General features: G+C 39.8%; 6 protein-coding genes across 7 annotated transcripts in view; all 6 read right to left on the bottom strand.

Moving 5' to 3' along the window:
* MS4A12 (membrane spanning 4-domains A12) overlaps positions 1-782 on the bottom strand; it is a 14,516-nt gene extending 13,734 nt beyond the window's left edge. For both annotated transcript variants that reach the window (XM_037997595.2, XM_007996805.3), the window contains exon 1: positions 547-782. The gene's annotated coding sequence lies outside the window, so the exon portion shown is untranslated. The remainder of the gene's footprint in view (positions 1-546) is intronic.
* Positions 783-18,080: 17,298 nt separating this feature from the next.
* On the bottom strand, positions 18,081-33,050 carry MS4A1 (membrane spanning 4-domains A1). Its single transcript, XM_007996873.3, has 7 exons — positions 32,944-33,050; positions 25,609-25,783; positions 25,023-25,142; positions 23,818-23,874; positions 22,003-22,239; positions 21,107-21,208; positions 18,081-19,906 (listed from the first exon to the last, which is right to left on the bottom strand). Exons 2-7 carry the CDS (start codon positions 25,765-25,767, stop codon positions 19,688-19,690), a joined length of 894 nt encoding a protein of 297 aa, XP_007995064.2. The 5' UTR covers positions 25,768-25,783; positions 32,944-33,050; the 3' UTR covers positions 18,081-19,687.
* A 6,301-nt stretch (positions 33,051-39,351) lies between these two features.
* MS4A5 (membrane spanning 4-domains A5) lies at positions 39,352-51,926 on the bottom strand. Its single transcript, XM_007996883.3, has 5 exons — positions 51,671-51,926; positions 50,715-50,843; positions 49,195-49,251; positions 47,714-47,866; positions 39,352-39,495 (listed from the first exon to the last, which is right to left on the bottom strand). Exons 1-5 carry the CDS (start codon positions 51,821-51,823, stop codon positions 39,385-39,387), a joined length of 603 nt encoding a protein of 200 aa, XP_007995074.1. The 5' UTR covers positions 51,824-51,926; the 3' UTR covers positions 39,352-39,384.
* Positions 51,927-59,381: 7,455 nt separating this feature from the next.
* On the bottom strand, positions 59,382-81,835 carry MS4A14 (membrane spanning 4-domains A14). Its single transcript, XM_073015860.1, is given in 6 exon segments — positions 59,382-59,554; positions 59,556-61,061; positions 72,097-72,195; positions 74,853-75,002; positions 79,876-80,004; positions 81,138-81,835. Coding segments are annotated over 6 exon segments (2,094 nt in total). The 5' UTR covers positions 81,276-81,835; the 3' UTR covers positions 59,382-59,482.
* An 86-nt stretch (positions 81,836-81,921) lies between these two features.
* On the bottom strand, positions 81,922-99,413 carry MS4A7 (membrane spanning 4-domains A7). The gene is made up of 7 exons (XM_007996910.3): positions 99,242-99,413; positions 94,630-94,789; positions 92,710-92,844; positions 91,157-91,213; positions 88,318-88,524; positions 85,141-85,242; positions 81,922-84,107 (listed from the first exon to the last, which is right to left on the bottom strand). Exons 2-7 carry the CDS (start codon positions 94,774-94,776, stop codon positions 84,033-84,035), a joined length of 723 nt encoding a protein of 240 aa, XP_007995101.2. The 5' UTR covers positions 94,777-94,789; positions 99,242-99,413; the 3' UTR covers positions 81,922-84,032.
* Positions 99,414-130,360: 30,947 nt separating this feature from the next.
* LOC103234746 (membrane-spanning 4-domains subfamily A member 6A-like) lies at positions 130,361-141,265 on the bottom strand. Its single transcript, XM_037999262.2, has 7 exons — positions 141,176-141,265; positions 139,804-139,964; positions 138,054-138,188; positions 136,422-136,478; positions 133,611-133,820; positions 131,366-131,466; positions 130,361-130,577 (listed from the first exon to the last, which is right to left on the bottom strand). Exons 1-7 carry the CDS (start codon positions 141,183-141,185, stop codon positions 130,526-130,528), a joined length of 726 nt encoding a protein of 241 aa, XP_037855190.2. The 5' UTR covers positions 141,186-141,265; the 3' UTR covers positions 130,361-130,525.
* Positions 141,266-144,179: the final 2,914 nt, after the last annotated feature.

The raw sequence follows: 144,179 nt of genomic DNA on the forward strand, positions 1-144,179 counted from the left end.
TTTTGGACAGAGTTTCACTCTTGTCACCCAGGCTAGAGTGTAATGGAGCGATCTCAGCTCACTGCAACTTCTGCCTCCCGGGTTCACGTGATTCTGTCTCAGCCTCCTGAGTAGCTGGGATTACAGGCGCCTGCCACTACGCCCAGCTAATTTTTGTATTTTTAGTGGAGATGGGTTTCACCATGTTGGCCAGGCTGGTCTTGAACTCCTGACCTCAGGTGATCCTCCTGCCTCGGCCTCCCAAAGTGTTGGGATTACAGGTGTGAGCCACCATGCCCGGCCAGCATTAGCCTTTTTTTTCTTTTTGGGGTCCATTTTATCTCTTTTATAGCAACCAACTTACTTTTTCATTCTTTTTCTGTTTCGTTTCTTTCTTGTTTCATTCATGGTTTTATTTTCCCTCATTTTTCAACTGGCCTCAACATAGAGTCAAGAACTTGTCTTCATCCCTGAATCTAGAGAATAGAACCCACACAGGTAGACCAGCCCCACTTTGTGCCCATTGATTTGGAGGAGAGATAAGCAAGGATGTTTCAATGGACTTACTTTGTTCCTTTGGCACCTCGGTTTCCTCTTTCTCTGCTCCAACCTGTGTGCCAGTATCAGATATTTACCTGGATTTTATAGGCAGCTTTTACTTCCGTGCTTCAAACCAATTTGTCTCGTATCTTTATGTAGTTCCAAAGTCCTTTTATGGTTGTTTCTCCTTCACCTTAAGTGATGTAGATGCAATTGTAATGTTTGGAATACGTTGTGCTTTCACTTCTTCCTCTAATTTTTACCGGGAAGTCTATTCTGACCCTCCCAAACACTTTAGTGTTTACTTTCTCCAGCTTTCTGATACTTAATCATTACAATATCATACTGCATTTTAATGCCTTTTAAAATAGATGGACAAAATTGGAAAATGCAGATAATAAAAAAAGGAGAGAAAAAGCACTTAATCTCACCATGCAGACATAATTGATGATAGCATTTGCATTTTGATTTGCAAACTTTCGTAGGCACATATATGTATTTTATACATATATAATTTAGTAAAATCAAGTTAGGATAATAATGTATGTGTACTTTATAACTTGCTTTTTAACTTAATGTCCTATAAATAGCTTTTCATGTCAATAAACATATTTATTGTAATTCTTTTTTTTTTTTTTGGAGATGGAGTCTCGCTCTGTCGCCCAGGCTGGAGTGCAGTGGTGCGATCTCGGCTCACTGCAATCTCTGCCTCCCAGGTTCAAGCAATTCTCCTGCCTCAGCCTGCCGAGTAGCTGGGACTACGGGCATGTGTCACCACGTTGGGCTAATTTTTGTATTTTTAGTAGAGATGGGGTTTCACCATGTTAGCCAGGATTGTCTTGGTCTCCTGACCTCGTGATCTGCCCACCTCGGCCTCCCAAAGTGCTGGGTTTACAGGTGTGAGCCACCACGCCTGGACTATTTATTGTAATTCTTAATAGTGGCATGCTATTTTATTTTTTGGAAGTGTCCGATCACATTCTAGTTACTTATTTTATGTTGTATCTCAGATACAAATGAGTACCTTGAGACCAGAGATTCTTGGGGCAGGGGCTGATATCTATCCCCATCTCCAACTCCATGTATGGCAGTGTCTCACACATGGTAAGGCTCATTAAATATATGTTAAAAGAGTGGCATGATTGCAGATTCTTTTTTCTTTTTTCTTTTTTCTTTTTTTGTGTATTATTGAGGGTTTTCTTTCTCTTGTGGGTTTACATTTTTATGTATTTTTCTAAAATAGAAAAAAGATGCTGAAGATTTATTAATGTTATGAACTTAAGAAAATGACATTTTCAGGCAACAATATTGCTGAAAGGCTTGAAGGTAATTGAAGGAAAAAGAACTCAGCATTGTTTTTGAAAGCCCACAGAATTATGATTACTGTCTGGAAAGGTATAACAGGATCAACCTTAATAATGTTATCCGGGCAGCAGGAAGAGAAAGTTGAAAATAAATCATGTCAGGCTGGGCACAGTGACTCAGGCCTGTAATCCCAGCACTTCCGGAGGCCGAGGCAGGTGGATCACTTGAGGTCAGAAATTGGAGACCAGCCTGGCCAACATGGTGAAACCCTGCCTCTACTAACATACAAAAATTAGCTGAGCGTGGTGGCACACGCCTGTAATCCCAGCTACTTAGGAGGCCGAGGCAGGAGAATCACTCGAACCTGGGAGGCGGATGTTAGAGTGAGCCGAGATTGCACCACAGCACTCCAGCCTGGGTGACAGAGCAAGACTCCCTCTTAAAAAAAAAAAAAAAAAAAAAAAAAGAAATAGTGTCTTTTAAACCTAGAATCCCCTTCCTTCTCCTGTTGGCCTTTCAGACCCATCTCATGCAGTAAATCTTGGTAAGACTTCTGCACTGTTCTCTTCTATAATCATGTAGTTAGTGCCATTAACAGTGTGATTCTTCCATGTTGTATTCTGATTTATGATTTCTTCAAACATGCTCTAACTTCTAAGGGCAGGAGTTACAGCACCATTTTATAATCTCTTTTGTATCCCTAGCTTAGGAAAATGCTCGTAAAACTGAATGCTTTACAAACTGTCTGTAGAGAAAGGCCATTTTTTCCATTAAAAATTTCAATTTATTGTGGACCAACACATTTGTAAAATACAATAAAAATAAACAACTAGGAAAATAAAATAGACAACAATTCAAGCCCAGCATTTCCATGAGAATCTGTAGGCATAAAATTGTTTTAATAAATGTAACCTCAACATGGGAAAACAGAAAAAAATTACAAATCTGACAATGATCCACAACTATTATAATCACTATGATACATAGCTTTTGGCTCTTCCAAAATTGTAGCTAAACAAAAATTACAAAGGAAATAATGATTTCCTGCATTAAAATTCCATAATACACACTTGGAATAAACATTGTGTACATTACTGTGTAAATTTCCACTATTTAAATAAACTTGCTTCTTGCTTATTAATTTGTTTAATCTAACTTGGATTGATGGCCATGCTACTTGCAGAGGATAATGCATTTTTAAACTGTTTCTATGTTTTGTTTTAACAATACCCCTAGTAGAGAAATCAGTCTCACAGAGGTATGTTGATAGAAACAGAAGAAATTTTGGAATAATTTCAGAAACACATAATTTTTGTTTGTTTGTGTTTTTGAGACAGAGTCTCACTTTGTCACCCAAGCTGGAGTGCAGTGGCATGATCTCAGCTCACTGCAACCTCTGCCTCATGGGTTCAAGTGATTCTCATACCTCAGCCTCCTAAGTAGCTGGAATCACAAGTGTGTGCCACCAGGCCCGGCTAATTTTTGTATTTTTAGTAGAGATGGGGTTTCACCATGTTGGTCAGGCTGGTCTCGAACTCCTGACCTCAAGTGATCCACCCACCTCGACCTTCCAAAGTGCTGGGATTACAAGTGTGAGCCACAGCACCTGGACGGAAACACAGAATATTTATTTAAAATTCTTATGTATAACAAAACAAGTGATATCATATTTTCAAAATACATATTCAATCCATCAGTAGTCACTGCCAATAATTTATCCTGTCTATAATTTTTTTCCTTTTGATCAAAAAATGGATTTTGAATAATGCGATATATTTTTTTCTGTGTCTGGCTGATTTCACCTGTTGATCCATTTGTCTGTTCTTTCACCAATACCACACTGTCTTCATTACTGTAGCTTTACTGTAAGTCTTGAAGTTGGGTAGTGTCAGTCCTCCAACTTGGTTCTTCTGATACCATTTTTGCTACAAATTTTCAAATATACAGATACAGAGAACAAAATGTTGGTTAGCAGGAGTGGCTGGGGGAGGAAATGGGAGATGTAGATGAGAGGATACAAAGTAGCAGATATGTAGGAGGAACAAGTCTAGAGATCTAAAGTACACTATGAGGACGGTAAGTAATAAAATTGTAATGCATGTGGGATTTGGGATTTGTGCGAAATGCGTAGATTTTACTTCTCTTGCCACAAAAACAAAAACCAAAAAATGAGTAACTAAGTGAGATGATGGGTTTGTTAATTTGCTTCACTACAGAGGCTTTTTGCTGTCTATATGTCTCTCATAACATCATATTGTGTATTTACATATATACAATAAAATTTATTTATGAAAAAGAAAAAAATGCATTCTAGAAAGATTAATTTTCAATTTTTGGACCTCTTCTGAATTTTATATTCCATTAAAAGGAATATTTTATATATTCCTTTAATATAAATATGAATATTTATATTAAATATTTTTATTATGATATTTTATATCAAATATATATAATATATATTCCTTTAATGTAAATTCCTTTAATATATTCCTAAAATTCCATTAAAAGGAATATAAAATTCATACAGTGATTGGTAATAACTTATGGCAGATGTGGAATATCAGAATAAACAACCACTTTCTTGCTAGTTGTTAAATGCTCTTTTTCTAAGCTTTTAATGTTTGTTTTTGCCCTTTAATCTTACCTGCCACTGTAAAACATGTTGCAGTTTTTCTTTGCAAAGAGGTATTATAATCATTAAATTATTAAAGATATACAAATAAAGTGATTGTGGTCATAGGCACATCTTTGAAAAGTTGAGATCAAACATGCTTCTTGTCTTGATGAAACACAAACAGTTCACTACCTATTTCAAATATTTTCAGCAGAGCTTTCCCAGTGGAATAATCGGTTATAAAGAATGTTTAAATTTTCTCAATTTTTAAATATATTTTCTTGAGTTAGAGTTGACAGACCAACCTTAGCATATTACATGTTGTAATGTGGTCCTATAGAGCATGACCAGTATGAAGCTCACACCACTTACAACTTGTTGTATAAGCTGCGTGCATAATGGTCTATACCCTGTTCAGTGAGACAGAAGTCACTACATGCTACTACATACTACTCTCCATACTCAGTCTCAGCCAAAAGGCCAAGAAGCGATGCATGCTTTATTCTCATTTTCTGTATTTATGTTTTCATGAAATGGCAAGGAAGGAAGGAAGGGAGGGAGGGAGGGAAGGAAAGGAAGGAAAGGAAGGAAGGAAAAGGAAGGAAGGAAGGGATTCCAGCATTGGTCTGTGGTTGACGGTTTGGGTAACACCAACCTGTCAACCGTTATGACTCCATGTTTGCCAGACAGGCTCTATCTGGCAGCTAGAGGTACAAGGAGTCAGATTTAGTCTTCTGGGAAGGGGAATGGTGAGAGCTAGGTCACTCAGGCTGAAAGGGTCAGTAAAGGAACCCAGGCCCAGTGGTATAAACAGGGTCAGAATAAAGATAGGAAGAGGAGAGTTAGCATGCTTAGGGCTCCTAGAAAATGTATACAAATAAATTCTAAACCTCAGTCACTGGTGGGTAAAGAATGGTAGTATATTCAGTATCAGGTTAGGATTGATTTAGACATAATATCATGTGCCATTTAATGGATACTGTTTGGCTTTGCATAAACTTTATTTAATTCTTCCAACAATGCCATAATAGATTTAATTACCGTTTTACACACAGGAAACTAAGTCGTAGCATGGTGAGCAATATGATTAAGGTCATGTAGTTAGAAAGTGGTAGAGTCTGTCCAGGTGTGTCTGAGTCCAAACTCTTTACTTTTTCTACTAAAGCAGGGCACCTTCAGTGACTGGGAGCCTGACTGAGTCTCTAGGTAAACTTGAGTCAATCAGGAAGAGTGGAGTGAGAGGGAGGCAGAGTGCGCTCATGAATTAATGCCTGGGACTTCCACAGCATGGCTCTTCACAAGGCTTGAAACTCCACATTTGTGCAGCATCTGAGCTTCAGTAGTGGCCTCAAGTGGCAAGTGTGGTACGGTACAGAGGAACAATTGTGACATGATGGTGATGGATTTTACCACCAGGTGTCCTCCATGGTTAATCTTTGCTTAAAAAAAAATTCTTGCTTGTTTTGAACAGTTATTCTTTTATTCTCCTTTTTCTGATATAACAAGAAGTTGACTCAGAACCTTGGAAGGGCAAGAAAACATATCTCTCTGCTTCTCCCCTAACACTGTGCAACCTCAGAAAATGACAAGTGGTTGGAAATCTTACAATAATACTTGTACCATATGCCCACTTGGGTCAAGTGTTTTGAATCTAGAGAAAGTATTTATCCACTAAAGACCTTGAATTTCACTAATTAGGGATTACTTGGTTCTGTGACTCTGATTTAAATTAGAAAGCTATAAAAGAACAGAGCACATTTTGAAATTCACCAAATACTTACTGAGGGCCAGCTCTGTGCCAGGCACTATTCTAGGCTCTAATAAGTGAATATGGTACAAAATGCTTATCACATTCCTAGCTTCTGTATCCTTTTTTAAAAAAATTTTATTATTATTATTATTATTATACTTTAAGTTCTAGGATACGTGTGCATAACATGCAGGTTTGTTACATATGTATACTTGTGCCATGTTGGTGTGCTGCACCCATCAACTTGTCAGCCCCCTTCTGTATCCTTTAGGTACTCTGCTTAGTACTATTCTACCTGCAAGTTTCAACTGGGTGTACAAGCCAGATTTCGTAAGAATAGACTGCTATCATCAGAGTCTTCCAAGTTCATGGATGAACCAAAGATCTGGCATAAATTTAGGGTGGAAGGGTAAAGGCTACAGACATTGTTAGATTCTTATATCTTGTTCATGTTAGGGTTTAGGGTGTCTCTCAAATATTAATGTCTTTAATTTCACAGGTGAGAATCCATTTCTAATAATGCTATGTCATAAGCTACTTTTATTTTAAAAAACTGGACATGTATTATTCTAATTAGAAAAGGATCTGGTATCAATACCACTGATTGCCTCTGAAGAATGGATTTGGTGATTAGAGTGTCAGTTAATCATCACCATTCCCAATTAAAGTGGAAGCAACATAGGTTTCTACTATAGCTTAATGCAACTGAAAAGCAATCAATACTGCACCATCTACATTGAAGTATGTGAACTGCAGATATTGTAACACTAGTCCTTACCCTCAGATATTCAGATTCAGTGGACCTCAAATGAGATCCAGAATTCTGCTTTTTAACATTTGTGACCAATTGAAGGAAGACCTCCCTCTGTGTTTTCAGAATCACTGGATTATTCTGGTAGAAGAACTATAGGAAGCTAGAAGAAAATGAAAGGTTGTAGCTAAGCCAACCGCATACCCATTCAACGGGCTACTCAAAAACAAAAAGTAATAAACTATTGATACAAGAACTGAAGTATCTGAAGGGCATTGTGTTAAGTGAAAAAAAGGTGACCTGAAAAGATTACATTCTCTGATTCCATCTATAGAATATTCTTAAGATGACAGAGTATATGATGATGAACAGACCAGTAGTTGCCAGGGATTAGGCATGGGGTTGGACTGTAAAGGGGTGACACAAGGGAGTTTCTTTTTGGTGATGGAAACGATCTACATCCTCACGTGTTTGGGGATGGTGGAGCTGTTCTAAAATCCAATTATGGTGGTGGTTACATAAATCTCTATATTTGATGAATAAACTATATATACATACACAAAGCATAGTGAATGCCTTCAAAAACTAGTGACATTCAAATAAGTTCTGAGGTTCAGTTAGTGGGGTTATATAAATGTCAGTTTCCTGGTTTAGGCAGTTATACTATGGTTATATCCAAGGTGCACACGAGAGAAGCTGGCAGATACCTAGGAGCTCCTTGTAGTATTTTAGCAACTTGTATGTGAATGTAAAATTATTTCAAAATAAAAAGTAAAAAAAAAAAAAAAAAGAAATCAACAATAACAACCCTATGTTGAAGTGCCAATGTAGTAAGGATTAAAGATAGTGTCTAAAAAGACAAACGGGGAAGGTAAAACCCATGGAGGTTAAGAATATGATAGAATCTACAGACACCCTAGGTTCAGAAGCCTGTTCTCTGTCTTCCTAGTTGTGACCTCAGGCAAATTAGTTAACCTCTCTGTGCTTTAGTCAACTTGTCTTTGAATTTGAGAAATAACAGTATCTATGCCAAAGGGTTATTGTGAAGCTGAAGTGAGATATGTGTACAGAACACTTTTATTAATGTTTGATACATAGGAGGACTCCAAAACATGTCATCGTTTTGTCATCTCTATGGAGAAAGAATCATCAAGACTTAGGTTAAAGTCAATGTGGGGACCAGAGGCAAGTGCAGGATCCTGGAGGAGAGGACAGAATCGTCACAGGTAGACTTGGTGCAGGTAGCTGTTTGGAGAAGGAGAGTCGCCTTTTGTGTGGAATACACAAATGGGCTCACCTGTTGGCTTTTGGGGACAGGGTATTAGCAACTTATAGAAAAGAGAATTAACTAAAAATAGTGAACTGCAGTACCTCCTCATTCTCAACACATTTGAACCAAGAGAATAAAAACTGAAGTGCTTAGAGCTGATCTCTCGAATATTGACAAATGAAAAATTGGATATATTCATGGTGTACAACACGCTGTTTTGATATATGTACACCTTGTGGAATGATTACATCCAGCTAATTAACACATCCATCACCACACATACTTACCATTTGAAGGAAAGTAAAGTTGTGTAGAAGATAAGGCACATATTTACTTTTATTCTAATTTGAGTGCTTTACAGAGGTGGTGCTGCTAATGGAAATTGTGTTGATGATTTCACTAAGTTCTTAAAGAACAAAGTCTAACATAGTTACTCAAAGAGAATTGAATGAGCAGGGATTGGGGATGCTGAGGTGAGTAAAAATGGTTATTACCTTCAAGAAACTTATTTCCTAATGACAGAGTCAGACCCAGTGAAATACACAGTTATTATGAAATCCAATCAGGCCATGAGAGAAAGATTTACAGTGGTTGGTGAGGAAAGGCTTTGCAAAAGAAGTCATCCTTGAACCTGCCTTTGAGCAAGTCTTTCTCTGAGTTGGGAGGGTCTGTGGGGTCTCTGGGGCTAAGAAGCAATCTTTGGTTTAAAAGTAGCAGCATGATAATTTAATTTTGGCCAATACAGGGGGCTAACTGTGGTCTCGTCATACTCACTCATAGACTCTTCCTCAGATCTGGAAATTCCCATGCATTGGTAAGGGTGAGAGTCCTGATCCCTTATTTAATGGTCCCCTTTCATGGTATCCCCTGGAGTTGAGAGGATAGGGTGAAGAAATGGAGTTCCTCCATCCTCATATTAGGGAACAGAGGGGAGGGTGTTTGGGGAACACAGGACTGGCCAGCCCTGATCTCCATCATCAGATGCACATCCTGTTCACTTCCTCTTCCCATCATGAGTTTCTGCTTTCTGGAGTAAAAGGTGAAGGAAGTGCAGTCTGGGCCTCACCTCTTGGCGGCCAAGTTTGCTCCTGCCTGATCCTTCTCTGATTTTACTGGAAACCTCCAAACATACCTTAGCTTTTGCATTATGAATGGAAGGTCCTGTTGGTGGGTACTGTCATAAAATGTTTTTGTTTTTCAGAAAGCAAAGCAAAAGATCTGTAAACAGTGATGTTTGCCAAGTGTTAGAAGGTAGAATATTTCAGAATGAAGTGCCATCATCTAAGTGTGAAGAACACAGAGCTAAAAAAGAAGCTGCCTCTTAGAGATGTTCTGTTTCGGGCCTCTGCTTTTCATCTGAGAGAATATTCAAATCTAAACTATTTTATTAATATTATTCTTAAAATATCTCTGCCGGAATTTCCATCAAAAGTCAGTCATATATCTGAGTAGTTCATTGAATCTATTATGTAATTGTTGTTAAGATGTGCCATTATTTTATATAACACCAAGAAAGAAAATTCAGCCATTTAACCTATGACACTGTAAGATCTCAAATGTTAAACAGTGGAAAAAGTAAAGAATTAATGTAATATGTTATGTCTTTAGATAGAAGATAGAGAGATTTTCCTTTTTAGTTCTAAGACAGTAGGAGAAATAATGAAAATTTTATAATTAGGCTGAAGTTTGAATTCCATTTCCTCTCTTGTGTGACCTTGGGAAGTGACATTTCTTTAAACTCTATTTCTTCCTCTATAAAATAGGTTTATACCCATCTTTATTGGGTTGAGGTGAGGAATAAATGATTTACTGGATGTAATGCTTCTACCCTAATCCCTGTCCCGTGGTGTACATTTAAAAGAAAATTAGTTTTCCTTCTCCTTACTTTAAAGCAATATAGTTCTCGTATTAATTTAAGTCAAGTTCCTCCTGTTTCAGTCCTCTAAAGCATAGGCATAGTTCTAAATTGAGATGCCTCATAAAGAGGAGTCTTAGTCATAGAAGAGCATTGCTCTTTCTTGCCATCTCTGTCTCCTTACTTTGTCCTCCTTTCTTTCTTGCTGGTTGAAATGTAGACTTCAATGATTAATTCCCTGTATTGCTTTGCACATAGACACAAACATTCCATGCTTATTGAACAGTCACCAAAATGATCACCAAAAGAAGCAGTTCTCATTTTCACCTATTATGGAAAGTGCCTTCTTCCTAGATAATGCTACAGGATGTTGTTAAATATTGCCTCTCCAATTTTTCTAAGATTTTAATCATACCGTCTTTAACTCATTGGATCTCTTCTGTCACCAACTACCTTGTTTATTAAATTATCTCCTCAAAAGGATTCTTTCAATTCATTTTTTTCAGTTTAAAACTTTTGGGCATCAAAGGATACTATAAATAAAATGCAAATACAACCCACAGAAGGGAAGAAATATTTGCAAATCATATATCTGATAAGGGTTTAGTATTTAGAATGCAGAAAGAAAGCTTGCAACTGAACAATAAAAAGATAATCCAATTAAAATTTGGCAAAGGATTTGCATATATATTTCTCCAAAGAAAATACACACATGGCCAATGAGTATGTACATGACAGGCATCTGAAAATATGTTCAATGTCATTAGACACTAGTGAAATGCGAATCACCACAATGAGATACTACTTCACATTCGCAAAGATGGCTATCATCAAAAAGAAAGTAACAAGTGTTGGTGGGAATTTAAGAGAATTAGAGTCCTCATAATTTGCAGGTGGGGACATAAAATGGTGTGGTTACTTTGAAAAATTGTTTTGCAATTCCTCAGAAAGCTAAGTATAAAGTTGCCATATGACCTAGCAAGTCAACTACTAGGTATATACCCAAGAGAACTGAAAATATATGCTCACACAGAAACTTATGTACAAATGTTCATAGCCATAATAACCAAACAGTGGGAACAACTCAAATGTCTATTAACTGATGAATGGATAAAGAAAATGTGGTATATGCATACACTGAAACATTATTCATTCATCAAAAATAATGAAGTACATGCCATGACATGGATGAACCTTGAAAACATCATGTTAAGTACAAAAATCCAGATAGAAAAGGCCATATATATGTGTTACTCCATTTGTATGAAATGTCCAGAATAGACAAATTCATAGGAATGGAAAGTAGATTAGTGGTTGCCAGAGACTGGGAGAAGGAGAAAATGGGGAGTGACTGCTAATGAGTCTAGGTTTCATTTAGGGGTGGTGAAAATATTCTAGAATTATATAGTGGTGATGGTTGTACAACTTCCTAATATATTTTAAAACAACTTAAAGAGGTAATTTCTCAAATTTTATGAATACCTAATAGTTGTACATGTTTGTGGCATATATATGATATTTTAATACAAGCATACAATGTGTAATGGTTAAATCTGGGTAATTAGGATATCCATCATCTTAAATAGTTATCATTTCTTTATGTTGGGAATGTTCCAAATGTACTCTTCCAACTATTTTATAATATACAGTAAATTATTAGCTCTAGTCACCCTATTGAACACTAGCACTTACTTCTTCTATATAACTATATTTTTGTACCCACTGACCAGCTCCTCTTTATCCCTCCCTCCTCACTACCCTTCCCAGCCTCTGTTAACCACCATTCTATTCACTACCTCCATGAGATCATTTTTTTTTTTTAGCTCCCCCATATTGGTGAGAATGTGTGACATTTGTCCTTCTGTGTATGGCTTATTCCATTTAACATAATGTCTTCCAGTTCCATCTATATTGTAGCAAATGGGATGATTTCATTAATTTTGATGGTGGAATAATATTCCTATATATACTATATATATCCCATTTTCTTTATCCATTCATCTGTTCATGGACACTTGAGTTGATACTATATCTTGGTTATTGTGAATAGTGCCACAATAAACATGATAGTGCAGGTCTCTTTTCAATCTGATTTCCTTTCTTTTGGATATATACCTAGCAGTCAAATTGCTGGATTAAAGCTTTCGCAACAAAGAAGATAATCAATAAAATAAAAGAAAGAGACGTACAGCATGGGAGAAAGTATTTGCAAACCATTCAACTGACAGAGGATTAATTAACAAGATGTGTAAGGAACCCAAACAACTCAACAAACAGCTCAATACAAAAAAGCTGATTTAAAAATAGGCAAAATAGACATTTCTCAAAAGAAGGCATACAAATGGCAACAGGTATATGAAAAAATTTTCAACATCACTAGTCATCAGAGAAATGCAAATCAAAACTATAATGAGATATCATCTCACCCCAGTTAAAATAGCTGTTATCAAAGAAAGAAACTAAATGCTGGAGAGGATGTGGAGAGCAGGAAACACTTGCTCACTGTTGGCGGGAATGTAAATGGGTACAGCCACCGTGGAAAACAGTATGGGAGCTTCTTCAAAAATCTCTTTAAAAAATTAAAAGAGTAAATTTTATGGTGTGTGAAACAAATCTCAATACAAATAATTTTACAAGCTAACCAGTGATATAAGTCAGCCCACAAGAGCTAAATAATAGTATAATGTCTTAGTACATAGGACAAAATAATTGCTCAATAATATAGCACAGGTGGAAGCTCAATAAATTTGGAGTATTAGAAGAAAACCTCTTGGAATAAGAAGGATTTGAGATGATTATCTTAGCGAACAGGCAGAAATTAGTAAGAGAGAAAAAAGAGAAGAATATTCCATGTAGGGGAACAATATCTGAACAAGATGAAAACAGAAACATTCTATTTGTGTTCAGGAGCAATAATTGAATAACCAGGCTGGACTGTGGCTAAATTGGGGTGTAATGAGAAGGCAGTAGAGAAAAGTTAAAACAATACCATGCAGGATCTTAAATGTCCATGGCATCTGGACTTTAACTGGTAAGCACTGGAGAATCATTCAAGGTGTCTAAGTAGGGATGTAACAATTCCAATCCATCATTTATAAAACAAGTGAAACAGCAGGAGCAAATGAGAAACTAGACCTAAATTGAAGACCAGAAAGAAGAGGAGAGTTGGATTTTAGAGACATTTTAGAGTAGACAAAACTTAAAGCACACGAGGAACTTAATTAGATACAAAAAGTGAAAAAAGAAGAAATCAAATACATCTCTCAGCTGTGAGTATGGAGAATGGGGGAGGATGCAAAGGGAGATAGACAGGAAGCTGAAAAAGAAGTGTATGGGAATTGGACCACAGGCTCAGATTGGACCAGCTCTGTAGTTTTACACTGCAGATAGGAGATCATTATGAAATAATTTTAAATACCCAGACATACAGGCTTGGAAATCAGATGAGTAAGCAGGATTGAAAATGCAATTACATGAATTAGTTACCTAAAATTGATAGACTGAGTTATGGGAATGGATGAGAGTTTTGCGGGGAAGGTGACACTTTGTAAGGCATGTGCACATTTGGTTGTCAGAAAAAATGAAACTAGTGAAGATGAAATTGTGTATGTCTGAGAAAGTAGGAGAGAGAGTTAAGAGTGTCCCATCTTGGAAGCTAAGGAAGGGCATGTGTCTCAAAAGGCAAGGAAGCAACAGGGAAGTGTTGTTAAAAACAAATTTCACAGAATGAGAATTGAATAGAAGCCACTGGTTCCCACAATTAAGAAGTCATTGGCAGCATTTGGGGGAAACAATTTTCGAGAAGTGTTAGAGAGAAAAGACAGACTGTAATTCACTGAAAAATGAATGCCGTATGAAAGCATTCAAACTTGAAAGCAGACTGTTTTTGAGATGTTTGGTTGTAAAGGAGAGGAGAGAGAGAATTCAATGGTTTGCAGGAGCATCTAGGCAAGCAACTACTTCAGGATGGTGGGAGGTCTAAAGCCTACAGGCACAGCTAGATTAAAAGGGTTACGTTCATTCAGCAAATGCCACAAATTCAGCTTTCCATGTGCTTGGTACTAAGTGCTGTGTATATAGGAGTAAACAACATAGACAAGAATTCCTGCCTTTGTGAAGTGTACAGAATTTAGATGCATTAGTCTCCATCTCACTAGTGAGCAGTCAAGAGGATGGTACAGTTTAGACACTTCTGTTCACTTAGAGCTAAGGTTCAGTCATGTCACTTATAATAACTCCTTGACAATTGGGTGTTGTAAAATATTCTTCAAAGCAATTCTTGCTCATCTTTGACGGGAACAACCACAACAGCCAATACAGTAGCAACAAATCTGTGAGGTGCAGCATCAATGACAAGAGCGATATTGCTCCATGAACCAGGTGAGATCAAGGAAAAGAGAAGTCCCCAGCCCTAAAGCATCAGAAAGCTCTCATTGCGTAAATAGCTCTGGCACCATTTTTCATCATCTTCTGCAGTAACAGAGTTGCCCAGAGATTTATCCACAGCTTTCTGTACTTTTATCTTTATGGGAAATGAAACTTGTTGAAGTCACGCTTTTGCGTTTTGCAGGAAACAGCTGCAGTGAATCAGAGTTGATGACAGGAGCAAGGCATCACGAGATGACAGAAAACTTTAAGACATTACATGAGACGCACAATTTTTCTTCTTTTAAATAAACCTGAATTAGGTGTTGTTTGTCAAAAAAAAAATAATAACCTAAGATCCATCTAGGATATACTATTTTGCAGGTCTTTTGTTTGCCAATGTGGAACTGCAAGAGATTCTCTTAAAGACTTTTTCTTTCCTGAGTTCTCTTGAAAATGTTTAATTACGAAAACTCTGAGAAAGACAAATTCAAAACAAGGCTCTCATTGAACGGGACAAAACGAAGTACAGTTCAGCAGAACTGAGTTTTCTGCAGGCGTTTAGCATTCTAACCTAGGATGCATGCTATTTTTAAATCACTAATTTTCAAGGCAGCTGTACTGATAAAAGAAAAACTTCAACCAAATTAAATGTAAAGGAGTTTAATTGAGCAATGAACCATGCGCGAATTGGGCCACCTTCTCGAGCCAGAGGCTCAGAGACTCCAGCACAGTCACGTGATGGAAGAAGATTTATGAACAGAAAAAGAAAGATGACATACAGGAAAAGAAAAGTGACGTACAGAAAATGGAAATAAGGTAGAGAAACAGCTGGATTGGTTATAGGTTGGCATTTACCTTATTTGATCACTGTTCGAACAGTTGACTACATTTGATTGATCAAAACTTAGTGGCTGGCACAAGTGTAGGTGACCATCTGTTTACATTTCCACTTGTTATAGTTCATGATGTAAAGAAAAACCTTTAGGCCAACCTTAAAATATGTAAGGAGGCAGGCTGGGCACGGTGGCTCATGCCTGTAATCCCAGCACTTTGGGAGGCTGAGGTAGGCGGATCACAAGGTCAGGAGACTGAGACTATCCTGGCCGATATGCTGAAATTCCGTCTCTACTAAAAATACAAAAAATTAGCTGGGTGTGCTGGCGGGCGCCTGTAGTCCCAGCTATTTGGGAGGCTAAGGCAAGAGAATGACCTGAACCCGGGAGGCGGAGCTTGCAGTGAGCCAAGGTCGTGCCACTGCACTCCAGCCTGGGTAACAGAGCGAGACTCTTGTCTCAAAAAAAGAAAAAAAAAAAAAAAAAAAAAGTAAGGAGGCAGCTTTAGGGTAGACTTGATTTAATTGGAATTATCTGGGGACCTTTTAAAAATCCCAATGCCTAATGCTAGCCCAGAGATTCTAATAATTACATCTGGGCTCAGTTTAGGCAGCAGGGCTTTGGAAAACTCTCACTTCATGCTAATGTGCATACATTTGGTAACCCCTATTCTAAATTCCTTCTGGGGAGCCCAAAGTATACCAAACCTTAAAACCCAGACAGTGTGGAATAAAGTTGTGTCCTTCTTTCTTTCCTTTACTTCCTTTCTTTCTCTTTTTCTCTTCCTTCCTATTTTTCCGTATTTTTTTTTTTAAGAACAAAGTTATCTATTTTTTCATTGGTTGCTTGTGCCTCTGGTGTCATGTTTAAGAACTCGCTGCCTTTTCAAGGTAACAAAATGTATACCTTTGACTTCTCCTAAGAGGTTTATAGTGTTACCTCCTACATTTAGGCCTCCATTTTAACTTTTGTGTATGATGTGAGGTAGGTGTCCAATTTTATTCTTTTGCGTATGGCTATCCAGTTGTCCCACCACAGTTTGTTGAAAAGATTGTTCTTTTTCCATTGAGTTTTCTTGGACCTTTATTGCTTATCTTTTAATACATATGCTTATGTCATTCTCAATTAGGCACTAAGATTTTTGAGATCAGGGAGCTTCTCCTATCTTTATCTGTACCCCTCCATAGTTAACAAAATGCTTTACCCATAACAGGTACCTGATTAACTAATTTCTCTTTCTCCAGTCCTAAGAGGAGACAACTTATTTATTCTTGCTCAGCATTTTGCACTGCTGAGTAGGCTGGGGTCAATAGAGGATAATTGTAACTTTGCTTTGATTTTGCCACCACATGATTCTGTCGTGTTCATTTGTTACTTGGTACTTTTTAACTCAGAACACACAACCAAGTATTCCATAAAAGGAAACTCGCTGAAGTATTGAAGACTTAACCTATGAAAATTTCAGATTTGAACCCCTCCATCAGTGTTTTATGTTATACACCAAGAATTTAAAACAAATCAAATTTCTTAAATGAACTCATATTAAATGAATCTGAAGTAACTATTTCTGTATACTGAATCTTTGACTATTCTCTTGTCGAAGTGAAATTAAAAATAAATTTTCTGGGTTTTAACAGGTGCTAGTACTTCCTACTGGTCGACATTGACAAGACTTTAAATGTAAAACTACATTTTGAATAATAAGAGGAAACATGTATCTTGCTCATCGTTTCTGTGTTCCAAAAGTCATTTGTAAAAAGAAAGAAAATACCCTACATATCCAATAATAGAGGAATGGTAAATTTATATTGATTTGTGAAATCCTAAATTGAAATTAAGTGATGCTTATGAAATTATATATCAATAAGGAAAAATCTATGATATGCTGTTACATGTAAAAAGCAAATAATATGCCGTGATTGTAACTGGGTAAACTTATCTGTTACTATGAAGTAGGATAATCAACCATCCTGTTTGCCTGGGACTATCTTGGTTTTAACATTGAAAATCTTGTATCCCAGAAAAATCCCTCAGATTCAGATAAACTGGGATGGTTTATCACCTTATTATAAACAAAGATTATCAGAAGAAAATGAAAAGAAGTTATGTCAGCCTCCTAGTCAATGAGTGCAATTCGGTTTTCAAAGCTTATTTCCTTTGTGGATATAACATTATTTTTACGAAAATACAAATTGAGAGGAAAAACTAAGGCTGGAGAATATATCTTCCACTTCTTGGCAAAGCATGTTTACTATTGGCCAATGTTATTATTTGACTCTATATTGCCAAAGGGATCATCGGAGAGAAGGTCATAGGAATTTTCGTTCTTCTTTAATAGCAGACATTAAAGATGTCCCCTATTTTAAGAACTTATGTGAGGTCAGCCAAAACTAATTATTTGAGGTCATACAAATGACTCAAAATTCTTAGAGAAACCATAGGTTTGGAGAGGAATCCTCATATATATATCAGAAATGGAGAAAAAAATAAGATAGAAATAACATCTTGTATTTTTTTTAAAGATTTCTGACTTTCATTTTTTTTTCTCAGGCCTGCCCCTACCATGCCCTTTCCTACTTCTCTCATATATTTCAGTCATCTGGAGTTCTGGGAGTAAGGAATCCATTATCAATGACCTATCCCATGAACATTGTCTTTGGGAACCTGTGTAACTCTATATAGACATGAATATTTGATGACCTGACACCTCACAGTTCAAACCTAGATTGGGGTTTTGTAAATATGAACTCAAGGCTGTAAGAGCCTCCCATGGTCTAATGTTTCAAGAGTAAAGAATAATAGACAAACACCCATGTTGGAATCATCTGTTGCAGAAAAGAGCACAAAGATAGTTTTATTAATTTAGAATGAATTTTGAGAACTTTATATCGACAGAAATGTTCTATCTCCTTTTTTTTTCTAATTTTGGGGAATGTCTTCCACTAGTGGTCTCTAAAAATGTAGAAATATCACAGGAAGTGCAAATTACATTGTCTCTTTACCTGCCACAGTCTGGCAGCACTCATCATGTAGCAAATGCCCAAATAATAGACTACAGATTATAGTGACCTCACCCTAGGTTAACATTATTTCTAAGTAAGGTACTAGTATATCTGAATTGAAAAGTAAGGCAGTTTGACTCAGATTTGGCATTTTCATTATATTGTTTCCGAGTAGGATATTCTGAGAATGTCTATAGCACTTAGCGTCTGCTTTATATAAACTACCAGTTAATTATATATTTATGATGTAAGTCGTTTTCCAAATGTGGTAGAAGTCTTTTTATCCCCATGGGTAAAATCTGACTCTGACTCTCTGTGTCTCTCAGTGCTTGTTTAGTGCTGATCAGAGGGTAAGTTCTTGATAAAAGCTGTTGACTTGGCTCTCACAGTTTATGCAGACATTGGAGAGACTATTTGGTTATCTCAAACATCACAGGATTTGAGTAAGAAGACCTCGTTATGAAACAAGGCTCTCGTAATTACTAGTTATGACTGTTGATAAGTTACCTTTTCTTGTTTACAAGTTATTTGACCTCTTTGAATTACTTGTAAAATAGAGATAGGGATGTTTTCTTGATCATGGAACATCAGATGAAGTTATTTGATGAAATACTTTGTCATCTGGAAATTATAAATACAATGAAATGTTGATTAGTTTTTGAAATGTGTGCACCTCATTGTGGCATTTTCTATGGTCATTTTTTTCTTTTCTTGCATAAAGGCTAAAAGTAGGTAGACATGCAAACAATAGCCTAGAGTGGGAGTCAGAAAGAGTGAAGGCAGAGACATGTCCATGTATAAGCTATGCTGTTTTTACAAAAACAGATGGGTGTTGGCCATTTAGAGCTTCCCTCATGGGGTGTGGTAACTCTAAGAACATGCCACAATGTCAGCCCTGTAGAAAGATAAATGGAATAGGTTCTGTGTTGTCCCTAGTTGTTATTTTTTTAATCGTCCTTAAAACAGTGATGCAAAAGGGACTCCACCAAAAGCATAGATGTGGAAAAAAAAAAATAGTTTAGGAATGTCGTGAAGTAGTCATATATCTTTACCATCAGGTGCAGTCTCCCTGGTTGCTGATGGAGAAAATGAAAACAACAACAACAACAACAAAAAACCATACTAAAAAGCCTATCCAAGGAACAGGTTAGTAGGAAATCACATTCTGAAGCACTCATTCTGCCTTTCTTCAATGTAAGAAAGTTGCTCAAAAGAAGAATCATGACAACACAAGCTGCTACAATGGCTACATTCTCTACATTCAGTGTGAGAGAGAAGGGGCAATGGTCACTCCATGCAAACGCCAGATAGAGATGTGGTGGGTATGAGCAGAGTACCTCAAGAAATGAAAGTCAGCGTGTCTCTTGGAAGCTATGAACACTAATGTTTAAAAAAGGAAACAGAAAATAGAAGAAATCATTTAAGGAGAGCTGTCATGTTCTATTGGTGAGGATTCCTGATCTTGGGGAGGTTCTGGAAAGTTTGTCTCTGTTTCTTCTTCTTCCTCTTCTTGGATGGGAATAATTTCAATGTCTTCTTCATTCTTTGGTTGGGAAGATGTTTCAGTTAGCCCAACCACTTCTTCTTTTATTTCAATGGCTTGTTCTTTTTTTTCTTCAGCTGACAGGAGAACTACGCTCTAAAACACAAAATTAAACAAACTATTCTTTACTTTTACCATTGACACCTTTGTCAACAATCTCTACAAACATTTATCAAATAGCTCCTGGTTTTTATGCTACTTATTATTATATGCCTTTAAATGCCAGGATTTATTTTGCAGGTGCTCAAATCCTTATCAAATCACTTATTAAAACTCAAGTCTGAGTAAATCTTCAAGGGCAGCAGACATTTACCACAGTGCCTGGAATGACCACGTGGTATTGGGAAAAGAACATTGCAGTAATAGAGGAGTTTAGATTGTTGTTCTGATTTGCCTTTCGTGAATATAACTCTGGGAGAAGAATTTTCACTCTTTGATACTATTTTTCTTTAAATGCAAAATGAAGTAATTAGTGATGATTTCTAAATTCTATTCTTAATCTAACAGTCTGGTTCTGAAGCAGTTAGTAATATATCTATTATTGGTCTCTTTTTATTTCCATTTGTGGAGCCCTTTAACCTATTGTCTTGGAAGAGGAATTAGGTGAAAAGTAGGGAAGAGGGGAATACTGAAAAATGAAACCAAAGAACTAGTGACTTTAGTCAGCCTTCAGCCTTCAGCCATCTTGCTTTTACACGCTGAATATGGAATCACAAAATCAGGATGGAATCCTGAAGTCAAGCAGCAGGGAAGGTTAAGAAGAAGATGCACAGAGGCGGAGCACGGTGGCTCATGCCTGCAATCCCAGCACTTTGGGAGTCTGAAGCAGGAGGATCACCTGAGGTCGGGAGTTCAAGACCGGCCTGGCCAACATGGTGAACCCCCCCGTCTCTACAAAAATACAAAAATTATCCTGGCATGATGTGGAGGGTGAGGCAGGAGAATCGCCTGAACCCACAAGGTGGAGGTTGCAGTGAGCCGAGCTCGCACCATTGCACTCCAGCCTGGGCGACAAAGTGAGACTCTGTCTCAAAAAAAAAAAAAAAAAAGACGACGACGACAATGCACAGAATGTAGAACTGTGGGCTCTAACTACAGACTTATTTCAAATTTCAAGACATCTTTCCTTACTATTGATATTATTCGCTTTCTAGAAACATGCCACGACCTTTTTTTTTTTTTTTTTTAATCAAGCTCCTAGTTTCAACGACTCATCAGATTACATTCTCCATAAATGATCCTTTGTGGATGTGGATTTTCTAGAGGGAGGTTGTGGCCAGAGGGGCTACTACTTACAGATTTGGGTCTGGAGCATGTTCTTCTCCATTCATTCTCAACGATGCCAGCTATTACAAGTTCCTGGAAGAAGGCAAAGATCAGCATCACTGACAAAATGCCCTGAAAAACAACAGAAGAATGAAGGTGAAAATGTAATAATGGCACAAAGAACATTGCTGATGTTCAATAAGTTATTGTTGACTATAATTGAATGATTAGGAGGTCAATTCTTTAGACAAGTAATGACTAGCTGTGAGAACTGCTAGTACAGGAGACAGCATCTTTATAACCCTAACACTAAACACATCTTTCAGCACACAACAGATGGTTAATGTGTATTGCTGATAGAAAGTAAGGTATGAATAATCAGTTGAAGAATCAATTCTATATAGGAAAGAATAAGTAATGAGTCTCAAATTAAATTGCATTCAGTCTTAGTTGGTACGGCATCATGCCGAGGAGACCTCTTCATCCTTGGGATATGCATCTTTTAAAAACTCTCTTTCAAACTCTACGTTTAAAAGTCCTTGGGCAAAAGATATTCATAACATCTTAGGTATTTCTTCTGTGCTCATCTTAGTCAATATAATGATAAATATTAATGCCACTAATGATGTTAACAATAATTAATGTTAAAGCCAATGCTTATGTAGCACTTCTAGGTACCAAACACTGTTCTAAATGTTTTGTATATATTAACTTACTTACTACTCAGAACAACCCTATTAGATAAATAATGTTACCATCCCCATTTTACAGTTGAAGAAGTTGAGGCAGAGTGTGATTAAAATTTTTGCCCACAGCTACGTAGACAATAACTAGCAAACTCAGGTGGTCTGGATGAATCCAGAATTCATGATCTTAATAAACCAGTCATCCTTCCGCCCTGGAGAGCAGTCCAGTTTCACACTTACCAGGAACAAAGATTGTATGCTGTGACAGTATTGAGTAGATGGAGAGTTTTGCTCAGAGGGATTAGCTGGTTCACAGTTGTATATGTTAATATATGGTGTGTGAACTCTAATAAAATTCAGACTCTCCATTTTTAAAAAATGGGAAATTTTAATATTAAGTATGTCCATGATTGAAAGAATCATTCCAGAAATGGCAGCAAAGAGGCTCAATGAATTCATTATCATTTTTCCTTTGACCTGAAATGGAGACACAGATTATTAATTGGGTTTGATTTCCTTTTGGAAAACATAGTCTGGGAGGGAATTCCAAATGCTACTCCCCTGACTCACAAAGCAACTACAACTAAATATACTGAAGTTCTCTCGGTTGTTTTTAATGTCTTTGTCTCTATAAAACAAAATCATGTCTCTATCCTGTTCTTTTCTCAGTCTTCCCTATCTCATTCACCATCCGTTTTACAAAGCAAAAATTCTAAGAGTAACCCTTGATTCTATATCTTGTATCCTTGCACTTCCTTCACTGCCACTGCCACCATCCTAATAGGCATTCAATAAATATTTGTTGAATAAGTGAAGATAAATATTATCCAGTTTATTATATGCCTTCATAAATAGGTAGAGGGAAGAGAGAGAAGACGGTTCTTGTATCACACTTTAGTGGGATGGTATTGAGAAGTCTAGGTTGGGAAGGTTCAGCTAGAACCCTCTAGATCTGTACTATCAAATAAATGGAAATTAAAAGAGCAGAAGCAACAACAGTAACAACACCTATCCCTGCTGCCATGGGCTGTGATCAGCCCCAGTTAGCTATCTTCCAAAATACAATTAGGGCTGATGTCTCTGGGTAGCATAGGTGCGAGAACATCAGTGTGAACGTTCTACCTTGCAAAGATGATAAAAGGTTGAAACAGGAAAATATAAGTAACAAGTACCATAATGATATGGGATTATTGATTATTATTTTATGCTGCACATATTTCATTCCTGGCTCTACGACCTACACATGGCAAGTCAGTAGGTCTGGTTGTATCTGGAGAATAATTTGATGTCGTAAAACGTTTTTCCCCCAAAACTGAGTTTGTCAGGCCACTTTAAGAGAGGAACCATCTCAATCCCCCCATTCCCTTGTTGATTATGAAAGTGACTCAGTTTAGTAAGAGACAGTGTTGAGGGTGGAATTTTTTGGGAGCAAACTTGCTGGTAAACTTTTTTCATCCGTACAGCATCAGCATCTCTGCAGGCCAGTTTCCTCTGGATGTGGATGAGTCGCTAGGGGTTTTATGGGCAAGACCGCGGTGTAGCACCGTATAGCCTCTGAAGCACCATCACACACTCTACTGCCTTTCAGCTCCATTGTGACGTCACATGGTAGCAAGGACTGTCACCCTTCCTTTCTAGGTGAAAACTCAGAGGTACATAGAGGTAAACTGACTTGTTCAATGTTACGGCCAAAAAATAGCTGAGCTAGAATTTGAATCAATCATGACATTGATCAGATAATTTTCCTAAAGGGTGATCTGGGAGAAATGATAGGACTTTCAGAAAGGTCTATTATTTTTACACGGCATTTAACATTCATAAGACTCTAGGTATGGTTTTCATGGATCTGCTTTTAGTTCTGTTCCCATGAACATACTTCAGATAGACCTCACTTCTAAGTTTTTTCATGAATAAAATCACAAGAACATTGTGGAGGGTCTTTGCTTTTTAGGGCTGAGAGGCTGTGATACCTTGGCTTTTTAAGGGCCTAAGTTTTTAACCGAAAAAATAGGTACTTCTCTGACAGGTGGGAAAGAAGGACATATGGTTACTTGCCAAACATTTCCTGGAGTTTTTCTCCGTTGCTGCCAGGAGTGATCCAGAAATAATATACTGTAAAAAAGAGAGGTGGGGGAGATGGAGAGCGGTGGGCAAGGCAGGAGAAAGAGGAGAGAGGGAGATCACTTTTTAACATTGGTAACTAGTCAGAAAGAAGCCTACACTTTCAGCAACTTTCACACAACCATCCACCCATTTTTATCAGTTTTATTCATTTTTCGGCCATCATAGTTCTCCTTTATTCAGGCTCAGTGACACTAACTTCATGCCTTTTACTCAATCATCTGGGGATCTGTGACTAGGAATATAATAAGACCAAAGAGACAGAATTCCTATTTCCTCATCAATTAATACTCATACCATGAATTTAAAAGTTTTATTTTTAGTTTTTCTTTGTTTTTAACTTGTGGAACTGCCCTTTGGGGGTTCACAGTGACATAAATGACTCTGATGACCTCTGAAGAGTGAATTGATGCAGAAAGAAATACTTGACCTGAACGGCACAGGCACTCCATTAAAACACTGGCTGTTACAGGAAGTGATGATGACTATTTTTCATCTTCCTTTTCTCATGTTCAGGCTGTAGAATGGAGGAAACTCTTGTTCTAACCCATCTCTACTTGTTTGGAAAATTTTAATCCTGGACTTATAGTGGCAACTATGAAAAGTGTCATGGGGAAATAAACATCACTGTCCTATGTGCCACACACAGACAGGGTTACAGATTTGGAAAACATGTACATAAAACAGCCAAAAGAGTGCTGCTCTGTTGATAAGCAAAATAAGACTGATTTGTGATGGGACAAATTTCACCAGGTACCATAGCAACTAAACAGAATTGTAAGCAAGAAGGAGTAGATGGGAAGAAGTGGATGCTCCTGCTCCCTCTTGCTTTCCAAAACATCTTGCTGTCTAGTCTGAAAGTCTGGGGCCACCCTCCCCACCAGAACTGACTTTGGAGTGTTCTTGCTTTGGACAGTCCCTGTGAGATCCACGCAGGGCCCCCTTCTCTGAATTCACCTGAAACCGGAACTCTGACTCTCAACCATGGGATTGATACTCAATTTGGTCAACGTGTCTTCTTAATTAGTTTAACCCAATAATATTTCCCTCAACACAGAAATAGTCTGGCATATCCCTATGGAGCCTTTTGACATTTTTGCCTGCATCATTTCCCAAATGGCTGCTATTCTTTTACTCACCATAATGCCTCCCCACAGAGGGTACCACACAGTCACACAGATGGGTGCATAGATCCCTGCTGGGATCATCAGAAGACCCCCCAGGGCAATGTGGAAGAGCCCATTCATAATCTGGACAGCCTGGAGAGAGAACAGAGGCAACAATGGATGAGCTGAAATCATCACTGCTAGCAGGCAAAGACAAGGTTGGAAGCCCTGACTCCTGACTTGGAGCTGTGAGGAATGCCTAAAGGAAGCAGTGGAGGTGCCAAGAATGTTGTCTTTTTCTTTTTCGAATCTGTTTCCTCAACCACACGGGGTATTTCCAGGGAGCAGGTATGCCTGGGATTCTGGCAATGGACTGGGATGGGGAACCTCTGAATATACAAACCCCAAAACCAAAAGGTGACATAAGATCACCGAGAGGTTATCTAGGCGGTGACTTATCTGATGCACCCCTGATTTGGCCCGCTGTGTTAGACATAAAGAACACATCAGGTTGGATCCCAATTCTTCAAGTTGGATTGAATTCTGTATGTGGCCTACAGCATCAGCTTCTGTCGGCCAGAGAATCCCTACGACTTGGGATGGAAGGCAACGGACTTACCCCCAAAGCCTTAGATTCCCTCATGAAGAAGCTTTGCGTGGGACCCACCAGTGAAGACATCCTCCTGAGGAGTGGTTTTGGACCAGGTTGCATAGCAATAGGGCCTTTTATTGGCTCTGCTGGGAAAGTCCCATTTACTGAATTTCTGGGTGTTGTCATTTTACTCTCAAAACTCCTAAAAATAAAACAAACAACAAAGTGAGGAGAGCAAGAACAAGATTTTTGGCAATCTTACCTTGTGTCATGCATCTGAATGCTTCTCTCAGCATTTCCTCCATGAGTGTCATTGAGGGTAGACATGGCCTCTTCCAAGTGACCTTGGATCTGAGGCAAGGCCTACTGCTGAGTTCTGAGAAAGGAGATGGAGGGGTTGTTTAGGAAGAGCATGTGGGCCCAGGAGTCCCTGCCAGCGATCATGGCAACTGGGTTTGGGGCATACTTTATCTTTGTAGAGAACACCTTGCAAATATGACTGCATGTCCTCTTTGTTTCTTATTCCTGGACACTTTTGTTGTGCTTTAATATTGAAAAATGTATTTTCAATGGACTTGTCCTTGTCCTTTTGCTTATCTGCCTTTGTACATTATGATGGGCCAGAGGCAACATTGCAGAGTATGGTGAGGACTATCTGTAGAAGCAGGAGGGGTCGATTCCAGGCCTCCTTCTGTCTCTAACTCTGCCACCTTGTGCAAGTCACATCAAGAAGGCTCTCTAGGTCGGGCATGGTGACTCGCGCCTGTAATCCCAGCACTTTGGGAGGCCAAGGCAGGCAGATCACCTGAGGTCAGGAGTTTGAGACCAACCTGGCTAACATGGCAAAACCCCATCTCTACTACAAATACAAAAATTAGCCAGGTGTGTTGGTGTGCACCTGTAATCCCAGCTACTCAGGAGGCTAAGGCAGCTGTATTGCTTGAACCCAGGAGGCAGAGGTTGCAGTTAGCTGAGATCATGCCACTGCATTACAGCCCGGGCAACAGAACGAGACTCCATCTCAAAGAAAAAAAAAAAGGCTCTATTGGGCTTTCTAATGCGGTACGTAAGACTGTGGCCTCCTGAGTCGGATTGCCTAGTTTTCAATAGTGATTCCTCTATTTGTTCTGATATGTTGGGCAAGTTCTTTAAATTCTCTGGGCCTCAGGTTCAACTGTAATGGAAATAATAATAATTCTTATCTCATGGGCTGCTATAACACTTAACACTTAACTGGCCTCATGGTCTGTGCATGGTTAGTGTCTTTTTGTTCAGGTGTAGCTCAAATGTCAGCTCCTAGAGGAGCCTACCTTGAACCCTCAACCTATAACACGTACTCCTATTTGCTGTCTTTTACAAAATCCTATCTTATTTGCTTTACGGCATTGATCACTGTAGGAAATTATCTTATTTATTTATTTGCTTATTATCTATCTCTTCCCCCACAGAATGGAAGTTCCATCAAAGTTGAGATTTTGTTCTCTCTTGTTCAGTATCTAAAATAATTCTTGGATTTAGTTACTTCTTAATAAATATTATTGAAGAAATAAATGTATGCAAAGAACCCATGTTGGAATAAATAGTTATTTTTGTTGCTTTTCTTGTTCTTCTTTGTACTTTACTGAGCATTAGTTTCTATTTTATCCTTCTGTAAAGTGAGAACAGCACCCCTCTCTGAGATGTAAGACATAAATAAGTTAACATATGTAATTGTGCCTAGGACAAACGGAGAGCATAGTAAATGCTATTTATCAGTTTTCATGATTTATTCATTTCTGAAGTGAGAAGGCAATTAATAAGGCCTTTTCCAGCTCAGATATTTTAAGATTCTGTTCAATCTTCATCTTGGGTTTCCTTAGTATTCAGTTGTTTATGTTAAGCACTTATGTGTACTCGATTGGGTCTTTCCTGGAATCTGAAAATCCGTCTTTTGAGGACACATCGTTGCTCTTGTCTTTACTGATTGTAAGTCACTTAAGATGTGTTGGAAATCAAGACTGTCTATTCAGGTGACATATCTTACTGAAGCCAGTGCCACATCCCAGCCATTAGACCACAGGCTGAAGTATATCTTACTGAAGTCAATCAGAGCTGAGTAACTGCAGGTGTGATGTAAAACAGGCAGCTGACTACTGTCACTCACATTTATACCTACTTTAGAGCTAGAAGCAAATTTGACTCACGGCATCTCATCTGAGTCTTATAGACTCAGTCTTATAGAACAGGCAAGGAGTGAATCATCACCTGCGTTTTATAGAAGAGGAAACAAGGGCACGGAGAAGTTAGGTTACTTGTTCCAAGTTACAAAATTAGTAAATATTTATTTGTTTGTTTGTTTGTTTTCATGACAGGGCCTCTCTCTGTCGCCCAGGCTGCAGTGCAGTGGCATGATCACAGCTCACTGCAACCTCTATCTCCTGGGCTCAGGGGATCCTTCTGCCTCAGCCTCTGGAGTAGCTGGGACCACAGGCAACCACCGCCATACTCAGCTAATTTTTATATGTTTTTTAGAGATGGGGTCTTTCCATGTTGCCCAGGCTGGTCTTGAACTCCTGGACTCAAGCAATCTGCCCGCCTCCACCTCTCAAAGTGCTAGGATTACAACCGTGAGCCACCACGCCCAGCCAGTAAAGATTTAAAATGAAGACTTGGATCTCTCAGATGAGGCGTCCAGGGTACCAGGCTGCTTTGTCTTCTGTGAGAAAGAGGAATTCAGCCTTTCCCTTATGAACCCCTCTTTTCTCCTTCCAGTATATGCACTATTTGAATGACTATAAATCGACTGAAAATTATTATCTGTCTGGCGCATGGGCTAGAGGGAAGAGAAGAAACTTTGGTTGTTTCTCACTTGATTTTGCCCCTGCCCTAGATAGCCAGATACCACATGATCCTGGGGATCTTCTTTGACCTCTAACAAAAAGGAATATTTCAATATAGCCCACTAAAGAGTTTGCATACTGGTCACTAGGTAGGATTTCTAGGGTTAGTCCAAACCTCAGAAACCATTCTGTTCATTTCACAAATGAGGAAACTGCAGTCTGGGTATAGAATGTGCCTTGGTAAAGACCTCACAGTTAGCATCAGAGCCAAGCTAGAAGGCAGTCACCATGGCTCTGACGTTGATGCTTTTTCTGCTGTACCATAGGCTAGTCCAGATAATTGTAGTTGTTTACTGAGCACCTACTGCATACTAGGGATATTGTATATGGTATTGCCAACTCACTCAACACCTTCATAAGTAGGCATTTTGACTACTTTATGCAGATGAGGAAATGGAGTTTCAGACCTCTGAAGGTTGTATGGCAAGTATAGAATGAGCTAGGAGTCACTACACTCCGCCCTGGAGGGGTAACTTTAGTGAAGATTACTTAAAGTGCAAAGGTCATCAATTGTTTGAACTGAAGGAGATGACTGGACTACCGTTGTTTTAATTCCATTTTATTAATCAACTGCTTGATTAAAACTGTGTCTGTATTATTGGTGAGATAAACCTTTTTTGTAAGCCAATTCTACTTGGGCTGTGCCTGTTGTGACTAATGGCAATAATGACCACGAGGGCTGTGTGTGTGTTTGTGTGTTTGTGTGTGTGTGTGTGTGATATGTTATTTCTCTGTTAAAATGGTATCTCACGATGGCAACTATATTTCTACAAGCCTTAAACAAATATTTGTATAAAATAGTAGTTTATAAACAAACACGAGTTCTTTCTCTGTTTTTTGTTTTTTATGGAAACTATCTCTCTGTCATATGTATATGAGAGAGATATATATCTCTTATATATATGAGATGAGATATATGTATCTCATATATATGAGATGAGATATATATATCTGTCATATATGTGAGATGAGATATATATATATCTCATATATATGAGAGGCAAATATATTAATTGATTTATGGCATTGCAGGCTGACTCTGTAATGAAAAACTTTCATTCCATGAGAATTCATAAATACATAAAACTAGCCCACATACTCCTATGGAGATTGTAGATTCTCGCAGTTTTACCTTATTAAAATAAATTGTTCGCAATGACTTAGTGCCCAATGCACAGCTGTGCTCAAAGACTAGTTGGTAGATTAGTAGGGATTATGGACCACATTAGCCAAAATAGGATAACAATAAAATTTTACATTTGCTGGTGTCCAAATCAGCATGAATGTTAAAATCAAGACTCAGGTGATCAGTCAGTACCCCATTTAATTACTCACACTAACTCCTGCAAATATTTTTTTATTTTTATTTTATTTTATTTATTTATTTATTTATTTTTGAGATGGAGTCTCGCTCTGTTGCCCAGGCTGGAGTGCAGTGATGCGATCTGGCCTCACTGCAACCTCCGCCTCCTGGGTTCACGCCATCCTCCTGCCTCAGCCTCCCGAGTGGCTGGGACTACAGGTGCCCACCACCACACCCGGCTAATGTTTTGTATTTTTAATAGAGATGGAGTTTCACCGTGTTAGCCAGGATGGTCTTGATCTCCTGACCTCGTGATCCGCCCACCTTGGCTTCCCAAAGTGCTGAGATTACAAGTGTGAGCCACTGCGCCAGGCCTGTTTTTTTATTTTTAAAGGCACCCCTGTTTTCATGTCCATCCACTGAAGAAGATCTCACAGCCTTTATGAGTTTTGGTTTGAATAGACTTTTAAGTCCACTCGTACCATCATATACTGAGAAATTTAAAACTGCCTCACTTTTTTTTTTTTTTTGAGACGGAGTCTAGCTCTGTTGCCCAGACTGGAGTGCAGTGAGGTGATCTTGGCTCACTGCAAGCTCCGCCTCCCGGGTTCACGTCATTCTCCTGCCTCAGCCTCCCAAGTAGCTAGGACTACAGGCGGCCACCACCACGCCCGACTAATTTTTTGTATTTTTAGTAGAGACAGGGTTTCACCATGTTAGCCAGGATGGTCTTGATCTCCTGACCTCGGGATCCACCCGCCTCAGCCTCCCAAAGTGCTGGGATTACGGGCGTGAGCCACCACACCCGGCCTAAAACTACCTCACTTTTGTTACCTCACCTTCATTATTTTCCACTCAAAATTGCTTTGCATTTTTATTCCTTCTGGCCTCCTGTGCACTTATCTCCGAGGAAGAATGCTCTTGCTTCCCTTCCCTCAGTGCTTTTCAGCCCATCTCAGTCCAACCAAGCTGTTAGCCCTTCCAAGAAATTATTTCTGCTTTGCACCTTCACTCTCCCAATTTCTGGCAATATGTAGCAGACAGTTAATCTCAGCTCTCTTGCTTGCTCCTCTTGTGGTCTCCGTAAGTTTAGGGTAATAGTTGCCTTCCCCATTTCAAAGTATCATTTTGAGAAAATGAGATAATTTGCATTTGCTAAGGTGCTAAATACTCCTTTAATGACTAAAATGTACTGCGGTGCCCCTGAATCCCAAAGCTTTCTTCTTTTAATCTAGCAATGTTCTTGGCCACTGCCCAGGCTCCCTTTTTCTTCACCGCAGCTTCTTCAAAGCTTTGCTACCCACTCTCTTCCCCTACCTCCTCTCCACCCACTCACTTCTCAATGCTTCGCAACTAGTTTCCGCTGGTCACTGAAACTGAAACTTATCTTTGAGGACTGTGCTGTAAAGTCAGTGGTCTTTCCTCAGGCCTCATGTCTCAGATTGTTTTATTTGTTTCTCCTGCCACCAAGGTTTAGATAGTTGGGACCACATTTCACTTTAGCTCCATCATCTCTCAGTCCATCTTCATCTTGGCTATTGGTCAGTCAGTGGCCAAGTCATACCATTTCTACCTATGCAACACATTTTGCATGTGGGTCTGTTTTCTATATCCAGAGTAACCTGTGAGTTTCTCATTTCCATTCATGCTTTTCTGCCTTCAGTCTTTCTCTTTTCCAATCCATTGTCCACAAGGCCGCTACATCAAGCTCCCAGTCACTGCTTTGAGTGATGCTCTTCCTGAGCCTGAACTCCTTTGCTGGCCTGTCATTACCTGCTGGTGAAACCCTTCATCTGACCCCTCCAGGCCTTTGGAATTCAGCCATGTATGACTTCCCAAGCTCATAGCCCACTATCGCCACCAGAGCCCCTGGTCTACACATGTCCTCTACCTTCTTTCCTGAACCTTCTCAACTTTGAAGTGTTCCTTCTCCCTCCCTCTTTGCTTTCAATCAAACTCTGCATTAGATATGCTCATCACCTGAGGGCGTTCCTGCTCTCCTTGCCTGTTTGCAAGGAATTCTTCAGAGCTCCTAGCTCTTTGCTTTCCTTACTAGACGCCAACTACTTTCTTCGGAGAATCCTGTGTCCTACTAGACTTGCAGAGGGAACCTGTTTTCTATGTCCTATGAGCTCAGTAATGTTAAGCTGAACATCAAACTCAGCTACTTCCTCAGGGAAGCTTTACAAATGCTCACAATGGCCAGGCGCAGTGGCTCATGCCTGTAATCCCAGCACTTTAGGAAGCCGAGGCAGGCGGATCCCCTGAGGTCGGGAGCTAGAGACCAGCCTGACCAACATGGAGAAACCTTGTCTCCACTAAAACACGAACAAACAAACAAAACACACACACACAAATGCTCGCAATGCTGGATTAAACAGTTCTTTCCACCAGATTCTCAGTGAGACTAAGCCATTTTATGGGAAACAGGGAGTCACTTATATACTGGATTCAGAAAACAGTAATGGCATGATTAAAATTAATCCTTGTTTTCCTTCATTAGATCTACCTCCCATCTGCAGTGGCCCCTCTCACTCTTGGTTTTCCATGTGATAGATTTGAGGCAGGATTTCGTGCTCAACTTGATGTCCACAAATCCCCTCCAGAAAATGTTAGCCTGTAAAGCCACCTGTACTTCTAGGTATATTTACATCTAATATAGACAAAAGCATTTAAAGAGGAATGGAGTTTTTTTTCATTATGGCTATGACTGATTATTTTCTCATTTGTTATCGGGAAGTCCTAAGGGTTGCAGGATTTTAGTTCTAATTTTCACAATACAGTGGATATTACCATTGACCCCATTTTATAGATGAGGAAGTTGAGCCTTTAGAGGTTTAGCAATTTGCCCAAGGTTATATGGCTTGTAAGTGGTAGAGCTCCAGTTTGAACCCGATGGTTTAGAAACCATGATTTAATCTCTATGCTGCAATCTACTACTTTAGTGGAATGATTTCACAGTTGACTGTGTAGGGTAATTGTTGAGAGGGAGAGTGGTTAGAGGAGTGAGTGGGCAGCAAGCCTTGATATCATCACTCCTCCTTAAGTAATAGAACTTTTAGGAAGTCTGACTAGGGAAACTCTAGAATTAAGACCAAGAACCTCCGGTTTTCAAAACCAGTCTATACCTTATCCATCACCTCCTTTAAGTCATGTAAAGAAAGCAAATTGATGCCTTACCTGAGTCTCCAAGGCCTCAAATCTCAAGGGCTGATTTGGATGCCGGCTGCAGAGTTCAGTGGGTGCAGCTCGTTTCTCAAGCACACTGGGAGGGTGAGTGAGGTAGTCCAGGCCTGAGGATGAAATTGCTGATAGATACCAGGTGACAGGAAATCAGTAGCTTCCGCTACCTTGGGCTTCGCTCCAATTACTTTGGTTTAACACTTACCATAGCTGAAGGAGGTGCAGAAAAAGTTTCTGCCTTACCAGGTTTCACTTCTTGAAAAAGACCCCAGGGGACTGCCTGGCATGCTCATGTGACCTTAATTAGAAGAACTTCTGCAGCCCCCACCCTATAAGCAGGTGTGGATGGCGGGTCCCTAAGGACGAGAAAGAGTCTAGAAGTTGGCCAGAGATGGACTGTTAGCACTGGATTTTACCTTCTTGCTTCACTTTTAGGGCTGAGTAGGTGGGGAGGAGGCATCCATGCAGAGATTCAAGAATCACTGAGGCTGTACACTTGGGAGCGCTATACTTAGGGGTCCTCAAATATTGTCCTCATTTGCTCACACTTAGGTTTCTAATGAACCATGTATATATCTTGTGTCAGATTTAGCCGAAATGGCCTAAAAGTATACTTCAGTGCCGTAGTACATGTACCCAGCCACTCAAAGCAAGAATTAGCCTCCATATTTGGAGATGTAAATTGAAATAGCACTTTCACCTCTGAACCCACCTTTTTCTTCCATCTATCAAGTTCCCTTGTGTCCCCTCTCTTTTTAGTCTAGTCTGGAGCCACAGGGTCATCAAGCCCAGTGCTAGATCAAGTAGGGAAATGGAAGAAGTTGGTGGTGTCAGGAGAGTCTAAATATTTGGGATGTGAATCAGTTTTGCCCAAAGATATTGTCCTCTCTCTCTCCCCCTACAGTATTCAACTTTTATGTTCATATGTGGGATTTTTAATTACATTTTTATTTCCTTGTTCATTGCTTCATTTTATTGGAGACACAGAGCTATAGTTAGGTAATTATTTGTTCGTTTAATCTAAAAGGATGAAATATGGTAGGCAGCTCTGTTGCCTAATTCGAGGTTCATTCCTGTCTCTCTCTTTCATCTCTTCTCTCTCTCTCTTTCTGCCTCTCTTTTTAAATTTAAAATAGTTTGGAACCATAGGATTAGATCCACTGGGAAGAAGTAGTTCTGGGGAGGCTGATTGTGGTGTGATATTTAAAAAGATGCCACTTAAAAAAAAAAAATCACTGGAGCGGTTCATTAGGGGAACTGTCTACCATTTGAATAGAGAATTTACTTCTTCAAGAATACTCAAGTAAAAGCCATGCAGTCACCTCTCAGAAATGCTGTAGAGTGAAGGAGAGTGGGAACCGAAGATCCATCATCCATTTAACATTCTAATTGAGGGTCTATGCATATCTGCTGAAATGCTTGAGTGGTTGGTGATGGGAGGACAGTTACCTAGGGTCTGAGTTGTGGATGATTTGACGTTTGAGCCCTGGATGGGTGGGGTGATTAGAGGCATGTGCCTTCATTTTAGTTGGCATGGGAACAGGGTCAGGACTTGGCAAATGTATGGCAGCCAAGGGACTTGAGTTGTGGCTGCACAACCTGGTCTTTTGTCTCCTTTTCTCTGTTTGAACCTTGTATTTCCCCAGTCAGTCTCAGATTGTTTGCTACTTTGTGGCCAACAAGATAACTTAGGTGGCTCTATGTATGATTCTTCCCAAATAAACTTGAATTTGAATTTGTATGAATACATAAACATTTACTTGTCTTTGCTGATTTGAATGATCAACATTTTAGTGCCTGAGTGTGTTGAAATTCTCACTACAATTTGGATTTGTCAGTAGCACCTTGTTTGGTGTATCACCATCACTCTTCCCCCAAGGCGTGAGACTATTTTATTAGGTTGATAACATATGTAAAATATTTCTCTTTGAATTAAGCCTATTTTCATTATCTAGTAACCTTGCTTCCAAAAGACAGTCTTAAAGTCTACATAAAAGTGTGCCAACTTTTATTCAGTTCGTACTTTCCTGACGTGAATTTCCTTTTTACTCTCTGCACGTCCTAGCACTCTAATTTTTTTCATCATTGCCCTCTATGTGAAAACTGTATGCTACATCATAATTATTTGTGTCCTTGCCTTAATCAGCCATTGTCTCCTTGTCCCTTGAAAGCAGGGTCAGTTTTTGGGATTGCCGTGTCCCTGGCAATGCTGAGAAAGAATGGTTCTGTTTGGCTGTTTCTTTCACCCAGGCGATTGTCCCCAGGCTCTCCAACATTAAGAAGTAACATTATGCCATGTTCCCAACTGCTCTGCAAGGCCCTGGCACCCAGAATTATCTGCTCTTGGAAGGTTTTGGTGTCAGAGAATTGGTAAAGGAGACATAGAGCTCGTCAGAGATGAGGCTAAAGATCTAATTGCAAATAGGACTTGGTTACAGGTCAGAAAATCCCATTGTTGCACTTATAAATAATTCATACTAAGGAAAATGTAAATTGAAGTACTTAAGAACTTTATAGTTTACAGGGTCTTCTTTCTATTCTAAGGGACTACTTTACATTTGGAACAGCTAGGAAGGTAATATTAGTTAAATAATTACTTTTATGTCAAGAATTGTCCACATATAAGCCTTACCCCACGTATAATATTGATTCTGTTTTGTAATTGTGGAAACTAAAGTTCAGGAAATGCAGGAAACCATTCCCAAGTTGCAAAGCTGGTAAATGGTAAAATAAGTGATGTTAGAGCAAGAAAATCTCAATGATAAATTTTAAAAGCTACCATTTACTAAGTGATTTTTAAGTTCCAGGCACTGATAAACTCACTTTCCACATTTCATTGAAAGTTCACAGTAAACCCATTAGGTAGTTATTATTATTATTGAATTCTAGTCTAAACATTTTAAGCCCACAAAGATTAATTTGTTCAAGTGACACAGCTTTAAATGGCAAAACATTTATTATTATTCGTTTTAAGATATAAAAATGTCTGATGTACTCCCCTGTGCAGATTACTGGATCACTCCCTTTGCTTTTGTGATGTGGGAATATAGCTGAAGAAAAAAATGCAATTATATGACCTCATAGTTATTGAAAAGAGTTTTTTTCTCTTATGTACCAATAAATATGCTATCATTGGAGACTGATATGTAACAGTAACATTTTTCTGCAGGTGTTGACTACAAAAATATCATTATGTAATAAACAATTTAATGAAAACAAGATGTTTTGCTTTCTCAATTGTATTTCTCAAAAAATTAAATAATATGTATGAAAAAGTACTTGTAACAGTGGGACAAAAAACCATGTACCCACAGCCATGATTAGAGATACAAGAGTGTCACTGATACCTTTGAAGGCTCTCATGTTATCCTTCCCCAAGTCACCCTCTTTATCAGAGCTCATCATTATGCTGAATTTGGTGTTTATCACTCTCTTCCTTTTCATTATATTTTGTCTTTCCACATATGTTTATATTTCACACGACATATTGCTTAGTTTTTGTGTTTTCTAATCATTATTTAGGTAGAATTAATAAGATATTCTTTTGTGACTTGCTTTTTTTGCTCAACATTAAATGTGTAAAATTCATCTTTGTTGATTTGCTTCGAGTAATTTATTTTTAGCAATATGTGGTCCTCCAGGAGGGAATGTGGTACAATTGATCTGTTCTCTGTCTGTGGACATTTGAGGTATTGCAGACAATCCTGCTCTGGAAACATTTGTACATGTCGTGTGTTGCACACATGTAAGAATTTCTCTTGTATATATTAACTAGCAGTGGAATTGTTGGGTGATAAAGCATGTGTATCTTTACCTTTACTAGGGAATTAGTTTTTAAAGTGGTTGTCTTCATTTACACTCATACCATCATGGTAGGAGAGTTCCTTTCATTCCACAATTACTTAAGAAATTGAATGCTTTTCATATATTAACTTTTGTTTTCTTCTCCTGTGAAATGGTTGTGCATGGTGTTGGACTAAGTTCTCATCAAGTTGTATTTTTCTATTAATGTATAGGAGGATTTTACATATTCTATATTTCATTAATTTTGTTGGTTATTTCTGTTGCTAAAAGGCTTTGATTTGTAGCTGCTCTTGTCACACTTGTGTAACATTCTTAATAATGACTAAGTGAGTTGTAGCAGTTCCTATTGGTACTATTCATGTTCTGGGATCTGTTTAAGAAATTCTTTACTACCTTGATGTTGTAAAGAAGTCTTCTATCTTTATTTCTAATAATTTTAACGTTTCTTCTTTCTTTTGTTTTTTAAATTTTATTTTAGGTTCAGGAGTACATGTGCAGATGTGTTATACAGGTAAGTGGCATGTCACGGGGGTTTGATATACAGGTTACTTTGTCACCCAGGTAATAAGCATAGTACCCAATAGTAGTTTTTTGATCCTTGCCCTCCTCCCATCCTCCACCCTCAAGTAGGCCCCAGTGCCTGTTGTTCCCTTCTTTGTGTCCATATGTACTCAATATTTAGCTCCCACTCATAAGTGAGAACACATGCAGTATTTTCTTTTCAGTTCCTGTGTTAGTTTGCTTAGGATGATGGCCTCCAGCTTCATCTATGTTGCTGCAAATGACATGATCTCATTCTTTTCTATGGCTATGCAGTATTCCATGATGTATATGTACCACATTTTCTTTATCCAGTCTACTGTTGATGGGCATTTAGGTTGATTCCATGTTTTTGCTATTGCAAATAGTGCTGCAATGAACATACAGGTTCATATGTGTTTATGGTAGAACGATTTATATTCTTTTGGGTATGTACCCAATAATGGGATTGCTGGGTTGAATAGTAATTCTGCTGTGAGTTCTTTAAGAAATTGCCAGACTGCTTTTTTTTTACAGTGGCAGAACTAATTTACATTCCTCCCCACAGTGTATAAGCATTCTCTTTTCTCCACAACTTGCATCTACTATTTTTTGACTTCAAGACAACATTTAAACCTACTTCTGACTTACAAGCCCAAGACTTTGCACCCTTAAATATATCTCAAGCCTCACACATCTGTACATCATTCAGTTGCCAAGTATTTTTCATCAGAACCTAACTTCACTGGAAGTAAAAGAACTTACTCATTTTTCCTGCCATGTTGTATCCCTCACTTTTACACATGCTCCTATAACCTAAGCTGCTTCCAGCAAATGGCAGAAATGAAAGCCCGTTACTTAGTTTTTTGAGTCTGCTGAGTTTTTTTCTATACCATAAACAACATAGGATTATGGGATTTGAATTTAGGGACCTTGACTCAAATCCTCTTTCTAAATCACACACCTTTTGTGTTTCAGAAAAGCTAACCACTTTGAGCTTCAATTTTTATGACTATGACAAAAGACATACCTACCCTGAGGACTGTCAGGACAAGTGAGATGATACAGGTAAGACCTCTAATGCTTAGGAGATATTCAGCCAGTGAGAGGCAATACTGTATAATGTAGTGATCCTCAAAGTGTGGTCTGGAATTTCCTGGGGTCCTTGAGATGTTTGTAGGTGCTCTCTAAGTTCAAAACTATTTTTATAATGACACTAAGACCTTATTTCTCTTTTCACAACTTTATAGTGGTATACTCCATAGGCTATAGAATATGAGATACCATAACAGATTGAATGCAAAAGCTGTTAAGAGAACCCAGAGGAAAATAGTCCCTTCCGAACTTTTCTTGGCATTGGAATTAAGACCTTGGATTCTGGATCCAACTGCCTGTTGATATTATGACTCTGCCATTGCAAACTTCATGACGTTGAGCAAATTATTTACCCGCTCTGTGCTTCAGTTTCCTTTTCTGTAAAATCAGTATAATGATACAATTCACCTCCTAGGATTTTTGTGAGATTAAATGAGTAACACCTATATAATACTTAGAATGATGCCTGGAATATAGTAGTGGTTCCACCGATATTTGCCCTCATTATTTTTACTATTGTTACTATTCTAGTTGATCAGCTCTTTAACATTGAAGATCTTGCAGCATTAATGTAGAATTTGTGGGCCAAACCATTCCACCAACCAACTCATCTTTCCACACACCACTGGAGTAGGAGCCACTAGGTGGAGTCTCTTAGTGAAATCAGCAAGAGATGTCATCAACCAGAGAAGTTAGACGACTGGGTCACCCCAGGCCTTGGGCTTTGGTTCCTATCTTTGCAACACCACATTGCTGTCCTTTAGTTGAAAGAATGCATGACTAACAGAGGTGACAACACCAAGGTGACCATTTGATTTGGGGAGAGGGACATATGGCATTGCCAAGAGGCAGAATGTGCTTTATCAGTCAAAATGTCCCCAGAACCCCCTCACTTGAGCCACTCCCCTTTGCTTCAGATAGTTTCCAGCCTTAAGATTCTATGTGTCCTTTGGCTTTTCCTTACAAGCAGAAGTCATTGCTAAATAATATTTTAACACATCTTTATTCCCACAGTGCTAGTCAACAACATTGTTCACAATCACAGTCCTCTGAGTGGCACCCCACAATTGAGAAGGGCAGAGAAATTAATAATTCAATAATGCTGAAAGTCATCAATGCAATCAAAATTCCCTGTAACAGAAGAAGAAAAAAAAAGAAGAGTCATGATGTTAGCAGGATAATGGTTTTTCTGATTATAATAACATAGCAATGTCCAGATAATAAAAGCTTCCCCACATATCTCAAGTGTATCTGATGCTTAGGAATCAAATCAGTGAAGGATTATGAGAGCATACATCTATTTTACTATAGGATAGCATAGGATAGCATACCATAGCATAGCATAGGATAGCATAGCATAGCAAAGGATAGCATAGCATAGCATAGCATAGCATAGCATAGCATAGCATAGCATAGGATAGCATAGCATAGCATAGGATAGCATAGCATAGCATAGCATAGCATAGCATAGCATAGCATAGGATAGCATAGCATAGCATAGCATAGCATAGCATAGCATAGCATAAGATAGCATAGCATAGTATAGCTAGGATAGCATAGCATAGCATAGCATAGCATAGGATAGCATAGCATAGCATAGCATAAGATAGCATAGCATAGCATAGTATAGCTAGGATAGCATAGCGTAGCGTAGCATAGCATAGCATAGCATAGCATAGCATAGCATAGCATAGCATAGCATGGGATAGCATAGCATAGCATAGGATAGCATAGGATAGCATAGCATAGTATAGCATAGCATAGCATAGCATAGCATAGCATAGCATAGCATGGGATAGCATAGCATAGCATAGGATAGCATAGGATAGCATAGCATAGGATAGCATAGCATAGCATAGCATAGGATAGCATAGCATAGCACACCATAGCATAGCATAGGATAGCATAGCATAGCATAGGATAGCATAGCATAGCATAGGATAGCTAGCATAGCATAGCATAGGATAGCATAGCATAGCATAGCATAGGATAGCATAGCATAGCATAGGATAGCTAGCATAGCATAGCATAGGATAGCATAGCATAGCATAGCATAGCATAGCATAGCATAGCAGAGCATAGGATAGCATAGCATAGCATAGCATAGCATAGGATAGCATAGCATAACATAGCATAGCATAGCATAGGATAGCATAGCATAGCATAGCATAAGATAGCATAGCATAGCATAGTATAGCTAGGATAGCATAGCATAGCATAGCATAGCATAGCATAACATGGGATAGCATAGCGTAGCATGGGATAGCATAGGATAGCATAGCATAGCATAGCATAAGATAGCATAGCATAGCATAGTATAGCTAGGATAGCATAGCGTAGCGTAGCATAGCATAGCATAGCATAGCATAGCATAGCATAGCATAGCATAGCATAGCATGGGATAGCATAGCATAGCATAGGATAGCATAGTATAGCATAGCATAGCATAGCATAGCATAGCATAGGATAGCATAGCATAGCATAGCATAGCATAGCATGGGATAACATAGCATAGCATATTATCTTTTTAGAGAAAGGCATATAAAATAATACATTTTTATGTATGTATGAAATATGTATGTATGTATGATTTATGTATGTAGGAAATAGTCCATTTTATAAATACATAAAATGCAAAGAAATGCATATATAAAAGGTAATCTAATGAAGGGGAAAGAAAGAAGGTGAAGAAACAGGAAAAAGAATTAAAAATAGAAAAGAAAAAGAGGGAAAAAAGAAAACTATTGGCTCAGAAAAAGAGGAAGCAAAAGAGACATAAGCAGTATAGGCTAGTAGTTCCACAATTTTTGTTTTTTTTGAGATGGAGTTTCACTCTTATCACCCAGGCTGGAGTACAATGGCAGGATCTCGGCTCACTGCAGCCTCCAACTCCCAGGTTCAAGCGATTCTCCTGCCTCAGCCTTCTGAGTAGCTGGGATTACAGGTGCCCACCACCACACCCGGCTAGTTTTTGTATTTTTGGTAGAGACGGGGTTTCACCATATTGGACAGGCTGAACTCCTGACCTCAGGTGATCTGCCCGCCTTGGCCTCCCAAAGTGCTCTGATTACAGGCATGAGCCACCATGGCCTGGCCCCAGCTGTGCTTTTTTCAACCATGGCAAAAGACCTTCAAAATGTTTTGTATCTTGGCACTATGAGCACAAATAGAGATGCACATCTTCTCAGTAGCCCAGAGACTGCACATCTGCACTTACCAGTTAAAGTTTGCAGTCTTCTGAGAGCTTTACTTTATACTCAGGCTGCAAAGGTTAATATGGTTAACATCCTCTCCTAAAGCCTTATTTGTCTACTATATTTTAACTATAGGTTGAGTAGCTGTTTTAGAGCCACATGGATTTTAATGGCCACGTAATAGTTCATGGTGTAGTTTGTCACCATTCATTTATTCTTTTGTGACAGGAACTGACTGATTTCCTCTTTTATTCTTTTTTTTTTTTTTTTTTACTGCTCTGAACAATGCTGCAATAGCATTCCTGTACATGTACCCTTATATAGGTGGTTTAATTGCTGTAGAGATAGACATCTGGATCTGTTTATCATTCAGGTAAGTAAATGTTGTCTCCTTGCTTCCCAAAATGGCAGTGACATTGCCATTGATTGTTAAATTAATTGACCTTTCCCTGACTATTAGTGAATTGGAACATTATTGTATGTTTGGCCATCATAGTTTCCTTTTTGTAAATTCCTTCCCCATATTCTTTATCTTTTAAAAATTTTGTTCTTGACTTTTCTTGTCAGTTATATGCACTCCGTATATAAAAACATGAAAATGTTGCTGTTATCTGCTTTAAAACTATATTTTCCATTTTTAACTATAGCAAAGTTTATATATAAAGAAGTGTATTTTAGCTGGTTGTGGCAGCTCGTGCCTGTAATCCTAGCACTTTGGAAGGCCGAGGCGGGTGGATTGCCTGAGTTCAGGAGTTCGCGACCAGCCTGGGCATCATGGTGAAACTTTGTCTCTACCAAAATACAAAAAATTAGCTGGGCATGGCAGCATGTGCCTATAATTCCAGCGACTCGGGAGGCCAAGACAGGAGAATCACTGGAACCTGGGAGACGGAGGTTGCAGTAGGCCGAGATCACGTCACTGCACTCCAGCCTGGGCAACAGAGCGAGACTCCATCTCAAAAAAAAAAAAAAAACAAAACAAAAAACTAAGAAGTGTATTTTATCTCTTTTTCTTTCCACGTCAAGATATATCACATTTTTATCACCCCAGTGATAAAATGTGTCCCTTCTCAATCAATCCTCTTGTGTCCCTTCGCAATCAATCCTCCCACCCCACTGAGAGTCAACCACACTTCTGATTTCTAGTATCATGTAAATTTACCTGTTTAGTTTTTGTCTGAAATTGTTTGCCTCAATATAACAAATTGAAATTCATTCATGCTCCTCTGTGTGTCAGTAGGTTGTTCTTTTATATTGCTGAGGAGTATTCTACTATTTGAATAGTTAACTTGTTTTAGCCATAATGTTGTTGATAGAAATTTGAATTCCTTACCAGATTAACTATAATGAATAGGACTGCTATAAACATTTTTGTATGTATCATGAGACATAAAGTAGGTGTATGATTAACTTTGTTAAAAACCACCAAATAGTTTTTCGAGGTAGTTGAACCATTTTCCATTTTCCATTTCCACCAAAAGGGTCTAAGAGTTCCAGTTGCTTCACATTCCTTCCAACACGTGGTATTGCCGGTCCTTTTAATTAAATTGATTCTGGTGTGTGTGGAGTAGTGTCTTATTGTGATTTTAATTTGCATTTATGAGATGATTAATAATGTTGAGCACGTTCCCACATGCTCACTAGCCATTTATCTATCTTTGTGAAGTACTTGCTCAAGTCTTACTCTTTTTTTGGCCTTTTTATTATTGATTTTCAGGAGTGCTTAATATATTCTGGATGTGGGTCTTTTGTGAGAGAGATATATATAGAGAGAGGAGATTTTCTCCCTTTCTGTGCTTTGGTAGTCCATTTTGTTTATTTTATTTTTCCCCTATGGTTAGTCCATTTTATGGACTAAGAAAGCTTTGTCTACTCCCACAGTTGTGAAGATATTCTCCTGAGTTCCCTGCAGCCCATCCCCTCAAGCTTTATAGTTTAGGATTTCACATTTAGGTGTATCACTGATTGATGTTTGAATGTGAAATCAATTGTGTACTTCTGGTATTCACTGACTTGGCCACGGTTTATTATCATATATAATGCTGAATTTGATTTTTTAATATTTTATTTCAGATTTCTTCACAAACTTTACAAGATAGAATTACCTGTAATTTTAAAATATTTTATAATGTCATGTTTTCATGTCAAACTTGTGACAGCCTCACACAAATATTTGTGAGTTGAGAAGTCAACTGAAAGTATTCAGTTTGGTGTTGTTTCTTTTCTAAATGTTTGGAAGAATTAGTCTACTCCTGCAAGGCTTTGCTTTTTCTTTTTAGACAGAAAGTTTTAAATTATGTATTTGATTTTTTATTAGATATAAGACCAGTCAGATGTATACATTTTTTCCTGTGTTAGTCGTGGCAAGTGGTTTTGCATAGTTTATAAGGAATTTGTCAATTTCATCTAAAGCATCAAGTAATTTTTATGTTAATAATTTCTTCATATATTCTTGGCTATTGTATTTATAGTGATACACCTTCATTTCTGATAATGATAGTTTGTGTTTTCTCTTTTTTCTTTTTAAATATCTAGGAGTTTACCAATTTTATTAGTTTTTCAAACATCCATATTTAGCTTTATTTTATCTTGTCTATTGTTTGTGTTGTATTTCATTAGTTTTTATCTCTATTCTTTGTTATCTCTATTATAGAATACTATATCTCAATTCTTTCATTTTCTTTATGTTTAATTTTTTAATCTAACTTCTTGGTATGAATATTTAGATAATTTATTTTTAGTCTATTTTCTTTCCCAATACTTGCATTTGAGGTTATAAAGTTTCCTCTAAGCATGCTTTAGTTGTATCAATTTATATAAATATTCCTATTATTTTGTTTTTAATATATTTTTTATTTCTATTGTAAATTCTTTGAGCCTTGTATAACTTAGAATTTCAAAACAGTTTTGGGACTTTTTTTGCCTTTTTAAAATTGACATTTAATTCACTTCCATTGTTTTCAGAGAATATATTGTGTATGATTTTAATCCTTTGAATTTTGTTGAGGCTTGCAGGCTCAGCATATGGCTAATTGTTGAAAATGCTCTAAGTGAAATCGTGAAATCTCTCAAATTGGTCAGCTGTTTTTCACTTTCATCACAGTTTTTTTGTTTTGTTTTGTTTTGTTTGTTTTTTTGAGACAGAGTCTTTCTCTGTTGCCTAGACTGGAGTGCAGTGGCGCAGTCTCGGCTCACTTCAACGTCTGCCTCCCAGATTCAAATGATTCTCCTGCCTTAGCTTCCCGAGTAAGGAAGCTGGGATTAAAGCCACCCACCACCACACCCTGCTAATTTTTGTATTTTTAGTAGAGACGATGTTTCACCATGTTGGGCAGCCTGGTCTCGAACTCCTGACCTCAAGTGATCTGCCCCCACTTGGCCTCCCAAAGTCCTGGGATTACAGGCCTGAGCCATCGTGCCTGGCTATTTCACTTTCACTTCTGAAGAACATTTTCACCAGGCCTAGATTTTGGATTGGCATTATTTTTGTTTTAGCAGTTTAAAGATGTAATTCTATTGTCTTCTCACTTCCATCAGTTAGTTAGATGGGAGGAATAAGTTCAAGAGATCCATTATACAGCGGGGTGCCCATAGTTAATGACAGTCTACTGTATTCTTTTTATTTTATTTTATTTTACTTTAAGTTCTGGGATACATGTGCAGGACACGCAGGTTTGTTACACAGGTATACATGTGCCATGGTGGTTTGCTGCACTTATCAACCTGTTAAAACCCAGATGCGTTAGGTATTTGTTCTAATGCTCTCCCTCCCCTTGTCGCACTAACCCCCAGCAGGCCCTGGTGTGTGATATTCCCTTCCCTGTGTCCATGTCTTCTCATCGTTCAACTCCCACTTATGAGTGAGAACATGTGGTGTTTGGTTTTCTCTTCCTGTGTTTGCTGAGAATGATGGCTATTGTATTCTTCAAAGTGCAAAGATAGTGAATGTTAAGTGTTCTCACTGCAAAAGTGATAACTATGGGAGATAATGCCTTTGTCAATTAGATTTAAACATTCCACAATGTATATACGTACTTCAAAATATGTTATATGTGATAAATACATATGATTTTTATCTGTCAATTAAAAATGTCAGTTGACAGTATTATGTAGTTATTGGGTGTAGTGTTTGTTCTATATATGACATTTAGGTCAATTTTATCAATTGTGTTCAAAATCCTATAATTTTGTGGTCTGTCTACATATTCTTTCAGTTGCTGAGAAATGTGTGCTAAAATTTCTTATGATGATTTTAGTTTTCTCTAGTCATGTTTTTCAGCTGAATTAGCTTTTCCTTTTGGCTTTGAGTTGTTATGAGGAGCATTCAAACCTAGAAATGTAATATTTCTCTTGTGGATTGACCCTTTTATTACAGAAAGTCCTCTATTATACGTTTAGTAATGCTTCTTGCCTTAAATCTGTTTGTTTGCTACTACTGCAGCTGTTTCTTGTAAACAGAATGCAGTTGTGTTTTTTTTTTTTTTTTTTTTAACTTTTATTTACTGGGACCATCTTTTTAAAAAATTTAAATTTTTAAATTTTCTATTTTTATGGGTACATAATAGTTTTACATAGAAAATCTTCTATTTCACTTTCTGTGATTTTATATTCCCTGAAGTATTTTAAAGTTTATCATTTATTTCTTAAAACATGATAAATACTGTGGTTTAAAAATCTCTTCTAATATACTTAGTATCAGAAGTTTATGGGTGCTATTGTTTTTGCTATATTCTGTTTCTATTAGTTGTCATTTCCGTTGTCTTATTTCTTTCTATGCCTCTTTTGAGTGCCTACTGTTAATTTTCAATGGAAAATTTGATGGGAATTTGTTGAGATTAATGAACGTTTTTCCCCTAGATAGACTTCAGTTTTGCTTCTGCCACGTACCAGGGGCACCACATACCAAGACCAAATTCAGGTATTCTTGCCTCACCCAGTTTATGCCTAGCAAAGGTCAGTGGGGATTGGAGTGTGCAAGGAGGTTGTCGAGGGGTTTGGCCTGTGGCCACACTTCTTAAATACTTCTTTTTAAACTTTGTTCAGCAACTCTCCTTTGCTGTTTGGGGGCAGGGTACTTTGTATATCTTTTTGTCCTTACCTGAAGAGCGTCGTAGCCTATCAAAGACCTAGTTTCATATGGAGAAAATCTCTTTTAAGTCTTTATACCTTGAATGGACGTGAAACCTTGACTTCTTTCTCTTTCAGTCCACACGGGCCAGGAATTGGATTGCAAATCAGCATCACTGGCAAGTGGGTCTGAAGACATGAGCAGCTTTCGTGCTCTTCAGAATTCCACTTGTAAATTTCAGGTTGCAGGCTTTCATCTAAAAATTGCTTTAGTAGTTTCAGCTGACCTTTCAGCTTTTTAATGCCTTTAAGGTTGTTTTTTTTTGTTTTTTTGTTTTTGTTTTTTTTTTTTTTAATAAAAAACTTCTGTTTTCAGAGAAGAGTTGATTCACGTAGCCATACTTAACCATTACCTAAATCAGTCTCCCTGTTTTCTGCACGTTGGTCCTGCTTTCTGTGGACCTGGTGCATTCAAATGTTAAGTATTTCTTGGACTTTGCCTTAAGAAATATCTTCTAATATGACCCCCCACCCCTTTGCCTTAGATGGTGGGTTTTCAATTTCCTCAGCAATTTTTGATGTGTTTGGTAACTCTCTGTTTCTCTCCGTGTGGATCAAACCTTTTACATTCTTTTACACTAATCTTAGTGGTATTTTGAAAGCAGCTAAAATAAATGCCCCTTTTCAATCTTATCATGCTTTATCAGAAGTTCAGCCTGTTAAAACCAAATCAAGAACTGTAAAATCACGCCACTGTGATTCTAATGTACATATGGGACTATAAACTACAGCCATACTGCTGTACCTTTTTTTTTTAGTGTATCATTTTGTATTATACTGATTTGTGTATATGTTTTGTCTCTTGTGCTACTGTGAATTCCTAAAGGTGGGAGTTATAATGGGTTTATATTTTCTCTTCCACAATGCCTGGTATAATATCTATCAAATATTATGGATTTCATAAATGTTTGTCAATAAAAGACAAGACATGGGTGTCCACAACATGATCTGAATGGCGCTGATTGAGTGCTAATAAATATTTTCTATTAAGCCCTTTACTTCTCACTCTATAAATGCAACATACTTACCATGAACAGGACAGTAACAGCATTACACTGACTATTTTGGTGAGAATAACCACAGATGTAGTTTTGATCTAGCATGAAACCAAATGTGAGGAGAATGATTCCAGCTATTGCTCCCAGGGCACTAAGGAAATTCATTATTCGGGTCAGTATTATCTGAAATAGAATAAGAACATAACAATGTGACTCAGGCCCAGCCCGTACTACAAACAAAGCAATGAGTGCAGAGAATGGAGAGCAGGATTTTACTCACAGCATCTTAATGCCACGAGGCAGCTCTGTGGTCCTATGCGAATTGCTTCACATCTTTGGGCTTCAGGCCCTCATCTACACAATGTGGGCATCCTGTGAACTTTTAATAACCTTCCCATTCCCCATATTCTATGCCTAAGTTAACTCTCATTCAGCTGGGAGGAAAGGTGTGCCTGTAACGATTGCATTTTGATTCTCTGGTGAAAGTCATGGTCTATTTACATTTTTGTTTTCAGACTCCTATGTTTAATTAAATGCTGCACTTCTCTGCCATTTTTAATTTCTCCCTAAAATGACAAACGAAGGATTTTCAGTCCTTTTCTAAAATCATGTATTGGCCTAGTAATATTTTATGTCTTCAATTCTTTGAGTAAAGTAAAAATATTCTACTTATAATTTATCTATACCTTTACATTCAGTAGCACTGTATTCTTTATTTTGAGATTCTGTTTATGGTTTAATTAGATTGTCTACAGTTTGCCTTTCAAATGAATGAAAGTAGTGCCTGTCAAAGTGCCTGGAATGCTGTAAATACCCAGAAAACAAAAAAGAATGAATAAGTAACTGGATTATTGAAATAATTCTACCATTAATTGACTGGGAATTTGGACAAGTTATTTAACAATTGTAAGCCTCAGTGTCTTCATACACAAAATAAGAGCTAAACTAGATGACCAGAGAAACTTTCTCCTCTGGCGTAGTGGGTTATAATTCTAGGAAAACAGGAAGCAAATACTGTTTATTGGTATCAATACTTGATAGTTTGTGGAATTATGGTGACTTAATGATTTTACAAACTTTTTTCAAGGCCAGGATAAATTATTTGAAAGTTATATATTTTTAATGAAGTGGAAATAGTAAAAATGTAACTCATTACTCTTTTGTGTGTGTGTGTGTGTGTGTGTGCGTGCGTGTGTGTGGTGGAGTCTTATTCCATTGCCCAGGCTGGAGTGCAATGGCATGATCTCAACTCACTGCAACTTCCACCTCTCGGGTACAAGCAATTCTCCTGCCTCAGCCTCCCGAGTAGCTGGACTACAGGTGTGTGCCACCACACCTGGCTAATTTTGTATTTTTAGTAGAGATGGGGTTTCACCATGTTGGCCAGGCTGGTCTTGAACTCCTGACCTCGTGATCCACCCGCCTAGGCCTCCCAAAGTGCTGGGATTACAGGCGTGAGCCACCATGCCTGGCTACAAAATATATTTTTAAAAAGTAGAAATATAACTCACCAGAGTTTCTGTGGTTTTTCTTTTCAGTGCAATTAGGAAGGCTCCAGAATTAATGAACTGTTAAGAGGAATAAATACGTTAATGATGGCCATGTTTAGCTGATGTTGAGTTCTTACAGAATAGACTTCTATGCAATTCTTTTACATGCCTGCCTTCTAAGTTCGCACACTCCTCAGGGCAGTGAGAAGGGTGAGTTGCTTTATATGACTTTCCGCAAATGGAATAGTGGACAAAACACTGGTCTGGAAATCTGCTTTAGCCCTATTTATTTGAAAATAAACTTTTTTTTTTTTTAACCATACAGGGCTTTGGTTTGCTCATCCATGTTCCTTTTATAGCTATTGTGAACTCAGCTTTGATCTCATGACAAAGGGATGTCAAGTCAGTTTACAATCATTAAGATCGAATTCCATCTTACTATAATCCAGTGTATTCTCTTGAATGGGAACATAAGGTGGGTTGTGGTGGATGTGCTGGTGGTTCTTAAAAATCTCCAAGATCTTTCTTGGAAGTGGGTCACACGTGGTAGCATTGTTGGCTAGTGGAAATTTCAAATCTAATTACAGCGCATCCATGTTTACATTTCTAGCTCCTTCATGGGCATTTTCCAGCCTCATCCCTCCACCCTCACTCCCTGTGCTGAACTCTTATAGTTCACATAATAGAAAATGCTCTCCCATACCTTCAGCCTTTGCTCATTTTTCGCTCTTGGCATGCAACAAGGCATCTCTAATCCTTACACTCAGGCATCCCAACTCTCATCTTCTGTGCGTGTCCTCACTTGATTAACCATTCACCCTTTAAAACTCGTTCAAGCTGGAAATGTCTCTGGGCGTTGTCCCCTCTGTGAAGGGAGCCCCTGTGTCTATTCTCCCTCATCACACCCTATGTTAATTGTCTGACTCCTCATTCAACTGAGGCCTTGAGCTCAGGGACTGCTGTCTTTTCCCTGAATCCATTGCCCTGCCCATGCTGTGGCACTAAATTAGGTCTGAAGTTAATGTTTATTGATTGTGGCTAAATTGGGTTTGATAAATACCTCTCTGCAGTTTAAAGGTATATCTGAGAAACCCTTCCCACTGCACTTCTGTAAAGAATAAATTGCTCCTTCATCTCTGCCTACATAAGCGCTTCCTGCACCTCTGTGATAATATTTATCACACTGCCTTGAAGTGATCTGTTTACGTGCTTTCTTGCTAAACTGAGAGGTCTTTGGGGGAGAGGCTCACTGCCTTTCTCTGGGTATCTGGCTTATAATAGATGGTAACTGATTTCGAATGAATGAATAGCCAAATAAACAAATTCAAGCCTCGAAAGAAATATTCCCAAAGGAACTTCAAGACCTAATGATGGAATATCAGTGACTGTGATGAATAAATGGGGAAATCATTTCAACAAGGTTAGTTTTTTGCACTTTTGAAAGCATATCATACAACTGGATCTAGCTAATTTCATTGCAAAGAATTCCTTAACATCCTGGTTGGCATGGATCCAAATTGAACTTGATTGACTCTACTCACCAAAACAGAGCCCCAGAATGGATATCCTGAAAGAAATATAAAGGGAAACCTTGGATATGGTTTTAACAAGGTGAAAAGGAAGATAACTCCAAAAGAAAAGGTCATAATTCCAAACAGGATCTGGATAGTCTGCAAATAGAGGAAAAAGTCATGGTGAGGAAAAGCCAAGTGATAGTTTCCCTTCTGTTTAGAAGGTCTTCTTTTGGTTAAAAGGATTTGGCAATTACTCTCTTTGGTAATTAGGGGAAGAATAATAGAAGTCCCTTTGTGATGCTCCTGGGTACTTTCTTAATTCCTCTATATGGTATTTGGTGAGGGGTAAAATGATCTAAATCAGTGCTCGTGAAAATGTGATCCACGGATTGGCAACATCAGGATCACTTGGGAGCCTGAAATGCGAACTATCAGGCCCTATCCCATACTTACTGAACAGTCTCCAGGTGAGGCTGGGAAATCTGTGTCTTCATAAGCTCTTCAGCTGTTTAGCCCATAAATATGAATGTTTGAGAAACACTGAATTCTAAATGAGTATACCAGGCTGGCCCCAAGCAGAAGTGACCTGGAGATGGCCAATTCTCTGAGCCTGTGACACCAGGCAGTGGTTTGACAAGTACTGGGAAGACTAATGAGGACAACATACAAAAATGGAAGGTGTACAACGTGGGAGTCTCTGTGCTCTTCTCTCTTCTCAGCCCAGCTTCTCAGTCTGAGGAATCTCATTTACTGCCATAGCAACTATCACTTTTTAAGGAGGTGAGTCCTAAATGATAGCATGTTTTTGTCAAGTCCAGACCCATGTGATTCGTTCTTGTCAAACATCCTCTCTCAAATGTCCCACTAACACTCTATATTCACATATTCTTAAAGAAGAATTGGAATGGGCTCCTGCCTTCAAACATGTGCCAAGAGATAATTTTCCTGGCCTTTCCCCTGCCTCAGTAGAAAGTCTTACTTACCCCTATGATTTTCATTTTTGTAGCAAATAATTTTTGCAAGGGGCTTTGAGTCGAAAAGGTGGTGGCTGAAAGTTCTGCGGATTCATATTCTGGAGCAGTGATTTCTGGAGGAAATACCAGAAACACCGGACTGTGTGCGGTGCTTGAATCCATGATGGTGTCGGTGAAAATTTGAAAGGAGATTATTTAGTTGGTACTTCAGCCTCGACCATGTTCTTTTCTTGTGCTGAGGCTGCCTGGAGCACTGGAATTGTTTGCTTTGTCTTGGAATTATAGAACCGTAGAGTCACAGAGTCATAGAATCTCAGGACGGCTCGAGATCCCAAGACGGCCCTAAGTAAAATGCCTGGGACTGGGGATCGGACAACCTGACAAGTAGTCCTGGTTAGTTAGGGGTTTACTGTGACTTTTGGCAAGTCACATCCCCCTTTCCTGGTTTCTGATTCCTCATATGTACATTGACCAAATCGGACTAGATGGTCTACATATAAAGACATTTTAGGGACCGTGCACGGTGGCTCACGCCTGTAATCCCAACACTTTTGGAGGCTGAGACGGGCGGATCACGAGGTCAGGAGATCGAGACCATCCTGGCTAACACGGTGAAACCCCGTCTTTACTAAAAAAAATACAAAAAACTAGCTGGGCGAGGTGGCGGGCGCCTGTAGTCCCAGCTACTCGGGAGGCTGAAGCAGGAGAAGGGCGTAAACCCGGGAGGCGGAGCTTGCAGTGAGCTGAGATCCGGCCACTGCACTCCAGCCTGGGCGACAGAGCAAGACTCCATCTCAAAAAAATAAATAAATAAAAATAAAAAATTAGCCGGGTGTGGTGGCGCCTGCCTGTTGGCCCAGCTACTCGGGAGGCTGAGGCATGAGAATCGCTTGAACCCAGGAGGCGGAGGTTTCCTTGAGCAGAAATTCTACCACTGCACTCCAGCCTGGGCGACAGAGCGAGACTCTGTCTCAAAAAAAAAAAAAAAAAAAAGGACATTTTGGTTACCAAATGGCAACTAGATACACATTTATTCCAGTTCCATATCTTCAGACGCAGGTAGAACGCAAAAACCTCTCAGGCCACGGAACAAAGTAACCACTTCTTAAAGTATAGATAACATCCATTTTTCCTATCACTTTGTGGTTTTGCCACCTGATTTAAGTAGCTTTAGCTGTGTAATAAATCCCTCAAAATGTAGTTACTTCCGGCAACCACCATCGGCTTTTGTTTACACACCATGGGTCCTGTGTATGGTCTCTTACCTGAGCCTGCTCAGCACTTCTCTACTAGGCTTTCTCATGCAACTGTGGTCACCTGGTGGAGTGTTCAATTCCGTGAGTTAGGATGGCCTCAGTCCTGTCTCTGGCAGTTGGCAGACTCTTGGTTCTCTTCCCATTCACAAATACTTTTCAGACCTCTGCTGAGTCATGTGTGCTAATGTCCTATTGGCCAAGCAAATTTCCTAGACAACCCAGATTCGAGGGGTAAGAAAATAGGCCCCCTAATGTCTTCACGGGAGGATCTGTACTTCCATCTTGAAAGGACAAGAATGAAGGGAGGGGAACAATTTGTGTCTATTTTTAACTGTACCTTGTCATTTTCTGGTGTTTCCTATTGAGATCGGGTCTTCCTTAATTGAACCTCATGATGTGACAGCCTCTAGACACGTGCCAGTTAGAATATTTTAAAAGGCCACCCCTCCCTCACAATTTCTTTTCTCTGAACGTATCCATCTCTTGTTCAATTTTCTATGGACATTGAATCATAATGGTGATTATCCTTCGTGAACATCATCTGATGTTGTGTTAGCGTTCCCTAAGTTAAGCACACTATGTTGCAACATACTTTTATAAAACACCATTTCACCCTCATTACTCAGGTTTTAGCTTTGCTCTAGACCTTCCTCAGTTTTTGTTTTTTCTCCCTCTAAGCATTATGACCAGCACAGTGTTCTAATAGCTATCTGACAAATGGCAGAAATATAACTTTAATTTTTATTATTCTTTAATTCATGCAAGCTAATTCTGGCAATGCAGTGAAAGACTTACTTTTTGGAGAAGAGAAACCTAGAATGAACCCCAAGCTCTTTTATTTACTAGTTATGGGATCTAGGCCAAGTTATCTATTAATTTACATATTTATTAGAACATTACATTTCTTTCGTGAGAATAAAAATTGTTATACAGTTATCATGAGTGAATTTTAAAGTACCTGGAATGCAGTAGATGCTAAGTAAATTGTAGTAGTAATAAAAATAAGAGTAATAAGTATTATTTCTCTTATTGTTACCATTTTTAACATGGTGAGCAGATACTTTGTCTTGCTTTATGTTTGCATTATTTCCAAAGTTCATTTTGGTTGATTCTTTATAGGTTAAATGTATTTCTATGAGCTTAGCTATAACACTGGAAATGTCACACTGAATCAGTGGAGACTTTTTTTTTTATTCATTTATTTTTTGACGGAGTCTTGCTCTGTCACCCAGGCTGGATGGAATGCAGTGGCGTGATCTCAGCTCACTGCAAGTTCTGCCTCCTGGGTTCACGCCATTCTCCTGCCTCAGCCTCCCGAGTAGCTGGGATTACAGGTGCCTGCTACCATGCCTGGCTAATTTTTTGTATTTTTAGTAGAGACGTGGTTTCACCATGTTGGCTAGGTTGGTCTTGATCTCCTGACCTCGTGATCCGCCCACCTCGGCCTCCCAAAGTGCTAGGATTACAGGCATGAGCCACCACGCCTGGCCCCAGTGCAGACATTATTTTACAATTTCTCCATTTCAGGGTGGCTGTGGAACTCCATGGCCTTCTGCTAATAAATGCCCTAGGCCCCTTTATACATTGATGACATGTATCTGTTCACTACTTCAACAATTTTTCATACCCTCAGATTTCTTCTTATTTTCCAGTCTGCCAAAACTTACTCTTTTAATGCAAATTACTCTAGTCTTAAGGTGGTTTATGGAATAATATATAATATGTTTGTATTCGTTAGTGTTCTGAAATTCAGCCTTAATTTCAAGCTTCTTATTGCTAAGTATTCCAGAGAAGTTATGATGATCCAAGGAATTCAAGTTCTCTGATTCACAGTCAATGGGATTAAGCCTTTCCTCACAGCCTCTCATCTGATTCCCTTGCTGGAAAGTTCCAAGAAAAACACTCTATATTCTTTCTCTTATTCTTCTGTTACTGCAGCTGAAAGTCAATTTTCTTTGTTTTTAAGTTTCTCTTATTTTCCTCTGTTGCAAAAGGCCTCCTTTAAAAAGATCCATATCCATACCCTGAAAAGAACAACTCTGGGAGCAGAATTAGAGCAATCAACTGTTGTGGCCAGATGTCACCTGCTTAGGAGTCCCCAAAGATTTTTTTGTTTTTTAAAATTATGAACAATAATTTTTTTGTTTTTTAAAATTATAAACAATGATTTTTTTGTTTTTTAAAATTATAAACAATAATAGTGTCTTTAAATCTTATTCCATGAACGATGGTAAAACCCAGTGTCACTCTCAATGTCTCCAGACATTTCTTGGAAGATGCAAGTGAATACGAGGGAAGGGGAGCCACTGGGACTTCTATCGTGTGGAGTGGTCTCAAGCTCTGATTTTCTGCGTCTATTGAATTCTTAGTTTTCTCTGCATGTCTAGGCTTCTGTCTGTGTTGACTGTTTTTCTCACTGCACTGTCCTGTTGGTTTTCATCCTGCTTCTTCACTACTCTGAAGTAGTACTAGTACAATCTTGCATGTATAGCATACTTTAAAAATAAGATTAGAAGACTATTCTACAGAACCTACAAAGGCAGCACCAGGGATTTCCTACAGTATCTTCTGACATACACACTCTAATTACTAATTTCGGACTTACACATAGGTATTAGATATTCCCTTTGTGACTACCTAGGAATTTTATGTTTAAGAACAAAAGGATTCTTTGTTTCACTGTGGTCAGATGGGATTTTTATGCCCTCACTCCCTTTCCCAATTTGCAAGAAGAAAACGTGTATATTATGGTAATATACACTACTATCCAGTTATAGAAACCACATACACACACACACACACACACACACACACACACACACACAATCTTTTCCCTCTCATTCGCTAATCATGTAACCTAAGGCATGTTTATATTATAGTATTAAGTATTGTTAACTTTACATCATATGATTTAAATCATAGAAGTTGCTAGACAGTAAGGAGAAGAGTAAACATCATTCACAGACTTTACCCTTCTTCTGAGAAGAGGTTGGTACATTTACAGTTGTATGCATGACAGTTGTAACATATAATGAAGAATTATGACCTTTTAGTCTTTATTTGGAGATTAAGTATGGCTTAAGGAGATGCATATGAGTGTGAGGTTGACAAGGGATGGCCTTTTGATGGTTAATTGTATGCATCATCTTGATTGAACCATAGGTGCCCAGATTTTTGGTTAAACTTTATTCTGAGTGTGTCTATGAGGATGTGTCTGGATGAGGTTAACATTTACATTGGTAGACTGAATGGATGGCTTCATTTAATCTCTCATTCTTCTGTTACTGCAACTGAAAGTCAATTTTCTTTGTTTTTAAGTTTCTCTTGTTTTTCTCTTTTGTTAAAGCTCTCCTTTAAAAAAAATCCATATCCATTCTCTGGAGAGAACAATTCTGGGAGCAGAGTTAGTGCAGTCAACTGTTGTGGCCAGATGTCACCTGCTTAGGAGTCTCCAGATCCTCTAGTTTTCTTTTTTTTTTTTTTAAATTATAAATAATAATAGTGTCTTTAAATCTTATTCCACGAATGGTGGTAAAACCCAGTGTCACTTTCAATGTCTCCAATAAGGGCCTAAGTAAAAGCAAAGCCTGAGCAAGAGAAAATTTGCTTTCTCTGCCTGTCTTTGAGCTGGGACACTGGACTTTTCCTATCTTCGGACTAAGACTTAAACTGGAATTTAAACTCTTGGTTCTGAGGCCTTTGGACTTAGACTGGAACTATACCATCAGCTCTCCTAGGTCTCCAGCTTTCAGATCTTGGGACTTCTCAGCCTTATAATCATGTGAGCCAATTCCCTATCTATCTATCTATCTATCTATCTATCTATCTATCTATCTATCATCTATCTTCTATCTATCTTCTATATGTCTATCTGTATCTGTCTGTCTATCTATCTAATCCTCTTGGTTCTGTTTCTCTGGAGGACCCTGATTAATACACCATACTAGAAAGAACTGACTATGCCCCTTACTCTTGCTCCAACCTGTGCCTCTTGCTCTGTTTTGTTGATGGTAATGATGTCTCAGCCAGCTAATCTTTTAAGCTAGAGAAGATGGTTTATTCTTCATTTTCCTCAATTCTACACCTCTAGTTCCTGTCCCATCATGACAATTTTACTCTTGAGTTATCGTTTTAGTCTCTACTCTTCTATACATCCCTAGATCACTTAGTATCTCTTTCTTCACTATATCAAGACCTAATTGACTCCCTGCCTCCATCTTTCTTTCTCCAATTCATCCTCCATACTGCAGCCACAGTAATCTCTTTAAAACACCACTCAGTTATTTCCCACTTTAAAAGTCAAACGTGTTTCTAAGAAATTAGGAAAACATTAATTTTTAAAATTATGTGTATTTTTCCATGTGTACTATTTATGGGAGCCCACAGTCTTTCCTGATTGTGGTTATATTCAATGAGAAAAGGAGCACAGAAATTTAAGGTTATTAATTGATTTATCTTAAAATAGGTTATCTTGGATTATTCGAGTAAGTCCAGTGTAATAAAATGACTCCTTAAAACCAGATACAGGAGAGGGAGTCAGATTTGGGTTTGAGAAGACTTGACAAACTGTTACTGGGTTGAAGATGGAAGGGATCACATGAGAAGGAACGCAGGAGCAGTTCTCAGCTGACAGCCAGCAAGGAAATGGGAACCTCAGTCCTGCAGTCACAAGGACTGGATTCTTCTAACAATGGATGAACTTTGAAGAGGAGCCCAACCCCAGAACCACTGCCCTGGCCAGTCCTCTGATTTTAGCCATGTGATATTCTGAACAAATAATTTAACCAAACTTTCCTGGGCTTCTGAACTGAGAGATAATAAGCTTGTTGTTTTAAGCAGCTACCTTTGTGGCAATTTGTTATGTAGCAGTAGGTAACTAACACAAGGAGATACGAGTAAGATTCCTGCTATTTTGAGCAAGATTTGACTGTTTTTGTGCCTTAAAGACTCTATTACTCAGCTTAGACTACCTTCTAGCCAAACAGCTCCATGCATTCCTTGCCCTAATATGGGTTTTTCTTTTAGACCACAATCCAGTTGAATATTCAAATTGGAAGTAATCTACACCATGATTTATGGACCAGGCTCCATTCTCTAGAGACTCAAGATCTTGTGGATCCTAGATTCTCTACATCTGGCCAGTGCACAAGGGAAAAAAATATTGTAGAAATAATGCTGGCAATTTTAGGAGTCAAACTTTATATGATCAGGCTTGGAAGATTGAGGTAACTGATAGCTTTTGATAACACATGATTAGGCTTGGAAGATTGAGGTAACTGATAGCTTTTGATAACACAATTTCCTTTGATGACAGAGGATGAAATTATGTATCATAAGGGTTGAGAAATTAGAATCAGTAAATGCAGGCATAAAGAAGGGAGCTGAAGCTTCACTCAATACAATACATTATGTCATATTTTCTATTATGACATCTGCATCTCTGTTCTTCCCTAATTTCTACTTTCCTATCTCTAGATATCTCTTAATCCCTCCCACTCCATCTGTCACATTCTGTATTCATTGCCACATTCTACCTCATTAACAATTGAACAAACTCAGTCCATATATCCTCAACATAGATATAAGGAGTGAGAGTAAATAAGAGGATTGGAAACAGCAAGACAGGGAAATGGGAGAAATTGTTGTTTCTTGCTGACTCTTTTGGTTCATGAACCCTTAGAGAGCCTTCACAGACTTCCCTGTGGTTGATTTTCTGAACTCCTATAATGCCAAAAGGGGGAGATGAAAAATACTAGCATCACACCAAAGTAGGGCCATTAGATATTAAGTTATAAGATGAAATCGTGATTATAAACCGAAGCACTAACTTTGATGACAAGGAGTATACATGTGAATTATTTCTTCACATACATAAAGTGATGGTACAGTGTTAACATTTGGTTTGTTGTCATTTTATTTTAAGTAAGAACAAATTGAGTGCTCAGCATGCCCTTCATTTTTTTGTAAGCTAATTAGGTAGCACAGTATGCAGGTTGGAGGTGACAATATTGTTTTTTCCTAATTTAATTCCATTAACGGGGGCAGTGAGGCACTTGGGTAGATTCTGCATGTTAGTCAGAGTCTTCAGATTGCTGTTGCTCTTTTGGATCACATGAAGTAGAAGTTACATTCACATCTTCTTTATATGAATTTGAGGAAGCTGAAGTGTTTGGCTGCACATCTTGTTCTGAATCTAGATGGGACAAATAGCCTATACACGTGTCTTGTACTGAGCTTTGGCCAGAAGAAGAATGAAAATCTGGCTTCACGTTTTCTGATTGCAGGTCTCCTGAGGCTTGCCCTGTACATTTCATGTCCCCTGGTTTGATGTCTCTAGTATATATATCTCCTTTCTGTGTAACTCTGGATTGAAGGTCTTCTTGGTGTTTATCTTGACTGGCTTGACATTCTAGGTTATGTTGGGCTGTTGTGTGCTGGGTTTGGACTTCTCGGTATAGAGCTATCTGCTTTAGGGCTTCTTTCTCTAATAGATCCTGTGTTTGCCAGGGCTGCATTTCAAATTGCCATTCTCTTGCTTTATAATCTTTGTTTCTCCAGCCTTGAGTTATCCATTCAGGGGATTCTTGGCCAAAAGATTGACAGTCTTGGGTTGTCCAGTCTGGAGACTGCCTTTGTGGGGATTGCCAGTATTGGTATTGCTGTATTTGGGATTCTGAATCTTGGCATAACAGTTTTGGCACTTTCTCCACCTGAGCTTGCTGTCCTTCGGCTCGAACATTTTGGGATTGTCCTTTCAGGGATTTCTTCTCTTGGGTCTGCTGGTCTTCGGTTTGCTGATCCTGGATTTGCTTCTTTGAGGGTTGCTCCTCATCAGTCTGCTGGTCTTTAACTTGTCCATCTTTAGATTGTCCTTCTGGGTATTGTTCCCCTTTGGCTTGCTGATCTTCAGCTTGTTGATCTGGGAGTTGCTCTGTAGTTTGATTAAGTTGAACTTGCTTATCTATGGAGTGCCTCTTTGGGGATAGCCAGTCTTTGATTTGCTGGTCTAAGGATTTCCGCTTTGGAGATTGCCAGCCTTTGCTTTGCTGATCTAAGGAACGCCTCTTTGAGGATTTATGGCCTTTGGTTTGCATGTCTAAAGAATATCTCCTTAAGTATTGCAAGGCTTTGGTTTGCTGGTTTAAGGAATGCCGTCTTGAGGATTTTCTTCTATGGAGTTCCTCCTCAGATTTCCATTCTTTGGTCTCTTCCGTAACTTCTGATCTAATATCTTGATATGACATTTGTAAAATTTGCTGGTTTTGAGGTTCGGTGTTTTCTGGTTGAAGATCTGGGGGCTGCTGAAGTAGCTGTTGTATTTTAGGGAACTGCACAATATGGGGTGTTGAGGCTTCAGGTACTATGACATGTGCTGATAGAGCTTGGGATAGCATATCTTGGGAAGGTGTGTCTTGGGGTGGCATGTTGTGGGATGATGTGTCTTGAGATAGCATATCTAGGGATTTCATGTCTTGGGATGTCAGGTCAGGCAACAGCATATCTTGAGGTGGTGTGTCTTGGGATAGTATGCCTTGAGGGGACAGGTCATTAGCTGTCAGATTATAAGACTGCTTGTCATGGGATGTTGTAGACCTAGATGGCATGGATTGTTCTGACAGGCCTTCTACTGGTAGAGCTTGGGATGGCAAGTCTTCAGGTGGTAGATCTTCGAGTTTTAGTATAGAATGGGATGGAAAAACTTGGAGTGACACAGCTTGGTCCTGCGGAAACTGGGTTTGCATTTGGGAAGGTTGTACAATAGCAGATTGTAGATCTTCATCTTTCATTTGTTTAAATGTAGAGTCTTGCTGAATGGGCATATTTTCTGAGGGCTTTTCCTCTAATGTAGGAGGCAAAGGTTTTAGTTCAATTTCTTCCTCTGAAAATTTGGGAGGTGGAAGGATACTTTGCTTTTGTTCATCTGGCACAAATTCCGTACCTTTATTACCTGGTTGGGAGACTAAAGGGCTTCTAGAGAGTCTTAACTTGAAGAAAGCATAGCCTCCAAAGAAAACAGAGTGTGCATATGTTGTTGAATCATCACTGGAAAACTCTTCTTGAAGCACAAATTGTAATTGAGCATTTTCTTCTGGGGCAGGTTGTTCACTATTTTGAGTAACATCCGAAGGCAAGAAAAACAGAACCTATAAAACCAAGGATGAGGGTAATTAATATGACAGAATCATGTCTGATTTTTTTTTCCAAGTTACTTTTCATCTCTGACTTAAGACAGTAGATAGGAAATAACATCTAAATGAGAAGGCAGAAAACAAATGCCAGCCCTGCCTTTACCATCAACTTATTGGTATTATTTTAGAAAAGTCATCACCTTTTAGTTTTTCAAATATTAAACAGAGGAATTTGATTAAGATTGCCTCAAAAATTCCTCCCATACCTAATATTATAAAGCTTCTGAGACATTTTATATCATCTAGTCAATATTCATATATTCATGCTTAATCTGTAATGGTTTATTGATCACCTAGATGAACTAAATGCTGGGAATCAAAGACAGTTATATGTGGGTTTTTCCCTTAAGGTGCTCACAATTATCTGTACATCAACATATAAATAGATAATAGTAATACAATTTAGCAAATGCAATTATATAAATAGATACTTAGTGCTTTATGGAAACATAGAAGATGACCTGATTCTGAGACAACCTGGAAATGCTTTACAGAAGAGGCAATATTTAATCTATATCTTAACAGCTGAGTAGGAATTACTCAGGCATAGACAGTAAGATGAAATAAGACAGGAGTCAGAATCCAGGTAGAAGCAGCAGTGGAATAGCGGGTACAAAAACAAGATTGTGATACAGCATGGTGTGATGGCAGAGGGTAAACAGTTAGATATTGCTGATATTATTAGATGGTATGCTAGGCTAGGAAATTTGGACTTTCCTTTACAAATAAGAGAAAGCTATTGGAGTTTTTTAAACAGCTAAGTGACAGCATCTGATACAACCTGCAATGCTTTCCATTAGTTCTCATGTTATTATTATAATTTTTAGGAGGTTGTTAGTGAAGCACAACCTACTGCTTTTTATTCTGACTCCATGAATTACACCTTTCTGAGGTAATTCATAGAGTCAGAATAGACTACTTGTTCTATTTGATGAAGTGGATCAGAACTCAGTGATTAAATGAATGAATTATGCTTACCTCGTTGGCTAATAGCAGGCCTAGATTGAGAATCTACACATTCTCTTACATAATACATTGTATTTCCCACTCTCCTAATTAGTTTTTCACACCTATATTTCATCTCTATTGAAGGACTATTTATGTGAGTATAAATGGTACTTTGGAAGAGATTTCTATATTTCTAAGAATCCTCAAACTTTTGTTTCATGTGAATTTTAATTTATTCTTTCATTTAAAAAGAGGTTTGGAAGAATGAATTATAGTTTCTCTGTTTATTCAAGCTCTTAAGTGCTATGATTTTAAATTTCCTCATCATTAATGAGAACTCATTGAGAACTCATTGATTACCAGATGCTAGACAAAGTTCCAAAGTCATCCCAAAGAATTGGTATGACATCCCTATAAAGTTATTATCCTTCTTTTAGAATTGAGGCAACTGAGGTTCAGAGATGTTAAATAACCAGACCAGTATCATAGAGCTGTTTACCTAGGAAGGATTTAAACATTGTAGTTGAATCCAAGGTCCTGGACTTTCCTCTCTGATCATGCTTCTTGTATTAATAACCACCTATTTCCTACTTCAGGGTGGCTATGACTAAAGATCATGTGAAATAATACTTTCAAGCACAGAAACTGGCACAGAGAAATTTCTCTGTAAATGTAGAGTTCACTTTTCCTTTCCTTTTCTTGAGATCAAGGTACATATTTTATTATTTTTGAATCCCCTGTTGTACTTTGCACGTTACTATGCCATTAGTGGATTAAAGATCTGTATTCACTGAATTCAATTGAAAAGTAATTTAGTGTGAGTAACTTACTTTTATATTGTTTCTAAAAGGCTTAAAACAGGGTTTGTACTCTCCTCTAGTTGTATAGTATACAAATAATACAATAAAGGTGAAAGCATAAGATGAAAAATGACAAAAGCCAATACCCATTCATGATTTTTTAAAATCTGCATAACAGAGTAAATTTGCTCTGTAAAAAACCTACAAATAACATCATATTTAAGAGTGAAATGTTGAACATTTTCATCCTAAGATCAAGAACAAGGAAAGATTGACTATTTTCATCACTTATTTTAAACATTGTATTGGAGGCTACACAGTGTAATAGGGCAAGAAGAATGAGGCATAAAGTTTGGGAGTAAAAATGTCTTTATTAATATTTAAAATGGTTATCTTCTAAGAAAATTCTAGGAACTCTATTAAAAAAAACTATGAGAACTAATAAGTTAGTTTAGAAAGGTCATAGTAGACCAGTATATAAAAATAAATTGCATTTCTATATGTAGGAATGAACATTTAAAAGTAAATTTAAAATACTATGTACAACATCAAGAAAAAATGAAATAATTACAGATAGATTTAACAAAGTATGCATAAGACTTATACATTGAAAATAATAAAATAATGCTGAGTGAAATGAAATGAGATGTAAGAAAATATTGACATGTTTCATGGACATGGATCAGAAGACTACATATTACTAGGAAGTAAATTGTTTATAAATTATCTATAGGTTCAGTACAATTCCAACCAAAATCCCAGCAAGATTTTTGTAGGAATCAATAAACTAATTCTAAAACTTATATGGAAATTCATATGACCTAGAACAGCCAAAACAATTTTGAAAAAGAACAAAGTTGGAAGATTTACACTATCTGATTTTGAGAATCACTCTAGCACAATTTTAGTGGGGCAGAAGAGAAATCTCCATAGAGAATTGAAAAACAGTAGAGAAAATCAATGAACTCAAATGTTGATTCTTTTAAAAGATCAACAAAATTGATAAACCTTTACATATACTGAAAAGCAAAAAGACAATAAAACAACTAAAACAAGACATAAAAGTGAGGACATTATTACTGACCTTATAGAGAGAAAAAGTATTGTAAAAGAATACTATAAAAAATTATATCTCAAAAAATTAGATACTGTATAAGAAATGGGCAAATTCCTTGCAACACACAAATTACCTAAAATGATTCAAGAAGAAATAGAAAATCTTGACAGATCTGTAACAAGTAAAAAGATTTGTAATCCAAAACTTCCCAACAAAGGAAGCTTCTGGATCAGATGGCTTCACCAGTGAATTCCACCAAAATGTAAAGAAAAAAAATATTGTTCTCAAACTCTTCTGAAAACTTGAAGAGAAGGGAAAATTGCCTAACTCATTCTATGAGGCCACCATTACCTTGACACCAAAACCAGATAATTATGTCACAAGAAAAGAAAATTACAGATTAATATCCTTTATAAGTGTAGATATAAAAATTGCCAACAAAATATTTGAAAAGGATTATTCTATGATGAAGTGAAATTCATAAGCAAAATACAAGGATGGTACAATAAGAAAATCAACAAATGTAATACATCACATTAATATAATGTTGGAAAACCCACACACAATCGTCTCACTTGGAGTAGAAAAGGCATTTGATGAAATGCCTTTCATGAGAAAACCTCTCATAAAACTAGGAAGAGGTGGAAAATTCCTCAATATGTAAAGTTTATTTATAAAACACACACAGCTCATTTCATATTCAGTGGTGAAAGATTAAAAGCTTTCCCCCTAAGATCAGGAACTGTATAAGAATGCTTTCTTTCAGTGCTGCTATTCAATATTGTACTAAAAGCTCTAGCTAGAGCTATTAGAAAATAAAAGGAAATAAAATTCATCCAAATTAGAAAAGAAGAGATTAAGGCCATCTTTATTTTCAGATGACATGATCTTCCTATATAGAAAATCCTCCCAAATCCACAAGAAAGTTACTAGACCTAATAAAGGAATTCAACAAGGTTCAAGATATAACAGCAACCCAAAAAAATCATTGTTGTTTCTGTATAACAGCAATAAACAATATAAAAAGAACATTTAAAAAGCAATTTCATTTATAATGCCACCTAAAATAATTATATACTTTAGAATAAATCTAACCAAGGGGATGAAAGACCTCTATGCTAAAAAATACAAAACATTGCTGAAAGTAATTAAAGACCTAAATAAATGAAAAGACATCTTGTGTTCATGTATTACAAGATTTGAAATTGTTAAGATGTCAGTGCCGCTCAAAGAAATATACAGATTCAATACAATTTCTATCAAAATTCCAACAGTCTTTTTCCCAGAAATGGAAAAATGGATCCTCAAGTTCATATGGAATTTTAAGAGGCCCTGAATAGCCAAAACAACAATGAAAAAGAATAATAAACTTTGAGTGATTATACTTTCCAACTTTGAAACGTACTATGAAGCTACACTAATTAAAACAACATGGGGCCAGGCATGGTAGCTCATGCCTATAATCCTAGCACTTTGGGAGGCCGAGACAGGTGGATCACCTGAGGTCAGGAGCTCGAGACCAGCCTGGCCAATATGGTGAACCTTGTCTCTACTAAAAGTACAAAAAGTAGCCTGGCATGGTGGTATGCGCCTATAGTCCCAGCTACTCGGGAGGCTGAGGCAGAAGAATTGCTTGAACCCAGGAGGCAGAGTTTGCAGTGACCTGAGATCTCACCACTGCACTCCAGCCTGAGCGACAGAGCAAGACTCCATCTTAAAAACAAAACAAAACAAAACTAAAAAACCAATTTATTACCTGGCATAAGAGAAGATATATAGACCAATGGAATCATTCAGAAATAAATGCTCACATATATCACATGTATAGTAAATCAGTTTTCAACATAGACACTAAGAATATTCAGTGGGGAAAGGAATCTTTTCAACATATGATGCTGGAATAACTGGGCATCCACATGCAAAAGAATAAAGTTGAACCCTTACTTTATACCATATACAAACATTAATTCAAAATCAATCAAACACTGAGCCTAAGAGCTAAAACTATACATTTCATGGAAAAAAATTGGAAGAAATCTTCATGACAATTTGGGAATAATTTCATGGATGTGACAAGAAAAGCACAGAAAACAACAACAAAGTAATAGATTAATTATAGTTCATAAAAATAACTTTTGTGCATCAAAAGGTCATCAAGAAAGTGCAAAGACAACCTACAGAATAGGAGAAAATATTTGCAAATCATTTATCTACTAAGGGACTAAGATCCAGAATATATAAAGAACTCTACAATTCAACAACAACAAAAAAAACAGCCCAATTAAGAAACAGGCAATACCATAAAAAATATTTCTCCAAAGAAGATGTGTACATGGATGCTCAACATGAAATTGTTAGGTAAAAGCAAATCAAAAGCATAAGATACCACTTCATACCCGCTAAGATGGCCATTATGTCGGGCTGGGTGTGGTGACTCATGCCTTTAATCCCAGCAGTTCAGAAGGCCAAGGTGGAAGGATGGCTTAAAGGCAGGAGTTCAAGACCAGCCCTGACAACATAGCAAGACCTTGTCTCTACAAAAATAAAAATTTATCTGGGTGTGGTGGCACATGCCTTTTGTCCCAGCTACTCAGGAGACTGAGACAGGAGGATCGCTTGAGCCCAGGAGTTTGAGGCTGTGGTGAGCTGTGATCTTGTGCCACTCTGGCCTAAGTGACAGAGTCTTTGTGTAAGAAAGAAAGAAAAAGAAAGAGAGAGAGAGAGAGAGAGAGAGAGAGAGAGAGAGAGAGAAAGAAAGAAAGAGAAAGAAAGAAAAAGAAAGAAAGAAAGGAGGGAGGGAGGGAAAAAAGAGAAAGAAAGAGAAAGAAAGAAAGAGAAAGAAAAGAAAACAAAGATGGCCCTGATAAAAACAAATATGATGAATAAAGCTGCTATGAATATTCATGTACAGGTTTTGGTGTGAATATAAGTTTTTGTTTCTCTAGGATAAATCCCAAAGAGTGTAATTGCTGGGTCATGTGGTAAGGCATGCATAATTTTATAAGAAATTGCTGAGCTATTTTCCAGAGTGCCTGTATCATTTTATATCCCTACCAGCAACATATTAGTGATCCAACTTCCCTAAATTTTCTTTTTTTTTAATTAATTTTTTATTATTATTATACTTTAAGTTCTAGGGTACATGTGCATAACGTGCAGGTTTGTTACATATGTATACTTGTGCCATGTTGCTGTGCTGCACCCATTAACTCGTCAGCACCCATCAACTCGTCATTTACATCAGGTATAACTCCCAATGCAATCCCTCCCCCCTCCCCCCTCCCCATGATAGGCCCCGGTGTGTGATGTCCCCCTTCCCGAGTCCAAGTGATCTCATTGTTCAGTTCCCACCTATGAGTGAGAACATGCGGTGTTTGGTTTTCTGTTCTTGTGATAGTTTGCTAAGAATGATGGTTTCCAGCTGCATCCATGTCCCTACAAAGGACACAAACTCATCCTTTTTTATGGCTGCATAGTATTCCATGGTGTATATGTGCCACATTTTCTTAATCCAGTCTGTCACTGATGGACATTTGGGTTGATTCCAAGTCTTTGCTGTTGTGAATAGTGCCGCAATAAACATACGTGTGCATGTGTCTTTATAGCAGCATGATTTATAATCCTTTGGGTATATACCCAGTAATGGGATGGCTAAGCCATATGGTACATCTAGTTCTAGATCCTTGAGGAATCGCCATACTGTTTTCCATAATGGTTGAACTAGTTTACAATCCCACCAATGGTGTAAAAGTGTTCCTATTTCTCCACATACAACCCAGATGTCTTCCAGGGAGTGAATGGTTAAGCAAACTGTGGCACATTCATAACAATATAGCAATACAGAGGAACAAAAATGTTTATACACATAATAACTTGCATAGATATCATGATTTTATCCCTCATGCAGAGTGAGAAAAGCCCATTTTAAAACGTTGCTACTATTGGAATAAACGTTGTACTATTCCATTTATATGACATTATTGAAATAACAAAATTGTAGGGGTAAGTAACAGATTAGTGATTGTCAGGGATTAATGATGTGGGGAGGGGAAGGGTGTGGCTGTGTGAAGGATTAGCATGAGGAAAGCTGTGATCGTGAAACCGTTGTGATTCTTGATTGTGGCAGTGGTTACATGAATCTATACATATGATAAAATTGCATAGAACCATACACATACAAATTAGTGCATGTAAAACTTCAGAAACCTAAATAAACTCTACAGATTATACCAATGTTAATGTCTTGGTTTAGATACTGTTCTATAGCTACACAAGTTGTTATCATTGGGTAGGCTAAGTGAAGAATATGTGAGACCTCTCTGTACATTTTTTGAAACTCTAATTCTAAAATTGTTTCAAAAGAAAAAATAAAAATATTTTTTAAAAATTAAAACAAAAAACAAAAAACAAATATGATCCAGCAATCCCATTACAGGGTATATATTCAAAGGAAATGAAGACAGTTGGAGAAACATCGGTGCTCCCATATTTATTGCAGTGCTATTCACAAGAGCCAAGATAAGGAATCCACCTAAATGCTTATCTACAGATAAATGAATAAAGAAAATGTAATATATGTATATTATACATACATTATATATTACATATATAATGTATACACACACACAAACAGTGGAAATACTATTCAGCCATAAACCAGAATGTAAGTCTGCCATTTGTGGCAACATGAATTAACCTGGAGGACATTATATTAAGTGAAATAAGCCAAGCTGAGAAAGACAAACACGGCATGATCTCACTCAGATTTGGAATCTAAAAAAGTTGATTTGATAGGAAGACTAGAATAGTGGTTAGCAGAGGCTAGGGAAGGTAGGGAGGTTGGGAGGACCGGGAAAGATTGGTCAATGGGTATAAAATTATAAACAGGAAGAATAAGTTCCCACTTACTATAGATAGTAAGAATAAGTTCTATACATAGTAGCGTGACTATAGCAAGTAACAATGTAGTGTATATTTCCAGGAGGCTAGAAGAGAAAATTTTGAATGTTGTCACTACAAAGAAATGATCAATGTTTAAAGTGATGAATGTGGTAATTACCATAATTTGATCATTAGAAAATGTAACATGCATTGAAGCATCGCACTGCACCCCATATATAGTACAATTACCATGTGTCAATCATAAATTGAAAATTGAAAATAATTGCTCTCCTTTTTCCCCTGTTGGTTGATATTGATGGAGATGTGGAGAAATTGGAATCCTTGTACCCTACTGGTGGAAATGTAAGATGGTGCAACCAATGTGAAAAACAGTTTGGCATTTTCTCAAAACATTAAACATAGAACTTCCGTATGACCCAGCAATTTCACTCTTAAATATATATCCTCTCTTAGGATATATATTCAATATCCTTAGAATTGAAAACAGGGACTTGAGGAGATATTTTTACACCTATGTTCATAATGGCGTTATTCACAATATGCAAAAGGCAGGAATTTCTGTGTCCATCAACAAATTAATGGCTAAGCAAAATGTGGTATATACACAAAATGGAATTTTATTTAGTCATAGAAGGAATGAAATTTTGATGTATACTACAACATGGATTAATCTTGAAAATATTATGGTTATTCAAATAAGCCAGTTAGAGAAGGACAAATATTGTAAGATTCCACTTATATGAGGTCTCTAGAAAAGGCAAATTCATAATATAGAAAGCAGGATAGAGGATACCTGGGGCAATTGGGAGGAGAATCAGGGAGTGATTGTTTTGTGGTACAGAGTTTGTGTTGGGGATGATGAAAAAGTTTTGGGCATAGATAGTGGTGAGAGTTATACAACATTAATAATGTATTCAATGATTTGAACAAATGGCTAAAATGATAAATATTATGTCATATATATTTCACCACAGTGCAGAAGAATTACTCTAAAGATACAGAAATTAAGAGAGTGTAGAATACGTGCAAGGATAGACATATTGGCCAGAGGAACAAAATAAAGTATCCAGAAGAGACCTAAAATAAGTAATAAGTAAATTGATTTTCAACAAAAATACCACGGTGCTGGAGGAAAGCATTGCATTTTCAACAAATGGCGTTATAACAACTGGATATCTCCATGAGGGGGGATGTGCATTACCTTCTAACCTTACCCTACAACTGTATGCAAAAGTTAAGTTAAAATGGACCATACATGTAAACAGAAAAGCTAAAATGATAAAACTTCTGTAGGAAAAGATAGAAGAAAACCTTCATGACTTGGGGGTAGGGAAAACTTTGTTAAACAACACAAAAAAAAAACCCATAACCATAAAAGCAAAAATGATAAATGGAACTTCATCAAATTTAGTTTTTTGAAAGAAGCTATTGAAATGAAAAGGCAAATCACAGAGTGAAACAAATATTTGTAAGGGATTTGTATTAAGAATTAATTAGGCTGCTATAAGGCCCGTAAGAAGAAGATATTCCAATAAAATGCAGCTAAATATTTGAACAGACATCTCAAAAGAGGATACACAAATGGATAATAAACATATAGCAAGAGTCTCATCATCCTTAGTCATCAGGGAAATGTAAATTAAAACTACAATGAGGTGCCACTACATACGCACTAAAATAACTAAATTATTGATAAAACTGACAGTTTCAAGTGTTCGTGATGACATGGAGCAACTGTCCCTCTCACATATTGTTGGTGAGAATGGAAAGCAATACAGCCACTTTGACAAACTGATATTTTCTTATAAAGTGAAACATCTGGTTACCATACGATCTCGCAATCAAATCCTAGATGCAACACTCCAGGAGAAATGAAAATATGTCCACATAAATGTATGAACTCAAATATTCTCAGTAACTTAATGATAATAGTTCAGAAGTTTAAACAATCTAAATACCCATCAAAAGGTAAATGGACTGGGACCAGTGCCACACACCTGTAATCCCGGAACTTTGGAAGGTCATGGTGGGTGTATCACTTGAGCCAAGGAGTTTGAGACCAGCCTGGGCAACATGACAAAACCCTATTTCTACAAGAAAATACAAAAAAAAAAAAAAAATTTAGCTGGGGGTGGTGGCGCATGCCTGCAGTCCCAGCTATTTGAGAGGCTGAGATGGAAGCGTTGCTTGAGTCCAGGAGCTTGAGGCTGCAGTGAGCCGAGATAGTGCCACTGCATTCCAGCCTGGGTGATAGAGTGAGATCTTGACTCAAAAAACAAAGGGAAGTTGATAAACAAATTGTGATGTACCCATACATAAAGGGAATGGATTCTTGATAGAGGCAACACCATGGATGACTCTCAAAAACATATTTCTGTGTGGAAGAAGCCATAGAAGCCATATACAGAGAGTACTTACTTATGATTCCATGAGTATGAAATTTTGGAAAGTCAAAACCCATCTAGGTGATGAGGACATTGACTGCAAAGGGGTTCAGTGAACCTTTTGGGATGATAGGAATGCACTATACCTTGATTGTGATGGTAGCTCAACATAGGTACATTTTGTTGTTTATAAATGATACTTCTATAAAGTTGATGTAAACAAAAAGAGAGAAATGAAAACTCCACGAATCACAAGGCCTGTACTGGTATTTGGGACTTAGCAGGCAGGCTCTGGAGACACACCACGAGGGTCAGAATCCTGATGTTATGTGATACTGGAGAGGTTATTCAGCCTCTTTGTGCCTTACTTCCTTCATATGTAAAATAAGGATGTTATAGTTTTGTTAAGATTAAGTTAGTGCTCAGTGATTAAAACAGTGACTGACATAGTCAGAATTCTGTAAATATAAACTATAACAATTATTGTAAATACTATGTAGTATCAGTATTAATAGTTTTTTTCCCTACCTCTTTTCTGGTGGTGGAACTGTGTCATACATCTTATGATCCAAGAATACACACCCCATGTCACAGTAACTTGGGATCCCATTAAATCTGATATTACATATTTTTGGCAGGGACATAAAGAGCTATGTCTGAACAAAGATGACTGGGTATAAAGCAGATAGTACAAGAAGGGAAAGCATAGTTGTTTCAGAGGGTGGGGTGAGCTTCAATCTTAAGCTTGCGCCTCTCTGACCTTCCTAAATTTAGATGTTTTACTTCAGCATCTGAGCTTGCTGCTCTTCCTGCTAATAAACCAGACATCATTGTGTGCAGTATCCCAACAGGAACAGGAACCTGTTCTCTTAATAATATTAAGAGACATCAGAACATACCTCATCTGACTGTGTCCAGCACTTGCTTCTAAAGGATGCAATAGTCACAGAGATGCTGAGCTCTGCTATGCTGATGATCAGTAAGACTGACAAAATTCCCTGCAAATAATGAGGAGAAATAAATGGCATTTGAAATGAGAGCGGTTAAATATGTAAGCTGAGAACCCCTTACACTGTATCACCAAGTATGGGAAAACCATATTTTGGATGGTTCTGTAGCCCTCAGACATTGCACAAGTTTCATCTTATGTCTTTCTGATAAGGCAGGGATAACAAACTCCAGTGTCCATGGGAGCTGGGCCACCATTGTGAACTAAACAAGCAGAGAGTAGAGAGTAATAGCATTCATAGGAGGCATGAATTCCAGCCAATTGTTGTCATGTAGGAACATGGATACCATAATGCCTATTTTGTTTGTTTTTCCCTAAAGAACCAGATAGAACATACATACAGGCTGGATGTAGCCCACAGATTGCCATTTTGCCCATTTTGCTTTAAGGTAATGTTTAGATTGAGAAGTAACATGGTACCTTATGGTGCCTCAAAAGTTTAAACTATGAGGACAGAAAGACCTGGGTTAAAGTGGATCCAAGGTCGGGCCGGTCGCGGTGGCTCATGCCTGTAATCCCAGCACTTTGGGAGGCCAAGGCAGGCAGATTAACTGAGGTTGGGAGTTCGTGACCAGCCTGACAAACATGGAGAAACCCCGTCTCTACTAAAAATACAAAAGTAGCTGGACCTGGTGGTGCATGCCTGTGATCCCAGCTACTTGAGAGGCCGAGGCAGGAGAATTGCTTGAACCCAGTGTGTTTCTGAATCTTGGTTTCCCTGCAGTACGCCAAAAATCTTAGATATTCAATATGTGTTGGTAAAACTGAAATGTATGAAGACCCCATTGTATGCAATTTACTCACTTTCTCCATTGAATAAGATATACCTGGTCTTGGATTTTGTGGAACTTACATCATGGTAAGAGAGGCAGACAATAAGAAGTAATTAGGTAATTATTTACTTAACTAAATTGTGATAAATGCTGTGAAGAAGGATTGTGAGCAATGCACTACTATAATGGGGATCTATGCAGATATGAGCGTAGAGGTGTGGTCAGGAAGAACTTCCTTAAAGAAGTGATATTTCAGTTGAGATTTAAGTATGAGGATGAGTTAATTGTATAACTGGCCTAGTGACCCTTCAAAGCAGGAAGAAGCTGATCCTATGATCATCTTGGGGCCATGCATACTTGACACATTAAGGGATTCTAGGAAGTGGCTGGAGTGTGGAGTGAGAAGAATGAAGTCCTGGAATAATGTCAGAAAGGTGGGTAGGATAGGTGTTACAGGGTTTGGTAAGGCCCTTAAGATATGGGTCTTAATCATCAGATGTTTTACAGGAAGCCATTAAGTAATTGCTCAGATTTACATTTTTAAATGATTACTCTGGCCACAGTATAGACAATAGATTGGTCTTTAGGACTGGGGTCAGCCCAAGAGACATCTAAAGCCCACTGTTTTGGCTCTTTTAGCTTATGATGTTTGGGTTACAGCAAGAAATTGTTAAGTTATGTAAGTGAGAACTAGGAAGAGATTGTTCATGGTTCTGTATGCAGGTAACTAATCTTGCAATATCCATCCATGGAGAGTAGGAAATAGCAGAATTTCCTATATCTGGAGGTTTAACCCTTTCTGTATATACAAGTTCTTCCTTGTATATACCAACATAACAAACAGTAGTAGGCTCCTGTCCATTCGGCAGTGGCCAAGAATTATAATGTTGTATCATGTTCTTGGCCCAGTTAGAACAGGGCTTTCTTTAGTAATCTCTCATAAGCCTAATTTTAGAATTTATCTCAGAACACATGAGAGGGTCCCTAGGACCATTTCACTGAGTGATTGTGAGGATTAAATAAACTCTTGTATTCAGGAGCTAGCTTCTCATTTCTTATTTACTGAGGAAGACCATTTTCTGTGATTCCACTTTATTTCCCTTCAGCAGATTCAAATAGTCTTCAAATTGTAGAACCCAAGCCTCAAGATATAGCTGATAGGAATAAAATAAAACCCCAGGACTTGCTTAGGGAACTAGAGAGAAAGGCCTATTGGAGTCACTGACATGCTTAAAAATAATGTCATTGATTACTTGTTAGATAAACACTTTAAATTGTACAGACAATTACATTTCCTGGTAAAAGATCTCTCATCTGCTTTAATGAATAAAATTGCTACAATTATGTGAAATAATGTATGTCTTAAGCTTATAAAAATCCTTACTTTATTAAACGACTTCTAAATACCTTCCCCCACTGTATTTTGATCTTAGTGTTATTTAGCAAACTTTTAGATCATTTTGTTCATTAATGCTGAAACAGCAATATTTAATTCAATCTGTGTCCATAATAATTGTATTAGCTAAACCTATTAACTATTTAACCATGCAAGGTACTGTTTTAATTTAAGCAATCCTCACAACAACCCATGAGGTAAGCATTCTTATTATGTTCATTTTCCACTTGAGGAAAACCAAGTCTTAGAGGGAATACAATATTAGGCCAAGGTGACAAACTTATGCGAACAGGATTCAAGTCCAGAAAATATCGCTCCTTAATCATTGCAACAATAACCCCACAGTACCCTTCTCAACCGTCAGTTCAAATGCTCACACAACTTCAGTTAATAAAATAAAAATCAATGAATCATTACATCACGGACACAGTTCACATAAGAGTTTAGAGATTCATCATGCGAAATAAGACCACTTACAATGAAAAGAGTTCTACCCAAAACACATATTTCTTCAGCAGAAGACGTCTGGCAGTACTTGTCTTGATGTCTATAGCTGAAAATGATTAAAGTAATCCCAGTTATCGCAACCAAGGAACTGATAACATTCATGCTCGTGACACCTTGACCCTGAAAGATAATTAAAAAGTAATAAAATAAACAGAATCGAAACCAAAGCAAAAATACCTTGTAAGAAATTCTTAATGCTTTTATCTTTCCAGATACTTCTCAGGGAAGAGTTGTTCCATCAGGTCAGTATGATTGGAAGGCTTAATAAACTAAATTCTGACTCATTAAAGTCAGAAGACAAACCAAGTTTTAGAATGGGCCAAGGATGCTCTATGGCTAATGCTAAAGAAAATGTTCATTTCATCCCATTTTATCTCGTTTTATCCCCACCATCTTTCATAATCTGGAAGCAGTACAATGTGTTAGCAAATATATTTGCTTGGAAATGAAACCTCATTTCAAGTCCAAGTTTCATTGGGACCTTATGCAAGCAACCGAATCTCGTGGAATCTCAATTTCTGCCTTTAAAAATGTGAATGTGTCACCTTTTAGGGTAGTACCCATTTATTCATTTATTTCATAAATATTTAATGTGCACCAGATACATGTGAGTACTGCATTAGGCCCTGGAGACACACAAATGAGCAAAAGAGGTGACATCCTGCAATCACGCAGTTTACAGTCATTCCCTGGGAGAATTCAAGCAATAATCAACAGAATCATAAACATTTAAAGATGTTAACCTATTTGGACTGGAGTTTAAAGGTGTTCTTTCTTGAACTCAGTGTTCCAATAAGAATATTTCACGTTGCCCCACCCAATTCCTTTTATTCATTCCTACTTTTTGGGGGAGAGGGAGGGGCGGGTGGGTGGGGTATGTATATCTGAGTTCCTTTAAAGGAAAGGGATCATTCGATTTGTTCCTTCCTACCCACTCCCAGGACTGATATCACTCTTTTAAAGGAAAAATAAAGAAAAGCTTCCCCTTTCCATTCATCAGGTATTTGCTGTACCTTCATTGATTGTCTTATGACTACTGTGGTGGAAAATACAATGATGCATTTACACAGCCAGTCTTTTCTGGAACAGTTTGTGGCTTGATGTGGCAAACCTCAAAAGTGTACTTGTGACTTAATATTTACCTCAGTCCCAGGTCTTTAATTGCAAATAGGCACTTTGGCAGAAAAATGCACAGGAACATATAGATAGGCCATCTCTCTCTTGGTCTTTAGTCCCCTTGTTTTCTCAAGGCTCTATTTTGGCTCCCATAGGACATTTTATAGAGTAAGATCTCTAGATAATCAATTCCTCGTGTGTATTGGGCATTACAAAGAACATGTCCAGCCTATTCTCTTCTGATTCTCATTTATACTTTTGTGATGTAGGAAGGACACTTGTTGTTATCCCTATTTTACAGATAAATGGACTTCAGGAAGTAAGTGACTGAGCAATCACTTTCACGGTTTGTGAACGGGCTGTAATGAAAAGTCAGGTCTTCTGATGCCTGGATCAGCATCCTGCCCCCATCATTCCTGCCCATCTCCATCTGCACAGCTCTCAGTGAGTCAGGAGTAGGTTTTCTTTACCCATAGTCTATTTCTCAGCTCTGGAAGGAAGTCAATACAGGGAGAACACCATTTGGGGCTTCATCCGCATTGTCTGCATGTGTTTCCATAAGCAGGGGTGGAAACATTTATTCCCCCTCCCCTCAGAATGTCTCTATGGCTTGTAACTATCCCTAGAGGAAACTGGCAGAGGACCATAAGAACCGAGTTAAACCGACTTTCAGAGAGGCCCACATCCCCAGGACCTTAAACGAGATCAGAGTGGTTAGAAAGGAGGATGAACATTTAAGCATCATCATGCCTTTTATAAGTAATGTCTCATTGAACCCTCAAAATAACCCTTGGAAGTAGGTACTTTTCCCTTCAGGTTAACACAGAAGTGAGTGGTAGCCTTGGTTCAATCCTAGAACAATCCAGCATCGATGCCCAAACTCTTTTTTCCAGACCTTGGACAGGCTCTAAAGAAATGCCTCGGTTGGTATTGGAGATAGGGCTAGGATTAGGAGGAAGAATTACTGAGATCTCAGGATTGAGTTTGGTTAGAGCAAGGTTTCTCAACTTTGGTACTATAAACATTTTTCATTGTCTAATTTTTGTGTTGTGGGGAGGCTGCCCTGTGCATTTTAGATGCTTAGAAATGTCCCTGGCCTCTACTCACTTGTTGCCAATAACACCAATTATAATGACCAAAAATGTCTTCAGAAGTTGTCCAATATTTCCGGGTCCTGGGAGTGCAGGGCAGGGAATTACCCCTAATTACAAACAATGAATTACAGGGGTGCAGAATGGTTTCCAATAACTCTTTTAGTTTACTTGACCAGGGAAATGGGAACCAGTGTAAGAATGTCTGTGGGGCAAAGAGTGGCACTGGCAAATAGGGATGATCTGAACTGCAACTTTCACATGTACAGATTTTCCTGACAGTTTTTACTAAAGGCTTTATACATAAAGATGATAGAAAACAATAGAAGATTTTAAAGTTTATGTAGTTTAAGTGACTTACCAGAATTTTTGACTTCGTATCGGTTACTGTGTAATATCCTGTAAGAATAAACTGTTAAGAAGACAAGAGACAAAAGTTAACAGGTGATGTGTTTGACCACCTTGCAATATAATTTCTCTTGGATTCACAAAATATCTGTTTGTGAATCTCCAAGACCATCCAATTTTTCCACCTGAGCATCAGGGAGTAGGGAAGGTAGGCATAGGTAGGGTAGGAAGAAACTCGGCTGAATTCACTCAGCACTGAACAAGCACTCTCTGCCAGGGTCAGCTGGGACAAGCAGGCTCCTCTAAGATCCAGAGGACACCACCCAGATGTTTGGTCCAACTGGGGCTCCAAAAAAAGATTCCTGAGCTCTGGGTCTTGAAGAGAAGAAGAGGAACTGTGCCTGTTCTGTGCAGGTGAAGGGAGACTTTCTCAAGGAAGACGCCTCTAAAGGCTGATACGGGGACTGATACCTAGTGTAGTTATCAGAGTCCCTCATTTCCCATGAGTGTAGAACCTAGTGCCACCTCAGGAAAATGAGAACTCTGTCACTCCATGTGGAGCCCCTTACTTTTTTAATGTTCTGGGAATGGGAACTTTCCCTGTGGGAACTGACTTGGACCTTGGGGACATCTGGGTCTTAGAGTCCAAGGATCTGCAGCTGACTTGTGGAGATCAGAAAGGTACCTTTGATACCTCCCTCCACTTCACTCCCCACATTGGATTGCCAAGTCCTGTCACTTCTACCTCCAAGTCACTCTCAAGGCTTTCCATCTCTAGCTCCATTGCCACCAAACTAGTTCAGGGAAACTCCTTCCTCATCCCTCATCCACGTGATTGCAACCTCCTCTCATTGGATTCTCCTAAGTTTACTGTTATAATTGAATTAATTTCTCACTCGAGAAACACAATGATACTTCAACAAGTCTTCAAATGTCTCTATCCTTTTTAAAAATTTTCAGTGGATTTCCCATACTTTCACATTGAAGTTCCATGTTCTTAACATGACTGACGGGTTGGCACCACCTGGTTACACCCTACCTTTATAGCCTCATTTTGTGCCATCACAATAAATTCATTGGTCTTCTTTTGGTTACTCTTTCCCACATCAAGCCCTTGGCTCATGCTTTATCTTTGCCAGGGATGCTTTTCTCCCACTTTGCCTAGTGAGCAGCTATGCAGAAAGCACTTCCCTGACCTCCGTGGTCAGGTGAGTCCTCTATTAAACCCTCACATGGCACCTGGAACTCTTCTCTTAGAGTACTTGACACAAATGTAGGAACAAATATTTGGGGTTACTTTTGACTTTTTCATGTTTAGTCTCTCCCAGTTAGATGACAAACTGTCTAAATCTAAGAACAATTCACCACTTCTCTCAGAGAGGAGCTGTTTTCCAGTATTCCCAGTCTCAGCACCTAGGATGCTATCGAAGACACGGTATGTGCTCAGTAAATATCCTTTAAGTGAAAAGTAGAGTTTTCAAAAGCAGCAGGCCAGAACCTCATTTTAACTCACACATGCAGATTACACACAATCACCCTGGGACAATTCTGTTGTGAAATGAGAAAGTGAGGGGTTGATCTGTTTGATTTTCTACAGTATTGCATGTACAGTTTGAAAATCATATTGAATATTACATTATGTATATTGGGAAAATGAAAACACTGCTGGTTGTTTCTGAAATGCACATTATAGAAAAGGCATGGAATATTTCTGTTTATCAAAAGAGACTATGGATTTTTAATAGTCAGAGATAGTGGCCTAATTTATTCATTATTTTACCTATTTGTTCATTGATTCATTCATTCGTTTGTGCACACTATGCCTCAAGCATGATTCTAGATTCTCAGAATACAACAACTAAAACAGACGGTAATACTGCTGTCTTCTCAGGAGTGTATGTTACAGTAGGAGAAGCTCTAATGAGTCTGTCCTTAACTATTATGGCACAAAATTAGGAATCCAGGCTGTGGGGAATGGATAGAAATAGCACTGTACTAAGAATAATATTTATGGCTATACGATTATCTAGATGAGTGCCACTCATAAAATTGTCTCTGGGGCTAAGAAGGAGGATGAGCGATGATAATCCTAAAATTCTGTTAAAGCTTTCAGAGTCTGTGATTTCATGAGTGCTAGCTAGATATGTTTAGTTATTCTCTACTTTTGAGCTCAGTTTCCTTATTTGCAAAGGCGAAAGTAGGATATTTGTGATGTCTTACTATACACACGGGCTTTGGAAACTTTCAAGCAGCTGAGAGTAGTTATTACAATGATGATGGTAGTGCAGTGACCAAATGGAGTTGCTGCTTTTGCCATGAAGGGAACTGCCTTTTTTGGTCTCCTGGAGGGCCGGATCTATGGAATTCATTACCCTAGCACGTGAAGCAGTTCAAATCTATCTTTATAGCAATGTCTCCAAAGCTTCTAAAGTACTCACAATAAGTGCTCCCCAAAATGGATATCCCGTGAGGACAACAAGGGGAAATCTTTGGGAGAAACGGATGTAATTAAGTACAAACATAGTTCCAAGGCCCACAATGATTAGAGCAAGCAGGATCTGGGTAGCCTGTGAGGAGAGAAATGGGTACATGAGGTTACAAGTATCCAAGCCTCTGTGGGCTACCCCAGGTCCCTCAGGGTGTGCCTCCATGGCACACTTTTCCCTCCATCCAAATGCCTTCCTCTCTCATTTGTCAATCATTCTCAGATTGTTAAGAGACTCAGTTCAATGTGTTTCCTTCCCACTTTGCTTGCCTGGATCCTTCAACTTCAAATCCTTCACTTTTATTCTTTATTATTTTCTCTCCTCCCTGGTTTTACCAATTAATCTTATATCAGACAGATTTGAGTACGTGTCTGACTACCCCCAGATTATAAGCTTCTTGAACACAGGGACTACAAACTATTCACCTTTACATTTTTTTTTTCTTCTATCTCACCTGTTTCCTATTATTATCCTAACAGCCCCCATCCCCGCATTTTCCAGCATTCAGTATAGGCTTTTGGAATTGGGGCTCATCCCAGTTGTCTAGAAGTTTTAAAAGTTTGATGAGTGGAGAACCTGGGATGAGCTTGCATTTCACCTTCCGTTCATCCAAGGACCCAACTAGGGAGGAGAATAGCCCAGTGGGCCCATCAGCTTGCAGGAGTCTGCAGGGAAAAGAATAGCAGCAGTGGTTCTCAGGGCGCAACTTCTCTAGCAGTCTAGATTTTGTCCTCAGGCCACATCTCTGGGCTATGGCACCCCAAGTAATGATTTTTGCTGTTTGTACAAAGGATGGAGGCTGTGCATACAGCTCTCCCCTGGGTGCATTTGTGATGAAAAACGTTTAGTATGCCTTATCATTTGGTTCACTGTGGAGCTTTGAATATGGATTTTGAAGCACTCCCAGTTCCTTTAAGAGCACGAAGGGGAAGTCAAACCTCTGCACTTAAGGTTTCTTAGCTTCAAGGGAGGTTCCACCACACCCTGAAGTCACTTCCTCAATGAGATATTTTAAAAAGTTATACTAGTTTCTTGCTTCCCCCTCTGCTGAGATTCAAAGATCAGTACTAATTTCTCATGAAACGTGAAGGGGGAAAAGTAGAATTAACTCCCTCCCTGAAAATAATAGCACAGAGGTATCTCTGCAGACATACATGAATAAATGAGCTTCTTTCCTCCCCTTTGGGAGGATCTATTGATTGGAGAGGACTTACCCCCAAGACTCTTGGCTCTCCCTTCAGAAAATCCAGCAGAGAGCTATGAGGTCTGTAGGGAAATGCAGTCCATACAGTTTCATTTGGTTTTATAGTGATGACGTGAGTTGGACTTTTTTCCTGGGATGGTGACTCCATGATTCAATGGCAGAACTCTAGTAAGAGAAAGAGTGAGCAAACATTGCTGCCCAGATCATGGCCTACCTCTCCACCAGAGTCACATGGAGCCTTTAGAGATGAGCCCTTAGTGATGACTCTACTCAGTAGTAGAACCTCAGAATCACAGTTGAGTCACAGAGTTTTAGAATTCTAGAGCATGCCCAGCCCCCCATCTTCCTGGTGAAAAGTACTGTATCCAGAAGACCTCCTCTCTTGTCAATTTGCTTACAAACACATGGTAAACACAGAATAGATGGTATATACAAAACAAGTCCTTACACATATGTTCATGAGTTATAAAGGAACTAAAACTTATGGAATATTTCTTATGTTCCAGGAACTGTGTAGAAGGTGTTTTGTTTGTGTTGACATGCACTCACATTTATTCTCTTAACAGTTCTACAATGCTGAGACTGAGGAACAGCAAGGTTATGTCACCCAAAGGCATACGGGACGGGGGAAGGGGTAAACTCAACTTGCCCTGTCTCCAAAATCTATGTTTTTTAAACTCAACTGTGCTTCTGCCCTCCTTCCAAAGGAGTTTCTCACTTTTACTTGATGAATTTTCTCACTTACTGTTTAACCATATTCCTCTGTATTATAAAAATCAGTAGTTAACTTTGAATCTCAATTTTTTTCCATCTTTATTGAGGTATATTTGACAATAATTATATATATTTAGGGTGTGCTACATGTTTTGATATACATCGACATTCCAAAATGATTACCACAATCCAGCTAATTAACATATCCGTCATCTCACATAGTTATCTTTTTTGTTTTTCTATAGTGAGAACATTTAAGAACATTGAACAATTCTTTGCATTTTCAAATTTAAAAAAATCAGTAGTAAAGATGCTATAGGACCAGATGGAATTGCCCCTTTATAATAGATAATATTTTAGCTTTCATAAAGTTAAGTAAAACTAATGATAGTCAAATCCTTCCTGGTTTGAACTACACAAATACTAATTAAAACAACAGAAACTGCCTTTAGAAATTTTGCTTCCCATATTGATCCTTTTTATTCCTAAATTTGTTACAGTTTTAACTATGAGATCATGAAGGCAAATTGTTTCATAAAACTAAAACCAATGTATACACATAATAACTTATTTCCTGGTTTGTAGGGACCATGGATAGCAGGGTGTCTCAAAATGAGCACTGATGGCCTTTGGACTCAATAATTCTTTGTTGTAGAAAGTTATAAGATATATATATTTTAAACTATGCTACTCTTCAAGTTTATTTAGGAAACCTCATATGCATAGAGAATGCAAAGTTAAACTGCAGCCACACTGGAATTTCCGTAATTGCCCAAGAAATTGAGTTTAATGCAGTGGCCCACATAGAACATATTACACAAAGAACAGACAAGATAATTGCGGCAATGACTGGGAAGACAGAATATGCCCATGTGGTGCAAAGTGCAGGGGTGATGATCTGAATTACAAAACTGTGCTATAGATCAAAATAGAGGTAATGCCCAAACAAACAAACAGACATTATTGTTTTCAGTGTGAGCACTATTTGGCTCCAAGTTAGAAACAGAAAACATGCCGCTCAGAGACAGATTATCTGTAACTTGTTAAGAAGACTAAGATGCCTTCATTGACTCCTTCCCGGAAATAATAGAAAAGAACATAGTTTATGTGCCGACTAAATATTTATTTTATTTATTTATTTAAAATAAATGAAATAAAAGACTATATATAGTCCATTTTTATTTTTATGTATTTATTTTATTTATTTTGAGATGGAGTTTTGTTCTTGTAGGCCAGGCTGGAGTGCAATGGTGCAGTCTCTGCTCACTGCAACCTCTGCCTCCCGGGTTCAAGTGATTGTTCTGCCTCAGCCTCTCAGGTAGCTGGAACTACAGGCACGCACCACCATGCCTGGCTAATTTTTTGTATTTTTAATAGAGACGGGGTTTCACCTTGTTGACCAGGCTGGTCTCGAACCCCTGACCTCAGGTGATCTGCCCACCTCGGCCTCCCAAAGTGCTGGGATTACAGGCATGAGCCACTGTGCCAGGCCAAGAAGGCCGTTTTAAAACAATAAAGTGAGCACCACTGGTTGATGCCACAGGTTTGCAGAGATTTGGGTTTACATGGTACGATTCATGGGAGGCAGGGACATGCTTGCTGTGTGTTCAGAGGTAACCCTGAGCACTTGAGAAGATCTTTGCTGCCTTCCACCTAATGGCTCATGAAAAAGGGCCCAGCAGATCTGTTTCTCAGAGAGTGGCCAGAGCAGAGTAGTTTAATTACAAATAGTCTTTCATTTTTAATTAAAGTGTTCTTACAATCCCTAATATGTAATATTTAAGCAATAGGAGTGCGAAAATAATACAGAAACAGCCTGCAGAGTCACACAACTTACCAAATTCATGCTAGTATGAGTGCACATTTTCCCTTCTTTAGATCACCTTCTGCTCAGTTTACCCAAAGCAGTTTATAAAGTTGATGACCATTTTGGAAGACTGGCTAATAACATTTTACTGGCTTGGGCTTTGAGGAAATTATTTTCAAGAGAAATTACAACTCATAGTAAATGAGTCGTAGTAAACGACTCATGTAAATGATGAATCATAGTAAACAAACACTAAACAAAAGTTTGTTTTTTTTTTTTAAGTTTATTTCACGGTATCTAAAATGGCTGAGATTTCAGGAAAGTCTAATCACACTTGACCATGAGCGTTGGGTTGCTTTTCCTTCCTCGGAGGCCAAGAGTTACTTATATCCAAGACCGTGAAGAACTCTTTTTGACCTGTTGGATATGATCTTGTGACTGGGTCAAGGAAAAGGAACTCTAGAAAATATATAATTGGTTAGAATTTTTAAACTTTTGATTTTGGAGACTAAAAAAAATAACTCATAATACATTTTCCCCAAGTTTTGTGTAGTACTAGTTCTTCTAACTTTGCCATAATATGGAATTGCAGCAATATTAGTTAAAAATAATGCTGTTCTCCAGTCTGCTAATTATTTTACTACGTTTAAATAGGATCATAGTTAAATTATACTTCATCCAAATTCTATAAGTACTTCTTTTTTTGTTGTTGTAGCCTTTAGGGGAAATGAAAATATTTTAAAATTGTAACATCAAGAGCTAAGGGGATGTAAGGAAGAGCACAAGGAAGCATAAACAAGACAGAGACGTTCTAGTAAAGTCTCATTACATTAACAAGGAAACTTGGCTAGGGAGACTCTCGGGAGGCAGGTGGCTGTGTTCATGATAAAAGTGAGGGGATACGCATTCTCATTTTCAGCCCAATAGTCTGTATCATTCATTTTCTATGTAATTTTATCCAAGCCTTGGTTCTTTCATGAGGGGTTGGGCTATGTGATTTCTAAAGCCAATTAGCTCATATTAAGCAATTCTCTAACTGGTCTACTTCCCAGTAGACACCAACTGATCCCAGATGACTAGAGTGTCCTCAGGAAGGAGCCCAGTTATTTAACCTTTTTTTTTGTTTTTTTTTTTTGGTTTTGGTTTTTTTTTGTTTTTGAGGCTGAGTCTCACTCTGTCACCCAGACTGCAGTGCAGTGGTGGGATCTCAGCTCACTGCAACCTCCACCTCCTGGGTTCAAGCAATTCTTCTGCCTCAGCCTCCCAAGTAGGTGGGACTACAGGCATGTGCCACCACGCCCAGCTAATTTTTTGTATTTTTAGTAGAGACGGGGTTTCACTATCAAACTCATTTTTTTTATTATAAAAGTGGCCTTCCATGTGCACCTTATGAACAATAATTGATTCTTCTTTTTGTCACTTTTTGAGCCTGGATTATTGTAGCCTGGACCTGGGACAGAGCAGGTATCATGCGACATGTCAGCATACTCACCCCAGGGTTATTGGAGTAGAGCTGTTTCCACCAAAAGACAGAACTGTATGCAGCTAATAAGAGCTCCAGCACAGTGAAGACGAGCATCACCACTAGGACACCCTGCAAATCAGGACATGAATGGCTGGTACCCAACACAAGCTAGCCGTTATGCCTCACTAAGAGGAGACAGGGCGATAAGGCTACAGCAATGCAGAGAAAAGGGGACAGGCAAAATTGCTTAATCCTCTTTTCTACTTTCCCTTTCAGATTTCTGAATAGATGAAGGGAAATAAGCAGCAACTGCATCATCTCAGAACTTTGGTATCCCACCTAATGACAGATGAGAGTAATCTGCCACTTACCTCTGGTGCTTTTATTATTTTCTTTTTGACTATGGCGCTTTTTATTGTCACGATGATATTTCTAGGTGTGTATTTGATTCTGTGTATCCTGCAGTGGTCTCAGTGCATTTCTTCAATCTGAAATCTCATGGTTTTATTAAATTCTAAAAGATTTCTAGTTATTTGCTTTTGCATATGCTCTTTCTTTTATAATCTCTTACTGGGACTCATATCAGGTGTGTATTGAACCTCTCCACTTCCCTGCATCCACATGCCTTTTAGGCTTTCATCCGTCTTTTCCAAACACACATAATGTGTTGTGTTCTGTGTGATTTCATCAAATCTAAATTCCACTTCACTCTTTGTTTCCTTGAATATATTAAACCTGCTGTTTAACTGATCTGCTCAGTTTTTAATTTCAAAGACAATTTTCATTTCCAATTATGTGATTTCATTTTTTTCTCAAATGCATATATCTTTTTTTCCCTTTACTGTTCTTTTTTTCCATTTTGGTTTCTATTACTTTTTTTTTTTTTTTTTTTCTTTTTAAGACAGGGTCTCATTCTGTCACCCAGTCTAGAGTGCAATGGTGCGATCTTGGCTCACTGCAACCTGTGCCTCCCCAGTTCAAGCGATTCCCCTGCCTCAGCCTCCCAAGTAGCTGGGATTACAGGCTTGCACCACCATCCCTGGCTAATTTTTGTATTTTTAGTAGAGACGGGGTTTCACCATGTTGGCCAGGCTGGTCTCAAACTCCTGACCTCAGGTGATCCGCCCGCCTCAGCCTCCCAATGTGCTGGGATTACAGGTGTGAGCGACCGCACCTGGTCTGGTTTCTATTACTTTTTAAACATTTTTAATGATTTAAAATGTATTTTCATAATGGCCTTTTTCAAATTATTATCTACAGTTCTTGAGCTTCCGACTTTCATGTTTCCCCATTTGCTGCCGCTTCTCATTTTTTCATGGTGGTGTTATGTTTCTCATAGTATTTTGGTTATTAGATAACTGCTGTGTGTAGATGGTGGTAGCGGTAGGGTTCTTTGATAGGGAGGCATTTTATAAGTTAGGTTTATGGACATCTCCTTAGATAGTAGTTTTAGATTTGATTCTGCGAGAACCTTAGAAGTTTCACATATCTTATAGCAGTTTTTAACTTAATCCCTTTATTTGAGGTTCCCCTATTTTACATGTAATTATGAATTCGGATGGTACACTTGCACAAAGCTTAGTGAGCTGATGGAAGGTTTTCTTGAAACTTCTTGGGATGTTGGGCAGAATTTGCTTTATATTATTTTCACAAATTAAGTAAATATTCAGTCTCAGCTTTCAACATTTTTGCAGGGTACTCAAAATGAGCTCTATGGTCCTGCCCAATGCCAGATCTTGTCACGGATGTTGAAACTGTGTGAGCCTAGCCTCTAACACCAATATTCCTACCCAGACTTCCTTATGTTTTTGGCCTCAGCTCTTGTTTGATGATTTGGCTTTAGGATCCTTCTTAGCTTCTGGAACCTAAGACATCTTTCTTCTTTGATTTGTTTTCCCTTCTGCCCTCCCTTCTTCTTCCAACCTTGGCTGTATATTTTTTAATTTTTAAAATTTCGTTACTTTTGTTCAGGTAATTGCTGTGTTAATTAACAAAGAGTAAGCCTTTGGAGTCGGCTTAGTCTGCTGTGTTGGAACTTCTCTGATATTGTAGGAAGGTCTTTTGGACTCCAGTTGTCTCAGAATGGGAGGCAGTTTGAGGTAATGGAATTCATTTTCTTTAAATTAAACCCCCAATATGCCTCTTCCACCCCCGTTGCTTTACCAGATGTCTGTCCTGCACCAGGATGACACTATCTACCAGGTTTCCTCCAGACGGGTCTCTGTGCTCTTCTACTTCCTCAAGCTCCTGAACCAAAAGGGTTGCTTTTGACAGTCTCTGCATCACATGAGCAGACCCACAGGAGTGCAAAAGCTTGCACACATTTTGTGAGGTTTGTGAGACAGATGGATCCAAGGGAATGAGAGATACTGCCTTGGGCTCCCTGTGCTCCTACTAGGAGGATTCATAGAGGAAGAAGTCTTTCTTCTTAAAAGGCCACTGGTTTATGGTTTTAACATCATGATCCTATATTTATAGGATTGAATAAGCAAGGCTTGTCACCACGAACAGGAAGTGATCATCAAGTTTGGGAGAAAGGTGCCAACAAAATGCTGCCCAGAAAGGTTGACATTTTTTCTAGAAGTCAAATCTGTGATAGGCTGTCTCCCTTCCCACCACTCTCTGGCAGCCCTGTTGGACCAAAGTACAAAATAACTATGTATTTGGACTTAAGGTTCAAGTTCTGTGCCTAACATAATGTAGCATACAGACTTGCATTTGAAGATTCGATTAAACACCATACAGCCTCTCCTAGTCCTCAATTCACTGATGATCAGAAGACAAGCATCTTTAAGGCGTAGGGGCATCCAACCCCTGGAAAAGAACCCAAAAGAGATAATCCCAAATTCAAATATAATTCAAATGAAGACTATTTCTGCCTGTGATGAGTAGGGAGAAGCCTGTTCAACAAAGGATATACTTTAAGAGTTAAACCCATTGAGGTTGGAATGTTTGTGATAAGAAAGACAGTGGAGGGACAGACTCCCTACTGTCCTTCTTGATTTCCTCTTTGGACTTTATATAGCACATCCCCCACACCACGCAGTCCGCAGACAGGCCTCTTCTAACCACAGGTTTTTGTTTATTTCTGTCTGGCTCCAGGCATTCAGACTGACAAGACCAGAGACTGCCAGAAAAGCAGAGATTATGCAAAGGGGAGACACAGATTTCACATGACAGAATGTTCAATCTGAAACTACTCACTGTTAAACTGACACTGGTCAGGAGACAATCTTTGATTTCATATATTGGATAATAGTACTCCGAATAAGGCAATGAGGATAGATAATCCGTTTCTGAGCCACAATGTTGAGAGGCGGTCCTCAGAGCTACCACGCTGTCAGCAAGGAGGAAGAGGCCTGCCCCTGCAGTAACAGAACTCACTGCATTTGAGGTCAGGCTGCTCAGGTCCTGGAAGAGAAACTCTGCATTGGGTTCTCATCACGGAATCAGCACGTGACACTATTAGTCCTCTGTCCATTGTACTGCCATGGTGCTTCCTTGGGTCTGTTTCCTTCCTGTTTCCTTGTGTGGGCACAAACTGTGTTTTATTCATCTTTGTATCTCTTGTCACTATTTAGTTAAGCATGTGATATAATTAGTAAATGCTTATTAAATAAGAAAATGCATGGATAATTCCTCCTTAGGGAGAGGGATTCTGGCCCCTTGACTCTCTATAGCACTCAAGATAGAGTCAGTGCTGCTCAGGTCACTGCCAACATCTCCCGTGACCTCCTCAATAGCCTTAGAATCATTCTGTTGCCTTAAGGGCTTCTAGAATATGGACTTTGGCCGCCTCTGGTAAACTGAATCTGTGACTTTGATTTACATAAAAGAGCAGCTTCAGAGAAAAGGTGGAGGCAAACTGGAAAAGTTGGAAAACCTATCTATAGGTCTATGGGAACATAAGACAGATTTTCAATTGACAAGCAATTGATCTTGAATTGACAATCACTATTTGTTCAATATGACAAGCATATGCCTTCAGTTTTCTGAAGTGACAGGACATGAGGCAGAGGCACATGGGCTTAGACCCTGTGCTTCTCTCTCCACCCATTCACAAACAGAAATATTATCAGACTGTAGCCACTTTTCCCACAAACCTTGGAGGGAGAAAGGGAAGAAGCAGCTATAAAGCCTTTGCTTCTCTCCATAGCAATTTTCTCTCTTCCCTGCCACACACCCACAGAGGTGATTTAGGGAAAAGCCACATCCTGACTCAAGAAGATACAGGGTCTGGCTAGGCATAGATGAGGACACGTGGATGGTACATGAGGCTGGTATATGCTCCTGACGATTGAAGCTGCAGTCTAGAACCCAGGAGTATGAAAGAGGATTTTGAAGAGTTCACAGCATTCATTGGTTGGAGTCACAGTTGTAGACTTAGAATCCGAAAACCTCTCCTCCTATCCTAGTTCTGTCACCAACCCATCTGTCACCGATCCATCTGTGTGCTTGAGCAGATCTTTCTTACTCTGGGCTCCAGTTATCTCTTTTATAAAATGTGGAAGATGAATCTTCTGATCTCAGAAGTGGCTTCCCAAATGCAGTGAATACACAGAAAGGGAAATCTATGCTTGGACTTGACAACAATGTGGGCTCCACATGTGGGACAAAGAACAACATGTGGGCTCCATTGCTCATATGGTAGCTTTGGGCAAAGTGACTGTCCATTGGGACTAGTTTTCCTTCAAAGACTCAGCACATGAATCCATGTAGCTACAGAGCTGGAGTAGAAAAGGGCAGAACAACCATCCTCCCCAACATACATTGTCTTCCAATGATGCTTAAACAGAGAGGAGCATGTGCTGGAAACCTTGCACAGAGCCTGGCACATCAGTGTCTTTGCTAATGAATTGTCATGCTATGGGAGAATCCTATCTCCTAAAATGTAGAAGAAGAGTTGGGAAATGGTGTGGTGAATGTGGTTCTCATAGGCCTGATCCACCTGTAAGTAGGTATTCCAACCTCTCCAGTTTGCTTCTGTCTTTTCTCTAAAGCTGCTCATTTAAGTAAGAAGACATAAATTGGGTTTCTAGGGAGGGACCAAAGGTCATATTCTAGATGCACTTAGGGCAATATAATAATTCTAAAGTTGTTGAGGAAGCCAGGGGGATGTTGGCAGTGGCATGAGTGGTATTGTCTTTGAGTTTGGTGCGGCGATCAGTGCTGACATTGCAGACATCCTCCTTGCCTCTACTCTATCACCCTCATTTTCTCCCACCTTACTTTAAACTGATTTTTTTTCTCGAACATCCAATTATCAAGAATGGGTCTTTGGATGGAAATAGTCTCCTCCAGCCTGGAAAAAGATGGAAACACCCTCTTCTGACAGAGGAATGAATGCCTCCCCACCTGTTATTTGACTGAATGAGGTTTATTCCAGTTGCCTAAAAAGTAGAAATTTGAGAATATATCATGGACTTCTTTCAAGTTGTTACCATGGCCACTGAGTAGGGTAAACCAGTTATCCTGGTTTGCCTGGGGAGTAAAGGGTTTCCCAGGATATAGGCTTTCTGGACTAAAACTGAGACAGTCCTTGGAAAACCAAGACAATTGGTCACCCTGACACTGAAGGGCTAGAATTTGTGTGAAGTCCCAACTCTATGAATGGGGATATTTGGCATCAAAAAGAACCCCAGGAGGCAGGTTTTATAGAAAAAGGATCTGTAGGCTCTCTCTGGGATGGTTGGCTACTTTATTCAAGGTCAAGGTAACAAGCTGTAAAGAGTCCATGGTACCTTTAAAAATTTACACTTTTTAAATAACTGAGGTAAACCTCCTCCAAGCTTGGAATATAATCCAGGAGCACCATTTTGTAGAAGAAAGAGCACTGGTCTAGAAGGCAAGAAATTTGGGCTCTACTCTTCATTCTACCAATGGGACAGCCAGGAAAACCTGGGATTCCTAGCCTGTTCTAAGCTTTATCTCTCTAAACTGTAAAATAGGGATTTTCAACTAGAGTTTTCAACTAGAGTTTCAGACTTAACTCTGACATTTCTTCAATTCCAACCAGCTGAGATTTAATGGTCCTTATACTTACAAAGGGCTTAGTTGATTGTTTTCCAGAGATAATTGAGAGGGATCCAGTAACACCAAACTGCTCAGAAAAGAGAGAAATAATCAGTTCAGTTGTCTTGTGGAAATGTGCCCACCATGTCACTGTCAATCACTCAATCAAAAAGTGATGTTGGAAAACTTTTAGGGAGAGAACACTGCAGAAATCGTGTGAATCCATATTGCTAGAAAGGCCTAATTCCCGCCTGACATAAGAATGTCTATATTGACTTTGAATGACATGCAGATGTACAGAGGGGTTGGATTTGTTTTTGTGGAAATCACTAAGAACTGAGGAGGCCTGGAGAAAAGGTGTTCATGGGAAAGAGAAGAGTGTTACTAAATTACAAGGTTGAAAGAGAGGAGGTTGAGATGGACCAATGACTTGAATGGATCTAGAGATTGGAACAGCCAACAGAAGCACTCAGGAAAGAGGCTGTGATGGGACAAGGTGCAGAAACACATGAACTGGAAGTAATTGGTGTATGTTGCTTGAGTCAGAATGGGAGTTGAGGAAAGTGGGAAGAGCAGGCTCAGACGTGAAGTCTTTATCATAAAGCCCCAGAAATCAGTATTTAATCCCAGTGGTATTAAAGATCCAGCTGGCAGAGGAAGGGTATTCTGAGAAGCTAAAAAGTTGCTTAAGTATGTGGCTTGGATATTGAATAGTCACCGGCAAAAAGGGTCCAGTATGAGCTAATGCTAGCTTCTCTGAGGAGACGTGGGGCCCACAACCACTGGTTATAGGAGAAGTCAAGGACAAATTGTGCTCTGGGGCAGGAGCAAGGCCTCCTTACATGACTGCACAGTTTGTGTTCACACAGGGACTGTATCCACACAGAAGTGGTACCTTAGTATAGTTCATCTGCCCAGAATGTTTGCTTATTATCCTTTGTACAAAATACTACATGGAGAAGAAATAACCCTTTGTGGGACGTGCGAGTCTGCCCTGGCCACTCTCTGAAAAACAGATCTACTAGACCCTTTTTCATGAGCCATTAGGTGGAAGGCAGCAAAGAGAGTTTCTCAAGTGCTCAGGGTTACCTCTGGACACATAGCAAGCATGTCCCTGCCTCCCATGAATCTTACCATGCAAACCCAAATCTCTGCAAACCTGTGGCACCTCCCAGTGGTGCTCGTTTTATTGTTTAAAAATGGCCTTCTCACTCTCTACCTGAAAAGTTAATTATTCTTACAATGGAGCAAATCCAATGGCCTCATCAAAGCCCCAAAGAGGGATATGGAAAAACATCCACTTTTCTAGAGGTATGCTGTAATGCCAGGTAAGAAATACTGTGCTGGTATTCCCATTGTATTACCACCATTCCCACTTGCCCCCTGCTTTGCAGGAAGACAGATTAAGTCTCTCTGCTGCTCTTCTTGAATAGGGGAAATGTGATGTAGGGCAATGATAGAAGGAAAGTTGAGGCCTTGCCTTCTTTTGCCTCCTGGCCTCTTGGAGTCTGAGTCACTCCACAACTATGCACCTGGTTAGCGTTTATAAAGCATGTCCCCTCTTACAGTCCCCATTCTACTCACACACAGAGCTCCTAAAAATGGGTACCCAGACATCAGAGTGGTGGAAATTGCTGGGCTGAAGTGGGAGGGGTAGGGAGCAAAAACCAAGATGGCCCCCAAACTTGAAATCATCAGGCAACACAGGATCTGGACAGTCTGCAAGAGAGAAGACAGGAAATCTAGACTGCACTTCAAACAGATGAAAGTGATTATTTGAATGCACATTGTAAAGCATAAAGAGTATAAAATACGTTATAATTTGTTGTATTAAAGAGGAACAAATGTTACAAGGAGCCGATCGATATGCTGCTGGAGGAAGTCATGTATAGCTAACCTCTTCTTTTCTGATAGGATTACTAAACTAGCAAATAGGGAAGTGATCATATGCACTCTTTAACTATTTTTGAAAAAGATACTTGACAGTTTTTAAATTTATTTCCTTGAAAAGTAGATAAAAAAGTTGTTCAGCGAGGTGGAAACTTTTCACAGGAGTGTTAATGAAGAGTTTTTTCAGTTGAAATTAGATAGAGCAGGTCATCTCTTCTGCTGTAATTCATCTTGTTTTGTTCATCATTGAATTTTAATAATAATTATTTCACAAGTGGAAGAACTGAAGTTTTGCCATTAGTTTGCTCTAAAGCCTATGCTTTTGCTCAAATGCACGTGCAATTGAAAGATGATGCAAACATAGGAGAAATAAAAAAAAGAAGTCAACCATTCATATCATTAATAGTTATTGAATACCTGTTGTGTGCCAGGCACCAGGGAATGAAGCAAATGAAAATCACTACCATTGGAGAGCTTATATGTGTATTGTGTGTCTTGTCTGTAAGGATATAGACAAGTTCCATGGAAGGCAGAATAGAGTTAAGAGCAAAGTAGTAGGACATGGGACCTGTGAAGGACTGGAGGCATGGTGCAAACGATGTAGGGATTTTTAGGCTATGTTTTACCAACTTTGCTTTTCATCTTGAGCAAAAAAGGAATCCCGTTGGATAATTTTGAACCAGCAGGATACATGACCTAACTTTCATTTTTAAAAGATCACCCTACCTGCTGTACTAAGCATAGATTGTGAAGAAACAGGGCAGGGAGATCCATCTAAAACTGGGAGTGAATAGGAGCTCGGTATTACAAGAGGGTATTCAAAACCATTTGGAGATTAAAGTTCTGGATATGAGGGATGATAATCTGGGACACTTAGATGTCTTATAGTTACTCATATGAATGGGGAAAAATGGATCATGAGATTAGTCTTGATTGTCTCATCTCAAAATATTTGAAAAATGAGCTCAAAGTTAAGAATATCTAATTTAATCATACTGAGTAAAATCCATATGGTTAAGTAGAAAATTTTTACTGTACTAAAGACAAAATAAGAAAGTTGAATTTGTGGCCAGGCACAGTGGCTCATGCCTGTAATCCCAGCACTTTGGGAGGCTAAGGTGGGTGGATCACGAGGTCAGAAGTTAGAGTCAAGCCTGGCCAATATGGTGAAACCCCATCTCTACTAAGAATACAAAAATTAGCCGGGTGTGGTGGCATGCACCTATAGTCCCAGCTACTCAGGAGGCTGAGGCAGAAGAATCACTTGAACCCGGGAGGCGGAGGTTGCAGTGAACCAAGATTGTGCCACTGCACTCCAGTCTGGGCGACAGAGGGAGATTCCATCTCAAAATAAATAAATATATAAATAAATAAAATAAGAAAGACTAACTTGTTAATTGTGAAGCATGCTAGTGAAAAAGATCTAGTGGTTTTAGTTTCTAGAAACTGCTGCAGAGGATATAGTCTTCCCTTAAAGCTCCATTTCATGTCCTCATTAGCCTGGAGTCAGCCAGAAAAGAGTGAAAGAGTTTCCCAGACTCACTGTAGATCTGTAGTCTAGATACATTTACAAAGTATTTTCTCAATATTCCCCTTATGATGAGGTGGACTTACCCCAAGAACAGTGGCTTCTGTTGGCAGCCCGCTGTGAAGGTCATCTTCTTTTTGGTACTTGTGTCCAGGTTTCTCTCTTTGAGGGATAGTGATGCCCTTTGGTGTAAAGCTGTCAAAAATCCCTGTGGTCTGGGATTGTAATAGCATGATGCTGATGATGCTGGAAGAGGCATCAAACTCAGTTATTTCCCAAGGTTTGACTTACAGACATAAGCTTCCAGGGATCATACCTTGTAGGAACGTAAAGTATTTGTAATTATTCCAAGGCTGGTTGTCCTTCAGAAACAAAACATGGGAATCAGTGGAGCGTTGGAAAGCGGGCATGCTGGGCACAGTTCATCCATTGTGGTCAAGAGCCATGTCACTGCGAGAGAACTGTACATATTTTGAGGGGTCCTACAATTGAGAGGTGAGCAAATCACATAGAATTTGCTTTGTAGCCCTAAATACGTCCATCTCACTCTCCCTCCAATGACCTCTGCTTCCAGCTTCCCTTCCTTATCTCCTGTGTCTCTGCTTCACCTGTGCTACCTTTCCACACCACATCTTCCAGGATTATACTTTTGTGCTACACCTGCACTGATCAGTCTTCTACTCCAGTCTTCATTTTATCTTCATAAAAATATTGGGGATGAATGCTGTTCCACTTTCCTTTCCTATAGCGAGATGGCGTATCCCATCCAGAATCTTCCTCCTTGCTTATATTGGTTTAGTAATTAGTAATGTAAACATTTACTTAACTCCTGCCGATTTCCTAGCATTAGACCATTGCAACTCTAATCCTTATAACAACCCTGTCACTTACATGTTATTAAATCAATTTTATACATTAGAAACCTGGGGCTAATAAGCTCAAGTGACTTTCATTGAATGAAATAGTCACATAAAGCACTTATCTCAGTACATAGAACGTGTTCAATATACAGTAGCTAATATTAACAGCCTGCATTTACGTGACTGGATTGAGGCTTATCTGGCTCAGAGGCGTGTGGTATTTTTTTCTCTATGCCATGTTAATTCTTCTCCTCTTCCTCTTCCTTCCTAACATTTCCAGTTGCCTTGTAGGTTCCAGGAGCAAGTTATCTGCCACCACCAACTCAGCAGCATTGCTGGGCCTCTGTGGTGTCAGTAACAAGGCTCAGCTCCTGAAATGTTGCCCAGATTTGTTTTCAGTTCAGCATTCTCCCTATTGAAGGCCAGAGTTTAGTTAAAGGCTTGTGTTCCTTGAAAGGTGCTACAGCTCTGCTGCCTGACATTTTGCCTCAACGTGTTGGTGCTTTAGGAATCGTTCTGGGCTCTCTTGGGTGGAGTGAATAACAGATAAAGATTGGAAATGACATCTAGAATCTCTTCCTAGTGAGGGAGATGGAAAAGTGCACTGGGATGGGAGTCCAGTGCCTAGGCATCTAGTTGCACATCTGAGCCTATGTCTTGGAGTCCAGTCCTATGTTCAGATCCTACATCCACCAATTACTGCTAAACTCACCCTGGGCAAGGTATTTTCACCACTTCATAGGTTTGTGATACAGGTTAGATAAGATGACACATATAATGGACTCAACATAGAGTGAGGCATGTGATAAACTCGCAAAACGTATCGGTTTTAGCTAATACTCATTGGAAGCCCAGTTCTGATATTGATGAGCTGGCCATAGACAGGATACTTCCCCTCATTCATCCCCAGTTTCCTTATCTGTAAAACAGGGATAATGACACCATCCTGAAGGACTCTTCTGAGGATGTGAATGACATACATGAGTGCCTTTTGTTGTAACTCTCTGAGTTTTATTAGGTGTTCCATAAGAGTCAATCCATGTTTGGACCCCCGCTTTATTTCTACTCCTAGATCTGTGCCTTAGTCTAGTTTCTCATGCTCTCCGGGAATCAAGTACTTTATCTGAAGAAATAAAAGTTCTCTTTGTTTAAGGAGATAATTTTCATTTCTTGGAATTTTGAAATCTGGGTAGAAGTATGGGTAAGGTTACATGTCCTATGAGGGGAATAATGTTGAAGCTGAATCCCTGCAGTGGAGCCAGGGTGAGCCTTCCAGCACATCTTTAACGCCAGAGAAGGAGAAAAAGTCTCAGGCTTAGAGAAATTCTAGGTTTCAGAATCAAACAGTAGTTCATGATAAAATGATAACCATTGCTAACATTGATTGGGCACGCACTATGAATGTAGCATTCTATTAAGAGCTTTGTGACAGTCTCATTTAATCTGTACTCTCAGAGATGGGCGCTGAACTCTGAAGATAAGAAAAATGAGGCTTGGAGAGGTGAAGTAGCTTGCACAAGATTGCTTATCTAGCAGGTCGTGGAGGCAAGATTTGGGCACAGGCCGTCTAACACCAGAGCTCTTCTATATCCCTGTAGTTTTGTGTTTGCCCAGCTAGCTACACCTGATTCTCATCCTCTCTATTCTTCCTCCCCTATTGTTGAAGCATTGGCTGCCACTTATCACTTCCAAACCCTCCCCCAGGGACATTGCTAATCTTGGGGAATATAGGTTGAAGATTTCTATTTCCCAAATTGTTTTCATGTTGTAGAAACTTGGCTTTCACCTTGCTCCGTGTGGCACAATAGCCGAAATATACCAACTAGACTCCTTCCTACTAGTCTTCGTAACCAGCCTCCTGAGTTTTGGATTCCTTTCTTTATTTTTTGAATCTCATACCCAAGGACCGCAGAAAATGCTTGATTCTCAGCCTGAAGCTAGGACTCGAAAGTTTAATTGATACTTTCAGGCTCTAGCCTGAAACCATGATACCATGAACATTTATTTTCCTTTGTTATTTCTTAACTGTTTGTTCTGTTTGAACGAGTGCATAAAGTACCACCATTACAAGGGAATACAGTTTGAAGAAGAAAACACATTAGCTCCTTAACTTTCAACTGTCACCTGATCACTCTTATTTCCTACGCACATATTCTTTACATTCTCTCTTCCCCTCTGCCACTTTGTCTCTCTCCTCTTTATATATGTTCACAGACATTCACACCTCTACGGAAATAGTCATTCTATCCGTGCCATTTTATAACTGTTCTTTTTGCACTCACCATTATTCTGTCGATATCTTTGACCCATGAATAGAAATAATAAAAATCCTAAATTTAAAAGGAAACGATAGATTCTGATACATGCCACAACATGGATGAACCTTAAAGACAATATGGCAAGTGAAATAATCCAGTCACAAAAGGACAAATATTGTATGATTCTCCTTACGGGAGGTCCCTAGAAGAGTCAAATTCAAAGAAAGTAGAATGGTGGTTGCTGGGGGCTGGGGGGAGAGGGGAATGGAAAGCTATTGTTTAATGGGCATGGAGTTCCAGTTTGGGCACACAAGGAAGTTCTGGAGTTGGGTGGTGGTGACGGTTGCACAGCGGTGTGAATGTACTTAATGCCACTGAACTGTAAACCTAAAAATGGTTAAGGCTGGGTGCAGTGACTCATGCCTGTAATGAGCACTTTGGGAGGCCGAGGTGGGCAGATCATCTGAGGTCAGGAGTTCAAGACCAGTGTGGCAAACATGGTGAGACCCCGTCTCTACTAAAAAAATACAAAAATTAGCCGGGCATGATGGTGAGTGCCTGTAATCCCAGCTACTCAGGAGGCTGAGATGGGAGAATGGTTTGAACCCGGGAGACGGTGGTTGCAGTGAGCCAAGATCACGCCACTGCACTCTAGCCTGGGTGGCTGAGCAAGACCGTGTCTCAAAACAACAACAACAACAACAACAACAACAACAACAACAACAAAACATGGTTAAAAGGCTACAATTATTTTAAGTATATTTTACTACAACAAAAAGGTCAAATGGTATATTTAAATAAATGGAGGTCTTCAGATTCATTTAATCAGTCACATGTTCATGATCATTTAGGCGGTTTCTATTTTTTCTTTTTGGCACTATGAACAATGCAATAATGAGCATCTTTGCACTTTTGTGATGCCTCCTGCATTTAATTATCTCAGAGTGATGTATGGAAGTGAATTTATTACATTTAAAGCTATGATACTTAAATTTTGACACACGCTGCTACTTTTAGGAGGAATTCTATATAACCAAGATTCTTTATGTTTCACAAAAGTCTCCAGACTGATGCTATCATCTCCAAACACCACAGTCTGACAGGATGCTTTGTCCTTCCACATTCGCCTTGTGGAGATAGACTAGAAGGACCCACACCTTTCAAGATGGCTCTAAAATCCTTGCTTTGAAGATAAATCATGACATGGAGGTCAACAGCTGTGCCCAGCAATTTTCTGTATTACAGAATTAGAGTAGGACAGTGGGGTTCTAATGCAAGATTCAGTCTAAGTGCACAGTATTTGTTGAGAGTAGATTCTGTGTAAGACTGAGTGACACACCAGGAGAATGCAGAGCATTGCAGAAAATCACCTCAAATCTTGAGGGAAACCTAAGAATGGTTTTATCCAATTTTCTTATTTGGCAAGTGAGCAAACTGAGACCCAAAAAGGGGACCGAGCTGACGTTCCATCTCACACAGGTGGTCAGAATCAGAGACAGAATGATAGTCCAATTCCTTGACTGTCTTTCCAAAAGCACGCAATCTTCCCCAAAAGTCATGATCTAAACCAAGGTGCCTACCTATTCTCGCAGCCTGGTCCTGTGTGCTGTGGCTGGTGTGTCAGCTCCCCTCTGGGGAGCGCTCAGCTGGAACCTCCCACTGGCTGTTCCTGCCAGAACGATCTTGGTGGTCTGCTCTCCAGCCTCTGAGACTTCCTGTCCCTTTCTCAGAGCAGTATTTATGATTACACAGGATGTGAATTTTGCTGTAGTTACAGACAGTTGATACATAAAAAGTGCCTCTGCTTCCTCTTTCTAAATTCTGAGGTCTGGAAAAATGACACAAGATAGAAGTGACACATGAGTAAAAGACCTTTGTGAAGACTAGTGATTTGTACGGTCCCAGTTAAAATTCATTTTCCCCTCCTACATAAACTTATGTAAGTCATGTAGTTTGGCTTAGGCTGAGTTTTCTTGTCTATTAAATGGCGGATGGATAATAATAATTCCAATCTGTGGCTGTCGGGAGAATTCAAGAAAAAAGATGCCAAGAGTTTACAAAAAGTAGACATTCTCAATAAATATTGATAATAGTAATGTTAATTTTGAATTTTGGAGAATCTGTTTTCTCACTTTCCAGGCTCTTGGTAAGCTGAAAGCAACCTGTGGAAAATTCCATGTCTCCTCGTTACTTCTTTTGGGTGTCTCCATTCTCCGTCTTTGGCCTCATGCTCAGGGAAGTCCAGGCACATCTTGGGAAAGATGCCAGTGGATTGGAGTCAGAGGCAGAGCCATCAAGCTCCACACAAGCTCGTATTTGGGGAAGTATTTGTTGTTGAGGGGACACTGTTGCCACTTTCACATCCCTTTTAAGGCTTCTTGTAGACTAGCCATTGTTCAGAAGGAGAGGGTTTAAGATGACTCTGGGACGTGCAGCAGCTGGTGGCACAACATGCTGCATATACAATCTCCATTTCCTAAAGGGTGGCAAGGCTGTGTCCTAAAAGAGAAGTAAACCTAAGCCTGGGAGGTTTAAATAACTCATAAAGTACTTGGAGGGTATTTTAGTCCAGTTCTTCTCCTCCCCAAATGAGGTGGTATTGCTGAAGGAATCTGCCCCCAGTCCCATGTCTAGCCTGTGGAAGAGGCAGGAGTCTAATTCACATCTCTTGGCACTGAGATCTGGGCTTGCTTCATGGCAAGAGTCTGCCATTTGGTCAACAACTTTTTATTTTTATTTATTTATTTATTTTGAGATGGAGTTTTGTTCTTGTTGCTCAGGCTAGAGTGCAATGGTGTAAGCTCATTGTAACCTCCACCTCCCAGGTTCAAGCAGTTCTCCTGCCTCAGCCTCCCCAGTAGCTGGGACTACAGGTGCCCACCACCATGCCCAGCTAATTTTTGTATTTTTACTAGAGACAGGATTTCGTCATGTTTGTCAGGTTGGTTTCAAACTCCTGACCTCAGGTGATCCACACACCTCAGCCTCCCAATGTGCTGGGATTACAGGCATGAGCCACTGTGCCCAGCTTAGTCAATATCTTAATACCCACAACCAGCATTGTCTTTGCTTAAGAAAACTTCCGTGATCCAGACCTTCCTCTGGGTCTATGACCTGCTTTGACCAAATTGTCAAAGAACCTTGGTCATTTGGGCTTCTCTCACACTTCTTCTGAGACCCTGAGAAGGAATTCATGAGAAAATCAGTTAAATATCCAGTTTGTTTTTTCATAAATAAAATTTGAAAAAAGGTTTTTCAGAGTTGTTTTGTGGATTAAGTCCACAAAACATAAAAGTCCCCACGATTGAGCCTGACATATATGAACCATGAAGAAAAATCTGGTATTTCGGCTGGGCGCAGTGGCTCACGCCTGTAATCTCAGCACTTTGGGAGGCCGAGGAGGGCAGGTCACAAAGTCAGGAGATCGAGACCATCCTGGCTAACACGGTGAAACCCGGTCTCTACTAAAAATACAAAAAGTCAGCTGGGTGTAGTGGCGGGCGCCTGTAATCTCAGCTACTTGGGAGGCTGAGGCAAGAGAATGGCGTGAACCTGGGAAGTGGAGCTTGCAGTGAGCCGAGGTCGTACCACTGCACTCCAGCCTGGGCAACAGAGCAAGACTCCGTCTCAAGAAAAAAAAAAAAAAGAAAAGAAAAATCTGGTATTTCTTATCCAACACCTTCTCCCATCCCCTTTAGAGAAAAGTGTATTTTAACTCTAGATTGATCTCTGATCTCTAAGTATAATCTATGTTTACTCTAAATTCATGCTCCTGTCCATTGAGAGGAATCTCCTCAGCCCTTTGCAAACAGTCCTGGTGCTCTAGACAGCCAAGTGACACACAGTCCTAGTGCTTCCTTCAAGGATATGATCTCCCCGCCATCCCCACCCCAAGCAGTCCATGAAGTTAGTAAAATGGAAATGCGTCTTATATGTCGGAAGACTCTGCCAGCCTTGGACAGACTAACTGTATTTTCTTTTTCTCTAGCAATGGAGATGATGGGCTGGGACTAGGGTACAAAGTCTGGTCACCCAGAGAGAGATTCCTTGGAGCAGTGTTCACAGACTCCCTTGATGTTTGACTTGGTTATTGGCTCCTCACGGAATATTCTCCCTGTTTCTTAGAATCTTGTATCATGCCAGTGGAATGAAAGTGAAAGGATTTTTCCCCCAACTTCAGCATTTTACAGGTGGGGAAACTAAAGGCCAGAGGTTTCTTAGGGAGTTAGTAGTGACTGGGCTGGTGGCTGATTCATGCAGTTTCTATCTCTATACTATTTTAGTGTTTTCTTTATGCCTTTGCGGTTCTTTAATACACAGGTAACGACTCTTTCTAGCAAGTTCTCTCTGCTAAAATAACAGGAGGTTTCTGCCTTTTGACTGATAACCTGAATTACAGAGAGGTTAAGTAACTTACCCTGTCACACACCCTAGAAATTAGTGAAGTCTAGATTTGAATCCAGGTAATCTTAATTCAGGGACTGTGCTCTTAACTGGTATATTATTACTTCCAGGAACTTGCTTTACTGGTCATCTGGACTTGAACAGTAAACCCCCAAACCTGGTGTGAGACCCTACCTTCCAAGTGAAATACAAACAAATGGTTATTTCCTGGTGCTTCTGATATCAGAGTAAAACAGAATTGCTGGGACTCACCATTCAGTGATGATGAATAGGGCAAAAGAATGCAATTACCTCAGATGGGAATGAAGCTGAGCATCTCTAGCTTTGTATAACTGGAGGCTACACATGACAATGGGTGTGATGGGATGACTAAGCATGGGGGAGTCTCTTTCTACACCATCGTCAGCACCTCTGCCAGGTTTCTGCCTCTCTTGGTCTCTGCCTCTGCTGATCTCACCATGCACACAGCAGGCCTTGTGTGGTGCTTCACAGAAAATCTCCTTACTGAAGAGGTGTAGGGCACAACATTCCTTTAAAAAATTCCACATGAAAAATATTCCTCACTTTTCATTCAAATACCATAGTTTGAGTGCTTCTTCTGTGCCAGGCCGTGTTCTAGGTGCTTGGATTGCATCCATGAACAGAACAAAACCACTTTCCTCTGTGGGATTTTGCTTTCTCCTAGAATGTTAAAATAGAACAGTGAGGAAGCATACTACATAGTCCTAGTAATAAACCTAGCAACAAGGTGAATAGACCAATGAAACAGAACCGATGTTAAGAGTAGCATTTTATTTTATTTTATTTTATTTATTTATTTTTTTGAGACAGAGTCTCTCTCTGTCGCCCAGGCTGGAGTGCAGTGGCGCGATCTCGGCTCACTGCAAGCTCCGCCTCCCGGGTTCACGCCATTCTCCTGCCTCAGCCTCCTGCGTAGCTGGGACTACAAGGCGCCCACCACCACAGCTGGCTAATTTTTTGTATTGTTAGTAGAGACGGAGTTTCACCGTGTTAGCCAGGATGGTATCGATCTCCTGACCTCGTGATCCGCCCGCCTCGGCCTCCCAAAGTGCTGGATTACAGGCATAAGCCACCACGCCCAGCCAAGAATAGCATTTTAAATGGCTCTTATGGGGTGAATAAGCTTTAACATATTGAAACGAGGGGAGTTTTCCCTTATCCCCCTTGCAGGGCATGTGATGGGGGTGTGACTCACTTCTTTGGTGCCCTGCAGCTCCAACCCCTAAGGGAAGCATGCAGACGGGCAGGTCGTGGGGAGCGTGGGCTCCGACTTCATGGCAGCATCTAGGGTTGAGTGTTTACAGCTCCCAAAACCCAAACGGGTGTGTGTTAACAATGTGCTCTTTCAGCTTAGCCGTCCGCAGGCACCTTGTTTTAAACAGCTTAATTAGACCCTGTCTTATCGCAAGGACAGAGGGCTTTCTGTGTCCCCGGGTTCTTGCCCTAGTGTACCAGAAAAATCAGATCATATGTGGGCTTGGAGAGTGAGTGCAAGGTTTTATTGAGTAGTGATAGTAGTTATCAACAGATGGATGGGGAGCCAGAAGGGTGATGGAGTGGGAAGGTGTTATTCCCCTGGAGTAGGGCCACTCAGCAGCCTGGCTCTCCTCCAACCACCCTCAGCTGAATTTCCTCTGGCATCTGCTTTGTTCTGCCACCGATAGTCTGCCAGCATCTGTTGGTGTGTTCTTCTGCCAGTGTGTTCCTCTCGACGTCCAGCCACTTGTGTGTTTACACCCACTGAGGTATCAGGGTTTTTATAGGCACAGGAGGAGGGGCATGGCTAGCTTGGAAATGCAACATTTGGGCATGAAAACAGGAGTGCCTGACCTCACCTAGGTTCGTGGGCACAGGCAAGGGTGGACCCTCGCCAGGGACCCCGCCCTTCTCAACTCAGTGCTTCCCCGCCCCTCTCCCGTATCAATATGTTGATGGATTTATTTAAAAATTTGTTCTCTAGCCTAGGGTGAGAATCCTGAAACCGTTCTGAATATCAATCCGAAGATACAAATGATAGACAGTTAATGCTTGTAAGGCCCATAGCTATGGAGGCATGGTTGACCCTAATCATGAATTTTGCACATTCATTCTCGAAAGCCCACCTGAAAATGGTGACAGTGGCACATGAGAGAAAAAAGGAGGAAAAGAACATAAAAAGGGCAAAGACAAAGAACCTATTATGTATTTAGGGGCTCAGAAAACAATACCTCAGAAGCAAAAGTTTTTCTCTGACTTTCTTGGACCCTCCTGTCTCTCAGTCCTATCTTTCTTTGAGGCTAGCTGTAGAAACAAGAAGCTCTCCCCAACGTGGGTCACAGAAACCAGAAACCCCTCTTGCCAAAGTCAGCCATAAAACCTAAAAGTATTACTGTAACTCTCCTTCCACTCTATCTGTGTAAAACTGGTCATAAAGAAATCATCTGAGCTACCTTGTTTGACTGTAGGCCATAAGATGCCCATTCTGGAGATGGTCCTATCCTATGACCAAAAGGAAGGAATGCAGCACAGAGAGGCCAAGAAAAACCTAGACAGACAGGCCTTGCTGGGTTTCCCACTCACTCTCTTAGCGTTAGATTCTATCCAGTCATATTTCTACAGGGCTGTCCTTCCTTTGTGGAACCTAAACATACAAATGGGCAATTTATGCTGTATTTTTTGTGTCTTCATTCTGAAGGCTCCTGTGTCTATCCCCTTGGCCCCCACAATATTCTTTTATTTATTTATTTATTTATTTATTTATTTATTTATTTATTTATTTATTTTGAGACGGAATCTCACTCTGTCACTAGGCTGGAGTGCAGTGGTACGATCTCGGCTCCTCGGCTCACTGCAACCTCTGCCTCTCAAGTTCAAGTGATTCTCCTGCTCCAGCCTCCTGAGTAGCTGGGACTACACAGGTGCATGCCACCAGGCCCAGCTAATTTTTTTTTTTTTGTATTTTTAGTAGAGACAGGGTTTCACCATGTTGGCCAGGATGGTCTCGATCTCTTGACCTCGTGATCCGCCTGCCTCAGCCTCCCAAAGTGCTGGAATTACAGGCGTGAGCCACCATGCCCGGCCCTTGGCCCCTGCAATATTCTTGTCATTCTTGTAAAGACTCTTAGAAGCTCCAATAAATTCGAATCCCATCTCTTAGCGATAGTCATTTAATTCCTCAAACATAGAAATATGTACAGGCAACTGTGATTCTTTAGTCTGTAATAAACTTGGAGAGAGGTCAGATAACTATCTTTTAAACCCAGGGGTTTTGTGTAACCACAACATATGCCTTGCTAATCCTCTCTAGTACAGTTTCCCAAAGGTGTCTTTATCTCCAATTTGATATCCTGGCTATTGTACAGGTTTGCATTTTATGTCTATAAAGTTTGCTTCATCCTGTGCCCTCCTTTGCACTACCACTGATCTAAGCCTATTAAAATTACAATGATTTCTGTCTCCCAACAGTAGCTGATCTGCACTACTGCCCAGTAATTTCTCGAAATCAGAAGGACTTAATTCCACTTAATTTCCTGATCCTCCGAAATCGATTATATTCTTCAAGTTCCCATCCTATTTCTGTCACATTTGTCCATAAGATAATCCCATTTGTAACTTCTCTAAGACCTAGGACTGATTGAATTTAACAAAATAATGTGTTCCCATAATTTGCCATAGTTAGGAGAGCTAAGTGAATTTTATGCGTTCTCTTTCTTTCTTTTTTTTTAATTGAATATTATTAACACTTTCTGTTGAAAAGGGCTTAGTATAAAAGGGTTTCTTAAAACTGGCCTGGGACCAAGATGTGTTTGTCTCTTTTTTCTCCAGGTCACTCTTTATTTACTTAGTGAAAATGCCATAGTTCCTTTTTTTGTTCACATTTTCCCTTTTTTCCCCTAAAAGTTTCTGGTGCCTGTTGTAATAAATGTTAACAAACTCTTAAAAATATCTAGAAATCAAAGAAAGCTCCATTAAATCTAAGAGACTTCACAGTCATGTTATTTTTCCTCCCAAGGTAGACAAAAATGCATTTTCCCTTTGTTTATTCCAGCAGGGGTAACTCAGAAAAAAATACCTTATTAAATTATAGATTCTATATCCTTAATTCTTTGTAGCTCTGCTCACTATCCATAGCATAGGACAGCTTCTTTTACTCACATATCTTTCTGGAAGGTATGTGAGTCATTCCTGTGACACTATGTGGATTCTCCATGTCAAGCAGGGTCTGTTTATTTTGAACTGGCAGTTCTGGAAGTGTGTACACATGACAAAGTCACACATCTGATTACCGTACATTATTGTATGTGCAGTGAAAAACTAGGAAGCCAATATTTAGTTAATGGCTAAAGAATCTACCTGGGCTAAAGCGACTACTAGAGACCTGGGTAGACACACAGAGATGAGCAGAACCCTCATGGCCCCCCAAATCACATAAAATGCACAAATATATATGCAAACAAAACAATCCCCACAAACAAAACCCAACACAAATAATACTCTGCTGACAAAATTCTTGGGTGAATCATTATTTACACAGCTGTTAATTGTACAAGCTAGAAACTGAATCTGGTTCTCCATACTTTAAACTCATATTGTGCCAATCATGAAGGCTTCACAAAAACAAACTGAGATGTTCCTAGTCCTAGCAAAGGTAATATTTCCTAGGTAAACCTTTGGCTTCCCCGATAATTGGATTTGAAGATAATTGTCTACATCTGTGTTCCACTGATGTCCAGCATCACCATAAGACATATTGATACAGTTACAGATTAAAGCATTGATAAGACCTTGAGAATCCAAGCTGATGAAATGCTCTCACCCTGGCCTTCATGAAATAGCTCATGTTTGCAATGCTAATACACATTCCATTATTAACTAATCTTGCTTCCTTGAGGTATTAATAGTTCTACTGAGTATTGACAATAAATGTAGAGAGCAGGTACTATGGACCCCTGTAGGCAACACAGCATATAAGAAACAATGTTGGTCTTGGACTTATAAACTCTGAGTCTGAATCATAACTCTGAGTGAGTCACTGTGGCTTTCTGTAGATTAATTTCTTCACCCATTAAATACTAGAAATCAATAAAACCAGGAGATTTTTAAGGTAATCCCAGCTATAACATTAAACAATGGTCCATTCTAAATGGTGGGGAAAGGTGACTGAGGTAATTATGAGTGAAAACAATTTTAACCTCACTTTTAATATTAGAATAACTTGAAGTTTATTTTCTCATTTGTACAAACTATGTTCTTTCTAGAAATGCCTATATTAGTATATCAATTTGAGATTGCATTCCTTAATACCATCACTTCACCAGGTAGAAAAGCAGGCTTTTTCAAGAAGTCTAGGGAAACTGTCTAGAGCTAACTAACAAGACCTACAATATTGTAACCGCTCAGTGGGTTCTCTCTGCCTGTTTCCTAGACAGAGTCGATTTATCAAGACAGGGGAATTACCATAGAGAGAGTTTAATTCATGCACAGCTGACTCTATGGGAGACTCTCTAGAGTTTTATTATTACTCAAATCAGTCTCCCCAAAGACTCAGGGATTGGGTTTTTTAAGGATAATTTGGTGGGTAAGGGGCCAGTGAATTGGGAGTGCTGATTGCCTGGGTCGAAGATAAAATCACAGGGAATCAAAGCTGCCCTCTTGTACTTAGTTTCTGGGTGGGGGCCACAAGACCCAGATGAGCCAGTTTATTAATGTGGGTGGTACCAGCTGATCCATCAATTGCAGGGTCTGCAAAATATCTGAAGCACTGATCTTACGTAATCTAAGATGTGATCCCCAGGAGCGACTGGGGAGGGTGAGAACTTCACAGCCTCCAGCTACATGACTCCTAAACCATAATTTCTAATTGTGTGGCTAATTGGTTACTCCTACAAAGGCAGTCTAGACCCCAGGCAAGAAGGGGGCTTGTTTTGGGAGAAAGATATTGTCTTTGTTTCAAACTATAAATTAAGTTCTTCCCAAAGTTAGTTTGGCCTAGGCCCAGGAATAAACAAGGACGACTTGGAGGTTAGAAGCAAGGTGAAGTTGGTTAGGTCAGATCTCTTTCACTGTATTAATGCTCTCAGCTATAATTTTGCAATGGCCATTTCAGTATCATCAGTGTTTTCAGATTCTCAGTTTTTTGTGCTCAACTCTCCATAAGGTGAGCTTTGATCTCCATGGGAGCTATATGGTAGCAAGCTGGATAATCCATTTTCAGCTTTCTATTTGCCTTTTCTTTTAAAAGAATAAGAACAAGAAGGCAAAGAAGGAGGGTGGTGGGAGGAGAGCAGTGGAAGGGAGAGGAAGGGCTATGCCTAAAGAAGAAATTAGCCCATTCCCACAAATTCCAGCAAAATTCTTCTTAGGTCTCATTAGCGAGAACTATGTCACACTGCCATTTTTATATACAAAGAAGGCTGGGAAATATCATCTCTCAGTTGTGCAGAGTCCCACTTCTGAATAAAGTAATCATTCTTGTACAAGAAAAATGGGGAGGTCAGATAATAAAAAGACAAATTATGATTATGTTGACTGGTCGTGTGTTTTCACACTACTTTAAAGAAATACCTGAGACTGTGTAATTTATAAAGGAAAGAGGTTTAATTGACCCATAGCTCCACGTGGCTGGGGAAGCCTCAGGAAACTTACAACACAGTCATGGTGGAAGGCAAAGGGGAAGCAAGGGCCTTCTTCACATAGTGGCAGGAGACAGTGTGTGAGAACGCAGGAAAAACTACTGCTTATAAAACCATCAGATTTTAAGAGAATTCACTCATGATCACAAGAACGGCATAGGGGAAACTGTCCCCATAATCTAATCACCTCCCACCAGGTCTCTCCCTAAATACCTGGAGATTACAATTCAAGATGAGATTCGGGTGGGGACACCGAGCCTAATCATATCAACTACCAACATTGAATTTGCAAGATAATTTCTATTGGAGTGTGTGCATTTATCTTGGTGAAAAGGATTCCTTGCATATTTCAGATAACCCAGTTATGAACTTACTCAAAGATTTATCTGAAAATATTTGTTCTTAGAGCTCCCAAGATGGCAGCAAGCCTTTTGTTCTCTGACCTGGGGTTCTTGGCCTCACGGATGCCAAGGAATGGAACCTTGGGCCATGCGGTGAGTGTTATAGCTCTGTTAGAAGCTGTGGGTCACGGAAGAGAACCGTGGAACCCAGCGACTAGTGTTCAGCTCGATTAGGACAAACCTGGGCACTTAGCTGTGCAGGAACAGTAGCGAACCTTTAGCCCGCTGGAGAGCGGCAATGGATGTCTGGCTGGATCAGGGCGCAGCGGACACCCTGCTGGATCTGGAGGGGTGGAAGTCAGCGGCGGGCCTGCCATGGCGGCAAACAGCAGTGGTGGACGGCGAGCAATAGCTCAGCTCAAGCCAGAACAAACACAGACCAGAAGAGTGTGCAGTTGCAAGATTTAATAGAGTGAAAACCGAGCTCCCATACAATGGGAGGGGACCCAAAGGGGTTTGCCGCTCCCTGCTGGAATACCTGGGTTTATATCCCAATCATTGCCCCTCCCCCTGTGCTCTCAGGTGATGTATGATTTGACTATTTCTTTACCTCCTGCTTTTAGTCTAATTTGTAGTTTAGTGAGCCCTCTTTACTACCTGATTGGTCGGATGTGAGCTGAGTTACAAGCCCTGTGTTTAAAGGTGGGTGCAGTCACCTTCCCCAGCTAGGCTTAGGAATTCTTAGTTGGTCTAGGAAATCCAGCTAGTCCTGTCTCTCAAAATGATACCTTTATGACTTGAACAAATTTCTTCCTAAGTATTTTCTTAAAGCAGATGGTAGTAGAGAATGGGAATGAAACAATTTTACCATCTTTTTGCTGATATTACTAAAACACATTTGGAAACATTTTATTTTTCATTTTTACACATACACACACTCCTATATCATATAAAATTTTAGTGGCATTTAGAAAACAAAATTTATCGATCAAGTTTTTTCTTTAATTTTTGGTTAGCAACTAATTTTGAGTATAAAAGGAAACTATGTTTAGGAAACAAATCAAAACTGAATGTTTTATCTCACTGCAGCTGATTCAATTGACTGAAACTGGTAAGTGATTATAAACAACAGGACTTGTTTGAAACAGCTCACTTTTCCCAGCCTAAAGACTGGAGACTGCTGAACCTCGGTCTTCAATTTGCATAACTATTATGAAACCTCTTTCTATTCAGTTTGAAAAAACCCCTGAATTTCCCCCACTTGGTGAATACTTAATGAATTTCCCCACAGGGCTTTTTCCTTACTGGGCACGTATACAAACGCATAAACTTGGCTTTTCATTTATATTTTATTTATAAGCTCTAGTGATCTTTAATTTGTTCTTTAACACAAGTGTAAGATCTTGTCAGAAAATGGGATTCAGATTTTACCAACCTCGGACCCAATACACATGTGATCTGAGATTCTTTTTAATTGATACATGATATTCGTACGTATTTATGGGGTATATATAATATTTTGTTACGTGCATAGAATGTGTAATGATCAAGTCAGGGTATTTAGATTATTAATGTCGGTTAAAATTTTAAAAATTATTTTATTGGTATAAAATACCTTCATCTTTAAGTGGTGTTCAAATAAAATCTTTTCATCACTGAACCCAGTATTAAACCGCCTTTGCAAAATTATGACTGAGACAGTGAAAGACATTTAACTTAACGGATTCCATTTTGCTTCTAACCTCCAAGCTGTCCTTGTTCATTCCTGGGAGCAGGCTGAACTAACTTTGGGAGAAACTTAGTTTATAGTTTACGGTTTAAACAAAAACAGTAACACCTTTTTCCCAAAGCAGAACTCTTTCTTGCATGGGGACTAGATTGCCTTTGTAGGACTAACATTAGACACAAAATTAGAAATTATGGTTTAGGAGTCATGCAGCTGGAGACTACAAGATTCTGACCCTCCCCAAACTGCTCCTAAGAGCAGTGCTTGAGATAGTTTGCAGACCCTGACGGATTAGCTGGCACCACCCAGATCAATAAACTGGCTCATCTGATCTTGTGGCCCCCACCTGGGAACTGACTCAGCACAAAAAAAGCAGCTTCAGGGCAGGTGAGGTGACTCACGTTTATAATCCCAGCACTTTGGCAGGCTGAGGTGGGTAGATCACCTGAGGTCAGGAGTTCGAGACCAGCTTGGTGATTGTGCCTCAGGCTTCTGAGTAGCTGGAATTAAAGGCATTCACCACCATGTTCAGCTGATTTTTGTATTTTTAGTAGAGACCGGGTTTCACCATGTTGGCTAGACTGGTCATGAACTCCTGACCTCAAGTGACCTGTCTGCCTCGGCCTCCCAAAGTGCTGGGATTACAGGCGTGAGTCACTGTGCCCGGCCCCACAACTGTTCTTTGTAAGCATCCTCAGTAGGGCTAGCTCTCCCCTGTTTCTTGTTTGAAATCTCAGGTGTTACTACTGTCAGCTAATAAAGAGTTCCTCGGTCACTTTGGTAATTAAAATACAGATTTATGCAAAAATCAAAATCCAACTGTCATTCATATTGAAATTTCTTCTTTCCCTCAGTTTGGCCTGCTTTAGACAGGGCATCTGACATGTAAAGTGGGGGCCAGTGCTATTTCTTCTCTAACTCCTCCCCCTAAGGATTGCTAAGAGGGATTCCTGATCCTCACAGAGTCAGGGGCAGGAATGAGGAGAGAGGAACAGAAAAAGTCTTTCTCAATTGGCTCTTTCTCAACTCCATGTCAGTGCTATGCAGAATGGTGGGCATTGAATACATCTGCGTTGCAATCACTGAGATTCCTTGGCTGGGCTTCCCCTTGAGGAAAGAAAAAGACCCTCTCACCTTGTTTTATATTCTTTTATACTCAGCACCTGTTTTAAGAAAAAAAACAAGGAAGTAAAACCACAGACAGGCAGCCCGGCGCCAGGCCCGAAACCTGGCCTGGGTCTGCCTGGCCTAAACCCAGTAGTTAAAAATCAACTCATAACTTAGAAACCGATGTTATTCATAGATTCCAGACATTGTATAGAAGAACACTGTGAAACTCCCTGCCCTGTTGTTTCTCCGTATCAGTGCATGAAGCCCCTGTCACGTACCCCCTACATTGCCCAATCAGTCACGACCCTTTCATATGAAATCTTTAGTGTCGGGAGCCCTTAAAAGGGACAGAAATTGTGTACTCGGGGAGCTCGGATTTTGAGACTGTAGCTTGCTGATGCTCCCAGCTGAATAAAACCCTTCCTTCTACAACTTGGTGTCTGAGAGGCTTTGTCTGCGGTCCGTCCTGCTACATTTATTGGTTCCCTGACCGGAAGCGAGGTAACTGACGGACAGCTGAGGCAGCCCCTTAGGCGGCTTAGGCCTGCCCTGTGGAACATCCCTGCAGGGGAACTCCGGCCAGCCTGAGTGTCGGCAATCCAAAGAGCGATCCCGGGTAGGCAGTTGTCCCGGTGGAACGCCTCACCAGAGCAGCACGTAGCAGGCCCCGTGGAGGATTAACACAATGGCTGAACACCGGGAAGGAACTGGCACTTGGAGTCCGGACATCTGAAACTTGGTAAGACTAGTCTTTGGAACTTGCCCCACTCCATTTGAGTGGAAGCGTGGCCTGGTCACCCACGGTGTGCCTGTATCGGCACTTTTGTTGTGGTTTTGACTTGACTTGAATTGCTGGATAGTTCGGTTTTGGTTTTGACTTGGCTTAAGTTTCTTGATACTCGGATTTTGAATTTCATGGTATTCTGATTTTGGTTTGGTATAAATGATAAAACCGTGGGTGTGTGCCCTCTTTACCTTTTCTTTGTTTTGTGGTGAGTGTAGTATTTTGTCTTGAAAAAACATGGGTCAGGCGCAAAGTAAGGCCACCCCATTGGGAACTATGTTAAAGAATTTCAAGAAAGGTTTCAGTGGAGACTATGGAGTCACTAGGACTCCAGGAAAACTTAGAACTTTGTGTGAAATAGACGGGCCAGCATTAGATGTAGCTTGGCCATCAAAAGTAAGCTTAGACAGGTCTTTAGTTTCAAAGGTATGGCACAAAGTAACTCGCAAGCCAGGACACCCAGATCAATTTGCATAGATAGATTCCTGGTTACAGCTAGTTTTCGATCCCCTATAGTGGTTAAGGGGACAGAAGCAGCAGTACTAATAGCAAAGGGACAGTTAGTTAAGGAAGGTTCTTGCTCCACCAAACAAGGGAAGCCGGCACCTAAAGTCCTGTCTGACCCAGAGCCCGAGGACTCATGGCAGGGGATGGCACCAACAGTGCCCCCCCTTTATCAAGTGGGGAGGCCCTCTTCTCCTGAGCCCACAGCCCCTAGACCACCCAGAGTAGACAAGAAAGAAAGTGAAACTGCAGGAAAAACTCCTCCCTTGGTGGCCCGCTTACGGCCCAAGACTGGAATCCAAATGCCTCTGAGAGCAGCCATATACTGGGATAAATGAGGACAGACACATGGTGGAAAGGCGTGCCTTTGTGTATCACCCTTTCACCTCGGCTGACTTCCTCAATTGGAAAAATAACACTCCATCTTACACTGAAAAGCCTCAAGCTCTAATAGACTTGCTCCAAACAATTATCCAGACTCATAATCCTACTTAGGCTGATTGCCACCTACTCATATACCTCTTTAACACAGATGAAAGGCGAAGGGTGCTGCAGGTGGCAACTAAATGGCTAGAGGAGCACATCCCAGCCATTATCAAAATCTCCAGGAATACATAAGAATTCAGCTGCCAGGAACAGACCCTCAATGGGACCCAAATGAGGGACCAGATATGGAGAGGCTAAGACGGTACCGAGAGGCATTAATTGAAGAGTTAAAAAAGGGGGCTCAAAAGGTTACTAATGTAAATAAAGTTTCTGAAGTCATCCAAGGAAAGGAGGAAAGCCCAGCCCAGTTCTATAAAAGACTGTGTGAGGCCTATCGTATGTACACTCCTTTCAATCCGGATAGTCCTGAAAATCAGTGTATGATTAACGTGGCCTTAGTTAGTCAGAGCTCGGAAGATACCCGGAGAAAATTGCAAAAACAGGCTGATTTGCAGGAATGAATACCTCGCAGTTGCTGGAGATAGCTAATCAAGTATTTGTAAATAGAGATGCAACAAGCCACCGAGAAAGCCGTAAGGAGGGCGAACGCCAGGCCAGGCGAAACGCTGATTTGCTGGCTGCAGCAGTTAGAGGACTCCCCCTGAAAGGGTAGGGAAAGGGGGGTTCTGGGAGGAACGCCTGGTCCAATCACTCACATCTGCAGTGTAACCAATGTGCCTACTGTAAAGAAATAGGACATTGGAAAGATAAATGTCCCCAACTAAAGGAGAAGCAGGGTGATGCAGAGCAAAAGACTTCACACAAAGATGAAGGGACTTTGTTCAATCTGGCCAAAGGGCTACTAGACTGAAGGGGACCTGGCTCAACCGCCCCCAAGGAGCCCATGGTCAGGATGACAATAGGGGGACATTAAGGTTTTGGTCGATAACAGAGCCGAACACTCAGTAGTAACCACCCCAGTGGCCCCCTTATCTGTAAAGGCCATTGATATCATTGGAGCAACAGGAGTCTCCGCCAAGCAGCCTTTCTGCCTACCGCGGACCTGCCTGGTGGGAGGACATAAAGTGACTCATCAATTTCTGTATATGCCTGACTGCCCCTTGCCTTTGTTGGGAAAAGACTTGCTTAGCAAGCTGAGAGCCACCATTTCCTTTACAAAACAGGGCTCTTTACAGCTGAAGTTACCGGAAACAGGAGTCGTCATGGCCCTTATAGTAACCCGGGAAGAAAAATGGAGACTTTTTCTAACCGAGCCATGTCAGGAAATAAAACCAGCTCTAGCTAAGCAATGGCCTTGAGTATGGGCGGAGTCCGGGGCTGGCAATCAATCAAGCCCTCGTACTCATAGAAGTTAAGCCTGGGGCCCAGCCAAACAGACAAAAGCAGTATCCAGTTCCTAGGGAAGCCCTTAGAGGAATACAGACTCATCTTAAATGTTTAAAAGCCTTTGGAATTATAGTTCCTTGCCAGTCTCCATGGAACACCCCCTCCTACCTGTCCCTAAACCAGGGACCAAAGACTATTTACCCGTACAGGACTTACGCTTGGTAAACCAAGTTACAGTGACTCTGCACCCAACAGTTCCTAACCCTTACACACTGCTAGGATTGCTGCCGGCTGAGGACAGCTGGTTTACTTGCCTGGACTTGAAAGATGCCTTCTTTAGCATCAGGCCAGCTCCCAAGAATCAAAAACTGTTTGCCTTTCAGTGGGAAGATCTGGGGTCAGGTATCACCACTCAGTACACTTGGACTCACTCGGCTTACCCAGGGGTTCAAAAATTCCCCCACCATCTTGGGAGAGGTGTTGGCTCAAGACCTCCAGAAGTGTTCTGCTAAAGACCTAGGCTGCGACTTGTTCCAGTACGTGGACGACCTTCTGCTAGGACACTCCACAGCAGTCAGGAGTGCAGAAGGGATGGATGCCCTGCTTCGGCACCTGGAGGACTGTGGGTATAAGGTGTCCAAGAAGAAAGCTCAGATCTGCAGACAGCAGGTATGCTACCTGGGATTCACTATTCCAAAAGGGGAGTGCAGCCTAGGGTCAAAAAGAAAGCAGGTCATCTGGAGCTTACCAGAACCTAAAACCAGAAGGCAAGTAAAGGAATTTTTAGGAGCTGTGGGGTTTTGCAGATTATAGATTCCAAACTTTGCGGTGCTAGCCAAACCGTTGTACGGGGTTACAAAGGGGGGTGACAAAGAGCCATCTGAATGGGGGCCTCTACAACAGCAAGCCTTTTGTAAGTTAAAAGAAAAACATGTCAGCCCCAGCTCTAGGACTACCAGATTTGACAAAGCCCTTCATGCTCTATGTGTCAGAAAGAGAAAAAATGGCGGTAGGAGTTTTAACTGAAACTGTGGGGCCCTGGCCAAGACCACTGGCCTACCTCTCAAAACAACTAGATGGGGTTTCTAAAAGCTGGCCTCCGTGTCTAAGAGCCTTGGCGGCAACAGCCCTGTTGGCACAAGCAGCAGATAAGCTAACCCTTGGACAAAACCTAAATATAAAAGCCTCCCATGCGGTGGTAACTCTGATGAACCAAAGGACACCATTGGATAACAAATGCTAGATTAACTAAGTACCAAGGCTTGTTATGTGAAAACCCCTGCATAACCATTGATGTCTGTAACACTTTAAATCCTGCCACCTTGCTCCCAGTATCTGACAGCCCTGTTGAACATAACTGTGTAGAGGTGTGGGACTCTGTCTATTCTAGCCAACCAGATCTTTGAGACCAGCCATGGGCATCGGTAGATTGGGGGTTACACGTGGACGGGAGCAGCTTCATCAACTCGCAAGGAGAAAGGTGTGCAGGACATGTGGTGGTAACCTTGGATGATGCTGAAGCTGAGCCATTGCCTCAGGGCACTTCGGCCCCAAAAGCAGAACTCATTGCTCTAACTCGGGCTCTGGAACTCCGAGAAGGTGACCGTGTGTGGATCAAGGACTGGAACATGGCTCCATTGCGGCCATGGTGGAAGGGACCCCAGACCGTTATCCTGATCACTCCCACAGCTGTAAAGGTAGAAGGAATCCCAGCCTGGATTCACCACAGCCACATGAAGCCTGCGGCTGCTGAGACCTGGGAGGCCAAACCAATCCTGGACAATCCCTGCAAAGTGACCCTGAGGAAGACGACAAGCCCTGCTTCAGTCACACCCAGAAGCTGACTGGTCTACGCATGGCCAAAGCATGAGGAAAATCGTCGTGGGACTTATTTTCCTTATAACATGGACCTGTGTGGTAAAAGCTTCCACTGCTTCTTCCCACAGAGAGGACTATTTTCAGTGCACACCTCAGGTCACTGAGGTAGGACAAGTTAAGACAATCTTTTTATTTTATAGTTATTATGAATGCCTAGGAACTCCAAAGGGAACCTGTTTGTATAATAACACTCAGTACAAAGTATGTAATCCAGGAAGTGACCAGCCCGATGAGTGCTATGACCCCTCTGAACCTTCCATGATCACAGTCTTTGAAATAAGACTAAGGACTGGTCCTTTCCTAAGGGACACAAGTAAAGTAATAGCTGGAACAGAAGAAAGGGGGGTCCCCCAAAATGTAACCTTAACATTTGATGCCTGTGCCACTATTAATAGTAAGCAGCATGGGATAGGATGCGGTTCTCTAGATTGGGAAAAAAGTTACACAGTAGAAAATAAGTATATCTGTGAAAAATCATATTTATGTGAGATGTGTCAATACTGGTCTTGTGTCATTTGGGCTACTTGGAAAGAAGACAAAAAAGATCCTGTTTGGCTCCAAAAACGAAAATCCAGCCTCTCTTGCACGAGTGGGAACCGCAACCCTTAGAATTGGTCATCACAAACTCCTCAGACCCAAAATAAAATAAAGGAAAATACGTAACATTAGGCATTGATAGAAAAGGACTAGATCCTAGCGTAAGCCTCCTAATAAAAGGAGAGGTTCGAAGATGCTCTCCAGAACAAGTATTTCAGACTTTCTATGATGAACTAAATGTGCCAGTACCTGAGATTCCCGGAAAAACTAGAAATTTGTTTTTGCAATTAGCCGAACATGTAGCCCAGTCTCTAAAAGTCACTTCATGTTATGTTTGTGGAGGAACTGTAACAGGAGATCACTGGCCATGGGAAGCCCGAGAGTTAGTTCCTACAGACCCAGTTCCTGATGAATTCCTGGCCCAAAAGAACCACCCTGTCACTTTTTGGGTTCTAAAAGCCTCAATTATTGGTCAGTATTGCATAGCTAGAGAAGGAAAGGGATCCACTCATCCTGTAGGGCGGCTTAGTTGTCTTGGGCAAAAGCTGTGTAATGGTACCGCAAAAACAGTGACATGGTGGAGTTCCAATTACACAGAAAGAAATCCATTCAGTAAACTTCCAAAGCTGCAGACTGTCTGGGCCCACCCAGAACTCCACCGGGACTGGACGCCCCACCGGGTTATACTGGATGTGTGGACATAGAGCCTACGCTAAGCTGCCTCATCAGTGGACAGGTAGCTGTGTAACTGGCACCATTAAGCCATCTTTCTTCTTACTGCCCATAAAAACAGGTGAACTTCTGGGCTTCCCTGACTATGCTTCCCGTGAAAAACGAAGCATAGTCATAGGTAATTGGAAAGAAAATGAATGGCCCCGTGAAAAAATTACACAATACTGTGGACCAGCCACTTGGGCAGAAGATGGTTCGTGGGGATATCGGACCCCCATCTACATGCTCAACCGGATCATATGGTTATAAGCTGTTTTAGAAATTATTACTAATAAAACCGGTCAAGCCTTGACTGTTCTTGCCCGGCAAGAGACTCTGATGAGAAATGCTATCTATCAAAATAGACTAGCTCTTGACTACTTGCTAGCAACTGAAGGAGGAATTTGTGGAAAATTGAACCTTACTAATTATTATCTACACATAGATGATCAGGGGCAAGTAGTTGAGGATATAGTTAAAGATATAACAAACCTGGCACATGTACCCGTGCAAGTGCGGCGCGGACTTAATGCGGGAGCCACGTTTGGAAATTGGTTCCCAGCAATAGGAGGATTTAAAACTCTTATAATAGGAGTAATAATAGTAATAGGAACCTGCTTACTGCTCCCTTATCTGATACCTGTACTTCTCCAAATGATAAAAAGCTTTGTCGCTACCTTAGTTCACCAAAATGCTTCAGCATAAGCATACTGTATAAATCACTATCAATCTATTGCACAGGAAAACATAAATAATGAAAATGAAAGTGAGAGCTCCCACTAATAAAATGAGCGAAAGTCTCAAAGGGGGGAAATGAGAATAGAAAAAGACCCTCTCACATTGTTTTATATTGTTTTATACTCAGTACCTGTTTTAAGAAAAAAACAAGGAAGTAAAACCAAAGACAGGCAGCCCAGCACCAGGCCTGACACCTGGCCTGGGTCTGCCTGGCCTAAACCCAGTAGTTAAAAATCAACTCATAACTTAGAAACTGATGTTATTCATAGATTCCAGATATTGTATAGAAGAATGCTGTGCAACTCCCTGCCCTGTTCTGTTTCTGTCTGACTATCAGTGCATGAAGCCCCTGTCACATACCCCCTAGATTGCTCAATCAGTCACGACCCTTTCATGTGAAATCTTTAGTGTTGGGAGCCCTTAAAAGGGACAGAAATTGTGCACTCGGGGAGCTCGGATTTTGAGACAGTAGCTTGCTGATGCTCCCAGCTGAATAAAGCCCTTCCTTCTACAACTTGGTGTCTGAGGGGTTTTGTCTGCGGCCCGTCCTGCTCCACCCTCAGTATCCTCATGGATTTAGCTGGCGGCTGACAATTCATCCTGTGTCCTGCCCCTGGATGTCCATCAGAAAATCTCTAGCCTCATTCTCTTCAAGATCTCCTCGCTCCCTCCTGGTTTCTTTTCAGAGCCAGCTCTAAGACCACCAGGTAGAATCTCTTTCACACGACCTACAGGGGGAAGTGCAGACCACCCCCACGCAACATACTCCTCTTGCTTAATTGTGCAACCATGAGAGCTACTCTTGGGTGGCTGGATGATTCCTGCCTCCTGGTCTTCATGCCCTTTTGTGGTTATTTCCCTGTAAATATAGGCAGGATCTGTGACTTGCTTTGAATAACCAGAATCCTGCAAAGGTGACAGGATGTATGTGATTTGGGGTATGTGATTACATGATCATGTAACAGAAGACCACAAACTCTGTCTTACTGGTGTCTCATTCTCACCATTGCTGTCCTTGAGAAGCCAATCTGTCATGTTGCAGTCTTGATACTGTAAGAGAGTGTAGGCAGCCCTTAGGAATTGAGAGCGGTCTCTGGTCAATATCCTGCAAAGACCTCCAGCCAACACCTGGCAAGAAATGAGACCATTTATGGACCTTGCACTTGCAGGGAACTGAATTCTGGCAACAACATTGTAAGCTTGGAAGTGGATCCTCCTCTAGTCAAACCTCAGTTGAGACCTCACCCCTGCCAATACCTTAATTGGAACCTGGTGAGATCCTGAAGCAAAGAACACAGTTAAGTCATGCCCAGAGTCCTGACCTGTGAGATAACAGGTGTGCTGTATTAAATCTCTACGTTTGGGTGATTTGTTATTTAGCAATAGATAAAAACACTGGCCATGGCATAGACAGGCCTAGTCTTAGCATTTTTTGGTTTCTCCTGGTGTGTTGGACTCAAGTTTCTCATTTTCCCTAAACTGCAGAGGATCTGCATCATGATCCCCATGTGGTCCCATTCCAGCCTCTCTCTCTGAGCTGGAGATGAGGGGGAGGTTCCTCCTTCCTTCTATAGTGACAGGACGGAGGAAACCACACAAAACATCTACAATGTCCTTCTAATGAAATTCTCCAGTACAGTTTCCAAATGACATTCTGTTTCTAATGAAATCCTCTTCCTTCAGTCTTACTCAATTTCTTACTCTTTTACTCAATCTTTAAAGTTTTGTAATCTGGTTGAGAAAACCATGTTTGGCTCTTTTTTCTTAATTTCTACTCGGGTGAATGGGGTTATGTGTAAACTGGCAGCGATTGTCATCTCCCTGGCAAAACAAGAACGGGGTGGTGGGCGTGCTCTCTTCAGGTGCCGGCAATGAGAAGAAGCATGGTCCGTAGAAAATTTTACAACAATAACAAACTGCCATATGCTTTTTAGCATCCATTTGTAAACAATTCTAAACAGTATTGGTAACAGAATACTGCTCTCAGGAACAACAACAACAACAAAGATCTAAATTCTGCCTGAATAATTACCTGCTCCAGGGGCAGACTCCTCCTTCTGCCCTGCCCTTGGCACAATTCTGTGTCATCTCTTGTCTTTGGGCCGCAGATGAAACTGAACAGAACGCCTCTCCTGCCTGTGCCCTGTTATATGTCTAGAGGGACAGTTTAGCCTCTAACTTCACACTGCCACATAGGGCTGAATTAGATAGAAAAGGTAGTTCCTCAGGACACTTTGCTGCCATCTGCTGGGCAATTGTGAAAAGTACACAAAAAGTAGTTGGAGCCTCAGATTTGCATAACTTTCCACCAGCACACTCTTGTGTGAGGGTGTTTTGTGTGTGGATGTGTTTGTGTAAATGCATGCACCCCCAACTATAAGAAAACATATGGACCATTTAGCACTATTGAAGATATGAAGAATTGAGATGCATGATTCCCTCCACATCTTACCTTTTCCTTTGGTCTAGCAAGAGTGATACCAGAAAGTCACTCAAGTGGTCTTGAGGATTCTAGGTGTGCCTGTGGGCAAGTGTTGGAGGGAGGAAGTGAGCAGGGTGTCCGGCTATGGAAGGGTAGTCTAGCTCTATCATCTAGGAAAGCAAGGCAGGGAACAATGGAAGAAAGGAAGGAAGCTCATAAGTCTTGACGAGATTACACTGTCAGACATTGTTCTAAGTGCTGGATGTATATATTTTCTCATCCTGTCACCAGGAGGTACTATTATGTTTAACTATCTCCATTCTGAAAACAGAGAGGAAGACCCCAAAACGTTAAGGAAGTTGCTCTAGATAATTTTTTGTGTGTTTGAAGAAGTAAATAGGCTTCTGGGCAGAGTACTCATACGTCTGGTCTGCTGGGTTGATATCAGTGACCTTTCTGAGCCTAGGCTGACCCGGAGTTTCAGGATCCGTAAGTGGCCCTAAGCTCTAAGACCAGACTTGCCCACATCAGCAGCCTCTCTTCCTTGGATTTTGAAGCTGTGGCAGAAACAAATGCAGGTGGGCAATTGTTATTTTCAGTGAGTGAACATAGGGTCTTCCTTTGCTTCTGCCCTTAAAAATAAAAATAAATCTTCCAAGCCAGCTGCAACTCTCCTATCATACTTGCCCTGAAGATTGCAGTAGAATGTCACCGACAGGTCATTGCAGGATCCTGAAACTTAGGTCTTTGTTTCCAAAGTTTGGGAAACACTCATAGTGTCTGAACATGGGGTGAGAAGGGAAAGGAAAACTGGGTTGTTTATAACTGTTGGGAAACAAAAATGTGCTATGTTTTCCTGAGGTTTCTCTTCAATTGCTTTCCATTTGAGAGGAAATCTACTGCGTGGTTAATGTGAAGTATCTCTTAGGCAGAAAGTTTTCCTTCCCATCATTCTGGAGGGTATGGATCCTTTGCACTTTGTGACTCATACTTGACATTTTGTCCTGAAAAGAGTACTCACTGTTGTTTGAGGGGGTTACAGTGAAACATGCAAAAAAGCAGGAAGGCAGAAGATCAAACGAGAAAAAACAACTATATATATTTGCCACTCAGGGACTTTTATAAATTGCAGAGCTGTATAAAATTGGTACATTAAATAATAACAAAATAACTTTGAGTTTCATAGGAGACTTATGTTTTCTTCTTTTTCTTTCCTGTATTCCTTCTTAAAGGATCAGATTTATAGAAAGGTGAGATGATAAATGATTCAAAATAATTTATAATGTTTATATGCTAATTCCAAAAATTTATAAACATAGATAAAAGTACAGATAATAATAAAACAGATATCTATGTATTTCCCCCGGTGATTCAAGTGACGTTATCATTTTATGTGATTATTTAGTTTCACTTTTTTCCTCCCTACAGAAGTAAATTCTGCGGGTAGCCCCCAAAGCTCTCCCTGTCTCCTCCTCCCTCTGCCTCCTTGTCCACAGGTATCCACAGTTAGGAAGGAACCTCCCCTGTCTCTAGCCTCACATTTCCTTCCAGCAGAACTTCCCATAGAGAAACACGCCTGTTTCTTTCCTCTCCTTAACCTGGTTCTCTTCAGGGAAGGAGGAATGCTGCACAAAGTTGCAGAGTTTGGAAGGAGGGCTTGGGCTTGTATGGCTCAGCCCCTTTGAGTTTCTTCATTTGTTTTTGACACGGTCTGCCTACTAGAAACCACTATCATCTGCTCTTCCCTTCCCTCACTAGGGTTTGGAAGTCCTCCTCTTATGGGAGAGGCCTGGGGTGATGCAGCTCTGCCAGTGACTCGTTGCACACATAAATTGAATTTCATTTGGCTTTGAACTGAAGGAATGCTTTTCCTTCAGCATATCAGGAATGAAGTAGTATTTTAGTTTTTCACCTGAGCATTTGCTGTATCTTATTTTGCAAGTCACTGTAAACATGGGACTAGAAGAAAGGGGTATTATTTATAGTCCTAGTCCCTTAGTTCTCCTAAAAACATATGTTCAAAGACTAGGAACTTTGAAAAATAAAACAGGCACTTGGGGAGATTGATGCATCTGACAGCGCCAGGAGGTAGACAATCCTAGGCAGACAGGGGCAGGTGTCTGGTGAACACCACCTTTAATCCAAAGAGAGTTTAAAGCCTGAAAGCCAAGCTACAAGTCTCAGATAAATCTGAGGCTGGATTGAGAACCTCTCTTCCCATTTGGCATGCTTTCCTCTGATTGGTCCCCACCCTTCACCTATTTTACATGTACCTACACTTCCGTAATTGGCCTTTTACATTGTCATGCCCACTTTTGAGTGGTGTCTTTGTTTTAGGCTTTTTTGCATACTCACAAACTAATCAGCCTGTACTCCTCCATTCTGAGCCCATAAAAGCCAGGGACTCAGCCACATAGGAACTGCCCACCTCTGGGTGAGAGAGACCACCTGACTTCGGGTAGGGGACCATCCTTGTAACCCCCTCTATGCTGAGAGCTGTTTCGTCACTTAATAAAATTCTTCTCCGCCCTCCTCGCCCTTCAATTGTCAACATAACCTCATTCTTCTTGAACATGGGACAATAACTCAGAACCCATTTAATGTGAGTACTAAGGCTGTAACACTGTGGCCTTCTCCCCTTTGCCAGTGCAAGGCAGCCACCCCATGCAACAGGAAGCAGTAGCAGGACCAAACTAGTGAGTCCATTGAAAGAAACAATGGCCATAGCCTGGCCAACATGGTGAAACCCTGTCTCTACTGAAAATTAGCCAGGTGTGATGGCGTGCACCTGTAGTTGCAGCTACTCGGGAGGCTGAGGCAGGAGAATTGCTTTAACCCAGAATGTGGATGCTGCAGTGAGGTCCTCCAGAGTGTCCTGTTGGTCGAGGTCCAACTGCACAGTAGTGATCTTTATGGTAAGCCAGTAGATGATACTTTCAGGATATCTACATGGGGTATTTGGGACTGCTGCCAGTAGCCAAATAGGTCTACAAATTGCTGCTTTTTTGTGGTTTTTTTTGAGGGAGTGGGGAGAGAAAAGAAAAGGTCAAAATCTAGACAATCATCTTTGTAATGAGAGGCTTTGCTCCTTTCTGAATTATGCCCAGAAGTTTTGTTAGTTTCGCTTGGGTATCATTAGGTCCTTGTAGCTTGCCTGTGTTAAAGGCCTAGCTGTGTTGCTGCATGTGGATCAACAGGGTATCTAGTCCTTGTTGGGCAGTGCCTGTGTCTGAGCCCACCAAGATACCATCAATATAGCAGAAGGACAGAGCTCTCTTCAGTAGTGGGACTGTCTGTAAACCAGGCCCATCTCTGCATGGCAGACAGCTGGGAGCTTAGGTGGCCTTGCCTGTGCATGTGCTCTGCTGTATTGGTAGTGGCTGTTCTCAGGTCACTGTGAGGGACGGGGTCTGCAGTAATGTGGCCACGTGGTGCCCCTCTCCCTCACTAAGTTCTACAGGATTGCCTTCTTTATCATGCTTACCTCTGAAGTCTGCAGTGAAATATTATTAAAACACCCATACATTCTCAGTATAATTACACCTTGGTAATGATATATGTTACACTGTGAGATCATATTTCCTTGTGTTTTAAATATGATTTTTCAGAGATCGAAGAATCTCTGAACATTTTCCCATTTCTTATTGCTCTGGTTTGGTTTAGATAAAAATCTTTTAAAATACATTTGTGAGCATTCCCTTTTTTAAACAATCTTCTGAATATTTTGAATATTTCAATTGTCTATTTTTTAGTATCACATAACTCACTTCTCAGGGCATAGTGTTTTATTTATTTAGTCATTGTTTAATTTTGTATGTATATTTTAAATATTTCTTCTAATATATTTAATATTTATTTTAAATAGTAAGTATTCTGTATTCAATTTTATTTTGATTACTAACATATCAAAGTTTAAATGTTTTATGGTATATTTTTCTTTCTACTCACTATGCTTTAATTTTTAAATTTTTTAAATATCTTTTATTCTAATTGAGAATATTAAAAACTTATCATAATTGAGTCTCAAGATAATATTAAAGTGCTTTAATTTCAAAAAGTGCTTTTTGTGACATCCTAATTTTATTCCACTTTTTTATCCACCCCCATCCCATTCTCTGCACTCTGGGTGAATTGAAAGAAATCTTTTCTCCTCTCTAATCTAGGCCTCCCCTCTTCCCATAGCATGAATGTAAGGGGCATCTCAGGAAAAATTCTAATCTAATATTTTTCTCAACCCCTTAGTTGCACTTGGGGGAACTATTATTTACACATGCCTCCAAGCCATTGCCACAGTGGCCCTACTGGTCCCAGAAGCCACCAAATTAACCCTGGCGAATGATTCACACCCCACACAACGTGGCAGGATTACTGTCCTCTAGGGGGAGCCTTTGGCTAACAGACAGCCGGCTCCTTAACTATCAGGTTCTGCTGTTGGAGATTTCCACGGCTGAGTTAAACACTTGTTCTCTCCTAAACCCAACCACTTTCCTTCCAGCGGAAGCTGGGGAAACTGAACATGACTGTGAACAAGTTATAATACAAACCTATGCAGCCAGAGAGTATCTCAGGGAAACTCTCCTAGAAAATCCCGACCAGACCCTCTTCACAGATGGGAGTCCTTTTGTAGAGCAAGGAATCCACAAGGCAGGATATGCAGTAGTCACTGTAAATGACGTCTTTGAAAGTGTGTGTCTCTCTCCAGCCACAAGCACTCAATTAACTGAACTGATAGCTCTTGCCAGAGCACTTGAATTAAGCAGAATAAAGGTAGGTAACATTTACACTGGCTCCAAGTATACTTTCTTAGTTCTCCATGCTCATAGTGCCATTTGGAAGGAAAGGCACTTTCTTGCTGCTGATGGATCTCCTATAAAATACCACCAGGAAATCAGCAGGTTTCTTATCCTCAGTTTTCCTTCCATGAGAGATAACAGTGATGCATTGTAAGGGACATCAAAAGAGAAAAGATGAAGTAACCAAAGGAAATAGGTTGGCTGATCAGGCAGCTAAGTCAGCAGCAAGGAAGCCTCAAGACAACTATGGACTTCAAGCCCCTCTGGGAAGGCCCCATAGAGAAATTAAACCTCACTACTTCCCTGCAGAAATAGAATGGGCCGCTTCTCGAGTGTATACTTTCCAGCCCTCAGGATGGCTACAGTCAGGATGGCAAACTCCAGTTGCCCGCCTCCAGTCAATGGAAAGTCCTTAAAATCTTTCATCAAGCTTTTCACTCGGGAAAGGATAAAACTTACCGATGTGCAGAGAGATTGTTTTCAGGAGAGAACTTACCAAAAACAGCCAAACAGGTTGTTAATGCTTGTGAAGTCTGCCTTAAAAATAATCCCTTCAACAGGTGGCTCCTTCCTCCTCAAACCCAAAGAATAGGAAGCTATCCAGGGGAGGACTGGCAGACAGACTTCACCCACATGCCAAAGATGAAGGGCATCCAATACCTCCTGGGATGGGAGATACTTTCACCAGCTGGGTAGAAGCATTTTCATGCCATACAGAAAAGGCATCTGAGGTAATAAAAGTGTTAGTTAATGAAACAACTTCCCACTTTGGTCTACCTAAGTACCTCCAAAGTGACAATGGCCCCTTGTTTAAGGCAGCTGTCACACAGGGATTCTCAAAGGTACTAGGCATACAGTATCATCTGCATTGTGCTTGGAGATCCCAGACCTCAGGAAAGGTAGAGAAAACAAATGATATTATCAAAAGACAGCTCAGAAAACTGTCCCAAGAGACTCACCTTCCTTGGGTTACTCCTCTCCCCTTAGCCTTACCGTCGGTAAGAAGTACACCTTCAAAATTAGGTCTGAGCCCTTTTAAGATGCTGTATGGATGGTCTTTCCTTACCAATGATTTTCTATTAAATTAGGAAATCTCTGAGTTGGTTGAGCATGTAACCTCTCTGGCTCCCTTCCAGCAGGAATTGACACAGCAAAAGCCCAGCTCCAAGAAATAGGATTACCTTTCTTTAACCTAGGAGATTTGGTATTGGTGAAACTCCCTCTTCTCTCTCTTCCTGACCCCAAGCTGAGAAGGGCCCTACACTGTTCTTCTTTCAACTCCCTCAGCAGCAAAAGTTACAAGTGTTAATTCCTGGACACATCACACTCCAGTCAAAGCCTGGAAAGCTGAGAGAGCAATCCCCGACAGCCCAGAGGAATGTCCTGGATATCAATGACAAAAAATAAGAGGTCTTAAGCTAAGAATCATAAAAGATAAGTAAACCAGTAAGGGCTACCCATCTTACTCAGTCCCACCTTTACCTCACCAGATACCTTTTGTCATTTCGACATTTCCTTTCGAGATTCGCCACCAGATATTAGAACTTCTTTTTAACATACATTTGCAGGGAGATTTTAATTATGCATGGGATTACATTAGTAACTTCATAGAACCCCAAGGATAAATTCTATGTCTTGGCGAGTAAAAGTTTTAGATGGAAATTCTCGGCTATACCACCTTTGCGGGAAATGTTATACGCACTCTACTATTTGCAATACAACTATGCATTGTGGCACCTGCAATGTGGAATTCCGGTTGGAAAATTCCAATTACTGTAATATTCTGCCTAATTATCATCTTTATAATAGAATTAATAATTACTGGAAAACTTTTGCCGATTATCTACTATACCCCTTTTGCGGGAATTGTTATATGCACTCTACTATTTGCAATACAACTATGCATTGTGGCACCTACAATGTGGAATTCTGGTTGGAAAATTCCAATTGCTGTAATATCCTGCCTAATTATCATCTTTATAATAGAATTAATAATTTCTGGAAAACTTTTGCCAAAGGTAACAGCCACCCAATTCAATGACATTTATGCAAAGAAAAATGTTGCTTTTATATTAACGCTTCTGGTAAAGTAAGCGACACCTGGTGGAGGCAGACTAGTATTACAATCCATTAAAATGGCTAACAGGTATCAAACTCTACTGGCATGGTTATGGCCTATAGTACCCCAACTAATAATGGTAATCTTAACACTCATATTCAAACCCTGTATTCTAAACCTTCTTGTAAAATTTATCTCTTCTGGCCTAGAAGCAGTCAAACTTTAAATGGTGCTGCAGGCAGAACCACACATGGACACGCCTTTCTTCTGAGGACACTTAGATTGAACTCAGGAGGAGCCCTAGCTGCTGTCCCCACTCGATGCCCCATTTTCAGCAGGAAGTAGCCAGAAAGAGCCATTATCCAACACCCTCTAACAGCAATTAGGGTTACTACTCCTAAGGGGAGAAATAATACAGGAGCTAAAAAGAAATTATTCAAGCACCTAGTGAGGGTAAGGGAGTTCTCAGTAAGATTTTCCTTTTATTAAAAAGCAGCCTCCAAATCATTTCTTGTCTAGCAAAAGCAGCCTGAAAAATCAAGCTGCAAGAATAGATAAGCAAGCTGGAAGCTTGCAAAGGTGAATGCCAGCAGCTGTGCCAATAGAAAGGGGAACTTGGAAGCCAGGTATATTAAACATGGAGGTTCCCTCTTCCCTTTTCTTTGTTACCATGTGTGCAACAAAAAAGCAGGCAATATGGTGCTGGCCAGGTGGAGACCCCATCTGCATAATAAAATATTAGGGTGGGATGGCCAGCACTTCTCATGCTATGTAAATGGCACACCTGGTCCAACCAATCTACTATGTCTGATATAAATCAGACACAGCCTCCTCAAACTCATCTATAAAACCAACCTCATCTTGCCCCAAACCCAGAAACCCATTCAGGACCCCTTCCTCTGCAAGAGGAAGCTCTCTTCTTTCTTTTAGCCATTAAACTTCTGCTCTTAACTCACTCCTTGTGTGTCCATGTCTTCAATTTTCTTGGCATGAGACAATGAACCTCTGGTATTATCCCAGACAAATGACAATGCTTCAGTGGTCCTCTCCTTGGCAGAAGGTGGCACTATGTGATTAATAGTGGGGAGGTGGATTTTCAAAGGAAGGATATTCTGTCTTTTCTATCTTTCTCTCCCTCTCTCTCTCTTTCTCTCTCTCACACACACCTATTTACATTCTTTTAGGCAGAAGATGATATTCTTTATTCTGTGCTCATATAGTGTCCTGTATATATCCTTAATTTCATTGTCATCTCTGTTTTCCTTATTTGCCTATAAATATCTTGAAGCCTAATCATGTATCTTATTCACTTTGGTAGCCCTGGCATCAAGCATAGTGTCTGGTATCCAATAAGTATCAATAAAAGTTGAATGTCCACAATAGGCAAATAAATGAAAGAAATGGTGTGTGTCAGTGGGGGGTGCAAAGGACAGGGAGAAGACATAATGAAACAGAATTTAAAGATAAAGCTAAAATCAAAGAAACTGACAGTTCCATTTGAGACTGGAAAAAAAGAGCAGAGAAACTCTCTGAGTATCAGGATATCTGATACAGTGAGCATGAAGTATGACCCCTGCTACAGAGGGTCAGAGCAAGGGAAATATGACAACATCTTTCAAAGAAATGGAGCTCATGTAAAACTGAAATACTTTTTTACACGTGTGTGTGTGCATGCATGAGCGAGGTGAGGCTTAACATTTATACTCAATTAGTCCTTCTTATTTTGAAATAAGGAAATAAGTATGAACTGGTTGTCTCTTCATAACAGATAAGTATTCCTGGTTAGCATTTGTTTACTCACTAGTTTTGTTTGAATATTGGTGAGGAGAAAATTGAGTTAAAATTAGGATTTATGTCTGTCATTGTTGATTTATTCTGTGTTTAAAGGAAAAAACAACAAAATAAGTATTAAAATAAAATATGCCCTCAAAGATTTTATTTTGAAGCCAGCTACCTTCGTACACTCTGAGACTTCATTATGGGGTTTGCCTTTATGCACTAATGAGTAAAATACATGGGATAAATCAGTAGCACCTGTGACAGAAGAGTCTGAGCACCATAGCAAATCAGTTAACTTCTGTTGACAATTGAGGGGTATAAGAAAAAGCTGTATCCTTTGCTTCACCATGATCCATTGAATCATCATTCTGCCTAGGTTTCTGGGACATGTCTAAGACTATTTGGCTAGTCTAGTAAATGGTAATTTACAGCCCCGTGCTTTTGCTGAAGTCAATATCAGGCAAACCAAGAGAGCCCCAATGAACACATATCATAAATGACAGTGAAATACTTTTTTAAAACAAATATTCATTACTTTAAATGCTTACATTTAGGAAACTCAAGTTCACTTTTTTATAATGGTTAGGTTTTCCATATTATCATAAAAATCAATTTTCCAATTAATATTTCTCCCTTTTTTTCCCAAGAAGTCAGTAGCTCTTCATATCCAGCATCATGAGTCATCTCTGGGGACAGGAGTAACTGTGAGGCAGGAAAAGCACACTCTAGAAGAAATAAAGTATGTTAGGTCTTCAGACTTTACTCAGGTTCAAGATAGATATATATATGCCATTTTTCCAACTGGATACATAGAATTCTTAACTAATCCAAGATAAGTAGAGCATATCACCAGGTTCTTCAAATAGTTGCAATTTATCAGTCTAGTATTCATTCTATTCTCTATAATAAAATTCTTGATAAATCAAGGCTTTCAAATTCAGTTAAAAAAAGCCATAAGTCCGTAGGGGTGGTATCTCTTGGAATTTGATTCAACAGTACATTTTTAATATATCTTTTAAAAGGAAAAAGAATTTTAAAATCACCAGGAGGAAAAGCAGAGCATAAGACATTCACTGGATCCAGTCACATGTGTAAAGGCCCTTTACCAAGTCAATACTATTAAAGAGACTAGTGGTTGTGGCAGAAATTGTTTCTGCTTAGAAGGGAGGCAAGCCCGGTTCTAGTGTCCTCAGCACAGGCACAAACTCATAGCATAATGCCAGGCAAGTCATTTAACTTCCCAGAGTCTCATTCCCTTCATTGACAAAATGGGAAGATTGAACCAGTTGATTTCTCATTTGAACTATTTTCATATCCAGTGAACTCTCAGCTTGTCAGCTACTCAATTGCCATCTGCTTTTCTTCTCTGTCTTCCATCACCATTTAAACGACCTCCCATGTGTATCTCATGACTGGCTGATTGTTCCTTCTGCCACTCTTGGTGACGTACTCAACACAGTGCAGAGATAAGATACACTAGGCAAGATTAAGCGAGGTTGGCCAGCACACTCACCCAGGGAAGTCAGACAGGGTCTGTTTCCACCGCAGCACAGCAGTGAGCACAGCTAGGCAGAATTCCAGCAGAGTGCAAATTAGCATCAGAGACAGAGTTCCCTGAAAGTCAAGAAATAAAATATCGGTGGTGCTTGGATCAGCCGAAGCTTTCGTGCCTAGCTGAGAGGTGACCACAGAGAAGAAGACCACCTCAACCGTTAGAGAATGAAGTAACGACACCATCAAGAAAACAAAACTGCTCCTCCTCACAAATGTCTTAATTCAACTCCTTCACTCATTCATTTTCTTGAGAAGGGAAGATGAGTAGTAACTAAATCAACTAATCCACTCCATCCTCTTGTGTCTTACTTCTTTGAGACGTAGATAGTTCTGATGACATTGTTCACTCAGTAAGAGAGCAGAGTGGTGTAATAACTACCAGGACTGAGAATCAGCAGCTCCGTTCTAGTCTCACCTTTACTGTTGAGTAGCTGTGTAAGCCTGGACAAGTCTCTCTCTTTCTCTGGCTCCTGTTTTCTCATGTATCAAACATGCCTACTAACATTTATTTCTCAGAGATTTGTGAGGATCAAGGAGGTTTTGGCTGTGTAAGCCCTTTGTAAAATTCAGTATTGACATCCCTGTCTATGTCACTGAACCCCTTTGGATGTTTTTTATTTTTATTGTTGTTTATTTTTTATTTTATTTATTTATTTATTTGGTGGCTTTAAGACTGGGAAAAACACCGTGAAGGTAGTAAACTGTCAGAGTTGCTAATCACCAACATCAACTCACAAGGATGGGTTCTACCATTTCTGTCCTGAGACATTCTTTGTGTAGAACTGGCCATCTGATGATAGAGTCAGATAATTTGATCACATGAACTTTTGTTTTGTGGTATTTACACACAGTTAAAGAGAAGATACACCTTGTGTCCATTACCTTAGAAATAGTTTCAGCAAGCAAGCTCAACAGAAGCTCTCTTGTTTTCAATGTAAAATCATCCCATCATCTTTATCACTACCAAATTTCTCTCACATTTCTCTCCAGAATTTTCCCCAAGGTGGAATGGCTGTGCCCGGTGTCAATTTGTGCCAACTACTGTCAGCCTCATTTGCATGCACTTTTTCCTCATTATACCGTTACCTTGGGAGGAAGGCCTACTTTATAATGGGTGCTGTACAAGCATGACTTTGTTTTATGATTGCAGGACAATAAATATTCTGCAACTTCTTTACTTTTATGTTGCCTGTTTTCCTCTCAGTGTATTGCTGACCATGCACATACCCCTTAATCTTTCAACTTCAGACATACTATTTCTGTTAGCCAAACTTAATTGTTTTTCTTCTTCCAAAGAGAGAATTCTCCTGCAATAATTATCAGTTACACTCTCCATCTCCCTGTATTTCTTTTTTTTTTTTTTTTTTTTTTTTTGAGATGGAGTCTCGCTCTGTCGCCCAGGCAGGGGTGTGGTGGTGCAATTTCGGCTCACTGCAAGCTCCGCCTCCCAGGTTCACGCCATTCTCCCTCAGCCTCCAGAGTAGCTGGGACCACAGGCGCCCGCTACCTCACCCGGCTAATTTTTTGTATTTTTAGTAGAGATGGGGTTTCACCGTGTTAGCCAGGATGGTCTTGATCTCCTGACCCCGTGACTCCCTGTATTTCTTATCTCCTGATTTAATGTATCACACTTCTTTCAGCTATAACAAAAAGCAATAATAATGTTACCGTCTCACCTGATTAGTATTATTTATTATTGTAATCATTAGAAGGAGAAGCCCTTACCATCTAACCCCCTATTTCCTATTCTGTTTCTTCGTCTTTAGTCTGACGTCTTTTTAGACCAAACTGACCCCCTACCACACACACATACCACGTTTCCTTGTTGGCATTTTCTGATCACCCGGGTCTTTCTGCTCTGTTTGCCAATCTGAATTCACTACTCTATGTACCAACATTCTCAGTTTGACAAACTTGTAATTTATGCCTCCAAAATTAGATTAGTTTAATAATTAAGAAACTCTACAAACAATAAGTTTTAGTTTTTCATCATCAACCTTATTTGACATTTTCAATTCCACTCTATTAGTATGTAATCCCCTTAATCTCATCCATGCAGTCCCCCTTTGATTTACATAACCTTGGCCTTCCTCCATATGCCCAAACCAGAATTAACAGAGAGATTTTCAAAGGAAGGAATAATAAGAAATCAAGGCTTTCAGAAACCCCATAAAATTAGAACACCCCATCTAAAAAATGCTTACAGCCAGACTGGCTTTGGCTTTGTAGCAGTCCGTGGTGTAAGGCGAATTATAATCATCATAAGAAAGAAGAAGTCTGGTTGGCATATTCCTTTTGTCCAACTCACACTGCAGTGAGGCGGGATTTAATGCAGCCAGGTTGACAGACAGGAGAATGAAACCCACCAGGGCGAACAGAGCACTCAGAATGCTTCCAGCCAGGCTGCTATGCACCTGAAAGAGACATGCTGGTTAAGGATCATTCCCAATGAGCTGCGAATTTCTCTCACCCTTTTTTGCCATTACATTGCAAGTTATTCCCTTATCTGTCTCCCTCAGGAAGGCTGGGAAGGATCGTTTCTTGCTGTATGCCTCTCCATTGTCCAGCAAAAATCTCAGAATCTGCAACGTAAAACTTGGCTGAATGAATGAATATATGAACTGGTTCCCCTTAAACAGGACCTCAGTGGTGTGGTAGAGAATGTTACTCTCCTAAATTCTTTCCCTGGGACAGATAGCTGAGCCTCCACTAGGCTTGCCTGGAAAATTACTATGAGTGTGACCAAAAGCAAAGGTGGCAATGTACCAGATGCAGTTTCTCTCTTGGCCAACTCAGAAATCCCTCGTGCAAGCGTCAACCATACAGAAAAGGTGGATGGTGTATTAGCATGGTGCAAAAGTAATTTCGGTTTTTGCCACACTTTCAATGGCAAAACTGCAGTTATATTTGCACCAACCTAATAGCTCACTCTTGAATGCCCATTGCCTCTTTCAAAAGCACACCTCTTAAGGATGAGTGAGGGGATGGTTCTGAGTCTCAGGCAGGCCCTGGAACCTGGGCAGGCATATGATTGGCCACATTGAGTGCAGTATGGGGTGGCTGTGGGCAGAGGTCTAGGTGCAGGCCCAAGGATGGTGTAATGTGTGGGAGGCAGTGGGAAGTACAGGAAAAAGGTCTAGATTGTATATCAGAAAATTGAGGTCACCGTATAGACTTGACCCAGCTTGTTCCCTTGGGTACTCAGTTTCTTGGTTTTAGTTCCCACTCTGGTTCTCATTTCTACATTTATGAAACGAAGGGAGTAAATAAACTGACCTCAGAAGTGACTTCCTTTACTCCAACTCACACAGAAAAGAGAATTGAGCTAAGAGCATTCTGAAAGCTATAGTTACAGGTAGGCAGGCTCCAGGGCACACCCCACAGCCATACAGTAGAGAGTTATTTAATCCGATATGGGCACTTCTTCTTTTAGGAACTTACCAGTTGATGCTCTGGGACCCCAATTTCCCAACATAATGACTGACTCTATACTCTTGGGCCTCCTGGTAGCCAGTAGTAGTCTTGATGCCTAGAGTATGTATTTCTTAGAATGAGCTGGATTTGTCTTGAGATGGCACTCTTCTTCAGACTCAAAAAGGGCTGGTACAATGTGTGAGAAGAGCAGAACTCACTAAAGCCTCAGTGTTTCTGGTGAGTGTGAGCCCACCCCGAGACCACATCCTGCATCCTTGAGCTTCCTGCATGTTCACTGTGGGATTGTTCTCTGGAGTAAAAGGCCCATCTATTTCCTCCTGAAAGTTTGAAAGCACTAAAAGTTTGTGCCAGGCTACTCAGTGTGGTTGCCAATAGCCACACGGACTATCTATATTTAAAGTAACATTAAGAGAAATTTTTATTTGGTTGCACCATCTGTATTTCACATCATCGACAGTCACATGTGACTGCCATGTTGTACAGTGCAGCTGTAGTGCATTTCCATCATCATAGAAAGTTACATTGCATTTCCATCGTCATAGAAAGTTAAATTAAACAGCACAGATCTAGTTAGTAGTTCAGAGTCTAACTGAGGGTTCCAAATAATAATCTCTAAATACTGATGAGAAAAAAAATTGGTATTTTTCTGGGCACTCTTTCTCACTTCCTTGCTGACTTTGGGAGATTTCTGTAGCCAGAGCTTCTAAATTGAGTTTTGGTGCAATTGCATCATATGACGTTCTCTCACATCAGCCCCTTGAGGGATAATGGATTGAGTGAAGACTTAATGAAACTTTAGAGACAAGAGAAGATTCTCCGTATAATCCAGCCTTTATCTCCTTGCCACTTCCAACTCTAGTTTTTGCTGGAATAAGGGTTAAAGACTGGTAAAGCTTTTTATTTTCTTTTCTTAGCCAACACAAATGACTAGGGACAACTTTTTAGGGTGCAAGAATTTATACTCAAACAAAATAAAAGTATTATTCTTCTGGTGAGATAGATGAAAGACTACACTCAGCCAGCACTACCCAAAACGACTGAAGTCCTCAGGGAGAAGGAAAATCTGAGACAGTCTAAAGGAGCCCGAGGAGACATCATGCCTAAATGTAATGTAGTATACTATAGCAGCCTCTGTGTCTACTTTGGATACCTCACATGAACAAAACTTGGACTCATTTTTTTTCAAGGGTTGTAACACCTGGGCTTAAAGAGTGGACTCCAACCAATAGACCTCTTTATAACACTGTCAGCTTCCTTGCCACTGAAAACCTGAATTTGAAGGCCAATTGTCACCGAAAGGACATCATAAACAGTCACAATTTCTCTGTGATAGATTCTTCGTCATGGGCAGAGGGAATATTATAATTCTCTGAATGCAGACTTTGATGTAGGGTACAATAATCGGATAAATGTGCTCTGAACAAGGATACAGAGGATCCAGGCCCAGCTCCTAACTCTTAACAACTGACTGCTCTGGAACTGAGTTTTCAACTTTTCAAAGTAGAAAGACTGGCCTTAACGAGTTCTGTCTAAGTTTTATTTTGATCCATTGGGTTGTGGGTTACAGTTCTCATACTCACCAAAAGCTTGGTTAACCTTTTCTCTGTGGCGATTGATAGAGAGCCAGAAATGATAAACTAAGATAAAAGAGAAAATGGTCAGGTCACTTTCCATGTACAGAGTAACTGCAATGTCACTATCAAAATGTTTATAGAAAACTGTCATGGGAAAAGCCTTGAGAAACCAGTGATCAATGAGGTAAGTTCCATTTAAAGACATATATTTGTCCCTTTGTCCATATAACATTCAGATAGCATCAGAAAAAAAAGATAACAGAAATATATCCTGATAAACAAAAAGTATCCCACTAAACAAAAAAAAAAATACTTTAAAAGTCAGGAAAAAATTTTTGTTTTTTTAATAAAATGAGACAGTTTTGGTGTAAGATGTTCTCTAGGGAAGGACATGAATGCAATGGTTAAAAAAACAAAAAAAACCAACCAAACAAATAAAAAGTAGTAATTTAACAGAGGAGAAACCTGGAAAATACTACCCCAACCATATGATCACCGTTAATTGTGTCAGTGACATTATGTTGGTAGCGTGACCGTTGATACGACTTGATGAAAATGGTGCTTTACCTCGTCATCATCAACCAAAAATTCACCACCACACTCTAAACATCAAAAAAAAAATCAGACAAACCCAAAATTAGGAACATTCTATAAAAATCTCAGCCAGCACTACCCAAAACTATCAAAGTCCTCAAGGAAAAGGAAAATCTGAGACAGCCTAGAGGAGCCTGAGGAGACATCATGACAAAACGCAATGTAGTGTAATACAGTAGCCTGGCATGGATCTTGGAACAGAAAAAGGTCATTTGGGGAAAACCAATGAAATCCAAATCCAAGTGTAACTTTAGTTAATAAGAGAAGAAAAATGGACAAGATACACAAAAAGGTGGACTTCTTGGTGCATCAAATACACAAATGTAAGAAAAACAATTAGCTACCGAATTGCAGGAAGTTGAAGGAAAAAACATCTATGAAAGGGAAGCTTAACTATGAGAAAGCCTCCATCTAAGAGAAAGCAGTTCTCTGAGAAAAGGACTAAGTTCTTATGAAACTCCAGACTTGCAGCTATTTCAGAGGAATTTCCTGTCAATCACTGGGCATAGCTATTGGCTCAGCCTTACCCGGGAATCAGTCAATGCAGTAAAAGTATTTTCAAAATGCCCGGAGATGTAAATTTCCTTCCTCTATGATCCCCACAAGCATGGGGGGATCACAGTGTGGTTTCTCTGTGAGGGTATGATGTCTTCCATTGATGCTCATTTTTTTTTTTTTTTTTTTTTTTATAAAATGTTCCTTCCCAACTTCATCCTAATTCATGGATTTTTTTTTCTTTTTTTCGCCTAAACCTGGAGAGAAGTCACTAGCTTCATCATAGCTCAAGATGATAACGTGAAAAATAAGATAATCTTAAAAAGAAATGCTTATTTGAGTCTGATAAGAAATTGATCTAAAATCAGGCAACCCTTGTCATCCTACCCCACTCAATCCTTCCTGAACTACACACACAGAACAAGCTTCACCGTTGACTCCTTGCTCCTGGCAGATCAAACATAGCAAGGTGGCAGGTGGAAAGTCTAAGCTATTGGCATCTTCCTCCCCTCTTCGCCCCATCCTGCCCTCCTCAGAAACTCTACTCACAAAAAAGGGTCCTATGAATGGGTAAGCAGAGTTCAACAGTGTAGAAGTCACTTGGGTAAAATTTGGAGAGAAGGAAGCAGATGCCAACATGATTCCCAAGCTCAACACCATCGTGCCACACAAGATCTGGATAGTCTGTGGGAAGAGAAAGGGAGATTGAGGATGAAAACCAGCATTTGTAAAGACAGGGCCTTTTTGCCTCTCCCATGGCTCTAACACATTATTACTTTCTGCAAGATCCCAGTGAGGATACAAACACTGTGGAAACTCTGGAGTGATAAACATGAAAAGACATCCTGGAGGGTGTGCGGCTCTGCCACAGAAGCCACAGTCTCAGGTGTCTGGCAGGTGCTCAGGAAGGCTTCTGCATTTCTGCCTCTCAGGTCCTGGTCTGCTCATGGCTCCTGCTTCCAGCTCACAGCAAGTGCTGGGATTTCCTTTCCCAATTCTCAGGACCTCTGAGTCCCTGACTAGTTAACTGGCTTCCTACCTCCCTGAAAACAAGGGGCACCTGAAAGCCCCCACATTCCCTGCAGTATTGGCGGTGCAGAAGTCCCTCCCCTCATCTCCGAGACTCCACTGGACATGGTGTTTGCCCCTCTGGTCACCTCCTTGGAAACTGCAGTTCACAAACCAAAAGCTGAAGTTCTGGAAGCTCTTTCATTTTTTACTTTTATTTTAAGTTCAAGGGTAAAAGTGCAGGTTTGTTACATAGGTAAACTTGTGTCATGGGGGTTTGTTGTACAGATTATTTCATCACCCAGGTATGAAGCCTAGTACCCATTGGTTATTTTTCCTGATCCTCTCCCTCCTCCCATCGTCCAGCCCCCGAAAGGCCCCAGTGTGCCTTGCCCCCTTCTACGTGTCCATGTGTTCTCATCATTCAGAAGCCATCACACTTAGCAAACTAACAGGGACAGAAACCAAATACTGCATGCTCTCATGTCTAACTGAAGCTCTGTCTTAGGAGGCAGTTTCCCTCCTGGACATCCACCTCAAAGATTCACAGCTCTAATATCATTTACCAAGAAGTTTTCTAGACCTTATGTCACATGAGCCTCACAGAAACCCACGTGATTGTACATGAGGCAAGGAAACCAGTCCCACCAGGCCCCGAAATCCAGTCAAACGGAGTGCCTCACCTCAGATCACATAAGTGCAGAGGCAATTCTAGAAACCAAAACTCTGCGTTTCCCTCCCAATCCAAGATAGATCCCTTCTTTCTCTCCTCCCTTCATGCAATACAGCTTCTTTAATAAACTCTGGATGAGAGGAGAAACAGACAAACAAAAGGTGAATATCATTTCCATTCTCAAAAAGGTAAGGAGAAAAGAGGGAGAGAAAGTGGATTTTTTCTGTAGTTTGCAGTAAGGGAAAAATTCCTTGCAAAGAATCAGTGTGGATTATTAAGCATGCAGTTGTGAAATACAGAAAAATGTATATACAATGTATAATTATTTACCACCATTACTTTTGTAAAAGAAAATATAGAGAAGCACTGTACTGCAACAAGACAAAGACAACAACAGAAAATCAGTTCCTCATCTTCAGAATAAGGGAAAAAACATTTCTAAGACAACCTCTTGTGGAAAAGTTCTGGGACAGTTTTCTCCAAGTGGCCTCTACTCCAAAGTCCCTCTGGTAAAACTTAAGGGTCTCCACACTCAGGACAGATGACCAGTCCCAAGACATACGTCATCTCTTCCCGCTTCCCCCAACCCCTCTCCAACATGTTGTGAATTAGATTTACCCCAATAACTTTGACTTCTGCCTGTAGACGTTTCTTCAGGCTATCCTGCCCCTGGTTGGTGGGTTCGGGTTTCTCTGCTTGGGAGAAGGTGATGACATTTGATGGGAGCACTATCACGGTCTCATTGGGAACAGGTTGTGATGTCATGATGGTGTTGCCAACTATGGAAGAAAAAATAGATTCAGCTCTTAAAAAATACAGAGCTCCCAGGTTCTGGCTGCAAAACTGGTAAGTCAGTTTCTAAGTCAGTCCAGACTTGGCCTGTCTGTTAGAGAAAGAAACTGATAGTATGGAACAGTGAAAACCACACAACCTTGGTTTCATGAGGATTTTTCCATAATGCTTGACACAGTCCATTATAGATAATAAACACATCACAGGGTGGCAGCAACGTGAATCTTGAGAGGCCCCAATGTTCAGAGGCAAAGGGTCACACAAAATTTGCAATATACAGCAATGTCCCTTTGCCCAGTCCTACTGACAGCAACTGTATTGCCATTCATTTAATGAATTTTTTAGACAACTGCACTCTGCTCATTTTGTCTGTCTATTAGCATTCATCTTAAATATGTTTATCATATTTTACTAGACATGCTCTTAGTTCTTATGCAGTAGTTTTAATCCTTACCACAGCTCTGCATGTAAGTTAGCAAAAACATGTAATAAATAAGAACACTGAAAATAAAGTTTGAGTTATGAATGCAAGTAATATACATGCTGCATATGTGTGTGGCATAGAGTTAATGCTGAAGAAATATTTGCAGTTATCCTTATTGTTCAACCCTGTTCACACGGCTGGGAAGCTGTAAAGCCAGTTTTGGATCTCAGCTTCCCTTGAATCTGACGCCTCCGCATAAATCTCTAGATCATTCCACCTCTTCCTACCTTCCCACCTGGCAATGCCAGCCTGTGTCTGAGTTTACTCAGGTTGGAGAAGCAGCTATATGTAGTGGTATGAGAACAAGTCTTGGAGTCATAACACATAGGCTCGCATCCTGGATCCTCCTCCGGTTAGCATTAAGACCACATTGGCTGTGGTATTTGTTGCTGAACTCAGTTTGGATCTCTTTTCACTGCACCATTCTCAGCCCACAGACTGCCCAGTGTGCAAATGGCCTAAGAACATTTGAAGAGACAAGACCTCTGCTCCCATTAATTACACAGTCTTAGGTAAGTGACTCACAAAGATCATGCAGTTAGAATTCAGAAGAAACAGAGTTAAAACCAGATACTCCTCCCATTTGCCCACTCTATTTCTAAAGTGCTCTAGTGTCTCTTAACTGCTGTCAATGAGTTTCAAGTCAAATTACTCCTCTAATGATGTCACAGCAAGGGAACGGTAAGATGAGAAAAGACTTTCAGCATTATCTACCTGTGGCCATTGGTTCCAGCTGAGTCCTCAGAAGCTCCCAGGAGGGAGCTAGAGTCTGTCTGGGTTCTCAGATAGTCCCATCAATGATTTCTACATACCTTCATCTTCTGAAAGTCATCAGCCCTTTCTTATTCCAGTGTTTGCAGCCATACAGGATGTGCAACTTACAGGTTGTACATTTGTGAAATATGCCTGCACTTCCTTTTCTATAAACTTCTAGCAACTTCAGGAAAATCACAAAAAGAACCAACTTATGACTGTGAGAGTTCAGGCATCCCAGAGCTTTATGTGTGAATTGCCAGTTTGAGACTTACAAGTTCCCTGTTATTCATCCAGTCTGTTCTTGGAGCCTCATTTTTCTAATGTGTTAAATAGAGGAGCAATACCAACACTGGAGAATTGTCATAAACATGAGCAAAAATGCTTATAAAAAGCCTATGCTGCTTTGAAGCTTTCAATCATATGTAACTAATAAAAGTAATATTGCTAGTCATCATAACATAGATAAATAACAATATTCCATTGTATATAAGTAACCATAATAATCACAGCAATAATGATGATATTGCTTTCAATTAACATTTAATATATAGCTAATATATAGCTAATAATATATAGCTAATACATAGCTAATAATAAATAATATATAGTAATATACAGCTAATAATAGTGATATAGAACACAGAAAAAGCTTTCCTAAAAATTTTTTTGTTTTGTTTTGTTTTTTTAGTTTTGTTTTTCTTTTTCTAGTTCCCCAAGCTCTTGGCAGGTTGAAAGCAGCCTTTCAACATCATTGCCCAACTGCTGCCTACTCTAAAGTCATCTTCTTCCTCTGGCTACTTTCTTTCTCTAGCAACATCTTTGTCTTCCAGAAAGGTTGGGCCCCTCTAGGGAAGTATTGAAATATTGAAATGGAGAAGGAACAAATGGGAAAGATTCAGCAGGACCTAAATGAATTCAGCAAACTCATATGCAGGCTGGTTTTGTGAGGACAGACCCACTGTGCCCTTCAAACCCTTGGCTGGGCATTCTTTTGAAGCTGACCTCAATATATCAGGCAAGGAAACCAGAGCCAGCCAGGGTGATGGCAAAGCCCCACCCTGCCAGCTTCCTTCCTCCTTTCCTTGGAGGAGCTGCCAGAATGAACCCAGAAACACAACCTGAACCATCACCGTCACCTCAGAGGGCCATGGGTTCTGCACTTAATTCCACACATTAACTCTTCTGTTGAAGAAAGGAGTTAAGAAACACCATTTAGAAGGCTGGATTCGTTCTCAGGGTCTGAATGACACAGACATTACGAAATATAATTGACTTGCCTTGAGTTCTAAAAGTGAGTCTGAGAGGGGGAATGGACTCACCGAGAAAGCCTGGGGAGAGGGGCAGAATCACCTCCAACCTTGCTCACCCGCGCTCCTGGTGCCCCTTCCCCTTTCACAGAGTGCCGGCTGTGTTTCCGGTGGGTGCCCTGGTGGGTGCCCTGCATCTTTGCCACCCTCACAGCATCTGTGAAACACTGGAATGCAGCTCTCCACCTGAGCTTTGATTAAAAGCTCTTTTGGTCTCTCTTCAGGAGCAATCATACCCCCTTTCCCTTCCGGGGAATGTGCTAATAAACCAGTTAAAGTTGCCTACCCAAGCAAAGACTCCCTCTCCAGTCTGTGCTATTTAATTTAAAATGATTTCTGAGTTTTAAGGATTATGTGAAACAATAGGTGTAAGGTGCTTAGCACAGAACCCTACAGAATTTGACCTAAAAGTGGTCTGTTGACTGTCTTTCCTCCCCCAACCTTCCTTTTTTTCCATTTTGGCTTCAGTAAGTTCCAAACAAGACTCCTCTAGTCTTTCAGCTTACACTCATTCAGTCTTTTACATTCCCAGTTTTTTCCAGAGTCTGAGCTCCACCAACCTAACTAGAAGGGAGAAGTTATATATCAATAACACATTCTGATTAATAATATATATCAATAACACATTCTGATTAATATATATCAATAACACATTCTGATTAATAAGCTAGGACAGGTTTCTCAAATAAGCTACTAATGCCATTTTGGACGGGGTAATACTTTGTGGTAGGCAACTATCCTGGGCACTATAGGATGCTTAGTGGAATCCTTGGCCTATGCCAGCACAACCCCACCCTATATGTAACAACAAGAAACATCATCAGATATTGTCAAATGTCTCTTGATGGAGGGAGAACAAAATCTCCTCACATCCATGTTGAGAACCACTGACCTAGGAGCAAAAGGGTTTTGTGTCTTCTGTGTAAAGGCAGGTGTGCAAGAAACAAAGCAATATTCTCTTTAAATCAATTTTTAATTTTTATTTTTAAAATTTTAGATTGTTGTATAAAACACGTATAATTCATTATCTTGACCACTTTTTAGTGTACAGATCCGTAGTATTATGTTCACATTGCTGTGTAATAAATCTCTAGAACTTTTTCATCTTGCAAAACTGAAATTCTATACCCATTGAACAACTACCCCTCTCCTTCCTGTTCCTAGTCTCTGGTAACCACCATCCTACTTTCTGTTCCATATTCATTCTGTGTCTACTTTGGATACTTCATATGAGAGTGACACAGTAACACCAGGGTCCTTGGTCGAGACCAAGGACCATGCTGTTTGGATAAACGACATGGAGACATATGGAGTGGTTTTAAGGAGCAGATAATGTAATACGCAAGAAAGAAGAAAACAGCTCCCCCATACAGAGACAGAGGGAGGGGGTCTCCAAACAAAGAGAAACCAGGTGTGGAGCAGAACAGTAGTTGGTTATATTGGAGGCTGGAAGAGGTGGTGTCTGATTTGCATAGGGCCCAGGGGATTGGTTTGATCAGGGGTGTCATTCATGTAGCCCACGAAAAACATTGCCCTTTCACCTTAGCCCTTTAATATGCAAATGTGGGTCACCATGATGTCCTGAACACATGTGAGTAATCTGGAGGTGGCCATCACATTGGCACATGTGGTGACAAGGAGAAGAGGGCGGGAAT

Source organism: Chlorocebus sabaeus, chromosome 1, assembly GCF_047675955.1.
Source record: "Chlorocebus sabaeus isolate Y175 chromosome 1, mChlSab1.0.hap1, whole genome shotgun sequence".
Classification (NCBI taxonomy): domain Eukaryota; kingdom Metazoa; phylum Chordata; class Mammalia; order Primates; family Cercopithecidae; genus Chlorocebus; species Chlorocebus sabaeus.

What these genes read in the sequence shown, in the direction of transcription:
- MS4A1 (XM_007996873.3), bottom strand. Translation starts at nt 25,767, where the DNA reads ATGACAACACCCAGAAATTCAGTAAATGGGACTTTCCCAGCAGAGCCA. An exon ending in GGGAATCTAAGGCTTTGGGG is followed by an intron (nt 25,143 to 25,608) that starts GTAAGTCCGTTG and finishes TTCTCTCTCCAG; the next exon opens with GCTGTCCAGATTATGAATGG. An exon ending in AAAACTCCAGGAAATGTTTG is followed by an intron (nt 22,240 to 23,817) that starts GCAAGTAACCAT and finishes TCTCCATTTCAG; the next exon opens with GTCAAAGGAAAAATGATAAT.
- MS4A5 (XM_007996883.3), bottom strand. Translation starts at nt 51,823, where the DNA reads ATGGATTCAAGCACCGCACACAGTCCGGTGTTTCTGGTATTTCCTCCA. An exon ending in CAAAAATGAAAATCATAGGG is followed by an intron (nt 50,844 to 51,670) that starts GTAAGTAAGACT and finishes CTCTATTTGCAG; the next exon opens with ACTATCCAGATCCTGTTTGG. An exon ending in CTGTTACTGTCCTGTTCATG is followed by an intron (nt 39,496 to 47,713) that starts GTAAGTATGTTG and finishes CTTCTGTTACAG; the next exon opens with GGAATTTTGATTGCATTGAT.
- MS4A7 (XM_007996910.3), bottom strand. Translation starts at nt 94,776, where the DNA reads ATGCTATTACAATCCCAGACCACAGGGATTTTTGACAGCTTTACACCA. An exon ending in CATTTTTAGGAGCTCTGTGT is followed by an intron (nt 91,214 to 92,709) that starts GTGAGTAGAATG and finishes TTTTCTGAGCAG; the next exon opens with TTTGGTGTTACTGGATCCCT. An exon ending in TGACCAGTGTCAGTTTAACA is followed by an intron (nt 85,243 to 88,317) that starts GTGAGTAGTTTC and finishes CCTGATTTGCAG; the next exon opens with GGTGTCCTAGTGGTGATGCT.
- LOC103234746 (XM_037999262.2), bottom strand. An exon ending in CAGAAGTCAAAGTTATTGGG is followed by an intron (nt 138,189 to 139,803) that starts GTAAATCTAATT and finishes CTCTTCCCACAG; the next exon opens with ACTATCCAGATCTTGTGTGG. An exon ending in ACCCTGTCTGACTTCCCTGG is followed by an intron (nt 130,578 to 131,365) that starts GTGAGTGTGCTG and finishes TATTTCTTCTAG; the next exon opens with AGTGTGCTTTTCCTGCCTCA.